At 42.9% G+C, this 144,179-nt stretch overlaps 1 protein-coding gene across 1 annotated transcript; it reads left to right on the forward strand.

Annotated features, from left to right (window-relative positions):
* The first annotated feature begins 14,360 nt into the window (after positions 1-14,360).
* Positions 14,361-96,894, forward strand: LOC126088205 (cytochrome P450 6k1-like). Its single transcript, XM_049906331.1, has 8 exons — positions 14,361-14,460; positions 24,638-24,919; positions 25,024-25,262; positions 41,871-42,133; positions 70,588-70,769; positions 77,868-78,089; positions 89,496-89,747; positions 96,728-96,894. Exons 1-8 carry the CDS (start codon positions 14,361-14,363, stop codon positions 96,892-96,894), a joined length of 1,707 nt encoding a protein of 568 aa, XP_049762288.1.
* The last annotated feature ends 47,285 nt before the right edge of the window (positions 96,895-144,179 follow it).

Raw genomic sequence — 144,179 nt, forward strand, 5'->3', positions numbered from 1 at the left:
GTGCATCTGACTTCGGTGTCTTCGACTTAGCAGAAGCTGAGGAAGTGGCTGGTGTCTGTGGTGTGATGGGAGGAAGAGGAGACGTCGACCGCGCGATCTTAGCACTGGCCGAACGGACGACCGTGGTGCTGAAGGTCAGATCGCATGTCTGGGTTGCGACCTCCCGGGTAGTCCGAGGAGAGGCGAGGACAGTACTATATTTCCCCGCTGGGAGCAGCGTGGGCTTCCTACTAGCCAATAGCTTGCGAGCAGCCGAGGTTGACACTTTCTCTTTGACACGAATTTCTTGGATGCAACGTTCGTCCTTATAGACAGGACAGTCGCGGGAGGATGCGGCATGGTCACCCTGACAGTTCACACAATGAGGAGACGGAGGTGGACAGTCACCCTCATGGGCATCCCTGCCACAAGTGACACATTTAGCCGCATTGGAACAAGACTGTCGAGTGTGATTGAAACGCTGACACTGGTAGCAGCGCGTAGGTGTCGGGACATAGGGGCGAACAGAAATAACCTCGTAGCCCGCCTTGATGCGCGATGGCAGCTTAACACTATCGAAGGTCAAGAAGAGTGTCCGGGTCGGTACAAGGTCGTTGTTGACCTTTTTCATGACCCGATGGACAGCCGTCACGCCCTGCTCAGCGAGGAAAGATTGAAGCTCCTCGTCAGTCAATCCGTCGAGGGAGCTAGTATACACTACACCACGAGACGAATTCAAAGTTCGGTGGGCCTCCACCCGGACAGGGAACGTGTACAGGAGGGTGGCCCGAAGCAGTTTTTGTGCCTGAAAGGCATTCTCAGTTTCTAGTAATAAGGTGCCGTTACGCAACCTGGTACAAGATTTGACAGATCCGGCTATGGCATCAACGCCCTTCTGAATAACAAAAGGGTTGACAGAGGAAAAATCCTTTCCGTCCTCAGTGCGAGAAACTACGAGGAACTGTGGGGCAGGCGGTAGTACTTTTGTCACTGTTGGCTGGTCACGTTTCCGTTTTTGGGTCGAAGTCGAAAGCGATGGAGTAGAATCCATTGCGGAGGAATCCCCCATGATTGCCAGCGTCTCCGATGGCGCGCTCCTTCCTTGTGGGGACCCTCTCAGAGGGCACTCCCGCCTTAGGTGAATGTTTACACCTCAGGTCACACCTCCCGAGAAACAGACGGAGGGACCAATCGGCATGGTCAGAAGGTATCAGCTCAGGCAATCACCCCTCCCCGGGCCTGGCCTTTACCAGGGGGTACGCGCGTGCCTTACATGTCTACCCAGGGCGGGGACTTACGCGTTACCCCGTCACCGGCTACGCGTGCGAACGCGTGGGTCGGCCTTCAGACACGCACAGGGAGGAAGGAAGAAAGAAGAGGAAAAAGAAGAGAGAGAGGGAGAAAGAGGACAGACTGTCTCAAACGCCGAGGCGGAGACCAGAGAAGGCAAGGAGAAGAAGGCAATGAGAAAAAGGCAATGAGAAGGCAAGGAGAAAAAGGCAATGAGAAGGCAAGGAGAGAAAGGCAATGAGAAGGCAAGGAGAAAAAGGCAATGAGAAGGCAAGGAGAAAAGGGCAATGAGAAGGCAATGAGAAGGCAAGGAGAAGTCAAGGGAAAGAGTAAGGAAGACAGTGAGGTGTAGAAGAGCAAAGAAAGGGACCAACAAAAGGAAGGAAGAAACGAGAAGTTTAAAACCAAAAAGACCACGATTATAGGTCGTGAAGATCGTCCGTCTCCGGACGCAGGCGCTAACTACCCCCGTGAGGGGGATGGACTCCTTTTAGTCGCCTCTTACGACAGGCAGGAATACCTCGGGCCTATTCTAATCCCCGGACCCGCAGGGGGGAAGCAGGGATGGCTAGAGGACAAATGTAAGGATGTAGAGGCTTATCTCACTAGGGGTAAGATAGATACTGCCTACAGGAAAATTAAAGAGACCTTTGGAGATAAGAGAACCACTTGTATCAACATCAAGAGCTCAGATGGAAACCCAGTTCTAAGCAAAGAAGGGAAAGCAGAAAGGTGGAAGGAATATATAGAGGGTCTATACAAGGGCGATGTACTTGAGGACAATATTATGGAAATGGAAGAGGATGTAGATGAAGATAAAATGGGAGATACGATACTGCGTGAAGAGTTTGACAGAGCACTGAAAGATCTGAGTCGAAACAGGTCCCCGGAGTAGACAATTTTCCATTGGAACTACTGACGGCCTTGGGAGAGCCAGTCCTGACAAAACTCTACCATCTGGTGAGCAAGATGTATGAGACAGGCGAAATACCCTCAGACTTCAAGAAGAATATAGTAATTCCAATCCCAAAGAAAGCAGGGATTGACAGATGTGAAAATTACCGAACAATCAGTTTAATTTGCCACAGCTGCAAAATACTAACACGAATTCTTTGCAGACGAATGGAAAAACTAGTAGAAGCCGACCTCGGGGAAGATCAGTTTGGATTCCGTAGAAATACTGGAACACGTGAGGCAATACTGACCTTACGACTTATCTTAGAAGAAAGATTAAGGGAAAGCAAACCTACGTTTCTAGCATTTGTAGACTTAAAGAAAGCTTTTGACAATGTTGACTGGAATACTCTCTTTCAAATTCTAAAGCTGGCAGGTGTAAAATACAGGGAGCGAAAGGCTATTGACAATTTGCAGAAACCAGATGGCAGTTATAAGAGTCGAGGGACATGAAAGGAAAGCAGTGGTTGGGAAGGGAGTAAGACAGGGTTGTAGCCTCTCCCCGATGTTATTCAATCTGTATATTGAGCAAGCAGTAAAGGAAACAAAAGAAAAATTCGGAGTAGGTATTAAAATCCATGGAGAAAAAATAAAAACTTTGAGGTTCGCCGATGACATTGTAATTCTGTCAGAGACAGCAAAGGACTTGGAGGAGCAGTTGAACGGAATGGATGGTGTCTTGAAGGGAGGATATAAGATGAACGTCAACAAAAGCAAAACGAGGATAATGGAATATAGTCGAATTAAGTCGGGTGATGTTGAGGGTATTAGATTAGGAAATGAGACACTTAAAGTAGTAAAGGAGTTTTGCTATTTGGGGAGCAAAATAACTGATGATGGTCGAAGTTGAGAGGATATAAAATGTTGACTGGCAATGGGAAGGAAAGCGTTTCTGAAGAAGAGAAATTTGTTAACATCGAGTATAGATTTAAGTGTCAGGAAGTCATTTCTGAAAGTATTTGTATGGAGTGTTGCCATGTATGGAAGTGAAACCTGGACGGTAAATAGTTTGGACAAGAAGAGAATAGAAGCTTTCGTAATGTGGTGCTACAGAAGAATGCTGAAGATTAGATGGGTAGATCACATAACTAATGAGGAAGTATTGAATAGGATTGGGGAGAAGAGAATTTTGTGGCACAACTTGACCAGAAGAAGGGATCGGTTGATAGGAGATGTTCTGAGGCATCAAGGGATCACCAATTTAGTATTGGAGGGCAGCGTGGAGGGTAAAAATCGTAGGGGGAGACCAAGAGATGAATACACTAAGCAGATTCAGAAGGACGTAGGTGGCATTAGGTACTGGGAGATGAAGAAGCTTGCACAGTATAGAGTAGCATGGAGAGCTGCATCAAACCAGTCTCAGGACTGAGGACCACAACAACAAAGTTCTTTGGACGTCATTCTTATTGGAATCAGTTATCAGAGTCTTCTTCGCCTTTATATTTGTTTAAAAACAAGAAGGTCTGTGTATTCTTACAACTTCCATTTATTACTACACTCCTGGAAATGGAAAAAAGAACACATTGACACCGGTGTGTCAGACCCACCATACTTGCTCCGGACACTGCGAGAGGGCTGTACAAGCAATGATCACACGCACGGCACAGCGGACACACCAGGAACCGCGGTGTTGGCCGTCGAATGGCGCTAGCTGCGCAGCATTTGTGCACCGCCGCCGTCAGTGTCAGCCAGTTTGCCGTGGCATACGGAGCTCCATCGCAGTCTTTAACACTGGTAGCATGCCGCGACAGCGTGGACGTGAACCGTATGTGCAGTTGACGGACTTTGAGCGAGGGCGTATAGTGGGCATGCGGGAGGCCGGGTGGACGTACCGCCGAATTGCTCAACACGTGGGGCGTGAGGTCTCCACAGTACATCGATGTTGTCGCCAGTGGTCGGCGGAAGGTGCACGTGCCCGTCGACCTGGGACCGGACCGCAGCGACGCACGGATGCACGCCAAGACCGTAGGATCCTACGCAGTGCCGTAGGGGACCGCACCGCCACTTCCCAGCAAATTAGGGACACTGTTGCTCCTGGGGTATCGGCGAGGACCATTCGCAACCGTCTCCATGAAGCTGGGCTACGGTCCCGCACACCGTTAGGCCGTCTTCCGCTCACGCCCCAACATCGTGCAGCCCGCCTCCAGTGGTGTCGCGACAGGCGTGAATGGAGGGCCGAATGGAGACGTGTCGTCTTCAGCGATGAGAGTCGCTTCTGCCTTGGTGCCAATGATGGTCGTATGCGTGTTTGGCGCCGTGCAGGTGAGCGCCACAATCAGGACTGCATACGACCGAGGCACACAGGGCCAACACCCGGCATCATGGTGTGGGGAGCGATCTCCTACACTGGCCGTACACCACTGGTGATCGTCGAGGGGACACTGAATAGTGCACGGTACATCCAAACCGTCATCGAACCCATCGTTCTACCATTCCTAGACCGGCAAGGGAACCTGCTGTTCCAACAGGACAATGCACGTCCGCATGTATCCCGTGCCACCCAACGTGCTCTAGAAGGTGTAAGTCAACTACCCTGGCCAGCAAGATCTCCGGATCTGTCCCCCATTGAGCATGTTTGGGACTGGATGAAGCGTCGTCTCACGCGGTCTGCACGTCCAGCACGAACGCTGGTCCAACTGAGGCGCCAGGTGGAAATGGCATGGCAAGCCGTTCCACAGGACTACATCCAGCATCTCTACGATCGTCTCCATGGGAGAATAGCAGCCTGCATTGCTGCGAAAGGTGGATATACACTGTACTAGTGCCGACATTGTGCATGCTCTGTTGCCTGTGTCTATGTGCCTGTGGCTCTGTCAGTGTTATCATGTGATGTATCTGACCCCAGGAATGTGTCAATAAAGTTTCCCCTTCCTGGGACAATGAATTCACGGTGTTCTTATTTCAATTTCCAGGAGTGTATAAAAGAATGGTTCAACACACTCCTTGGGCATCCAAAAAATATCTCTTCATTTCGCTACTGTACTCATAACTAGTAATACTAATGAATTCAATGGTAATTAAATCGAAATCCTAGCTGCACACAGGCGTTGATATACATCATTGGGGACATGCTGAAAATGTGCCCAGACTGGGACTCGAAACCTGAATCTCCTACTTACCTAGCATACGCTCTATCCATCTAAGCCACCGAGGGCACAGATAACAGTCCGCCTGCAGCTAGGGCGACGATTTATCATTTCATTCTAGAGAAGCTGCACAGTCATCAATGGTACATGTTCTTTCGGGAACAGATACTACCTTCACTAATGAATTCCTTTCTGTCTTAATGATCTACAGGTTTTCTATTATTAATCTGTGTTCATTGAATGAAATATTTTATGCACTGTTAGAAAAAAAAATCGCAACACCAAAAATAATTCATGTAGAGTTATGAAATTTCAGTAATACATTGGTCTAGGTAACAGATTTAATTGTTAACATGGCTAGACTGCAGGTTAATGAACTGAAAATGTGATAATTTATATCCAGGAAATGCCACCCTGCTTCACACCACTGAAGTCGCATATCGCTGTGGTTGGTGTCAGGGGCCCACAGCTCGTGGTCGTGTGGTAGCGTTCTCGCTTCCCACGCTCGGGTTCCCGGGTTCGATTCCCGGCGGGGTCAGGGACTTTATCTGCCTCGTGATGACTGGGTGTTGTGTGCTGTCCTTAGGTTAGTTAGGTTTAAGTAGTTCTAAGTTCTAAGGGACTGATGACCACAGATGTTAAGTCCCAAAGTGCTCAGAGCCATTTGCACCATTTTTTTGGCGTCAGGGGAATGCAAGATACACTACTGGCCATTAAAATTGCTACACTAAGAGAAATGTAGATGATAAAAGGGTATTCAGTGGACAAATATATTATACTATAACTGACATGTGATTACATTTCACGCAATTGGGATGCATAGATGCTCAGAAATCAGTACCCAGAACAACCACTTCTGGCCGTAATAACGGCCTTGATACGTCTGGACATTGAATGAAACAGAGCTTGGATGGCGTTTACAGGTACAGCTGCCCATGCAGCTTCGACACGATACCACAGTTCATCAAGAGTAGTGACTGGCGTATTGTGACGAGCCAGTTGCTCGGCCACCATTGACCAGACGTTTTCAGTTCGTGAGAGATCTGGAGAATGTGCTGGCCAGGGCACCAATCGAACATTTTCTGTATCCAGAAAGGCCCGTACAGGACCTGCAACATGCGGTCGGGAATTATCCTGCTGAAATGTAGGGTTTCGCAGGGATCGAATGAAGGGTCTTAACACATCTGAAATGTAACGTCCACTGTTCAAAGTGCCATCAATGCAAACAAGAGGTGACCGAGACGTGTAACCAATGGCATTCCATACCATCACACAGGGTGATACGCCAGTATGGCGATGACGAATACACGATTCCACTGTGCGTTCACCGCGATGTCGCCAAACACGGATGCGACCATCATGATGCTGTAAACAGAACCTGGATTCATCCGAAAAAATGACGTTTTGCCATTCGTGCACCCAGGTTCGTCGTTGAGTACACCATCGCAGGCGCTCCTGTCTCTGATGCAGCGCCAAGGGGAAACGCAGCCATGGTCTCCGAGCTGACAGTCTATGCTGCTGTAAACGTCTTCGAACTTTCGCGCAGATGGTTGTTGTCTTGCAAACGTCCCCATCTGTTGACTCTGGGATCGAGACGTGGCAGCACGATCCGTTACAGCCATGCGGATAAGATGCCTGTCATCTCGACTGCTAGTAATACGAGGCCGTTGGAATCCAGCACGGCGTTCCGTATTACCCTCCTGGACCCACCGATTCCATATTCTGCTAACAGTCATTGTATCTCGACCAACGCGAGCAGCAATGTCGCGATACGATAAACCGCAATCGCGATTGGCTACAATCCAACCTTTATCAAAGTCGGAAACGTGATGGTACGCATTTCTTCTCCTTACACGAGGCAACACAGCAACGTTTCACCTGGCAACGCCGGCCAACTGCTGTTTGTGTATGAGAAATCGATTGGAAACTTTCCTCATGTCAGCACGTTGTAGGTGTCACCACCGGCGCCAACCTTGTGTGAATGCTCTGACAAGCTAATCATTTGCATATCACAGCATCTTCTTCCTGTCGGTTAAATTTCACGTCTGTAGCACGTCATCTTCGTGGTGTAGCAATTTTAGTGGCCAGTAGTGTATATGGCAGTTTTCTCGGCGCTGTCCTTGAAGTAACCATTTTGTAACAGTTCGTTGTGTCACTGTGATGCCAATTGATGCTCAAATTGCTGCTGCAAATGCGGTACGATGCGCCAGGGCCATACACCGAACACTATGATTTTCCCTCTCGGTAGTGTCACTTGGCCACTTGGGCGTCTGGATGCCGATTTTCGTACAACCGTACTAGCGCCACTCTTAAGCGAATAGCGTGAAACGTAGAAATAAGCCTACCAACTTTCGTTTATGTCGCACAATTTGTTCATGGTGCTGTGATTTTTTTTTTTCAGTCAGTATATTTGATTTTGAGTCCACTTTTGATTTGGTGAAGCACACAAGGTTCATTCGAAGGTATATCACTCCAAGGAAGTAAAGGGAAACAAAAGTAAGTTAACAACAACATGTAAGAAGTGGCGAAAGTATAGACTATGAATGCTGGAAGTTTTAGTTTTCTTGTACGCCAGGTTGAGGCTTATAATTCCATTCTAAGGGTATTGTTCAGTATCGGGAGGTAAACCAATGGCAGCCTCGTATGTTATGTGATCCTCACTGCCCTTTTTTTAAATTAATTTGTGCCTGATTTTATTCTGAGAAGCTCAGTAACGTATGTAAATACCATACATCTAAATTTGATTCAAAAAGTACTTGAAGTGAAGCGCAGCTGGACAACAACAAACTCTTACGCGCACAATCCCCTCCCCGCAACGATAATAGTTGTGAATCTCTGAGTATGGACTAAAAAAAAGAGACAATTGATTTATTAAAAAAAAAGAGGACTGTTAATCTGTATCTTGTGGAAAGAGGACGTGTTGCTAGGCCGTCGCCCAGAACGTTTTGTTACATTTAATGAAAATTGCTATTTCAGTAAAGTATGTGTAATAGTTGCCAAACATTTATGTATACAAATTTTCTGGAAGTGAAGAATAGAAATATCTTGTTTTTAGAAAAGGAGGTGAACTTCATTGCCGTCGCCGGCTATCAGTCGACAGAACTGTAAGTGTAAAAAAGTTCACTAACATACAGGAAAGGAAATGCATTCTCTTGCATTCTCTATAGTTTTCATTCAATACGTAACAACCTCTCACAATTTCTTAATTGCAGTAATTGGGTCATGTTCTTGTATAATACTACGGTGCTGAACTCCACTGACCAACTCTGATGCAGCAGGACGTGTAGTCTGAAGGAAGTTGGTGTGCTAAGCAATCTCCTTTTCTCACGAAAAGCAGATTGCTGTTGGATCTTATTTACATGCAACAGTGGTCCCTTAGGTATGAAAAGCTACGAAAACTTGGGCTCAAAGCTATCCGTAATACGGCCAAGTAACTAACAGAGTCGTATTTTAAACCTTAAAGAACAATAACTTCCTCGAAATTGTAATACGTCACCAACTGGTGCAGAAGCTGATCATTCAAGGAGGCAGCAACCAAAATTTAGCTACCAGTTACGACTTAAAGTAAAAATCTCAATCAAAAATCAGTCTCTCTCTCTCTCTCTCTCGAAACACATATATAAATATTCATATTACTAACATAAAAGTCATTTTATAAACACTTCTGTAACAGTCAGACGACCTGTAAGATGTATTTTACAAACTCACAGAGCAAAAGCGTAATTATAACACAACATGATAGATCAAAGCAAGTAATGAATAAATGTCAACGAAAGTGAGACTTTTATAGAGAATATGTGACTAGACTAGTTCCATATTTACATCCAAGCAATTTACCACCGTTCCGAGATGCAAATTATATGGCAGAATTTCATAAATAAAAGTGACTAACAAAACAGAAATGCTAAAAAATGTTGTGTGATAAAACAGCAGGCCAATTACCGAATTACGATATTCAGAAAAACAAAAAAAATGCTGGTTATAACAGTACATAAGACCTAAATCTTTTTTGCAGATGCTCGTATACCTACCTCGCTCTTCCGACGTCCTTCTGACTCATTTTAAAATCGTCCTCACACGGAAGTAGACAGCCAACATTGACTTCACGAGCGTCTGCGACGTGGTTTTCGCTCGAGCCCTGTCTAGCGGTCTTTGACAGCGTTGTTTGGCTCGCAAACGACACAGTTTCTTTTCGAAAATGGACGCGCATAAAATGCCTGCGTTAACTCTTTTGGCGAATGTCTGAGATGAGCGGAAAAACCCTCGAAGAAGCGTCTGGACTCGTCGATGGCTTGTACAGCGAACTGCTGGTAGACGAGCACTACATAATACTGTATAACGATCAGAGATACGAACTAGTACCCCATAGTCCCATTTTCGGTTTTAAATTGAATGTAGCGAAGGTATAGCCCCTAATGTCAGCTTGTGCATCCATACCCGTATTCTCCATGATGCATTGACTACTAGCACTTCGAAGTAACGTACTTCATCACAGAAATTTCAGCATCGTGATTCGGTTCATGATTTCATTCGAATGGAAGATGAGATGATTTCGAAACTGCTCACTTTCGTAGTAAAAGATATTTATCTGCAAGATATAAACTTGAGACAGTCCATAAATCCAGATATACATATACATAATTTGCAGAAAGTTTCATGATAGCAAAAGCTTCGCCTATAAGAATCGCGACAAAGAGAACTTTAAAATTTACGACTGCAAAAATGGCTCTGAGCACTATGGGACTTAACATCTGTGGTCATCAGTCCCCTAGAACTTAGAACTACTTAAACCTAACTAACCTAAGGACATCACAGACATCCATGCCCGAGGCAGGATTCGAACCTGCGAGCGTAGCAGTCGCGCGGTTCCGGACTGCGCGCCTAGAACCGCGAGACCACCGCGGCCGGCAACGACTGCAAACGTGGCAATAAAAACAAATATGGCCTTCACTGTTATTGTAACGTCCAAGGTACACAATCACTGATGCAAAATACTCTTAAATGAATAATCAGACTCATTTTTTAGAAACATTTGTTTCTTCTGTAATAAAGTTACGGTTTTTCTTCTGGTTTTACCATAAATTCATTTATAATCTATCTTGAGACGTAAAAATCCGATCCAGAAAGAATTTCGAGCCAAAATCTCCTGTTTGTAACGAGAATCTGAATGTGAATCGAGGGACGCTATAGGCGACATCATCTGGCCCCACTACTGATTTACAGAATTCTATTCTTAGGACGCTGAATCCGAAGAAGGAGAGTGCTGTCACGACGAAATTTAGCCCTTATCTCAAAGGAAGACGCCAAAATTCCGCTTACAATCGGTTGGTAGACCCTGAACAATAATCTCAACTCTCTCGCAAAACAGCAGCAGCTGCTTGCCTTCCACTTGCCTGGCCACACAGGTATTTCCATGAGACAAACTGCTAGGTGTACTGCGTCAGAACGAGCACACACTGACGCAACACAAAATCTTCAGAAGTAATGTAAGGTTGTCTATATTTCTTACTTGCTCCTTCACATGATCATTTTCCGTTGAACTGTCTGAATGAAGATTATCCGAAAGTATTACTCCATTTTACCCTTTTGACAACTGTCACTTATAACGTATTCTTACAATTTTGTTTCTATAACTGACGCCTCAGCAATAATGATGGCATACACGGTTAAATATCAATTTTTATGTTGCACGATGATGATGATCAGATATTTGAAACTAGAAGAAAATAAAAAGTTGTTTGTTAGCAACTCATGGTGTTACACAAAAGAGACTTTTTTAAAAACAAAGGCTAACAAATAAACTTTTCAGTTCCAACAGTTAAATTATAAGCTTTAGCAATGCTAGAAAATGTTGAACAAGATTTTCCTCCAATGGCGCATTTCATGAGATTGAAAAGTAAAAAAGCTAATAGAAAAGCTAATTGAAACTGCCAAAAAGAAAGGTTATTAAAGACCTACACTTGCTTTCTGAGGCCATAAAATTCCAGAAGACTGGAAAATAGCCTTAACCTACCCTTTACATAAAAAGGGAAACGAACAAAATGCAAACAGATACACAGGTGTGTCACTTCCTCCCGTCAGCTACAAAATTAAAAGAAACAACTGGGAAAATATCAGTGTCATTTCTGAAGCAGTAGATACCGCGTAGCACATATTTTTAATTGATTGGTGACTCCATCGGTCAGCGTTGGCCGTAATTTTGATGATTTATTAACAGCAAAATAGGTTTTCGATCACATTATTATCATAATATTGTGATCGTTTCATAGCTTTTGTTACTGATAATAACTAGACACCAGTTCAAAACGATTCAAATGGTTCTGAGCACTATGGGACTTTAACATCTGTGGTCGTCAGTCCCCTAGAACTTAGAACTACTTAAACCTAACTAACCTAAGAACATCACACACATCCATGCCCGAGGCAGGATTAGAACCTGTGACCGTAGCGGTCACGCGGTTCCAGACGGAAGCGCCTAGAACCACAAAGGCCACAACGGCCGGCCTAGACACCAGTGCCTACGAGCTTTAATTTGTACGCTAAAGCACTGAAGATGATCATTATGTGATCGGAAATCGATTTTGCTGTTATAAATCATCAAAATTACGACCAACGCTTACCTTCCTTCTAATTTTACATATTTTAACTTGAAATTAATGATTCATTACAAAATGCTTACCAGAAACGTAGATAAGTACCATATTTCATTCAGTAGCAAAGAAACAATAGGTAAAATCAACGGACAAATTTATTATTTTAAAAAATAGTAAAAAAAAATTCGTGAATCTCTACCACATACAATAACTGAAGTTACTTATATGGGTTAAATGTCTCAGTTCTTTAAATTAAAAATTAGCGTAAAACAAGCGGATTGCTTTTCACTCTTACTAGGCGTATTTTTAAAAATATTGTAAGGATCTGCAATTAGGAGTTTAAAAATACATCATTTAACTATTAATTCTAGGAAGAAAGTCTAATGCAATTAATGCAAACTGACTGACTTTTGAGGATGATTTTGCAATTCTCTCAGAAAATGTGACACAAGCAGTTACTCAGATAAATCTACTAGTAAGACGAGGCAGGAGAACAAGGCTCAGAGTTTTAGGTGAAAAACAAAATTCACGAGACATATAAAAGAGCACAAAAATAAATAGAAACACTTCTGTGAACAATGGATTGACTTAATGAATTTAAATATATTGGAGAAATGAGACAGAAGAACGGACTGAAAGATTTGCAATAGATTTAAGACTCAGAAAAATGACAAGATTATACACATGAACTAAAAATATCTGAAACAAGAACAGCATCTGTATAAATGCTAAAGTAAAACACTATACCACAGAATAAGACCAAAATGTTTAGGGATGAGTACTTAACAGTTAATTACAAGCTAGGCAGAATTGATACATCTACATCTACATGATTACTCTGCAATTCACATTTAAGTGCTTGGCAGAGGGTTCATCGAACCACAATCATACTATCTCCCTACCATTCCACTGCCGAACAGCGCGCGGAAAAAACGAACACCTAAACCTTTCTGCTCGTGCTCTGATTTCTCTTATTTTATTTTTTGATCATTCCTACCTATGTAGGTTGGGCTCAATAAAATATTTTCGCATTCGGAAGAGAAAGTTGGTGACTGAAATTTCGTAAATAGATCACGCCGCGACGAAAAACGTCTTTGCTTTAATGACTTCCATCCCAACTCGCGTATCATATCTGCCACACTCTCTCCCCTATTACGTGATAATACAAAACGAGCTGCCCTTTTTGCACCCTTTCGAAAGACAGATAATTAGAGAAATAATGGATGCAATAAAGACTCCACAAAATTAATGAGATATACCAGGTACACAGAAAAATCAGTAGTAATAGCAAAATGTAGTCAGCAACAATATGGACGGGAGAAAGAAAAAGACAACTGGAGAAGAAGATGAAGGAGTGCTACGAGAACATGAAGTAGTGGAAAAAATAGGAAACATCAAATAAAGAGCAGATATTAAATTCGTGACGTGATCCCAGTCATTGAGCACGAAGATAAAATAGCACCAGACAACAGTATCGACCGGACAACAATACGTTATTAGGAGTAGCTGTTTTCTATCTTATTTTGTTACGTTTGTATATAGCCTGACTAAGCACAGGCAATATACAGCGGTTTAATAACAGTTTAGTGTTAACACAATTAATTTCTAGCTACTGCTTCTTTCCTCTAATATTTATGTTCGTGTTTCTCGTCTGCATTTCCCTCCAGTGATGAGGTCCGCAGAATACGGTGTAGCATGGCTGTGTGCGTTTGAAACTTGTGAAATTAAAAACAGTACTGTAGTGTGAATTAATTTCAAAACTGAGATGAATTGAGGCAGATGAACATTCTTAACTAAATAAGAGAACTAGTAAAAGAAACAATACAGTTAAACAGACAGTTAAGTCGGTCAGTTAAGTCGGTCACCTGACTTGTTTGATGCGTCTCACCACGAATTCCTCTCCTATGCCAACCTCTTCATCTCTGAGTAGTACTTGCAACCTACGTCCTCAATTATTTGCTGGATGTATTCCAGTCTTTGTCTTCCTCTACACTTTTTACCCTCTACAGCTCTCTCTAGTACCGTGGAAGTTATTCCGTGGTGTCTTAACAGATGTCCTACCACCCTGTCCCTTCTTCTTGTCAGTGTGTTCCATGTATTGCTTCTCTCGCCGATTCTCCGGAGAACGTCCTCAGTCCTTACCTTCCCAGTCCACCAAATTTTCAACATTCTTCTGTAACACCATATCTCAGATGCTTAAATTCTCTTCTGTTCCGGTGTTCCCGCAGCCTACGTTTCACTACCAGACAATGCTGTGCTCGAAACGTAAATTCTCAGAAATTTCTTCTTCAGTTAAATTACTACGTCAAAAAACTCAGGTAGATATGGTGAGGAGCTGTCGAGAGTAAGCTGAATGGCCGGAAGTTAATGTTTCAGTTATCACGTCGTTTAATCTGGATTCCCAATGTTTATGTCGAGTATCTCAAGTATCTTATCGGCACCGTTCCGTAAGCGCGAAATGTTTGCTGGTGCTCCTTATCAGATGCTCTTGCTCATAAAACAGGGGACGACAGCAACAGCGATCAGAGTGGTGGGCTTGTTCGCCATCGGCTGCAGAGGTAAGAGAATTTCCTCATACATTCACAATGGTTGCTGACATAGCGTAAGGTCGCCATATTGCTGATTTTGTAGCCAAGAGGTGGCACTAAATTGAACAGTACATAGCATAAACATGTCAACAATAACACGTTCTAAGTGCAAATGGAAAATCTTGTGCCGCGAAGACGTTCACATGTCAACACTCTGTCATAGGGTATTGTTCTGAAACGAGATTCTATCAGGACTATTGTGCGCTATCCCTCTCAAATCTGTACAGCGAGAATTTGTATTATTAAGGCAATTCCTATTTTTTTGTAACGATAAGTTTCGGAGTCCGGAAAAGGTTGCGTACTGCAGGTATGCTAGATAAGACATGATCATGAACTTGCATTGCACTAACCTCTGTGAACGTAGCTATTTCTGCAATAAATCGATAAAATACGTTTAGGAATATACTTAGTCAATGCCATTACTTTTCAGTGCAATTTACGTAACATAATCGTCGAGAAAGTATCTTTGGATGCACACAACACAGTACAATGTAAACGTCAGCCGTAATGGAAATGTAGGTCAATATATACCGTTTTCCTTCGACGGTATAGTAGTTAGATAGAGTTGATTGTGCATCAACAAACATCCTCAACATATCACTACTATGCATTACTGATGTACTCTTTCCCTTAAAGGGGACAGTACAAAAAGAAAGTTGTGCGTTTTACGATGTTCCAGGTGTAATTAATATGGCTCTGATACTGTGGTGTTGCACAGGATGATATCGCCTAATGAAAATGGGAGGAGTTTTGAACGTACAAGAATCTACAACTTTATCTGTTACTAAATTGCAGGCCGAGTGCAATCAGAAGAAACGGATGTAGTTTTATTCCCGAATCTGACAACTGATTCTCAGTTTCAACGTTTTATTCAGCACCATATGAATCAAAAATGGATAATTTTCCATGCTTCATATTATTTATTTTTTTATACGTATTGTCGAGTTAACGTTTCAAATATATTTACCAATTGAAACCTAAAATTTCAAACATGGTCTGAAGGGAATTAAGAATCATTGCGCTAAATAATCTGTGGAGCACTTATTAAAAATTCGTGAAAATTGTTGATATTTATATGACGTACAAAACGTATACCACAAATACTGTAAAACATTTTTCTAGACTGTGGCTTACAGAGGTCTCTAACAATAACATCTACTCTGTGTTGATCTCAACAACTTTCATTTCTGCTGAAATATTTCAGTGCTCCAGTTACATTTATGACCTTCGCCATTGGCTAAAAGAGCTGGCTTTCTCTCAACTTATACAATGATGCCAAAGACGATAGCATTCCTAGCCAATTCAACGCACGGCGTTTATGGTATGATTAGCGCATTGGCCATTTGTTACACAACCAGCAGGCCAAGTGGATGATGTAAATGATGAATCTCTATAGATTTATTACAGGTATGGCCACGGGTAAGGTGAACTGAATACTGCCAGGTGATGAAATCGCTATAAACAACTGGCTCTTTCGAACGGCTCAGTAACTTGAACATTATTTCCTGTGTTAATGTTGACGTTCTTGTAAGGAATACGTTTTCTTTTTAAAGAATGGGTCGATTTCTAGGACAAATAACATTTACAGATTAAACAGTAATGATTTTGTTTTGAATAATAACAACAAAAAGCGCTTTCGATGAAACATACACACTACTAACATATTGACTGTCGCAGGATGCTCGGCCGATGTTGTTTTATCGATTTTCCTTGTGTTTCACCAGCACGAATAGCTGGTGTTGTCGAAGTTTCACCCTCCATCATCGTGCAAAACGCCAGGAAAATCATTAAACAAATGTCGGCCGAAGAAATCGAGTCAGAAACCAATAAGCAATAAATTAAGAAATGGCTACAAAACCCAAACAATTTATTGCATAGTACGGCTTAGAAAAGTAATGCAGTTACAAGTGGAAACACAGATGTCCTGTTCTCATCAAATATCTTAGTGAGAAGTTTGGGAGAGTCATAATGGCTTCCTAGTGACACGTTAGTTGAAGTACGAAAACTGTAATTTATTGGCAACGCCACCAGTTACAATTTTTTATTTTAATTTTAAATCGCGAGCAATTCCAATTGAAAGTCACCAATCATATGGAGTTACATTTACGCAAATTACCGTGTGTTGAGTTAATATCAATATTTTACTAAGGTACCTACAACTGGGAAATAGCTCAGCGTAATTTTTCATGTGCACCATCAGACAACGGAAATAATTTCAGTAGGAATGTATAACAATTTAATGTTAATATATATTTTCATTAGTTGCTGATTTTACGTATGATTTCCATTCTAGAAGCAACGGCAGCCCATGTTTCCCAGATATTATTACTGTGTTTACACTCCACAGCACATTAATAAAAAAATTTGTTTTTATAAGTAGGTATCTGTAACGATCCAAAACTACTCAAAAAGAAGAAAAGGAGTAAATGAAAGGAAAGTGATGTAGCGAAGGAGGAAAGCTAGTTGGAAATGAAGAATGAGATTCAGAAAAGCTAGTTATTATCTGTTATTTTATTTATAACTTTAATTATCAGCAACTGTAGTAAATATTTTTCAGAACAAAATTCAGTCACCAGTTCCAAACATATATTTATTATGCTTTGCCAGTTTCGACAAATTAATTTGTCACCATCAGAAGCTTACAAAATTAGGGATATTATAAATTTTAGACCTTGGCTATACATTTATGTGAAGTGAAGGAAGTATCTTACAAAACTTTACTTGGTGTTGGTTAACAGATATCAATATCTTCTTCACAGAAACAAAATCCCATGATATATGCAGAAATGTACATATTGTACGTGATTATTTTAAACATATTTTAAAAATATAACTTCACTATATCATTTACCACCAATAATGCTACCGAGATGCTCTTCAAACGTAATGAGAAAATGACAAGTTCCTCAAACCTGGAGAATATATAATACAATGTAATAAATGTCCGAGTTTTTGTATACGGCAGACAGATAAAGCATTTAAGACCAGCTTTCCTGAGCACTTGGCCAACAAAGACGGCGAGAATTCATATAAGTCAATTTTTGCAGGAATCTCAAAACGGAGAGACACTTCCTTCCTCCTATATCCTCGATTAACATGGAAAATTTGAATACAGTTGAAAAAGGCTACAAAATGAACATTTCAAAATAATTTGAAATATATAAACATTCCCTTCCAAATTCATAAGACTCGTTGAATTATCAACTTGCATTAAAAAAGAGACACTATTTTGATTGCATTTAATCTCTTAGAAATTGTGCAGATTAGCCCATCTTTCTATTGATTAGAACTAGGTGCAATGCTTTTCAAATGCATTGTATATAACTTTATATAGCTTTCAGAATGAGATTTTCACTCTGCAGCGGAGTGTACGCTCATATGAATCTTCCTGGCCGATTAAAACTGTGTGCCGGGCCGAGCTTGGGTAGCTCAGTTAGTGGCGCACTTGCCCGCGAAAGGCAAAGGTCCCGAGTTTGAGTCTCGGCCCGGCACACAGTTTTAATCTGCCAGGAAGTTTTTTATATAGCTTTGTTATATTTTTTAATGTGCTTTCATATATTTTCCTTACTACTAGCACACTAGATACGAAGATGCGATTCAGTTACTGTAAATTCTCTATCTGTGTTTACAATAATCACACACAATATGTACATTTCTGGACATGTCATGACATTAAGCTTCTGTGAAGAAGATACTGACGTCTGCTAAACCAATACTAAGTAAGTTTCTGTAATATGCTTCTTATACTTCACATAAATCTGAACCCAAGGTCTTAAGATTTATAATATCCCCAATTTTGTAAGCTTCTGAAGATGAAAAATTAATTTGTTGAAACTGATAAAGCATAGTAAAAATATATTAGCTGCTGACGACTGAATTTTATCCTGAAAAAATCTTCTATCTATTTAGAGACAAACGTTAAAAATAATGAAAAGAGATTAGCAGTAACAAAAGTAAGGAAAAAATTTAACGTAGCTAAAGTAACTGGTAATGTTTAAGGTAGTGAAATCTGTATCGATTCCCCACAGGTACAGTACTGGCCATCAGAGAGGAAGGTCGCCATTATCTTAGTGGAGATTAGTGTTTGTTGATACTGTCCTCCTTGGAAAATACATAATACATGTTTGAAAGTACACACGTGACAACAATTACAGAAATGCACATGATACCTGTCTCGAAGTATTCAGTGTGGTGTGAAGCCTATAGTTTATGTGTTTAGAGCCTGTGAACGTCTTTGCGTGGATTAGAAGTAGGTTTACATATGTTCCAGACGAATTACACTTCATCCAGCTTGGAAACGAGTCCACACAATTACGAATAATAGTTGAAACTTCCTGGCAGATTAAAACTGTGTGCCGGACCGAGACTCGAACTCGGGACCTTTGCCTTTCGCGGGCAAGTGCTCTACCATCTGAGCTACCAAAGCACGACTCACGCCCGGTCCTCACAACTTTACTTCTGCCAGTATCTCGTCTCCTACCTTCCAAACCTTACAGAAGCTCTCCTGCGAAGCTTGCAGAACTAGCACTCCTGAAGGAAAGGATACTGTGGAGACATGGCTTAGCCACAGCTTGGGGGATGTTTCCAGAACGAGATTTTCACTCTGCTGCGGAGTGTGCACTGATATGAAAGGTAGGAAGGTAGGAGACGAGATACTGGCAGAAGTAAAGCTGTGAGGACCGGGCGTGAGTCGTGCTTCGGTAGCTCAGATGGTAGAGCACTTGCCCGCGAAAGTCAAAGGTCCCGATTTTGAGTCTCGGTCGGGCACACAGTTTTAATCTGCCAGGAAGTATCATATCAGCGCACACTCCGCTGCAGAGTGAAAATCTCATTCACGAATAATAGTTGCTTGCTAATAATGGTGAATAACTTCAGAGACAAAGCATGTTCCAATTGTGATGTCAGGAAAACGTGCAGGCAAGGGAAGCTGTGCTGCATGTCCCTCTTTGGCAGAACTGTGTCTTTACACGAAGCCAGGCATCGCCTTGTGGAATTGTCTGAGTGGAACCAGCATCTTATACCTTCTCGTGTAGCGATTGCTGTTCAGATAAGCCTCAATATGTAGGGGACTAGATTACTTCTTAAATGCCACGGTGCCTCAACACCTGGCGTTCGATTGCGATAGCAGCTAACAATGCAGTGTGCAGTTGGTTACCGCTGTACATGACTCCTAAAAGACTAGGTTTTGACACTGAGCACTCCACCGATGGGTTTTACTTGCTCATTGCAGCCATAGACACATTATGGTTGCTGGATAATGGAGGCAGACATGCGTTTCACCCGTCGCGTCCACAGCAGACGACCATCTATCGACCGGACAAGTTCACATCCTCTACAGTCCTCCATCACATAGCCAAATTTGTAGTCTGTAACAAACGTTAGGGTCATTCTAACAAGAAGTCGACAAAAGCTTGCATGGATCTGCGTCCACTCCTTTCTGCTTACTAAACTTTTCTATGCATTTGTTACACCACGAAGATGACGTGCTACAGACGCGAAATTGAACCGACAGGGAGAAGATGCTGTGATATGCAGATGATTAGCTTTTCAGAGAATTCACACAAGTTTGGCGCCGGTGGCCACACCTACAACGTGCTGTCACGAGGAAAGTTTCCAACAGATTTCTCATACACAAACAGCAGTTGACCGGCGTTGCCTGCTGAAACGTTGTTGTGATGCCTCGTGTAAGGAGCAGAAATGCGTACCATCACGTTTCCGACTTTGATAAAGGTCGGATTGTAGCCTATCGCTGCTCGCGTTGGTCGAGATCCAGTGACTGTTAGCAGAATATGGAATCGGTGGGTTCAGGAGGGTTATACGGAACGCCGTGCTGGATCCCAACGGCCTCGTATCACTAGCAGTCTAGATGACAGGCATCTTATCCGCATGGCTGTAACGGATCGTGCAGCCACGTCGCGATCCCTCAGTCAACACATGGCGACGTTTGCAAGGCAACAACTATCTGCACGAACAGTTCGACGACGTTTGCAGCAGCATGGACTATCAGTTCGGAGACCATGGCTGCGGTTACCCTTGAGGCTGCATCACAGACAGGAGCGCCTGCAATGGTGTACTCAACGTCATTTTTTCGGATGAATCCAGGTTCTGTTTACAGCATCATAATGGTCGCATCCGTGTTTATCGACATTGCGGAGAACGCACATTTGAATCGTGTATTCGTCATCGTCATACTGACGTGTCACCCGGCGTGATGGTATGGGGTGCCATTGGTTACACGTCTCGGTCACCTCTTGTTCGCATTGACGGCACTTTGAACAGTGGACGTTACATTTCAGATGTGTTACGACCCGTGGCTCTACCCTTCATTCGATCCCTGCGAAACCCTACATTTCATCGGGATAATGCATGATCGCTTGTTACAGGTCCTGTACGGGCCTTTCTGGATACTGAAAATGTTCGACTGCTCCCCAGGCCAGCACATTTTCCAGGTCTCTCACCAATTGAAAACGTCTGGCCAATGGTGGCCGAGCAACTGGCTCGTCACAATACGCCAGTCACTACTCTTGATGAATTGTGATATCGTGTTGAAACTGCATGGGCAGCTGTACCTGTACACGCCATCCAAGCTCTGTTTGACTCAATGCCCAGGCGTATCTAGGCCGTTATTACGGCCAGAGGTGGTTGTTCTGGGTACTGATTTCTCAGGATCTATGCACCCAAATTGCGTAAAAATGTAATCACATGTCATAGTATAATATATTTGTCCAATTAATACCCGTTTATCATCTGCATTTCTTCTTGGTGTAGCAATTTAAATAGCCAGTAGTGTATCTTTCGTTACTTTCTGGACACGTCGTAATACTACATTATTTGGCCACGTAGTAGAGCACGTTGCTGGAATTAGATGAACGCAGTTTGTCTGCCTATTGCTACAGCAATGCTCTATACAACATTTGGATTGTATTTGGACGAAAAATTACCTATTTGCACAGAACAGGCCAATGTATCCTCTTGCGGCGGCGCGTTGCGTTGCGAAGTTCCATTCACCTTGTGGCGAATCTCTTCTCACACGCAACCCTCCTCGAAGGTATTGAAATGCAGTTTTCAGCCGGAAAAATCTATATAAAAAAGAAACAGCTGTACACCTTTTAACCAAAAATGGCACTAAAAATTGTTTTGTCAGTGGAAGAGATAGTTAAATGAAACTATTTACGTGCGTAAAACTTCACTGTGTTACGGTAAGCTTGCATGCACGATTCACTACCAAGCCATAGTCTAAGCTATACAAAATCTGAGAAGTCCACAAGCACTCATCATTCATAACTGTAGCCAGTTTATGGTAATTATGAATTATCTCTAACCGAAAGTTTACAAACCGATTGTCTCTGCCAGAATAGCTCACTGAAATGTTGTTACAATCAGTCTCACGTAACGATAAAAGTTCACGTTCGCAAGTAAGCAACACACCACGCTGAACTTATTTCAGTTTCACCAGAAGTTCTGTATTTCACGCCGTGAAGTAAATCGAACTCTCTTCCACATTCTGCGGCGCTTTTCAAACATTTAGGTACCGAAATATCACAATATTAATAACTTTCATTCGGTCCGATCACTATGTGATCCTGGCCCCGTCTCCACTCACATCTCGACGCAAAAGAAGTCTTTAATTCCCAAAAATACGCGCAAATATGCTAATTTCTGATTGGCAGAGAAGCATCACAGCCAATGGGGAAGCAGTACCAAATCTTCTCAACTTCGCGCATAGATACAGAACCAATCAAAATCTGTCACTGAATCAGAACAGTAAATTACCATAAATAAATTTTGAAAACCATCTAACGAAAATTCACCTCCCTCTTAACAAAACTAGTTTACCGAAATCATAATCTCATTCGTCCAGTACCGTAAGCTGACGAAACTGTGTGTAACAAATTCCCCGGTACGAATGACAAACACACACGTCATTCTCGAACATTCCTCACGGGACCGGTTAGTTACTACAATGTATAGTAGAAAACTTTATATAAAATATTATTTCACATTTACACCTTCATTCACTCTCATAATTAAGCACAATTATAGTATTAATTAATAAACAGTTATAAAATTAAACAAACAGAACAGCAAATAAAAGCCATAGTGTTTCGACTGCAACTCATTGTCCGTGAGATAGTGACCTCTGCCAGATGGTACAGAAACTATATATATTCGAGCAATCTGACACCAACTCTCCTGGCGTGACTCGTACTGCACGCCTGTTCATAGATCTCCGATCTCAATAAGCACGGTGTAAGGCACTACACATCACGACCGTACTTGTCGCCCCGCCTGTATTATCACTTAGAATCTTCAATTAATCTCCAGACACTCCACAAAGACCTCTGAACCCATTCCCATTAGATGAGATAGTCACACCCTGTCTACCGTAATGTACCCCACCTGCTCCATCTCAAATAAGGCCCGAACCCATCTTCTACCTGTTCAACTGATACCCTACCACTTAATAATTGCTACATCTCAACAACCAATTCCTTCTCCCACAGAGATCCTACACCATAATTGAGATGTGAAAATAACAAGTAAATAAAAAATGTTAAGTTGTGGTACTGGTAGACAAGCACTCACGTCGATAAACAACAAGAGCAACACTGAGGGAAGGACTGTCTCTATCATCAGGAGTCCCCTACTTCACTGTACAAAGTAGTCTTACCTGCACTAAGACGCATTATGTAAACTATCAGTTTAATAAGTCACTGCTGCAAAATACTAACACGAATTCTTTACAGACGAATGGAAAAGCTAGTAGAAGTCGACCTCGGGGAAGATCAGTTTGGATTCCGTAGAAATACTGGAACACGTGAGGCAATACTGACCTTACGACTTATCTTAGAAGAAAGATTAAGGAAAGGCAAACCTACGTTTCTAGCATTTGTAGACTTAGAGAAAGCTTTTGACAATGTTGACTGGAATACTCTCTTTCAAATTCTGAAGGTGGCAGGGGTAAAATACATGGAGCGAAAGGCTATTTACAATTTGTACAGAAACCAGATGGCAGTTATAAGAGTCGAGGGACATGAAAGGGAAGCAGTTGTTGGGAAGGGAGTAAGACAGGGTTGTAGCCTCTCCCCGATGTTATTCAATCTGTATATTGAGCAAGCAGTTAAGGAAACAAAAGAAAAATTCGGAGTAGGTATTAAAATCCATGGAGAAGAAATAAAAACTTTGAGGTTCGCCGATGACATTGTAATTCTGTCAGAGACAGCAAAGGACTTGGAAGAGCAGTTGATCGGAATGGATAGTGTCTTGAAGGGAGGATATAAGATGAACATCAACAAAAGCAAAACGAGGATAATGGAATGTAGTCGAATTAAGTCGGGTGATGCTGAGGGTATTAGATTAGGAAATGAGACACTTAAAGTAGTAAAGGAGTTTTGCTATTTGGGGAGCAAAATAACTGATGATGGTCGAAGTAGAGAGGATATAAAATGTAGACTGGCAATGGTGAGGAAAGCGTTTCTGAAGAAGAGAAATTTGTTAACATCGAGTATAGATTTAAGTGTCAGGAAGTCATTTCTGAAAGTATTTGTATGGAGTGTAGCCATGTATGGAAGTGAAACATGGACGATAAATAGTTTGGACAAGAAGAGAATAGAAGCTTTCGAAATGTGGTGCTACAGAAGAATGCTGAAGATTAGTGGGTAGATCACATAACTAATGAGGAAGTATTGAATAGGATTGGGGAGAAGAGAAGTTTGTGGCACAACTTGACCAAAAGAAGGGATGGGTTGGTAGGACATGTTCTGAGGCATCAAGGGATCACCAATTTAGTATTGGAGGGCAGCGTGGAGGGTAAAAATCGTAGAGGGAGACCAAGGGATGAATACACTAAGCAGATTCAGAAGGATGTAGGTTGCAGTAGGTACTGGGAGATGAAGAACCTTGCACAGGATAGAGTAGCGTGGAGAGCTGCATCAAACCAGTCTCAGGACTGAAGACCACAACAACAACAACAACAACATAGTAATTTCAATCAGCAACTTCCCCTCTTTTGTCCTGTTATGTTGTGACAGAGGAAATTTCTTCTTCCGCCGCGATTCGAAACGAGTCTGTCAGCCACAGAAAATGACAACATCTAATTATGTAGTCTATTACTTTCAGGTTCTTTGTTTTGTTTCTGTTTTAACAGACTGGTTGGAGATTCTCGGTCACTACCAGATAAACCCAGTTGTGGATAAGATCCGTCTCGCCATGGGCCTGTTTCTGGAATCGTGGCTGAGTGAATTCCTGGCCGTCGCTCTGGTGGTGGTGGCAGCGGTCTGCGCACGGTATTCTTATTGCTACTCGTACTGGAGCAAGAAGGGTGTGCCTCAGGCACCGACCGTGATCCCATTCGGCAATGCAGGACGAGTGTTTCTTGGGCTGACTCGTCTGGAATTCATGTTCCGAGACCTCTACTTTCGTTTCAGAGGTATTGTGGGACAGTACATCTCTCAGCTGCGTGCTCGTTTCCCTGCAACCATAACTTTCTACGGAACATATTTCCACCCACTGTTAATGGCTCATACATTTCAGACCATAGGTACGTGGGAGTATATATGTTCACCGAACCAGGCCTGCTGCTGATCGACCGAGACCTTTTTCGGCTGGTGTTCGTCAAGGAGTTTGATGTATTCTCCCACAGGAATATTAACTTTGATGAGAAACAGCCACTGAATCATCACTTATTCAACTTGAACGGAGAGAGGTGGAAGAGAATGCGAGCTAAAATGTCGCCTGCCTTTACAACAGGAAAGCTCAAAATGATGTGCCAAGTAAGTAAGAAAACTGTTCGTATTATACAGAAATACTATTCACAGCTCACTGACGTTCCTGTAACTTCCTTAACGTATTTAGTCTTAACATTGAAATAAATATAACTGTTTTTTGTATCGTCTCTAACGTAGTCATAGAATGATTTTGTAAGTTATTTTATTTTTACGCTGAACTTCGAATTTGAGACAGGTTTCCATAAGTTCGCGCATAATACGTTTAGACGTCAGTAAGAGAGAAAGTCACAACGATGTTTTAATCCCCATGATCACAATACTTCGGGACGAAAGATCAATCGAAAGTCCTGTCTTCGCAGAGATATTTATACAATTTTATAGCAATTGTCATAGTGTGTTTACTTTGCAACTATAGAAACTGCGTATTACCATGTATTAATAATGCGACAGATAAACATGAAACGGCGTCGGAGGAGGTCATCACTTTAAGCAGAGCCGTGGGTCGCCATAATTAAGGTGGAGATCAAGGGTCAAGCGGCCGCGCAGAGAAACCTGTTACCCTTGATGCTCCCACGCAGATGGATTCTTGTACTAGTAAAATTAGATCCACCAGCGTTTTATGTCAATGGGAGTGTTGACACTGCATCTCAGCTTAATGGCGGAAGCTTCCGTCCAATACTCAATCCTGTTTCTCCCTATACATGGAAGATAGCTAAACATCTGGGAGTCACACGATGTATACCGACTGACGGGAGGATTATGTCGAAATGTTAGAGATTTTGTCGCTCGTCACACAAAAAACCACTTATCAATGCGACGACACTTATAACCAGTCCCTTTATGAATGCCCACTTGGCTGTCATGGATGGGGCAGGATGAACCCTCAGCAATATTATGTGGCCAGTCGAGGGGAAAATTAGTATTCCCGAGACCCTGTTTCCCCCTATTTTAGCCCGACCTGACATCTGTGACACAAACTCGATCATCACATTCAGTCTGTGAATTATCAGTCATATTGCAGCAGTAGCGAGAACCAGCAAGTGAACTCCGTCGCCGGCCGGGATGGCCGAGCGGTTCTATGTGCTACAGTCTGGAACCGCGCGACCGCTACGGTCGAAGGTTCGAATCTTACCTCGGGCTTAGATGTGTGTGATGTCCTTAGGTTACTTAGGTTTAAGTAGTTCTGAGTTCTAGGGGACTGATGACCTCAGCAATTAAGTCCCATAGTACTCAGAGCCATTTGACCCATTTTGAACCCTGTCACACCCCGACCTGGTTTTTGCAGGGTTGGACTGTTTGTGAGGAAGAGACCAAACAGAGAGGTCATCGGTCTCATCAGATTAGGGAAGGACGGGAAGGAAGTCGGCCATGCCCTTTCAAAGGAACCACCCCGGAATTTTCCTGGAGCGATTCAGGGAAATCACGGAAAACCTAAATCAGGATGGCCGGACGCGGGATTGAACCATCGTCCTCTCGAATGCGAGTCCAGTGTGCTAACCACTGTGCCACCTCGCTCGGATATAAACCATTGGAAGATAACGAGGAGAATAAACAACTCAGAAGATACAATTAACTTCAGCGTTTACTTCCGAATATTAACCTCTGAGGCAAAAAAACAGGAACGCACCACGAGGAAGTTATGCAAACTGGTCACAAATTCATAAAGACACCGACGAAAAAAGCAAAATTGTGAAAATTGGCGGCAGATGAAAGAATATGAACACAAAAGTTGTTTGTTGGGTGTTATGTTCCTCCTGCACTGACGCCAGCTTGAAGTTGTGATATGTGCTTTTATTACATGAGTCTTGAAGACTTTAATATTTGCATTAAAGGTCACACAGTCACTGAAATCGGTTAGCTGCAACAGATGATTTCAAACCTCTTGTGACCAATGCTGCCAATTTTCTTGTTTACTGTCACCTGTGTCAATTCTTGTAGCAATATTCGTGTATGTTTGCTTTTCTTCCATTCAGATGTTCGAATGGCGTGCACTCTCTGCTGCTGTGTGCTGTTATCTTAAACACAAAAATTGCTTATGGCACTCACTTGTTCTCAGAACTTTGATCACCTGTTTCAAAATGTTTTAAATGTTCAACCAGTGTACAATGATTTCTCGCCAGCGCACCTTTAGATTCTGAATGGTGAGCTGTAGCCTGTACTAGCTTAGTTCTTAACACTTTGAAAACATCGCTCAAGGGATTCGAGCCTTGGTCCCTTAAAAGAATCGACGGAGTCCTTTACCTTAATACTGTGTATTGCCCTGACGTTTTAGCTACTATTTTTACGTCTTGTCTCTCTCTATCGCCACTGCTAATGTAAATTTACTCAAATCATCCTGAAAAGTTAACATAGATCTCTTACCTTTACTTGATACATCTGAAGAGCACACACTGTGTCCACTTTTCAAGCAGTGTCTGAGATGCGTCAATAAGTTTCAAAGGTGTTAGTGTTTTTCCTTGAATTTACTTATTTCTTTGACGTAATGCACACTTTTGCTTGAAGACGTCAACGTCAGGCTTCATTCTGCTCCATTGTTTGTACGACTTTAGTCTTCCGAAAGTCGTATGCATGCCTTAGTGTCCTTCTAAAGCATTATCAGGTATTCTTCATAAAATATTCTCCTTCTCTTGAAGATAAGTTTCCTTTTAGCTACAAGCTTCCATTTCTAATTCTGGGGATATTTGGGCTTGTTGCATACTCACATGATTACTCTCCCCACTTACTTTTACTACAGAGGTTTCCTCTGTTCTTACATGAATATTTACGTAAACCATCTGTTTCTCGTCTGTATTTTTAAGTTCTCTGGGCCTGCTTCTACTATTGCTATTCAACATACCTGTTTTGTAGATTACCGCATAATCATACCCTTCAATGTTCACTCTTCACCACAGGAGTCTCATACTTGGATCCTTCATACTAAAGATCCATGTTAATGGCTTCTGTCTACCATCGCAGTAAACCCTTGTCTACATACACACGGTGGGAAATACACTCCTGGAAATTGAAATAAGAACACCGTGAATTCATTGTCCCAGGAAGGGGAAACTTTATTGACACATTCCTGGGGTCAGATACATCACATGATCACACTGACAGAACCACAGGCACATAGACACAGGCAACAGAGCATGCACAATGTCGGCACTAGTACAGTGTATATCCACCTTTCGCAGCAATGCATGCTGCTATTCTCCCATGGAGACGATCGTAGAGATGCTGGATGTAGTCCTGTGGAACGGCTTGCCATGCCATTTCCACCTGGCGCCTCAGTTGGACCAGCGTTCGTGCTGGACGTGCAGACCGCGTGAGACGACGCTTCATCCAGTCCCAAACATGCTCAATGGGGGACAGATCTGGAGATCTTGCTGGTCAGGGTAGTTGACTTACACCTTCTAGAGCACGTTGGGTGGCACGGGATACATGCGGACGTGCATTGTCCTGTTGGAACAGCAAGTTCCCTTGCCGGTCTAGGAATGGTAGAACGATGGGTTCGATGACGGTTTGGATGTACCGTGCACTATTCAGTGTCCCCTCGACGATCACCAGTGGTGTACGGCCAGTGTAGGAGATCGCTCCCCACACCATGATGCCGGGTGTTGGCCCTGTGTGCCTCGGTCGTATGCAGTCCTGATTGTGGCGCTCACCTGCACGGCGCCAAACACGCATACGACCATCATTGGCACCAAGGTAGAAGCGACTCTCATCGCTGAAGACGACACGTCTCCATTCGTCCCTCCATTCACGCCTGTCGCGACACCACTGGAGGCGGGCTGCACGATGTTGGAGCGTGAGCGGAAGACGGCCTAACGGTGTGCGGGACCGTAGCCCAGCTTCATGGAGACGGTTGCGAATGGTCCTCGCCGATACCCCAGGAGCAACAGTGTCCCTAATTTGCTGGGAAGTGGCGGTGCGGTCCCGTACGGCACTGCGTAGGATCCTACGGTCTTGGCGTGCATCCGTGCGTCGCTGCGGTCCGGTCCCAGGTCGACGGGCACGTGCACCTTCCGCCGACCCGCCGACCACTGGCGACAACATCGATGTACTGTGGAGACCTCACGCCCCACGTGTTGAGCAATTCGGCGGTACGTCCACCCGGCCTCCCGCATGCCCACTATACGCCCTCGCTCAAAGTCCGTCAACTGCACATACGGTTCACGTCCACGCTGTCGCGGCATGCTACCAGTGTTAAAGACTGCGATGGAGCTCCGTATGCCACGGCAAACTTTCTGACACTGACGGCGGCGGTGCACAAATGCTGCGCAGCTAGCGCCATTCGACGGCCAACACCGCGGTTCCTGGTGTGTCCGCTGTGCCGTGCGTGTGATCATTGCTTGTACAGCCCTCTCGCAGTGTCCGGAGCAAGTATGGTGGGTCTGACACACCGGTGTCAATGTGTTCTTTTTTCCATTTCCAGGAGTGTATTTCAATGCATACACTACGACCAACAATTCTTTTTCTGTGCTAGTACTATAGGTTAGCGCCCACTGATTTGCTCGCATATCCTTATGATCTGCGGAGTCATTTTTGTTTTGTTTTGTTTATCTTTAATCGAAATTTTGTGCTGTTCACAAATTGCAATACCTTCTAAACTTATCACGCTAAGTAAGGCCATAAAAGTATGGTTCACATGTGCTTACGACCAAAAAGCGATTGTGGTAGCTGGAGTGCAAGGTTTTTTTAAAATCATGCCTTTTGCGTTCTTGTGGTGATATTTGAAAAGAAACTTTCATCCCCTAACTCGTATTTCTTTATATCTAACCGAGCAAGAAACACCAATTTTCATAGATGTACCTTTAAACATTTTTTAATATGAAGAAATATTTCCTAAAATATTTTAATCCCTATTTCATCCACTCCGGACGAATTAAAAAAAACACGTATTTTTTATTTCTGAGAGTGAAGCCAAATACAAGTTTTAATAGATTTAACTTTGAAAATGCTTTCATGATGAGATAATTTGATAAAACTTTCCGTCCCCCATTTAATCTCTTATGGGGTTTGAATTTCCAGAAACACTGATACGCTTCTTTCTATTGCCAGCCGACAAATACAAATTTTCACAGATGTGTTTTTAAAAATGCTTTAGTAATTATTTAATAATGATTTATTTTCAAAAACATTCATCCATTATTTCATCCCCATAGTGGTTGAATATCGAAAAAAGCAGAAATGTGTTTTTCTTTGTTTTTAAATGAGAAACGAAATACCAATTTTCGTAACTCTAGCTTCCAAATCTGCCTTATTAGCAACGTGTTTTCAAAAAATCTTTCACCCCCACTTTCGCTGCCCTAGGAGTGGAATGTCGAATCATCCCTCTTTAAACGATTCCTGCCTTATAAGAGCCATACCGTCTCACAGAATTCAAGTTCCTATCCTCAGCAGTTTGGGCTGAACTATGATGAATCAGTGAATCAGTCTGGCCCTGTTCACCCCCCCCCCCCCTCCCAACCACCCTTAGGGGCTTAATTTCCAAAAACCAGTTATATAACGTGTTTTTTTAAATTAATAACAGAGAAGGAAGATGCAAATTTTCATAGATTTAGCTTCAAAACCGTTTGCATAATGAAATATTTTCATAAAAACATTCATCCGCTAACTCCCCCCCCCCTCCCACTTATGTGTTGCATTTACACAAACAGTAAAACAATATCTTTATTTCTAGCTCAGAAACGGAATTTCTATAGATTTAGCTTCAAAAATGCTTTGAAAATGAAATATTTTCATAAAACATTTCATCCTGTTTCATCTCTTAGAGGTGGAATTTCGAAAAATCCCATCTGAAACGAAGCCTAGAGTATAAGATCAACATGCTCTCCAAATTTCAAGTTTCTATCCTTAGCGGTTGAGGCTGGGCTATGATGAGTCAATGAATCAGTCTGCCCCACGTTTCAACCCCTTAGGTGTTGAATGTCCAAAAACGGTGAAACAGGTATTTTTTAAATTTGTAACTGGGAAGCCAAATCCCAATTTTCAAAGATTTACCTGAAAAAATTCTTTCACAATGAAATATTTATTAAAACGTTGTAGCCCTATTTCAACCCGTCAGGGATCGAATTTCCAAGGAATAGTGAAATGTAAATTATTTCTTTCTAATAGAGAAGCCAAATACAAATTTTCATAGATTTAGCTTAAAAAATATTAGCATAATGAAATATTTCCACAATATTCTCATCCTTAATTCACCCCTATAAGGGTTCAGCTTCCAAAACTATTTTTTATTTGCTACTGAGAAGCCAGATTCAAATATTCGTAGATTTAGCTTTAAAGATGCTTTCACAATGAAAAATTACCATCCTTTATTCTACCCACTTTGAGGTTGAAAGCCGGACGCTGTGGAAGAGCGGTTCTAGGCGCTTCAGTCCGGAACCGCGCTGCTGCTACAGTCGCAGGTTCGAATCCTGCGTCGGGCATGGATGTGTGTGATGTCCTCAGATTAGTTAGGTTTAAGTAGTTCTAAGTCTAGGGGACTGATGACCTCATATGTTAAGTCCCATAGTGCTCAGAGCCATTTGAACCATTTGAACTCATTTCCTTTCGTAGACATAACTGTGCCCCTGCGACTATGAGTAGCTTCAATTTCGTTCTTAATTCTACATAACACAACACTAACACGTGGTTCCATATGACAGAGACAATCACGCTTATTTAATGCAACAATGCCTGACTTCGCGACGTTATCCTCTGTTAGTTTCCCTGATTTTTCCCGTTTCTACTTGACGCTGGGACTAGTACCCTTTCTCTGTGCACGCTACGCACCTTCGTTGCAGTCCCTGTTGTAGGCCCTGTTCGCATGCACTTTACAACACATTTTTTTGCTCTCGTACATGCTCCACAGTTGTCCTGCAGGTCACATGATGGGTATTTTCAAGCATGCTAGCCATCGGTGTCCCTGCAGTTTCCTTTAAATGCGCTGGGATCAATATCAGCCACTTCCATTAATCACGTTTCACATTACGCGTCTGTGAGATGTTTCTTATTACACTATTAACAAAATTTTGTTAACTCTTTGCTATCAGTACTCGGGCTCTCCCTTCTGGCTGATTCCTTCGACTTTTACTGGCAATATGCCCTCGCATTCCACTCGTAAAACACTTGAGATCTTTTACACTTCTGGATGGCTTTACAGTCTCGGCGACAAGCTCAACTTTTGTTAACGGGACTGGTCCCCTATTTTTCGTCGAGAAAAATGCACATTCTTCTTGTAGTGTAAGTTCTACTGCTTGCGGTAGTTCAGTCACATCACTTCGACTTCATACAATCGTTTGTACTTTACCATTACTTACAAGGTACACTTAAGTGCGAGGTCGTAAGTTAGTAAGGCTCACTTCCATGTGTTAACAATTATGACAGGAAAAATATTAACTGCTAATGACTCACCTTGTGCATCAGGAGGGAGACAGAAACTGAATGTCCAGGAGGTGCAGAGATCAACCTTCTATAGGATGCGTGTATTACACTTAACAAAATGAACGTCGTCGACATTCAAGAAATGTTCAGAACCAATCATTAACTTGCTCCATGCACAGCGAATGATAAATGGCGCGCCACAGTTATCACAAAAGCTCGCAGCATCAAGGTCGAAGGCGAACTCCTTGGGAGTTATAAACCGTGCAGAACATTCAGCTATGTGCTCTTAAAGAATGCATATAGAATAATATTGGTGTAATGGGATGATGAGAACTGACGGAACGTGATGGCATGCGACCGAATGCGAAACAATCTCGTGGAACTTATCATAAAACCGGCTATATCTTAAGGCGTAACTGCACATACTGCAATAATATGTTTTATAGGCACAGAAAGAACAAACATCCAGAGGTTGAATTTGTCCAGTGGTTTCAGGTGGTACGAACTGGGACCTCGCACACTTATCAGTAGCGATAGTATGCTCTAAATGAGTATATTTTTTTTACAAGGACCAGGAATCAAGCAACAGCAAGTTTTTTTGACCAGTTATTGGCCGAAAGCAGTGCTCATACTATGGTTATAATTGTCTTATGCCCGTTTTCCCACTCTTGCTTGCCGTGCCGCAAATATTCCCTACTGCCCTTGCAAGATCACGCACATGAGAGAGAATCGTAGGTGGTAGAGCCCCTCCGAATTCTAGCAGCGCAATAAATAACTTCCACGTCAATTTACAATCCAGATTAACAGTCGACATAACTGTATCCGAATGCGTTAGGGCACTGATGTTAGTTGATCTTGATACAACTCTCTTGGGACCTCTAACTTCCAGAGTTCCCTTCACACGCATTTCCTCTTCAAATCCCGTTTGGTCGGAGTTGAAAACAAGTTGCTCACTGAACGATGGGTTAAGTTTGTTTATCTCATGTACAAATTTTCGGCCCGATTCCACTGTTTGTTGTGCTTCGTCAGTTACTTACTGAACGATGGGATGAGTTTATGTCATCTACAAATTTTCGGGTCGATTGCGCAGTTTGTGTGCATCGTCAAGTGGATTCTTTGCTCGAAATTTCGTTATCTTATATTTTCCAATTGTTTAGCACTGATTGCAGATATGCAACCATCCACTGCTTCCCTTGAAATCACTGTAATCTATGCCGCGCACTTTGATGTGCATAACGCAGTATGTCACTGTGGTGCACGTCCTGTAAATAGTATCGAGCATCTCTGAGACGCACAAACACCAATTTTAATTGTGGTGTCACCGCCAGACACCACACTTGCTAGGTGGTAGCTTTTAAATCGGCCGCGGTCCGCTAGTATACGACGGACCCGCGTGTCGCCACTGTCAGTAATTGCAGACCGAGCGCCGCCACACGGCAGGTCTAGAGAGACGTACTAGCACTCGCCCCAGTTGTACAGCCGACTTTGCTAGAGATGGAACTGACACATAGCGCTCTCATTTGCCGAGACGATAGTTAGCATAGCCTTCAGCTACGTCATTTGCTACGACCTAGCAAGGCGCCATAACCAGTTTATATTGAGATATTAAAGCCTGTACCGTCAGACCGATGTTCTACAATTGTGGATTAAAGTTAAGTATTCTATCAGTTACTCTTGTTTTGCTAGTCTTATTTCTCTGACCTGTTCCAGACCTCACGCCAGTCAGCGTGTAATTAAACGCGTGCATTTCGGCCTACTCTAACAACACAGAGTTGGCTCTTCGGCCAACAATTCATTAATGACAAATCCGCTTTTCAAAAATGTTCAAATGTGTGTGAAATCTTATGGGACTTAACTTCTAAGGTCATCAGTCCCTAAGCTTACACACTATTAACCTAAATTATCCTACGGACAAACACACACACCCATGCCCGAGGGAGGACTCGAACCTCCGCCGGGACCAGCCGCACAGTCAATGACTCCGCTTTTCCCTCCCTTGAATATCTGTAGTTTTTCTTACGCACAACACGGTCATGTTGCTGAGGACTAATTCGGAATCCGTTTACAAGTTTTTTTTAAAACTGACTCATCTCGCAGAAACGCTAATATTTCATCTGCCACTTCTTTCTTACTATCTGAAATTCCTTGGGTCCGTTTCAGACGAAATGTCAAATTAGGCAACTGTTGTTGTAGATATAATTCAATGTTTGCTTTGTTTATTATTGCCATTGCTCTGCTTTGTATCAACTCCACTACCTCAGTAGCACTGTTGTGATTTACACGTCGATCAAGCAGTTCAAATATGCGCCGCAGCCTCATGCTGTGCTCACTATAGGATACCTCCAGTCCCGCCGTCTGTTGCCATTAGCAACCAATTTTGTTGTTGCCTGGTAGACAATACGTGGGGCGTCGAATGCGTAAACATCATTGGCCTTTCCGATCTCGCACTCAAGGCGTTCGTTGTGAGCCTTTCTATGAAACAATCTCTACTTAGGGAGACACTAACTGCCTCAGCTGCCCCTTTTAAACTTCCCTTCCAAAACTTCGTAACGACGACTTCTCTGAAATCTCTTTGTATTTCATCAATTCTGTTTGCCCACATTGACACCGGTGTGTCAGACCCACCATACTTGCTCCGGACACTGCGAGAAGGCTGTACAAGCAATGATCAGACGCACGGCACAGCGGACACACCAGGAACCGCGGTGTTGGCCGTCGAATGGCGCTAGCTGCGCAGCATTTGTGCACCGCCGCCGTCAGTGTCAGCCAGTTTGCCGTGGCATACGGAGCTCCATCGCAGTCTTTAACACTGGTAGCATGCCGCGACAGCGTGGACGTGAACCGTATGTGCAGTTGACGGACTTTGAGCGAGGGCGTATAGTGGGCATGCGGGAGGCCGGGTGGACGTACCGCCGAATTGCTCAACACGTGGGGCGTGAGGTCTCCACAGTACATCGATGTTGTCGCCAGTGGTCGGCGGAAGGTGCACGTGCCCGTCGACCTGGGACCGGACCGCAGCGACGCACGGATGCACGCCAAGACCGTAGGATCCTACGCAGTGCCGTACGGGGCCGCACCGCCACTTCCCAGCAAATTAGGGACACTGTTGCTCCTGGGGTATCGGCGAGGACCATTCGCAACCGTCTCCATGAAGCTGGGCTACGGTCCCGCACACCGTTAGGCCGTCTTCCGCTCACGCCCCAACATCGTGCAGCCCGCCTCCAGTGGTGTCGCGACAGGCGTGAATGGAGGGACGAATGGAGACGTGTCGTCTTCAGCGATGAGAGTCACTTCTGCCTTGGTGCCAATGATGGTCGTATGCGTGTTTGGCGCCGTGCAGGTGAGCGCCACAATCAGGACTGCATACGACCGAGGCACACAGGGCCAACACCCGGCATCATGGTGTGGGGAGCAATCTCCTACACTGGCCGTACACCACTGGTGATCGTCGAGGGGACACTGAATAGTGCACGGTACATCCAAACCGTCATCGAACCCATCGTTCTACCATTCCTAGACCGGCAAGGGAACTTGCTGTTCCAACAGGACAATGCACGTCCGCATGTATCCCGTGCCACCCAACGTGCTCTAGAAGGTGTAAGTCAACTACCCTGGTCAGCAAGATCTCCGGATCTGTCCCCCATTGAGCATGTTTGGGACTGGATGAAGCGTCGTCTCACGCGGTCTGCACGTCCAGCACGAACGCTGGTCCAACTGAGGCGCCAGGTGGAAATGGCATGGCAAGCCGTTCCACAGGACTACATCCAGCATCTCTACGATCGTCTCCATGGGAGAATAGCAGCCTGCATTGCTGCGAAAGGTGGATATACACTGTACTAGTGCCGACATTGTGCATGCTCTGTTGCCTGTGTCTATGTGCCTGTGGTTCTGTCAGTGTGATCATGTGATGTATCTGACCCCAGGAATGTATCAATAAAGTTTCCCCTTCCTGGGACAATGAATTCACGGTGTTCTTATTTCAATTTCCAGGAGTGTATATCAGTTCATGACATCGAGTCTTACAAATTTCAAAACTCTGCCATCTCTCTCCCCACACCCACCACTGCTGGCGGCTCACCTCCAACTGCGCAACGCTATGCGCTGTTAACATCCAGCTGCCGCTGCCCAACACTACAATGGCAGACAACAATGCAAACTAGCACACAGAGCGCTACGTAACGTTGCCAGTAAGAAAACATAAACAGACTACTTACAAATATTAGATTTCGAATTACTGATAATTACCTTTTGACAGCTCTATTTGCGAGTGGAACAGGAAAGGAAATGACTGGTGGTGACACGCGGTACCCTTCGCCACGCACCGTATGGTGGCTTGCGGAGTATACGTGTAGATGTAGATGTGGATGTGGATCGTAGCATTGTAGTTATGTACAGGGTGGCCAGAAACGGTCTGAAAAGTTTGTAAAGGTGTTTCAGGGGTAGGCTATGCTGAGTAATAACTGCTAAGAAAAGAAATCGATAAGTTGCGCCGTTTTCGAGTTAATTAGCATTGAAGTCAGCTAGTCAGGCCGCAGAGCTCAAAAATTCAAGTGGTCATATGCGTTGTTCATTTGCTTTCCTAAAAACGAGCAAGAGAGCGATACATGTGGGACGGTAGCAAGGGCTGATCCAGAGCCAAAGTCAGATCAGTCTCGTGCGCTGTCATGCGCATTATGCGAACAAATGGTTCAAATGGCTCTGTGCTCTATGTGACTTAACTGCTGACGTCATCAGTCCCCTATAACCTAGAACTACTTAAACCTAACTAACCTAAGGACATTACACACATCCATGCCCTAGGCAGGATTCGAACCTGCGACCGTAGCGGTCGCGCGGTTCCAGACTGAAGCGCCTAGAACCGCTCGGCCACCACGGCGGGCCATTATGCGAACAACAGACACTAATTGTGCACTGAAGCGCCAAAGAAACTGGTATAGGCATGCATATTTAAATACAGATATATGTAAGGCCGGCCGGGGTGGCCGAGCGGTTCTAGGTGCTTCAGTCTGGAACCGCGCGACCGCTACGGTCGCAGGTTGGAATCCTGCCTCGGGCATGGATGTGTGTAATGTCCTTAGGTTCGTTAGGTTTAAGTAGTTCTAAGCTCTAGGGGATTGATGACCTCATATGTTAAGTCCCATAATGCTCAGATCCACTTGAACCATTTCAGAGATATGTAAACAGGCACAATACGGTGCTGCGATCGACAAAGCCTGTGTAAGACCAAGTGTCTCGCGCAGTCGTTAGATTGGTTACTGCTGCTACAATGGCGGTTACCAAGATTTAAAGGATTTTGAATGTTGTTTTATACTCGGCGCACGAGCGATGGGACACGGCATTTCCGAGGTAACGATGAAGCGGGGGATTTTCTCCAACGACCATTTCAGGAGTGTATCGTGAATATCAGGAATCTGGCAAAACATCAGATCTCCGACATCGCTGCGGCCGGGAAAAGATCCTGCAAGAAAAGATCCTGCACATGTGTAACGCTTTCACAAATTGCTGCAGATTTCAGTGCTGAGCTATAAACAAGTGCTAGCGTCCTAACCATTCAACGAAACATCATCGGTATGGGCTTTCGGAGCAGAAAGCCCGTTCGTGTACCCTTGATGATTGCACGAACAATGCTTTATGCCTCGCTTGGGCCCGTCAATACTGACTTTGGACCGTTGGTGAGTAGAAGTATGTTGCCTGGTCGGACGAGTCTCTTTTCAGATTGTATCGAGCGGATGGGAGTGTATGGGTTTGGAGACAACCTCATGAATCCATGGACCCTGCATGTCAGCAGGGGACTGTTCAAGCTGGTGGAGGCTCTGTAATGATGTAGGGCGCGTGCAGTTGGACTAATATGGGAACCCTGATACGTCTAAATATGACTCTGACAGGTGATTCGTAGATAAGCATCCTATCTGGTTACCTACATCCATTCATGTTCATTGTACATTCCAACGGACTTGGGCAATTCCAGAGGGACAATGCGACACCACACACGTGCATAACTGCTACAAAATGGCTCCAGGAACACTCTTCTGAGTTGAAATACTTCCACTGGCCACCAGACTCCACAGACATGAACATTATTGGCAGTATCTGGGATGCCTTGCAACGTGCTGTTCAGAAGAGCCCTTCACCCCTTGCGCTCTTACGGATTTAGGGACAGTTCTGCAGGATTCATTGTGTCAATTCCCTCCATGACTACTTCAGACATTAGCCCTGTTGGGGCACTTCTGCGTGCTCGCGGAGGCTCTACACGATATTGGACATTTGTACCAGTTTCTTTGGCTCTTCAGTGTTGTAAGTAGGCTGTTTAGGTTTTTATGTTGGTAACGTCATGTAGCGCTCTGTATGAAAATCACTGACTGTGCTGTGTGCAGTCTGTGGCTGGTTTGCATTGTTGGAATGTTTGCCATTGTAGTGTTGTCAGTTGGATGTGAACAGCGCGTAGCGTTGCGCAGTTGGAGGTGAGCCGCCAGCAGTGATGGATGTGGGGAGAGAGATGGCGGAGTTTTGAGAGCGGATGATCTGGACCTGTGTCCATCAGAGAGCGTAAATTTGTAAGACTGGATGTCATGAACTGATTATATACACTCCTGGAAATTGAAATAAGAACACCGTGAATTCATTGTCCCAGGAAGGGGAAACTTTATTGACACATTCCTGGGGTCAGATACATCACATGATCACACTGACAGAGCCACAGGCACATAGACACAGGCAACAGAGCATGCACAATGTTGGCACTAGTACAGTGTATATACACCTTTCGCAGCAATGCAGGCTGCTATTCTCCCATGGAGACGATCGTAGAGATGCTGGATGTAGTCCTGTGGAACGGCTTGCCATGCCATTTCCACCTGGCGCCTCAGTTGGACCAGCGTTCGTGCTGGACGTGCAGACCGCGTGAGACGACGCTTCATCCAGTCCCAAACACGCTCAATGGGGGACAGATCCGGAGATCTTGCTGGCCAGGGTAGTTGACTTACACCTTCTAGAGCACGTTGGGTGGCACGGGATACATGCGGACGTGCATTGTCCTGTTGGAACAGCAAGTTCCCTTGCCGGTCTAGGAATGGTAGAACGATGGGTTCGATGACGCTTTGGATGTACCGTGCACTATTCAGTGTCCCCCCGACGATCACCAGTGGTGTACGGCCAGTGTAGGAGATCGCTCCCCACACCATGATGCCGGGTGTTGGCCCTGTGTGCCTCGGTCGTATGCAGTCCTGATTGTGGCGCTCACCTGCACGGCGCCAAACACGCAAACGACCATCATTGGCACCAAGGCAGAAGCGACTCTCATCGCTGAAGACGACACGTCTCCATTCGTCCCTCCATTCACGCCTGTCGCGACACCACTGGAGGCGGGCTGCACGATGTTGGGGCGTGAGCGGAAGACGGCCTAACGGTGTGCGGGACCGTAGCCCAGCTTCATGGAGACGGTTGCGAATGGTCCTCGCCGATACCCCAGGAGCAACAATGTCCCTGATTTGCTGGGAAGTGGCGGTGCGGTCCCCTACGGCACTGCGTAGGATCCTACGGTCTTGGCGTGCATCCGTGCGTCGCTGCGGTCCGGTCCCAGGTCGACGGGCACGTGCACCTTCCGCCGACCACTGGCGACAACATCGATGTACTGTGGAGACCTCACGCCCCACGTGTTGAGCAATTCGGCGGTACGTCCACCCGGCCTCCCGCATGCCCACTATACGCCCTCGCTCAAAGTCCGTCAACTGCACATACGGTTCACGTCCACGCTGTCGCGGCATGCTACCAGTGTTAAAGACTGCGATGGAGCTCCGTATGCCACGGCAAACTGGCTGACACTGACGGCGGCGGTGCACAAATGCTGCGCAGCTAGCGCCATTCGACGGCCAACACCGCGGTTCCTGGTGTGTCCGCTGTGCCGTGCGTGTGATCATCGCTTGTACAGCCCTCTCGCAGTGTCCGGAGCAAGTATGGTGGGTCTGACACACCGGTGTCAATGTGTTCTTTTTTCCATTTCCAGGAGTGTATATATATATATATATATATATATATATATATATACCGGGTGATCAAAAAGTCAGTATAATTTTGAAAACTTAATAAACCACGGAATAATATAGATAGATATGTAAAAATTGACACACATGCTTGGAATGACATGGGGTTTTATTAGAAAAAAAAGTTCACAAAATGTCCGACAGATGCTCTGGACAGCAAAACTGCTACTGTGACGGTTGAGAGGTACGCCGATATGTGACAGAATCACATCATCCGCAACCTGGCTGATAAACCCCTGCTGCAACGTACGATGTTTATGCAGCATTGCGCTCCACCCCATATTGCTAGATGCATGAAACATCTCTGGCGCGCGTCGTTTGGTGATGATAGTGTGCTCAGCCGCCACTTTGGTCATGCTTGGCCTCCCAGGTCCCCAGACCTCAGTCCGTGCGATTATTGGCTTTGGGGTTACCTGAAGTCGCAAGTGTATCGTGATCGACCGACATCTCTAGGGATGCTGAAAGACAACATCCGACGCCAATGCCTCACCATAACTCCAGACATACTTTACCGTGCTCTTCACAACATTATTCCTCGACTACAGCTATTGCTGAGGAATGATGGTGGACATATTGAACATTTCCTGTAAAGGACATCATCTTTGCTTTGTCTTACTTTGTTATGCTAATTATTGCTATTCTGATCAGATGAAGCGCCATCTGCCGGACGTTTTTTGAACGTTTGTATTTTTTTGGTTCTAATAAAACCCCATGTCATTCCAAGCATGTGTGTAATTGGTGCCTTGATTAGTTAGAATCTTTTATTTAGCTGGCAGTATTGGCGCTTGCTGTATTGCAGTAGTTCGAGTAACGAAGATTTTTGTGAGGTAGACTAAAAGATTCAGGAAAGTTATTGGTTATTGTTAGTCAGGGCCATTCTTTTGTAGGGATTATTGAAAGATTGCATTGCGTTAAAAATATTGTGTGTCAGTTTCGTGATGATCAGAATAAGCAAAGAGCAAAATGTCTGAGTACGTTCAGTTCTCATCAGCTGTTTGAAAATCAAATACTGTAATTGATTAATTTTTCTAAGGGGACGTTTCAGTGTATATGGCGGGCCATTTGAATTTGTGCGTGAAAGATCCTGATTGGCTAACTTCAATGCTAATTAACTCGGAAAAGGCGCAACTTATCGAATTTTTTTCTTAAGAATTATTTTTCAGCACAACCTACCCTGCAACACTCTTGAAAGCTTTTCAAACTGTTTCAGGCTACCCTGTGTATGGGAGAGGAACTTTTCTTGCCACTAGTCTCTTCTTTCTTCCAGACGATGCAGGACTGTGGGCGCGAACTCGTGGAGGTTCTCCAGGAGCCAGCGAAGAGGGGTGAGATCCTGGAGATGCGGGAGATAGCAGCCAGGTTCACCACCGACGTCATCGCCTCCGTCGGTTTTGGAGTCGAGTGCCATGCTCAACGGAATCCAGACACAGAGTTTCGCCAGTGGGGACGAAAAATATTCGAACCTACGTTGAAAACGAGGATTTCAAGTCTCATGTACAGGTTCTTTCCAGCTGTTGCTAAGGCACTACAGTAAGTTCCATAAATGTGCATTTACTCTTTAAATCTCACATTCTGAGCATATAAGAGAAAAAAAAAGATCTTTTTATCCCTTGAGCCTTCACGCAAAGATTTACGTGTTCTTTTTTTCCCCGCGCTGTTCGAGAGTGGAGCGGTAGAGAAATGGTGTTAAGGTAGTACAGTGAACTCTCTACCAGGCATTTAAGTGTGAATTGCAGAGTGGTCGTGTAGATGTAGGTGTACATCTACATCTACATTTATACTCCGCAAGCCATCCAATGGTGTGGGGCGGGGGGCACTTTACGTGCCACTGTCATTACCTCCATTTCCTGTTCCACTCGCGTATGGTTCGCGGGAAGAACGACTGCCGCAAAGCCTCCGTGAGCGCTCGAATCTCTCTAATTTTACATTCGTGATCTCCTCGGGAGGTATAAGAAGGGGGAAACAATATATTCGATACCTCATCCAGAAACGCACCCTCTCGAAACCTGGACAGCAAGCCACACCGCGATGCAGAGCGTCTCTCTTGCAGAGTCTGCCACTTGAGTTTGCTACACATATCCGTAACGCTATCACCCTTACCAAATAACCCTGTGACGAAACGCGCCGCTCTTCTTTGGATCTTCTCTATCTCCTCTGTCAACCCGACCTGGTACGGATCCCACACTGATGCGCAATACTCAAGTATAGGCCGAACGAGTGTTTTGTAAGCCACCTCCTTTGTTGATGGACTAAATTTTTTAAGGACTCTCCCAATGAATCTCAACCTGGCACCCGCCTTACCAACAGTTAATTTTGTATGATCATTCCATTTCAAATCGTTCCGTACGCATACTCCCAGATATTTTACAGAAGTAACTGCTACCAGTGTTTGTTCCGCTGTCATATAATCACACAATAAAGGATCCTTCTTTCTATGTATTCGCAATACATTAATTTGTCTATGTTAAGGGTCAGTTTCCACTCCCTGCACCAAGTGCCTATCCGCTGCAGATCTTCCTGCATTTCGCTGCAATTTTCTAACGCTACAACTTCTCTGTATACTACTGCATCATCCGCGAAAAGCCGCATGGAACTTCCGACACTGTCTGCTAGGTCATTCATATATATTGTGAAAAGCAGTGGTCCCATAACACTCCCCTGTGGTACGCCAGATGTTACTTTAACGTCTGTAAATGTCTCTCCATTGAAAACAACATGTGTTCTGTTTGCTAAAAACTCTTCAATCCAGCCACACAGCTGTTCTGATATTCCGTAGGCTCTTACTTTGTTTATCAGGCGACAGTGCGGAACTGTATCGGACGCCTTCCGGAAGTAAAATCGTGCAACACACACTCTAGCTGGATAATGACCTCAGGTCGGCGAGGAAGAGTCCACAATATTCTTGAAGTATGGCACATGGAGGTGAAACCACTCATTGATGAACAGAAATCATCGAGTTTCCAAATTTCGGGAATGTTGACTGGCGTGTTTCCGCCTCTGTTCCAGATAGGCCCCGGCGTTTTCTATGAGAGTAAGATCTGGTGATTTAGTGCGACAGTCGAAGTACGAAAGGTGCCTGAGACTTTGTCAACGCTGAAACATATGTGTGCAGACCAGAGAATGTGGCTGTTGTCATGATTGAAGACCTGAGTGTCCACAGTGTGCCCATCATGAAGACGTATGAGAAAGGACAACACTTGGCCAGCGACAATTTTGAAGTAAACTACCCGCTTCATAGACACGGTAACCTATGTGGGTCCAAATAACGGTCAGAAAAACACCCACTAATCATAACAGAACCACCTCTGGCCTGAACCTCACTCTCCACACATTGCCAGTTAAACGCCTCATTGCCCCGTCACTGTATCTGACTGGTTGCATCATTTAATCTCTGGTATCCCGGCCCTTCGGAGCTTGAAAGCCCGCCACAACGGATGGACCTAGACGACAGCCGCTAGGCAGCTCGTAACGTTTACAAGCCGCTGCTGTCCCCACCTCAGCGCCAGGCGCCTGTCACACTCCGCACTATAGGCTGTCGCAGCCATGCTGCAAAGCTAGCAGTACTGCGGCCCAGATCTCAGTCGTCTTCCGGATGTGCTCTCGTTATTCTTCGTTACGTTCATCACTGTTTTGGTTCCTGATATTGCTACGTCTCGGCTCTCGGATTGGTTGACTCTCTACATCTACATCTACATCCATACTCCGCAAGGCACCTGACGGTGCGTGGCGGAGGGTACCTTGAATACCTCTATCGGTTCTCTCTTCTATTACAGTCTGGTATTGTTCGCGGAAAGAAGGATTGTCGGTATGCCTCTGTGTGGGCTCTAATCTCTCTGATTTTATCCTCATGGTCTCTTCGCGAGATATACGTAGGAGGGAGCAATATACTGTTTGACTCCTCGGTAAAGGTATGTTCTCGAAACTTCAACAAAAGCCCGTACCGAGCTACTGAGCGTCTCTCCTGCAGTCTTCCACTGGAGTGTATCTATCATCTCCGTAACGCTTTCGCGATTACTAAATGATCCTGTAACGAAGCGCACTGCTCTCCGTTGGATCTTCTCTATCTCTTCTATCAACCCTATCTGTTACGGATCCCAGTCTGGCATCTGCTTTACCGACGATCAACTTCATATGATCATTCCATTTTAACTCACTCCTAATGCGTACTCCCAGATAATTTATGGAATTAACTGCTTCCAGTTGCTGACCTCCTATATTGTAGCTAAATGATAAGGGAACTTTCTTTCTATGTATTTGCAGCACATTAAACTTGCCTATATTGAGATTCAATTGCCATTCCCTGCACCATGCGTCTATTCGCTGCCGATCCTCCTGCATTTCAGCACAATTTTCCATTGTTACAACCTCTCGATATACCACAGCATCATCCGAAAAAAGCCTCAGTGAACTTCCGATGTTATCCACAAGGTCATTTATGTATATTGTGAATAGCAACGGTCCTATGACACTCATACTTCGGAAGACTTCTCTCCATTGAGAATAACATGCTGCGTTCTGTTATCTAGGAACTCTTCAATCCAATCACACAATTGGTCTGATAGTCCATATGCTCTTACTTTGTTCATTAAACGACTGTGGGGAACTGTATCGAACGTCTTGCGGAAGTCAAGAAACACGGCATCTACCTGGGAACCCGTGTCTATGGCCCTCTGAATCTCGTGGACGAATAGTGCGAGCTGGGTTTCACACGATTGTCTTTTTCGAAACCCATGCTGATTTCTACAGAGTAGATTTCTAGTCTCCAGAAAAGTCATTATACTCGAACATAATGCGTGTTCCAAAATTCTACAACTGATCGACGTTAGAGATATAGGTCTATAGTTCTGCACATCTGTTCCACGTCCCTTCTTGAAAACGGGGATGACCTGTGCCCTTTTCCAATCCTTTGGAACGCTACACTCGTCTAGAGACCTACGGTACACCACTGCAAGAACGGGGGCAAGTTCCTTCGCGTACTGTATGTAAAATCGAACTGGTATCCTATCAGTTCCAGCGGCCTTTCCTCTTTTGAGCGATTTTAATCGTTTCTCTATCCCTCTGTCGTCTATTTCGATATCTACCATTCTGTCATCAGTGCGACAATCTAGAGAAGGAACTACAGTGCAGTCTCTGGACTTGTCATTCTGCCTTATCGTTTGCGTTGTCCATCCACTGTGATGTTGTCTTTCCGTGTTTATCGGCGACTCACCGCAAACGTCCTTGGCTGGTCGGGCAGAGTCTCCTATGACTGGCCACAAAGAAAAAGTCTAACAATGTCTCACGGACGCAAAACGCGTGAAACTCTCGGAACAGCAACAGTTGCTCCTTCAGCAGCAGCTGAAACAGCAGTTCCCTATCGCTTCCCAATGTGTGTCCCGCCCACCCGCGTTTAGGCCGTTTGACGACACCAATTGAGATTGGGACAGTATTTGCAGCGGCTGAAACAGCACTTCGCCAGGTTTTAGGGTTTCTGATGACGCTCTCCAGTGATAGCTTTTCCTTTCTTGGGCTTCCCCAGAGACGTTTTTCTTACTAAAGAAGTTGGCTTGCTTTTTACTTTACTTTTACTTTACATGTGACAAGGGCCTTAACGACCATACGCCTGCTCTATGAGCCTCTTCCACTCCTGCCTGTCCAACGCGCTGTTTGTCCAGTTGCCGCTGCTCTTCATCCTCATTGTGTCCTCCCGAATGTTATCCCGCCATCTGATTCTGGGTCTCCCTCTTCTTCTCGTTCCATCTATTGTTCTGCTGAATGTCATTCTAGGTAGTCCATTCTCTGTCATTCTTGCTATATGGCCTGCCCAATTCAAACTTCTCCTCTTGAGCACTTCGACGATGTTACGGTGTTTATACAGCCCTCTTTATTCTTCATTTCTTCTTATTATCCGTTCCATGTTATTTTCGTCGTATACAGGTCCAAAAATTTTCCTTAGTACTTTTCTTTCGAATATTAACAGTTTTTCTTCTTCTTTCTTTCTAAATATTAATGTTTCACATCCATATAACATCACAGATATAATGGTCGATTGATATAAGCGGATTTTGAAGTGATCTTCTTAGAATTTTGATGAAGCTAAAAGTGTCTTGTTTGCTGTTGATAAACGGGCATCTATTTCTATATCTGTTCTGTTTTTATTACTAAAAATTACTAAAAATACTTCCTAGGTACTTGAAGTGGTCAACAGTCTTGAAACTGAATCCATCTGCAGTCAGAGGTGCATCTTTTCTGGTTTTCTTACTTACGGGCTGGTATTCTGTCTTTTCTTCATTAACATGTAATCCTGTTTTCTCAGCAATTTTGTAGTAATTTTGCATCATTCTGATTAATTCTCTTTTGGAACTACTTATTAGTGCTACATCATCTGCATAGGCAAGTCTTGTAATATTCACATCCTGCAGCTGGATCCCTTGTGAACTGGTTTTAGAAAATTCTGTATCAATCTTCTCTAGGACAAGGTTAAATAAAATAGGTGAAATGGCATCCCCTTGCCTCAGTCCAGTGTACACCTTAAAATCTTCAGTTTATCCTACCGGTGTCTTTACGCGACAAAGTTTCATCGATACACATTTTAACTAATCTGACTGATTTTGATGGTATTTTAAATTCCTTCGTTATATTTAGGAGTGTCTGTCGGTGTATGCTATCATAGGCCTTTTTAAAATCTACGAATAATATGTGGACATCTACATTGAATTCCCACGCCTTCTCAGTTATTTGTCTTAGGGTGAATAAGTGATCTAATGTGGATCTGTTACTGTGGAAACTGCATTGGTAGTCCCCAATCAGTTCTTCTGTTATTGGTATCAGCCTGTTTAAATAGGCAGTTTGATAAGATTTTGTAGGTGACATCCAGTAAGACAATTCCTCTGTAGTTATCATTAACTAGTGGATCAATCTTCTTAAATATGGGGCACACAATTGCCGTTTTCCAATCTGCGGGAATGGTTTCCATCTCCCAAATTGTTTCTATTAACGCCTGTATTTCTAATTCCAGTTGTGGGCCTCCATTCTTTAATAACTCAGCGTATATCTTGTCCTCGCCAAAAGCCTCGTTATTCTTTAATTTCTTTATTGCTTGCTGTATTTCATTTACTGATGGGGTAGTAACTGTATCAGCTGTATCAATTGTATCAGGTTCTTCCAATTTAAAGTAAGAGTGTGGGTCATTGTAGTTGAGAAGTTGTGAAAAGTATGTCTTCCATCTGTTTTGTATGTCACTTTTGTTGGTCAATATTTTCCCATACTGATCCTTTATAAACTGTTCCCTTTTATTGAATTTACCAAAGGATTTTTTTATATTTTGATACATCTGCCTTGTCCTGTGATGTTGGAAATCATCCTCTGCTTCTCTGGCTCCTTTCTCAAATCAGGTTGCACTCACATTCGAGTAGATACGTTCGTTACTGTAGAAATATTTTACGCAAAGATTCTATGTCATCGCATTGCGCCTTGTTTTGCATCAATACCACAAGCAACCGATACCGCTCGTGGGTGACGCATTTGCAGGGACTTATTTCACTTGCGCAAATCCGTCTTGCAAAACCTCTTGTATGGATACGCAGCGCAGCCCTCAAGCTGGCCAATCCTCCTTTGGGCGATATTTTGAAAATCGAACAATTTTTCGAGAGCAAATAAACGCCTTGTGGCTCGTCCCCAGGTATCAGCAGTTCAACCTCCATTAGTAGGACGGAATTCTCGTAAGTTCTTTTACCGTGGGCGTCGTCGTGATTTGTCACTTTCGGACGTGTCAGTGTCCTATGAGCACAATGTGTCGAAGTACGCTGTGTGGTCTCCCATCTAGTCCTGACTGCTTCACAATGCAGCAACTGCACACTGCCCAGATCGCTGGGCACACTGTATCCATTGGGGAAAGAATGGGCATCTCAGTCTGCTGCCATGCACTGGTAGAGTCGGACCCCACTCCACACTTCCATCAAGGGATGGTGCATGAAATCCACGCTGTTGTTCCCCAGGGCAATTCCCCCCCCCCCCCCGCCCCCGCCTCCCCCCCCCCATCATCAAGTTGTTTATTCATCTCACGATTGCAAATCAGGACATTCATTTACAAGTAGACATGGGAGCGACGGCAACTATGGCAGCACACAAGAAGGTTAGTCAGACGATGATGTTGTTTCCTGTCAATAGTCCCTCAGCTGGCAATATTTTCAGTATGGATGCCTTCTCGCTGTTTTGTTTCTTCATCGTGGATGAGGTTCAGGTCGTCTCAGGCACGGTTCCTTTCCAGAAACTTGACGACCTATGTGTCTCTGTTAGAACCGGGCTGGGATAGGCCACCAATTTTGAGGCCCGTTTCTGTCAGGCATGTACACTTCATGTCTCCCTATAGATGGTGGTTATGCTCAAACTTGATCGCTTTCTTGACGTTGGGGTAATTGAACCTGTCAAAACTAGTGTCTGGGCCACACCCCTGACAGTGGTTCAGAAACCAAATGTCCCTCTTGGACATTTTTGATCAACAATCAATTTCCAGCCCCACTTGGAAACTTACCCCATAACACGTCTGGAGGATCTCCACACAGAGCTTTTCGGTGGTGAATATTTTTCCAAGCTAGACCCTGCTGATGCTTATTAACAATACCACTCGATCAGGAATCGTGACACATTATAATCACAATACACACTTCAGCTTGTACAGCTATAACCGTTGGCTCCTTGGAGTCTCTTATCCTCCGGTAATCTTACAGAGATACATGGAATGGTTAACCATGTCCATTCCTGCTTGTAATGATTACCTATCTGCCTTAATAGTTATGGGTACTATGTGCCAAGACCACCTGCGCAATCTCTGCACCCTCTGTACCATGTAATGTGATGTCGGGTTCAAGTTCTGCCAACACAAGTGCTGGCACTTTCAAGAGAAAGTGCAATACCTTGGACACTTTCTCAACAAAGATGGGATTCACCCTACTGACTGCACTGTTGCAGCTGTTGACTTTCTCCTACATCCCCAAAAACCAATAGGAGCTGACAGCATTTTTGGATCAACTGAATTATTCATTTAAGTTCCCCCAACAAGCAGCATGTATTAAGCACCCATTGAACCAGTTATGGAAGAAGGGCGTTCAGTTCTGGTGGTCGGCTTTCTATGAGTATGCTTCCACCCAGCTGAAGCACGTGTTATGCTTGGCGCCCTGCCTTAAATCCTTTTCTGCATCACATACCCTAGTTTTGGGTGCTGATGCCCCCCCCCCCCCCCCTGTGGCATTATTGCTTTCTTGGAGCCCCACAACGATTATGGTACACAGCGATTCATCTCCTATGCATTGAAAAGTCTGACGCCTTCTCAACGAAATACTCACAGATCGATAAAGAGGCCTTGTCGTTCGTCTTTATCATTAATAAATTCCGTGCGTACTGATATGCCTGCGTAAGCAGAAGAAACTAACGATCAAAGTCCGAAAACAATTTATTGGACTGTTCAATTCACCAACACAAAGTCTCCAAGTATAACACCAACACAAAACAGTGATCCGTCTTCGAATCACAACTACATACAAGAATAATATAGAAAACAACTGAAATAATTTCCTACTAGTCTCGGCCAGAGTGCTCCGATATACCAAGCCTAATCCAGAGATCAACGAGAAGATCCAAGCCGGGCTCCCGGGGCGGCAGCTATCCACGTCTGCTGGCGGTTGATGAACTGCAGATGTGCGGCCGAGCGCTTGCCTTTATAGCGCTTCGGCGGATGGCGGATGAGTACCTCGGAACTATTTTCCATCACGTGGTTTGAAATGTGAAAATAGTTCCTGGATCTGTAGCGACCCCTTCCTTATGTTTATGTGGGCTGGTAGTGGCCCCTGGTGGCCGTTGGTGTCTTTGCTGTGTTGTTGTTGTGGCCATTCATCAATATTGCCTGTCGGTTGTGTAGTGCTTCGGTGTGCGTTCGAAGCGGGCAACCCGCGGATGCAGGCTGTCAGTTTGGTTGCTGATACTCTAGGCGCCGTAATATCTGGTGGAGAAGGCCATAGCACATACCATTATGGGATTACGTTTGCCCTAATTACTGACCACAAAGTGTTGTTAGCGCTCTTTAAGTCACACTCTTGGCTTCCATAGCTGACAGCTCAAAGACTACAGCATTGGGCTCTTTTCTTGAGTTCTTATAATTATACCATTAAGTAACGGCCCACTGTACTCTACTACCCTCAGACCGGACATTTAAACAACAGGAGATCTTTCGTTACTGCATTGATATAGGACAACAATGTACCTGAGAAGTGTTTCCCATTACAGCTGCTCACATCACCACAGACATGTTCTGTCATGCAGTATTTGCAACATGGGTCATAATTTATTTTTTTTAAATCTGCTCATCCAGAACTCCAGGCATGGGCTCGCCTATCTCAACGTTTGTTTGTTGTCTATGATCTTCTCCTGCTGGATGCGGAGGCAGATACCCACTCTGTTGTCATCCCATCTACCTTATGCTCTCATGTCTTGGAACTCCTCCATTGTGGACACTTGGGTATGTTGTAGATGAAAGCCCTTGCTAGGCAAGATGTGTATGAGCCAGGACTGAACAAAGATACGGAAGCCAACTTGTGCAACCATTCTGCATGAGCCCAACATGGAGATGCTCCATCTCAGTCTTTTGTATCCTGTCCCACTCCCTGTCGCCCCAGGTCCACATTCATCTGGAATTTGCCGGGCCCTTTCTATGCTCTATGTGGCTCATTGTCGTGGATGCTTATTCTAAATACCCATATGTGGTTAGAGAGGCGTCAATCTCTACAGCTGACACGCTCAATGCACTTATCCAGATTCTCCACATCGAAGGGCTTCCCTGCATCCTCATGTCAGATAATGGGCCACAGATCACTGTGGCGCCGTGTGACCGGTTCTGCAATGTTAATGGCATCAAACACCTCTTTACCCCTCCTTTTCACCCATCCCCCAATGGCGAACCAGAGCAGATAAAGTGAATGTCCCCTGACCGTGTCCATTTCCGGTTATTATATACTCAGCATGAGACAGGCGAAATTCCCTCAGACTTCAAGAAGAATGTAATAATTCGAATCCCAAAGAAAGCAGGTGTTGACAGACGTGAAAATTACTGAACTATCAGTTTAATAAGTCACAGCTGCAAAATAATAACGTGAATTCTTTACAGACGAATGGAAAAACTGGTAGAAGACGACCTCGAGAAGATCAGTTTGGATTCCGTAGAAATGATGGAACACGTGAGGCAATACTGACCCTACGACTTATCTTAGAAGAAAGATTAAGGAAAGGCAAACCTACGTTTCTAGCATTTGTGTACTTAGACAAAGCTTTTCACAATGTTGACTGGAATACTCTCTTTAAAATTCTGAAGGTGGCAGGGGTTAATACAGGGAGCGAAAGGCTATTTACAATTTGTACAGAAACCAGATGGCTGTTATAAGAGTTGAGGGGCATGAAAGGGAAGCAATGGTTGGGAAGGGAGTGAGACATGGTTCTAGCCTCTCCCTGATGCTATGCAATCTGTATATTGAGCAAGCAGTAAAGGAAACAAAAGAAAAGTTCGGAGTAGGCATTACAATCCATGGAGAAGAAATAAAAACTTCGAGGATCGCCGATGACATTGTAATTGTGTCAGAGACAGCAAAGGACTTGGAAGAGCAGTTGAACGGAATGGACAGTGTCTTGAAAGGAGGATATAAGATGAACATCAACAAAAGCAAAACGAGGATAATGGAATGTAGTCGAATTAAGTCGGGTGATGCTGGGGCAATTAGATTAGGAAATGAGACACTTAAAGTAAATAAGGAGATTGCTATTTGGGGAGCAAAATAACTGATGATGGTCGAAGTAGAGAGTATATAAAATGTAGACTGGCAGTTGCAAGGAAAGCGTTTCTGTTGTTGTTGTGGTCTTCAGTCCTGAGACTGGTTTGATGCAGCTCTCCATGCTACTCTATCCTGTGCAAGCTTCTTCATTTCCCAGTACCTACTACAACCTACATCCTTCTGAATCTGCTTAGTGTATTCATCTCTTGGTCTCCCCCTACGATTTTTACCCTCCACGCTGCCCTCCAATACTAAATTGGTGATCCCTTGATGCCTCAGAATATGTCCTACCAACCGATCCCTTCTTCTGGTCAAGTTGTGCCACAAACTTCTCTTCTCCACAATCCTATTCAATACTTCCTCATTAGTTATGTGATCTACCCATCTAATCTTCAGCATTCTTCTGTAGCACCACATTTCGAAAGCTTCTATTCTCTTCTTGTCCAAACTATTTACCGTCCATGTTTCACTTCCATACATGGCTACACTCCATACAAATACTTTCAGAAATGACTTCCTGACACTTAAATCTATACTCGATGTTAACAAATTTCTCTTCTTCAGAAATGCTTTCCTTGCCAGTGCCAGTCTACATTTATATCCTCTCTACTTCGACCATCATCAGTTATTTTGCTCCCCAAATAGCAAAACTCCTTTACTACTTTAAGTGTCTCATTTCTTAATCTAATTCCCTCAGCATCACCCGACTTAATTCGACTACATTCCATTATCCTCGTTTTGATTTTGTTGATTTTCATCTTATATCCTCCTTTCAAGACGCTATCCATTCCATTCAACTGCTCTTTCAAGTCCTTTGCTGCCTCTGACAGAATTACAATGTCATCGGCAAACCTCAGGGTTTTTATTTCTTCTCCATGGATTTTAATACCTACTCCGAATTTTTCTTTTGTTTCCTTTACTGCTTGCTCAATATACAGGTTGAATAACATCGGGGAGAGGCTACAACCCTGTCTTACTCCCTTCCCAACCACTGCTTCCCTTTCATGTCCCTCGACTCTTATAACTGCCATCTGGTTTCTGGACAAATTGTAAATAGCCTTTCGCTCCCTGTATTTTACCCCTGCCACCTTCAAAATTTGAAAGAGAGTATTCCAGTCAACATTGTGAAAAGCTTTCTCTAAGTCTACAAATGCTAGAAACGTAGGTTTGCCTTTCCTTAATCTTTCTTCTAAAATAAGTCGTAAGGTCAGTATTGCCTCACGTGTTCCAGTATTTCTACGGAATCCAAACTGATCTTCCCAGAGGTCGGCTTCTACTAGTTTTTCCATTCGTCTGTAAAGAATTCGTGTTAGTATTTTGCAGCTGTGGCTTATTAAACTGATTGTTCGGTAATTTTCACATCTGTCAACACCTGCTTTCTTTGGGATTGGAATTATTATATTCTTCTTGAAGTCTGAGGGTATTTCGCCTGTTTCATACATCTTGCTCACCAGATGGTATTGTCAGGACTGGCTCTCCCAAGGACGTCAGTAGTTCCAATGGAATGTTGTCTACTCCGGGGGCCTTGTTTCGACCCAGGTCTTTCAGTGCTCTGTCAAACTCTTCACGCAGTATCGTATCTCCCATTTCATCTTCTTCTACATCCTCTTCCATTTCCATAATATTGTCCTCAAGTACATCGCCCTTGTACAGACCCTCTATATACTCCTTCCACCTTTCTGCTTTCCCTTCTTTGCTCAGAACTGGGTTTCCATCTGAGCTCTTGATGTTGATACAAGTGGTTCTCTTATCTCCAAAGGTCTCTTTAATTTTCCTGTAGGCAGTATCTATCTTACCCCTAGTGAGATAAGCCTCTACATCCTTACATTTGTCCTCTAGCCATCCCTCCTTAGCCATTTTGCACTTCCTGTCGATCTCATTTTTGAGACGTTTGTATTCCTTTTTGCCAGCTTCATTAACGGCATTTTTATATTTCATCCTTTCATCAAGTAAATTCAATATTTCTTCTGTTACCCAAAGATTTCTAAGAGCCCTGGTCTTTTTACCTACTTGATCCTCTGCTGCCTTCACTACTTCATCCCTCAAAGCTACCCATTCTTCTTCTACTGTATTTCTTTCCCCCATTCCTGTCAATTGTTCCCTTATGCTCTCCCTAAAACTCTGTACAACCTCTGGTTCTTTCAGTTTATCCAGGTCCCATCTCCTTAAGTTCCCACCTTTTTGCAGTTTCTTCAGTTTTAATATACAGGTCATAACCAATAGATTGTGGTCAGAGTCCACATCTGCCCCTGGAAATGTCTTACAATTTAAAACCTGGTTCCTAAATCTCTGTCTTACCATTATATAATCTATCTGATACCTTTTAGTATCTCCAGGGTTCTTCCATGTATACAACCTCCTATCATGATTCTTAAACCAAGTGTTAGCTATGATTAAGTTGTGCTCTGTGCAAAATTCTACCAGGCGGCTTCCTCTTTCATTTCTTAGCCCCAATCCATATTCACCTACTACGTTTCCTTCTCTCCCTTTTCCTACACTCGAATTCCAGTCACCCATGACTATTAAATTTTCGTCTCCCTTCACTATCTGAATAATTTCTTTTATATCATCATACATTTCTTCAATTTCTTCATCATCTACAGAGCTAGTTGGCGTTTCTGAAGAAGAGAAATTTGTTAACATCGAGTATAGATTTAAATGTCAGGAAGTCGTTTCTGAAAGTATTTGTATGGAGTGTAGCCATGTATGGAAGTGAAACATGGACGATAAATAGTTTAGACAAGAAGAGAATAGCAGCTTTCGAATGTGGTGCTACAGAAGAATGCTGAAGATTAGATGGGTAGATCACACAACTAATGAGGAGATATTGAATAGAATTGGGGAGAAGAGGAGTTTGTGGCACAACTTGACTAGAAGAAGGGATCGGTTGGCATGACATGTTCTGAGGCATTAAGGAATCATCAATTTAGTACTGGAGGGCAGCGTGGAGGGTAAAAATCGTAGAGGGAGACCAAGAAATGAATTCACTAAGCAGATTCAGAAGGATGTAGGTTGCAGTAGGTACTGGGGGATGAAGAAGCTTGCACTGGATAGAGTAGCATGGAGAGCTGCATCAAACCAGTCTCAGGACTGAAGACCACAACAACAACAACAACATATACTCAGTGGCAAAATTACGACTCGTCGGACCACGCTTCGTGCCTCCAGCTAATATACTGTATCTTTTTCGTACGTTGACGATGTACAACTTTCCGTGCTACTGCAAAGAAAGATCCTTCGTCAGGGTACCCTCCACCAAATATGCACTGCTTGCAGTTACTTTCGCAGCATTTGCTCTGAAGCTGGTTGAAATGGTCCTGAGTTCACCGACAGCAACAAATCATATCGGGTTTGAAACCTATGGTCATTGACAAGGCGTGACAGTTCTCTCAGGAACCTGTCTATAAGTTTCCTTTATATGACTACTGCTCTTACACATTGTTTGAGCTTCAAGTGGTTCAAAATTCCTTCTGGTTTCACTGCAATCAGTGCCTCACTCGACAACAGGAAAGACTGATCAAGATTGGTAACAGATATTGCCGTTTTCATAGACAAGTTACCAGCGGCGTTGCTGCAGTGGTAACACCGGTTCCAGTCAGATCACCGAAATTAAGCGCTGTCGAGCAGGGGTGGCACTCGGATGGGTGACCATCCTGTCTTCCGAGAGTGATGTTGGCAAGCGGGATGCACTCAGCCCTTGTGAGGCAAACTGAGGTGCTACTGATTGAGAAATAGCAGCTGCGGTCTCGCAAACGGACATACGGCCGGGTGAGCGGTGTGCTGACCACGTGCCCCTCCATAGCCGCACCCAGTGACGCCTGTGAGCTGAGGATGACACGGCGGCCGGTCGTTACTGTTGGGCTTCCATGGCCTATTCGGGAGGAGTTTTTAGTTTTTCATAGACAAGTTGTATTCTGCAAGATATGTAGCGAATTCTAGGAAGGCGCGTATAAAGCCAGGCTACAACTATGTGACTGTGCGTCTACGATAAATAGTGGAGACTGGGGCAGGTTGGTGCACGCTTTTTTTTATTTTTTCCAGCCTGTACTTTGAATGCTTCCACCGAGCTTTTTATGTGGAAACATTGGTGCACTGTTTCAGCAGCCTTACAGCTAAGTAATTGTGGCATCTCACTGATTGTCTATTCATTAAAAAAATGTTTAGTACACCAATATCACTGGAGCCAACCTACCCCACCCACTGGGCAATTTGGCCCAGCAGATTTTATTATTTCAATAGTTACGACACTACTTATTATGAAACGTCCCCTTTGAAAAAATTAATGAATTACTGCGCTAATAAACCTCTTACATTATTTAATTTTCAAACAGCTGAGTAGAACTGAACGTACTCAGACATTTGGCTCTTTACCTATTCTGGTCAACACTAAACTGACACACAATATTTTTAGCGCAACGCAATCTGACTTTCAACAATTCCTACAAAATAATGGCCCTGATTAACAATAACCTGTACCTTTCATGAATCACTTACCTCACAAAAATCTTGGTTACTCGAACTAATGCAATACAGCGAGCGCCAATACTGCCAGCTAAATAAAAGATTCTAGCTACTGAAGACACTAACTACTGAAAGGCATAGTTAGCAAATGATAGATTTTGATAGGGAACAAACAATGTATTTACCTTAATAGCGTTCAAAAGTCATAATATATATATATATCAGTTCATGACACCCAGTCTTACAAATTTACTGTCTCTGTCCAGATCATCCGCTCTCAAAACTTCGCCATCTCACTCCCCACATCCACCACGGCTGGCGGGTCACCTCCAACTGCGCAACGCTACTCGCTGTTAACAGCCAACTGCCCAACGCTACAATAGCAAACAACAATGCAAACCAGCCACAGACTGCACACAACACAGCCAGTGATTTTCATACAGAGCGCTACGTGGCGTTACCAATAAAAAACCTAAACAGCCTACAGAGTTCCAACATTCATAGAAAAGTCCTTTCACGTCATTTTTGACACATGACAGGTGTGCCCACCACTTGTAACTTGCACATTGAATCAATTCATAACCTGGATTGCGGTGAGAGAATGGTTTTGGTCACCTAAGACACAGGACATCCTCATTTTTATCTTTCTGAAGAATCGTCTTACAAGTGCATACACTCATTCTGCTTTGTCATGACCACAGCCATATTTACGCAGAACGTTAGTATTTCTCTTTAAAGTTTATTGGTTTTCTCTCCTTGAAGGCATGTTGTTCGCGTTGTAATGCGTATTTCACTGGCGTATCTCTCGGTAGTGCTGAAGTTCTTCGTTTCTCTGCTGTCTTTTTTTCGTGGTTGTGACGTCTTAAATGGCTTGACTTCTTGAGGCGTTGATAAGTGCTGTTGTTGAAGCGAAATGACTTTTAACTTAAGAGGCGTTGCTATTGACATAAACAGGCCTATCATTGTGTTCTTAAGCAGCTGAAGGGCCGGCTTCAGCAATCAAACCATAACCAACAACATTTGGATCAGGTCTCTCTGTTATGTACGAAGGCAGAAAGTCACTGTCTGTGAAAATGTCCCTGTTTAAGGGGAGGGGGGGGTGCATGTCACTTTGAATCCAGTTAGTATGTTTCTGGTCGTAATTGCATTCGGTAGTGAACTTTTCATACGACTTAGGAGGTGGTACATTATTTGATGAAAAGAATCCGGACACCCCCAAAAACATACGTTTTTCGTATTAGGTGCATTGTGCTGCCACCTACTGCCATGTACTCCATATCGGCGATCTCAGTTGTCATTAGACATCGTGAGAGAGCAGAATGTTGCCCTTCGCGGAACTCACGGACTTCGAATGTGGTCAGGTACTTTGGTGTCACTTGTGTGACACTCCTGTACGCGAGATTTCCATACTTCTAAACATCCCTAGATCTGGTAGTGAAGTGGAAACGTGAAAGGACACGTACAGCACAAAACCGTACAGGCCGACCTCGTCTCTTGACTGACAGAGACCACCTGCAATTGAAGAGGGTCGTAATGTGTAATAGGCAGATATCTATCCAGACAATCACACAGGAGTTCCAAACTGCATCAGGATCCACTGCAAGTGCTATGACAGTTAGGTGGGGGGTGAGGAAACTTGGATTTCATGGTCGAGCGGCTGCTCATAAGCCACACATCACGCCAGTAAATGCCAAACGACGCTTCGCTTGGTATAAGTAGCGTAAACATTGGACGATTGAACAGTGGAAAAACGTTGTGTGGAGTGACGAATCGTGGTACGGCCAGTGTGTGTAGTACCAACAGTACCAACAGTAAAATTCGGAGGCGATGGTGGGGTGTGGCCGTGTTTTTCATGGAGGGAGCTTGCACCCCTTGTTTTGCGTGGCACCATCACATCACAGGCCTACATTGACGTTTTAAGCACCTTCTTGCTTCCCACAGTTGAAGAGCAATTCGGGGATGGCGACTGCATCTTTCAGCACCATCGAGCACCTGTTCATAATGCACGGCCTATGGTGGAGTGGTTACACGATCGTAATATCCCTGTAATGGACTGGCCTGCACAGAGTCCTGACTTGAATTCACTAGAAAGCCTTTGGGATGTTTCGGATCGCCGACTTGGTGCCAGGCCTCCCCGACCGACATCCATACCTCTTCTCAGTACAGCACTCCGTGAAGAATGCGCTGCCATTCTCCAAGAAACCATCTAGCACCTGATTGAACGTATGCCTGCGAGAGTCAAACCTATCATCAAGAACGAGGGTGGGCCAACACCATACTGAATTCCAGCATTACCGATGGTGGGCGCCACGAACTTGTAAGTCATTTTCAGCCAGGTGTCTGGATACTTTTAATCACATAGTGTATATTGTCACTGGTCGTTCGTTTGCTGTGATCTATGCAGTACACAGTGAGTTTATAAATTTCTTAAAAAGGCCAAAATACTTCGGTCTAAGGGCTGTAGTTTGTGCTATAGTGAACTGGGAAAGACAAACGTGTGACGCCATTTTTCTTCAGCTGACAAATGGGAACTACGGCTGTCAATTAGTACCAAAAAAGAATGGTCTTTAGAATATCAAACAAGAGTTGCAAAATGTTGCATGTATTTCAAGAAGCAAGCTTCTGTCATCCGACTTGAGGGTTGGGCGCTGCCATAGCTCGCAACATGACAGTGTCTGTCCATTATAATTATCCGGGCTGTTATGCCGTGGTCGGTTGATGAATGCTGTGGTGATTCCCAACGTTTCGTCTCCGACTGCGGGAGACATCTTCAAGGGGGTCCGTAGCTTGATGGAAGGTCCAACACACACACTGGCTCGCTACTGACTGCCGCTAAATTCCGTGTCCGCGCGCCCCCGCGCCGCGGCGTGACGTCACGTGTTTTGAAAACGTCAGTGCAATTGGCCGCTGTCCGTCACCGTCGATCACCGTTGCCATCACCCAGTAGTGGACGAGTGGTACACATCTTCTTTAACACCGGCATCCATATACCGTTTAATTTGACGCCCTCCTCCTTTCGGTTGAAATTATTTGGGTGTTTAGCGATTTCGATCGCCTCCCTGTAGAGCCTTTCGTAATATCCGCTCGTGGCCGCTAGTACTTGCGTCTCCTCGAAACGAATATTTTGGTTCCCTGGCTGGAAAGCATGCTCTGCAACAGCTGATCGTTCCGTTTCTCCTCTTCTACAATTTCTCTTGTGCTCTTCCAAACGTTTAGAAACAGTTCTTTTAGTGGTACCCACATAAACATCACCACAGCTGCATGGGATCCTATACACTCCAGATTTTTCCAATGGTTTGCGAGCGTCCTTGGCAGGCCTAAGGTATTCCTGTATCTTCCTGGTGGGCTTGTGTGTTGGACCTTCCATCAAGCTACGGACCCCCTTGAAGATGTCTCCCGCAGTCGGAGACGAAACGTTGGGAATCACCACAGCATTCATCAACCGACCACGGCATAACAGCCCGGATAATTATAATGGACATGATATTTCCGGCCGTGAAAGTTTACATTTTAGTATATGACAGTGTCTGTTAAAATGGGGTTTGAAGTTAACCTAGGGAATATGAGAAATGGAGGCACGCTATTCCCATTTTCTAAAGCCACAGTGACAAGCGATCCTCCTTCAGCAGATGACAGTAGCCCTGTTTGACACAGTCCCTTTCGAGCTCCTGTTCGGTCAGGCCTTTGGACTGTAATGATTCCAGTTTCATCTACATTCCAGATGTCACGAGGCGTCAGTTTCAGTCTTATCAGAACATTGTTCAGATTAACAAACAAAAAAGGCTGTGTTGTACTTGTTGAAGCCACAACATCGTGTCAAACCTCTTGCTTAAGGAGTTCGAAGGAGAGATTTGGATGTCGTTTTAGAAATCCTGAAATCCAACCAGGTCTTGCTATTCCAAAGTGAGTCCAAGACTGGTGTCTTTTGCGTTGGCAGGCAACTGTATAGATGTAGGCAAACTGTCAAACTTGTTTGAATGAAAAGCCAAAGTATGTGCCACTAAGGTACTCTTCAAGCAAGGTTTCCTGTTCGGGTTCAGGTATTGGGAAACATGAATTTTTGTTAGCTATGTATGTCCTATCTAAGTAATCCTTAATAAAGTTTTTAGAAAATTATTAGTGAACTTAGTTTGATACATTATACAAATTTATACATTATACAAATTTTGCATTGGAGGGCAGCGTGGAGGGTAAAAATCGTAGAGGGAGACTAAGAGATGAATACACTAAGCAGATTCAGAAGGATGTAGGTTGCAGTAAGTACTGGGAGATGAAGAAGCTTGCACAGGATAGAGTAGCATTGAGAGCTGCATCAAACCAGTCTCAGGACTGAAGACAACAACAACAACAACAACAGTTTTATACACTACTTCCATTATATCTGTTGTTATTTTTAAATTAGCTAAAATATTAAGTAAAGACTACAAAACAAAGAAATATGGTATCGGAAATCTTTCTACGAAACCAAATCTACCCCAGAATTTTTTTGACGTTCCAAAAGGTTCCAAGTCTTTCAGTTTGTTACGGTACCTCTATGAAGGTTTTCTAGGTATGTTGCACTCTCTGCTCACTAACTGATCTTTCATTCCACTTTACTTCTGTCACTGGTAATCTCATCGCTGCTTCAGAAACATTGCTTCTTTCAGTTTTCTTTTTACAATTTAGAGGCATCCTAAAAACAAAATCGCAGAACGACCATGAGCAGAAACATGACTGCATTCGAAGATACAGGTGGATTTGATACTTTAAAATATGAGTCCTGAAGCGACTCAAAAGTAATAATTTCAAATTTATATTACGATCATTTTAGTTGAATACATGAAGACAAGTTATTGGTTTTGGAAGGAAAAAGGAGAAAAAATCAAATAACCTATATTGTTACTAGTTTAAAATCAGTTCAGCAGACAATTTTCTTACATAAAAATCCTATTGAATTTGATCTAGACTTTCATTACGTTGGATCTACTGAAGTATGGGATAGACCGAAGCACGTTGGCCATAGGGTCGCGATGGCCAATTGGTATTATTTCGTTAAACTTGCGTTAGAATACGCCAAAGAGTCAGGAACTTGGTGGCAACAATGCCGTCGCCTTTCCAAAAACGCGTTAGTGCAATGAGATTGTCGAGCTTGGTGGAACATGCATTTCATGTTTTGTTGTTAGTGAAAGTAAATTTTGCTAGCTCAAGATATTTTGTTGTGTGCTCCAAGGTAACGCACTCACGAAACAAGCGAGTACAACGATTAAAAAAAATGGCTCTGAGCACTATGGGACTCAACATCTTAGGTCATAAGTCCCCTAGAACTTAGAACTACTTAAACCTAACTAACCTAAGGACATCACACACACCCATGCCCGAGGCAGGATTCGAACCTGCGACCGTAGCAGTCCCGCGGTTCCGGACTGCAGCGCCAGAACCGCTAGACCACCGCGGCCGGCTACAACGATTAAAGTCCGGCATTGTATACGGTGATAAATGTTGAAACGTCTTCGTAAGCGAACTAATATAATCCCAATATGGCGATGGGGCACAAAGACTCACTTAATTAGGGGTACCATTATATATACCAGGTGTACCGGTATGAAATGAGCATTAAGATACAAATGTGTCGATAGGGAACGTTTGTTATGAACGAATCTGAATTTTGGTATGACATCTGTCAAAGATATTTAGTATACATCATGTCATGGAACAAACAACATAATATGTTTTCATCATGTTAACAATGTCGAATTTTGTACCAGAAAGTGATGATTCGCGGAAAGCATTAATTTTTTGTTTTCATTTGATAAAAAGTGCTGCAGAGTCGCATCGAATGCTTGTCGAGGCACATGGTGATCATGCTTTATCAGGAGCAACATGCAAAAGATGGTTGCAACGGTTCAGAAATAATGATTTTGATGTAAGAAATGAAGAACGTGGAAGACCACCAAAAAAGTTCGAAGACGCCGAATTGCAAGTAATATTGGATGAAGATGATACAGTACTTTGAGTCAGAAGGAAATGGCAGCAATGCTAAATGTTCCACAACAAACAATTTCTGACCGTTTGAAAGCTATGGAAAAGATCCAAAAGTGTGGAAAATGGGTGCAAAATGAATTGAATGAAAGACAGATGGAAAACCGAAAAACCATTTGTCAAATTTTGCTTCAAAGACATGAAAGAAAATCAATTTTGCATCAAATTGTTACTGGCGATGAAAAATGGATTTATTTGAAGAATCCTAAACGGGAAAAATCATGGGATAATCCGGGACAACGATCAACATCGACTTGCAAAACCAGATCGATTCGGCAAGAAGACAGTGCTCAGTGTTTGGTGGGATCAGAAAGGTGTGGTGTATCACGAGCTTCTCAAACCCGGTGAAACTGTGAATACTAATCGCTACAGACAACAAATGATCAATTTGAACTATGCACTGATCGGAAAAAGACCAGGAGACATGGCAAAGTAATTTTTTACACGACAATGCACCTGCACACACAGCAAAACTGGTTCAGGATACAATCAAAACACTTGGCTGGGAGCTGCTACCCCACCCGCCGTATTCACCAGACTTTGCTCCTTCCGACTACTATTTGTTTTCATCAATGGGATGCACATTGGCTGAGGAACACTTCGATTCCTACGAAGAAGTCGGAAATTGGGTGTCTCATTGGTTTGCTTCAAAAGACGAACATTTCTATTGGCGTGGTGTCAACAAATTGCCAGAAAGGTGGTCAAAATATATAGAAAGCAATGGTCAGTACTTTGAATGAAATGTTTTTACTTTGCAATTCAAAATTAGTGTTTCATTTTCACCAAAAACTCTCATTTCATACCGGTACACCTGGTAAACAGGGTGTTACAAAAAGGTACGGCCAAACGTTCAGGAAACATTCCTCACACACAAAGAAAGAAAATATATTATGTGGACATGTGTCCGGAAACGCTTACTTTCCATGTTAGAGCTCATTTTATTACTCCTCTTCAAATCACATTAATCATGGAATGGAAACACACAGCAACAGAACGTACCAGCGTGACTTCAAACACTTTGTTACAGGAAATATTCAAAATCTCCTCCGTTAGCGAGCATACATGCATCCACCCTCCGTCGCATGAAATCCCTGATGCGCTGATGCAGCCCTGGAGAATTGAGTATTGTATCACAGCCGTCCACAATACGACACGAAGAGTCTCTACATTTGGTACCGGGGTTGCGTAGACAAGAGCTTTCAAATGCTCCCATAAATGAAAGTCAAGAGGGTTGAGGTCATGAGAGCGTGGAGGCGATGGAATTAGTCCACCTCTACCAATCCAACGGTCACTGAATCTGTTGTTGAGAAGCGTACGAACACTTCGACTGAAATGTGCATGAACCACATGTTGTGTCGTACCTGTAAAGGCACATGTACTAGCAGCACAGGTAGAGTATCCCGTATGAAATCATGATAACGTGCTCCGTTGAACGTAGGTGGAAGAACATGGGGCCCAATCAAGACATCACCAACAATGCCTGCCCAAACGTTCACAGACAATCTGTGTTGATGACGTGATTGCACAATTGCCTGCGGATTCTCGTCAGCCCACACATTTTGATTGTGATTTGATCACGTTGGAGTACATACTGACGAAACTAAAATGAGCTCTAACATGGAAATTAAGCGTTTCCGGACACATGTCCACATAACATCTCTTCTTTATTTGTGTGAGGAATTTTTCCTGAAAGTTTGGCCGTACTTTTTTGTAACACCCTGTATACGGTGAATAATATGTCAGCTTCTCGGACATATATGTTCAACATTATATCAACAGTATTCTCTTGTTGGTATTCTGCTGCTACAAAATCAGAATATGAGAAATTCTAAGATTCTCAAATATTTATTTGGTAATACACTCCTGGAAATGGAAAAAAGAACACATTGACACCGGTGTGTCAGACCCACCATACTTACTCCGGACACTGCGAGAGGGCTGTACAAGCAATGATCAGACGCACGGCTCAGCGGACACACCAGGAACCGCGGTGTTGGCCGTCGAATGGCGCTAGCTGCGCAGCATTTGTGCACCGCCGCCGTCAGTGTCAGCCAGTTTGCCGTGGCATACGGAGCTCCATCGCAGTCTTTAACACTGGTAGCATGCCGCGACAGCGTGGACGTGAACCGTATGTGCAGTTGACGGACTTTGAGCGAGGGCGTATAGTGGGCATGCTGGAGGCCGGGTGGACGTACCGCCGAATTGCTCAACACGTGGGGCGTGAGGTCTCCACTGTACATCGATGTTGTCGCCAGTGGTCGGCGGAAGGTGCACGTGCCCGTCGACCTGGGACCGGACCGCAGCGACGCACGGATGCACGCCAAGACCGTAGGATCCTACGCAGTGCCGTAGGGGACCGCACCGCCACTTCCCAGCAAATTAGGGACACTGTTGCTCCTGGGGTATCGGCGAGGACCATTCGCAACCGTCTCCATGAAGCTGGGCTACGGTCCCGCACACCGTTAGGCCGTCTTCCGCTCACGCCCCAACATCGTGCAGCCCGCCTCCAGTGGTGTCGCGACAGGCGTGAATGGAGGGACGAATGGAGACGTGTCGTCTTCAGCGATGAGAGTCGCTTCTGCCTTGGTGCCAATGATGGTCGTATGCGTGTTTGGCGCCGTGCAGGTGAGCGCCACAATCAGGACTGCATACGACCAAGGCACACAGGGCCAACACCCGGCATCATGGTGTGGGGAGCGATCTCCTACACTGGCCGTACACCACTGGTGATCGTCGAGGGGACACTGAATAGTGCACGGTACATCCAAAGCGTCATCGAACCCATCGTTCTACCATTCCTAGACCGGCAAGGGAACTTGCTGTTCCAACAGGACAATGCACGTCCGCATGTATCCCGTGCCACCCAACGTGCTCTAGAAGGTGTAAGTCAACTACCCTGGCCAGCAAGATCTCCGGATCTGTCCCCCATTGAGCATGTTTGGGACTGGATGAAGCGTCGTCTCACGCGGTCTGCACGTTCAGCACGAACGCTGGTCCAACTGAGGCGCCAGGTGGAAATGGCATGGCAAGCCGTTCCACAGGACTACATCCAGCATCTCTACGATCGTCTCCATGGGAGAATAGCAGCCTGCATTGCTGCGAAAGGTGTATATACACTGTACTAGTGCCGACATTGTGCATGCTCTGTTGCCTGTGTCTATGTGCCTGTGGTTCTGTCAGTGTGATCATGTGATGTATCTGACCCCAGGAATGTGTCAATAAAGTTTCCCCTTCCTGGGACAATGAATTCACGGTGTTCTTATTTCAATTTCCAGGAGTGTATGTTAACTTCATTTTATTGACGAAGAAATTAAAATTCTAATATAATGTACTGTCTCTTTGCTAACAGTACATAGCTCAGTCTTCTAATATCGCAGTGCAAAAGAAACTTAATGTTGAATCTAGAATAACTTGTAAAGATAAACTGGTTCAAACCTCTTTTCACAATATCTATCTTTCTCCTACTAAAAAGCTCCATTCAAATTTACTGATTTTAATTTAATGTTATTTGTAATGAGTCTTACAGCTCTGCTACCTTGTGAAATACCGAAATATTGCAACTCCAACGTTCTACCACTCCCCAAATAACGACTACAGTGCTCACATAAAGTGCTATAGATAGGTAAATTAGGCTAGTTAGTAGTGAGTACATGTTGTCAACGCTAGTGGACGAATCAAAATCGATTTCCCTTATCTTTCTTGTTACTAATATATCCATAATTAGCAACTATCACATCAGCACACAGCACAAGAGCAATAAACAGCAACACTTACTTTAAATTCAGCTGCAAGTAAGAACTGAACTGATTATGAAAACAGCAACTGAGCTCAAGCAAGGCCACAGTAGTCTGTCTCGGTTTAAGTATGGTTGGGCGATAGCCGATAGTGCTATCGATATATGGATAGATTAAATCTATCGATGGCCTTGTTAACTCGAGAGCGTGTATTCCTTTTTTCGTCGTGTGATTGAAAACGAAAATATCTTTCGGTATCACCATATGGCCACTAATCGCGTGTCGTTTCATTTAGATGATGGGGGAGGGGGGCGGGGGGGGGGGGGTAGAGGTTCGGACCCCCTCGTATGCCCAATTTGCTACGTCCTTCACAAAAGCCAGAATAGTATTTCGCAATCCTCTTACTCACTCCACTCTACAGCACTTCGCGCTCCGCCATTGGCCGGCGTCGGTGGAACAGAGTAAGTAACTAGTAATGCCCACGCAAGTTTAAAAAAAGTTGTACATTCAGGACATAACTGCGCACTATCAAGATTATTGTCCAAATTTTCACACGGCAGCGATTTCTGCGTCTGGTATCTTGCTAGTGGGCTTTTCTTCTCTAAACGATGGGGTAAAGTTAGCGAAGTTTCCTAGTGAGAGCAGCTTCAGGGGTACAGCACAACGCTCTCTCCCGTCACCCAACTAACATGGGACTGTTCCTCAAGGGGATTAAACATAGCTGAGAACACAACAAAAATACGATTACGATGATGAGCACAAAACTGCAGTGGTTTTGGAAGTAGCTGAGAAGCACAACATACAGATCTTCCGTGCAATCCAGTTAACAGTTGTGAAACCATAAGACCTATATACAGGGTTATTACAAATGATTGAAGCGATTTCACAGCTCTACAATAACTTTATTATTTGAGATATTTTCAAAATGCTTCGCACACACATACAAAAACTCAAAAAGTTTTTTTAGGCATTCACAAATGTTCGATATGTGCCCCTTTAGTGATTCGGCAGACATCAAGCCGATAATCAAGTTCTTCCCACACTCGGCGCAGCATGTCCCCGTCAATGAGTTCGAAAGCATCGTTGATGCGAGCTCACAGTTCTGGCACGTTTCTTGGTAGAGGAGGTTTAAACACTGAATCTTTCACATAACCCCACAGAAAGAAATCGCATGGGATTAAGTCGGGAGAGCGTGGAGGCCATGACATGAATTGCTGATCATGATCTCCACCACGACCGATCCATCGGTTTTCCAATCTCCTGTTTAAGAAATGCCGAACATCATGATGGAAGTGCGGTGGAGCACCATCCTGTTGAAAGATGAAGTCGGCGCTGTCGGTCTCCAGTTGTGGCATGAGCCAATTTTCCGCGGACTACGCGTGAGACTTGCCCGCACGCGCTCAACCGTTTCTTCGCTCACTGCAGGCCGACCCGTTGATTTCCCCTTACAGAGGCATCCAGAAGCTTTAAACTGCGCATACCATCGCCGAATGGAATTAGCAGTTGGTGGATCTTTGTTGAACTTCGTCCTGAAGTGTCGTTGCACTGTTATGACTGACTGATGTGAGTGCATTTCAAGTACGACATACGCTTTCTCGGCTCCTGTTGCCATTTTGTCTCACTATGCTCTCGAGCGCTCTGGCGGCAGAAACCTGAAGTGCGGCTTCAGCCGAACAAAACTTTATGAGTTTTTCTACGTATCTGTAGTGTGTCGTGACCATACGTCAGTGAATGGAGCTACAGTGAATTTATGAAATCGCTTCAATCATTTGTAATAGCCCTGTACTTTTCGCTCATCATTTTCGGCCTACACTATTTTTAACCCAAGGTTAAGGCGCTGGCCTCACTTTAAGATGAACTTGGAATGAACCCCTTTCTGTCTCCCCGAATTACGTTTTTTCCTGTTACTTTTACACAAACGCCTTTACTGGTAGCTCACTGTCGACTTTTTAAGAGAGGGCCTTTTTCTTAATCCAAAGAACAGCTGTTTCTCAAATTAGTAGAGTTGTCTGAAGCAGCAGTTTTTACATTTTAGACTAAAACATAGTTTCACCTAGTCATCTCTAACATCGGCAGCATCTTATTGTATATAGGACTGCTTAATGTGTAACTTTAATTGGTTCGGTTTGATATACCCTCGCCTCTGGCTGGTACAGTGATAACTGACAAGAAAAGCTCGTTTATGTTATTGCAGCCAGAAGACAATATTAAAAAAGTACTTCTGAAAAAAACATTTCTGTCTCAGAGAAATTTTGCTAAGGACAGGCTATGTCAGTCATTAATGCATTTCATATAAGTTCGATTAACGATTGCTGAATATAAAGAAGAAGCCAATAAAGGTAGAGAAAGGACTTTTCTTTCGTTGGTATATAACCCTACTACTTACTTTAAATTTATTTTTATTTCCATCACTCCAGGCGTTGAGAACAGGAAAGAATGGCAAATCACCGGGACCAGGCAATATCAATCTGGAGTGTCTGAAATATGGTGGTGACAAAGTTCTGAAACTGATAACACAGCTCTTCAACAAAATGATACATGGATATTCAATACCCAACTAGATGAAGCTAGGTTACATTAATACCATATTTAAGAAAGGGGATCGCAAAATTTGTACAAACTATCGAGGAATTTGTGTTACAAACGCATTAATGAAAATTTTTGCGAAAGTAATTAAAAACAAACTGGAAAAAATTTTAGACCCCAAGAAGAACAATGTGGATTCACGGCTGGGATATCATGTATAGACCATATTTTCACATTACGACAGGTTTTGGAGAAACATAGGGAAAAATCAAATAATTTAGGATTAATTTTCATAGATATAGAAAAAGCGTTAGATAGTGTTCCAAGAAAATTACTTTGCAGAGCACTACATATGGCAAACATAAGCCCTTCCCTGGTTAAAATAATACAACAGATGTGTAAAGATAACATTTGCCAAGTGAAAGTTGGTAAAAACTTTCACAGAAATTTAGAACAAGAAAAGGACCTTTACAGGGCTGCCCCATGTCACCATCATTATTTAAAACCTACATAGATATTAGCCTTAGAACACTGTCTCGTAAATATAACAGTATGGGATTAGAAATAAGAGATGGAGTTTACCTCCATCATTTACAGTTTGCTGACGATCAAGTAGTCGTAGCACAAGATGAGAAGGATGCTAACTACATGTGCAATCAACTATCAGCAGCATACAAAACTTGGGGTTTGAAGATTAGTTACCTAAAAACAGAATACTTGATTAATGATTCAGTTTAGCTACACATTGAAGGAAAGAAAATCAAAAAGATAAACGCTTTCTGTTATTTGGGATCCATTTTAAAAATCGAGGGAAAATCAGAGTCAGAAATCAATAAAAGGATTAGTAGCAGACGGAAGGTCATTGGGACGCTTAACTCAGTCTTATGGAGCAAGAATGTAATGAGCAGAACTATAAAATTAATACACAAATCCATATTAGAGAGTGTGGTTCTGTATGGAACGGAGACCTGAACAATTAACCTGAAGCACATTAAAAAATTACAGGCTCTAGAGATGGACTTCTGGAGAAGATCGGCAAGAACCTCCAGGAACGAAAAGATAAGGAATACCGAAATAATAAGGAGAATGTAAATAAGAGAAATAATATGTGACGTAATGGGTAGGAAGAAATTACAGTGGTACGGGCATGTGCGACGAATGGAGAAAGCCAGAATACCAAAATTGATACTGGAGTGGGAACCGGAGGGGAAAAGAAGAAGAGGACGACCTATGACCACCTGGCTCCAAAATGTACAGCACGCAATAAGGAGAATGGACGCAGAGGAACAGAACACACAAGATCGAAACACCTGGAGCAATATTTTGAAAATATAGTTTAAGAACGTTTATTCTTTGTATTGTAATTTCCGAGTAAATTATTATGTTGGAGATAAGCCTCTGTAATGAGGAAAAGCTGAAAATAATTTTTAAAAAATTCCGTTATTTTCAGATTAAAGAACAGCGCTAGTGGGAGGTCAGGATTCTTTCGGAAGATGGTGGAGGATACTGTGGAGTATCGCGAACAACACGGCGTGGTCCGCAATGACTTCCTCCAACTGATGATGCAGCTCAAGAACAAGGGCTTCATTGACGAAGAAAGCAAACTGGGATCCCAAGAAACCGATAAATGGAGTAAGTTAGCTCAACGAAGTTTGTTCAAAGAAGTCAGTCATTTCTTGAAGGCAAATGTAGGAAGTGTTTGTGTTCACACACAGCCGAAGAATCAAATCGCATAAATAGGACATTCAAGAGTTTATTTTTACGTTGTTACAGCAGAGATCATTTTCATATGGTGATCTAAGATTTACTACAGTATAGAATATAATTATATGTAACTAATGTGGATAATATACGCATGATCATGTACATATTAGTTATTACTCAGACCAATGGTTTGGGCTCCTTCTTCAATCGAGAGTTGTGCGTGAGGCAGATCTGTTCTAGCGTACTTCTTCTGGATGGTTCACAGCTGATAGAAGCGAAAAGAAGTGTAAGGAGAGCAATGAGAGAAGCATTCAGTGACTTTGAACGTAGTTTTTCTCGTCCGATCTTACTAACAAACCTAAATGGTTTTGGTCTTGCGCACAATTAGTAAGCGGCTCGAAACTATCTATTCAGTCACCCAGTGACCATACAGGTATCAAAACGAAAGACAACAGAGAGACGAATGGATTACTGAAAGCTGTCTTCCGAAATTGTTAAGACGCGAAAGGTACAAATACGATCCCTGCTTTTAGTCACCGTAAGAATTTCGAAAAGGCAGACGCTGAAATTGATGATTCCGAAATATAAAAACAGCTACAATCGCTTTCTGAGGTTTCACTTGATTCCCTTCTAGCTGGTGTAACGAAGGGCACCTAGCAACTGGCAAAAATGCGCAGGACATTCTCATTCTCGAGAAGGATCGTACGACCGAGGGAGACAACTACACTACTGGCCATTAAAATTGCTACACCACGAGGATGAAGTGCTACAGACGTGAAATTTAACCGACAGGAAGAAGATGCTGTGATATGCATATGATTAGCTTTTCAGAGCATTCACACAAGGTTGGTGCCAGTGGCGACACCTACAACGTGCTGACATGAGAAAAGTTTCCAACAGATTACTAATACACAAACAGCAGTTGACTGGCGTTGTCTGGTGAAACGTTCTTGTGATGCCTCGTGTAAGAAGGAGAAATGCGTACCGTCACGTTTCCGACTTTGATAAAGGTCAGATTGTCGCCTATCGGGATTTCGGTTTATCGTATCGCTACATTGGCACTCGCGTTGGTGGAGATCCAATGACTGTTAGCAGAATATGGAATCGGTGGGTTCAGGAGGTTAGTACGGAACGCCGTGCTGGATCCCAACGGCCTCGAATCACTAGCTGTCGGGACGACAGGCATCTTATCCGCATGGCTGTAACGGATAGTGCAGCCACGTCTCGATCCCTGAGTCAACAGATGAGGATGTTTGCAAGGCAACAACCATCTGCACGAACAGTTCGACGACGTTTGCAGCAGCATGGACTATCGCCTCGGAGACCATGGCTGCGGTTACCCTTGGCGCTGCATCATAGACAGGAGCGCCTGCGATGGAGTACTCAACGACGAACCTGGGTGCACGAATGGCAAAACGTCATTTTTTCGGATGGTTCCAGGTTCTGTTTACAGTATCATGATGGTCGCATCCGTGATTGGCGACATTGCGGTGAACGCACATTGGAAGTGTGTATTTGTCATCGCCATACTGGCGTATCACCCGGCGTGACGGCATGGGGTGCCATTCGTTACACATCTCGGTCACCTCTTGCTCGCATTGACGGCACTTTGAACAGTGGACGCTACATTTCAGATGTGTTATGACCCGTGGCCCTACCCTTCATACGATCCCTGTGAAACCCTACATTTCAGCAGGATAATGCACGACCGCATGATGCAGGTCCTATACGGGCCTTTCTGGATACAGAAAATGTTCGATTGCTGCTCTGGCCAGCCCATTCTCCAGATCTCTCACCAATTAAAACGTCTGGTCAATGGTGGCGAGAAACTGGCTCGTCACAATACTCCAGGCACTACTCTTGATGAACTGTGGTATCATGTTGAAGCTTCATGGGCAGCTGTATTTGTACACGCCATCAAAGCTCTGTTTGACTCAATGCCCAGGCGTATCAAGGCCGTTATTACGGCCAGGGGTGGTTGTTATGGGTACTGATTTCTCAAGGCCTATGCACGCAAATTGCGTGAAGATGTAATCACATGTTGGTTCTAGTATAATATATTTTCCAATGAATACCCATTTATTATCTGCATGTCTTCTTGGTGTAGCAATTTTAATGGCATGTAGTGTACGTGTACAAACGATTTATCAAAAAGGGTCAACAAAGTATCATCGTCGGACGGTCGTAAGGAATTGCAGAAAGACTCGGACAAAATTGTCACTTGGTGTAAAGAATGGTGTAACGTATATAAATGTAAGAGAATGACTATAAACAGATAGAACAGCAGTATATTTTCTCGTTACAAAATCAGTGCTGCGTATCTTGAGCACTTCACGTCATGTAAGTAGACTCTAAAACAAAAAACAAAAAGGACGCACCACGAAGAAATTATCAAAATGTGACAGAAATCTGTACATATGATGTACATGTTTACACAAACAAATGCTCATAGTTTTAAAAAATTGATAATTTATTCAAGAGAAGGAGCTTCACAAACTGAGCAAGTCAACAAACCGTTGGTCCACCTCTGGCCCTTATGCAAGCAGTTATTCTGCTTCACATTGATTCACAGAGTTATTGGATGTTCTCCTGAAAGATATTGTGCCAAATTCTGTTGCAATTGCCGCGTCCAGATCGTCGAAGTCCCAGCACGATTGGAGGGTCCTTACCGTAATGCTCCAAACTTCCTCAACTGGGGAGTGATCCGGCAATCTTGCTGGTCAAGGCAGGGTTTGGCAAGCACAACGACAAGCAGTAGAGACATTGAGACTCTCGCCTTCTGCGGGCGTGCATTATCTAGCCGAAATTAAGCCCAAGATGGCTTGCCATGAAGGACATCAAAACGGGGCGTAGAAAATCGTCTACGTAACGCTGTGCTGTAAGGGTACCTGCTATGAAAAGTAATGCCACCCCAGAATATCACTCCTCGTTTCGAGACCTGTATGGCGGGCGACATCCATGTTGGTATCCCACCGCGGTCTTGGCCGTATCCCGACATTTCTTCATTGGTCATCAGGGCTAAACTCGAAGCGGGTTTCTTCACTGAAGACAATTTGAGATTTTAGGCTGAACACGTGTCTGGAGACGCCCCGGACAGAGCTGGAGTACCAACCCGACTGTCGGCCGCTATACAGCCCGACAACCATGAGTGATGGCTGGGGTGCCATCTCTTTTCATAGAAGGTCCGCTTAGCTATCATATGTTGCACCCTTACAGGTTAGCGGTACGTCGACGATACAGTATGTTGCCCTTCATGTAAGCCATCCTGGACTTCCATTGCAGTAAGATAATGGCCGCCTGCACACAACGAGTGTTTCTACTGCTTGCCAAACGCTAGCTTGGACTGCATGGTCGCCGCATCTGTCCCCAACTGAGAACGTTAGGAGCGTTATGGGCAGGGCCTTCCAACCAACTCGGGATTTTGTTGATCGGAAGTGCCAGTTGGACAGAATTTGGCACGGTACCCTCAGTAGGAAACCAATAATTCTGTCAATCACTGCCAAGGCGAATAACTCCTTGTATAAGTGCCAGGCATCGACCTATGCGTTACTGATTTTCCCAATTTGTGAAGCAGCTACTCCTGAATGTGTCATCCAATTCTCCTGAAACTATAATCATTTGATTGTCTGTACATGTACATCACACATACCGAGCTCAGTCCCTTGCAGATAAGTTCGTCTTTTTGTTTTGTTTTGTTGTAGAGTGTATTTAAAGGTAATACTAAGAAACGATAGGAAGTGGGGCGATCATGTAAAATCAAAATACTGTGGAAGAATTGAATTTGTTGGAAGGGCTTTGGGAGGGACTGGTGCATGTGTTTAGGAAATGGCATACAAAACGCTACTGTGGCCAGTTCTAGAATACAGTTCGAGAATTTGGGGTCCTTATCAAGTGGAATTTGAAAATCGACGGAGAAAAAATAAAAACTTTGAGGTTCGACGATAACATTGTAATTCTCTCACAGACAGCAACGACCTGGAAGAGCAGCTGAACGGAATGGACAGTGTCTTGAAAGGAGGATATAAGATGAACATCAACAAAAGCAAAACGAGGATAATGGAATGTAGTCGAATTAAATCGGATGATGCTGAGGGAATTAGATTAGGAAATGAGACGCTTAAAGCAGTAAATGAGTTTTGCTATTTGGCGAGCAAAATAACTGATGCTGGTCGAAGTAGAGAGGATATAAAATGTAGACTGGCAACGGCAAGGAAAGCGTTTCTGGAGAAGAGAAATTTGTTAACATCGAGTATAGATTTAAATGTCAGGAAGTCGTTTCTGAAAGTATTTGTATGGAGTGTAGCCATGTATGGAAGTGAAACGTGGACGATAAATAGTTTAGACAAGAAGAGAATAGAAGTTTTCGAAATGTGGTGCTACAGAAGAATGGTGAAAATTAGATGGGTAGATCACCTAACTAATGAGGAGGTATTGAATAGAATTGGGGAGAAGAGAAATTTGTGGCACAACTTGACTAGAAGAAGGGATCGATTGGCAGGGCATATTCTGAGGCATCAAGGGATCACCAGTTTAGTATTGGAGGGCAGCGTGGAGGGTAAAGGTCATAGAGGGAGACCAAGAGATGAATACGCTAAACAGATTCAGAAGGATGTAGGTCGCAGTAGGTACTGGGAGATGAAGAAGCTTGCACAGGGTACAGTAGCATGGAGAGCTGCATCAAAACAGACCACAACAACGACAATCAACTGGACATGAGAAGAGACATGGAATGCAGAGACGCGCTCGCAGCGTCGCAAGTTGGCGTTGCAGGAGATATTGAAGTGTAACAGAAATACTCGGCGAACTTAAATAGAAATCCTGGAAGAAAAACGACTTAGTAATCGCAAAAACCTGTTGGGTAAATTTAGAGAAAATGTATTCAAAGATGACTGTTCGAGCATTTTGCTGCCACCAACGCATAAGTCGCATAGGGATCATAAGATAATGACAAGAAACATCAGGGTGTGTACGGACGCATACGAGACTCATTTTTCCCTTGCTCAAGACGTGAGTCTAATAGAAAAGAAAACTGACAATAATGGTATGCTGTATCCTCGACCATGCACTGTACAGTGGCTGGTGGAGTACTTAAGTAGATGTAGACTGGATTCACTCTCTACTAAACAAATGCACAGTTATTCATTTCATAAGTCTTTTTAGGCAGCCCATTGCTAATTAAGGCCAGCAGAGAAGATCTACATTCAGTCCGAAGTTTGCAAGATGTAGGCTATCTTTTGTAGTGCTACATTAAGAGAAGGTAACAACCGAAATCAACAAGAAATGAATAGTGAAAGGTGATACGAAGATGGCTTCCAAAGAAAGGAAAAAAATTGTTTTCGATTCTGACGTTGTATCTACATCCATCTACATCTATATGGATACTCTGCAAATCACATTCAAGTGCCTGGCAGAAGGTTCATCGAACCACCTTCGCAATTCTCTATTATTCCAATCTCGTATAGCACGCGAGAAGAATGAACAGCTATATATTTTTGTACGAGCTCTGATGTCCCTTATTTTATCGTGGTGATCGTTCCTCCCTATGTAGGTCGGTGTCAACAAAGTATTTTCGCATTCGGAGGAGAAAGTTGGTGACTGGAATTTCGTGAGAAGTTTCCGTCGCAACGAAAAACGCCTTTCTTTTAATGATTTCCAGCCCAAATCCTGTATCATTTCTGTGGCACACTCTCCCATATTTCGCGATAATACAAAACGTGCTGCCTTTCTTTAAACTTTTTCGATGTACTCCGTCAGTCCTATATGGTAAGGATCCCACACCGCGCAGCAGTATTCTAAAAGAGGACGGACAAGCGTAGTGTAGGCAATCTCCTTAGTAGGTCTGTTACATTTTCTAAGAGTCCTGCTAATAAAACGCAATCTCTGGTTAGCCTTCCCCACAACATTTTCTATGTGTTCGTTCCAATTTAAGTTGTTCGTAATTGTAATACCTAGGTATTTAGTTGATTTTACGGCTTTTAGATTAGACCGATTTATCGTGTAACCGAAGTTTAACGAGTTCCTTTTAGCACTCATGTGGATGACCTCAAACTTTTCGTTATTTAGGGTCAACTGCCACTTTTCGCACCATTCAGATATCTTTTCTAAATCGTTTTGCAGTTTGTTTTGATCTTCTGATGACTTTATTAGTTGCTAAACGTCAGCGTCATCTGCAGACAACCTAAGACGGCTTCTCAGATTGTCTAATAAAGATAAGAAACAGCAAAGGGCCTATAATACCACCTTGGGCACGACAGAAATCACTTCTGTTTTGCTCGACGACTTTCCCTCAGTTACTACGAACTGTGACCTCTCTGAAAGGAAATCACAAATCCAGTCACATAACTGAGACTATACTCCGCAAGCGCGCAATTTCACTACGAGCCTTCCGGAAATCCAGAAATACGGAATCGATCTGAAATCCCTTGTCAATAGCACTCAACACTTCATATGAATAAAGAGCTAGTTGTGTTTCACAGGAACGATGTTTTCTAAACCCATGTTGACTGTGTGTCAATAGACCGTTTTCTTCCAGGCAATTCATAATGTTCGAACACAATATATGTTCTAAAATCATGCTGCATATCGTACGGCAAGAAACAAAATGTTTTCTAGAATTATCGATTATGCCAGACGTGTCTCAAACAGATAAACTGCCGCTCTGGAGCACTGATTGCAGTGCGACAGCGCTTTGAGACGCAATCGCAGATGTCAAGTACCATCTGATAACAGCTGTATTTTAGGGTATAAATAATCTCTATATATTAAAATGAAATATCTGCCAAGAAGAAACATTTACACTTGCAAATTAAGTCTTAATTGCAGGTTACCCTGAGTGACCAGCTGCTCAGACCGTCTGCATGGGACGTCTAGCTGCTTTGATGCTGGCTAACCTATCTAGCATCTGAAGAAGCATTAGTCATCCTCCGGATCAACTCGTAATTGCGATCTTAAGGCGCGAAGTTAGTAATATGAACTCATTATAATCACGTCAAAGAATTGTACTGACGACGCAAATTCCGTTCACAGAGTTTACGATGGACGACGTGGCAGCACAGTCAATCCTGTTCTACGCTGGAGGCTTCGAGACGTCCTCGACTGTCACGAGTTTCGCGCTCTATGAGTTGGCTCTCAATCAAGACATACAGAAGCGACTGCATGAGGAGGTGGACGCGACGCTGAAAGAGCACGGAGGCCAGTTTACGTACGAGGCTCTTGTCGGGATGAAATATCTGGACAAGGTCGTCGCAGGTGAGTTTCCACAGGCTCATATTTCGCACACCAACATGACTAAAGTGACTGCCCTCTTTTCACTACCACACAGACAACTTCTATTCGGAAGCCGTAAAAGATGATACAGAGCTGTCCAACATTAATATCTCACACTGTATTGTAAGCAAATGTTTAACTTCGCAGTATATCTGCACATAAACCTAGACCTTGTCTATACGGGATGAGATAAGTAGGGTTTACGTTGCCAGAAAAAGCTATCTGTCCGAGTTTGAGCACTGGCCCTGGCTCTGAGCACTATGGGACTTAACAGCTATGGTCATCAGTCCCCTAGAACTTAGAACTACTTAAACCTAACTAACCTAAGGACAGCACACAACACCCAGCCATCACGAGGCAGAGAAGATCCCTGACCCCGCCGGGAATCGAACCCGGGAACCCGGGCGTGGGAAGCGAGCACGCTACCGCACACTGGCCCTGGAGGTTCGTTACATGGACGTCCTTCAGGATTTTTGTGAAAAAAGTCTCACTTTTTTCCCTGTCATGTATTTAGTATCAGTATTTCTATATGGCATCATCAAAAATTTAGAAATGAAACAGAGAAACTCAGATAAGCGTCGCTCCACGACAGACTGACGAAGTAGTTCCAGTACTTACCTTAGGCGAGGACGCCAAATGTAAGTTATCCCTGTAACAAAGATTTTGCTCGTATAGCCGTTATTGAAGATAAGTTCAATGAAGATGATCCATGTCAATGAAAGGTAATACCAGTTCGACTTCTGAAATATAAATAGACAAGGATTGTGAGATCTCTGCTGTGTCGCAAGCTTACTGTGAGGCTTATCCGAAGAGTGACTGTCCACGGTGCTAGCGTCTGGATTGAATATTTACGGCGGCGCGGAGTGGCCGCTCGGTTATAGGCGCAATGCGAGGATTGCGCAGTCCCTCCCGTCGGAGGTTCGAGTCCTCCCTCTGGCATGGGTGTGTGTGATGTTCTTAGCATAAGTTAGTTTAAGTAGTGTGTAAGTCTAGGGACCAATGACCTCAGCAGTTTTGTCCCTTCGGAATTCACACACATTTGAACATTTTTCAGAATTTGCGGAGCGACTGGTGAACGGTCGATAGCTTTTAAGCATTCCGTCCTGCTGTCTTTCAAATTTAATAACAAAGAATTTGAAGACCAGTTCTTGATTAGTCTTCATCTTAGCGTTGGCATGCTGTAGGAGATGATTCTCTGACTTGTCATTCCTCTGAATTTGGTTTTGATTTCTTCCAGCTTTAGTGTAGACGAAACCTAACATGTAATACTTTCATACAATGCAAGGATCAGAATTTATTTACTCACAAGTCCAATGCAACTTGATGGAACCTGCCCTGATAACTGCGCGCGTTAGCACTGTGCTTCTGGGATTCGGGGAGGTGTGACGGTCGCGGATCGAATCCACCCCGCGGGTTCACCATGAAGGCCAAAGTGTCGGGCAGCACGGATTTGGGTTTTAGCCCGTTTCCCGCATTCGGTCTGGTACCTTTGCACCACTTCACTTACACGATGCGCAAACTTTTAGAAAGTATTCGCACGCTTTCGGAATTGGTGCCAAATTCTGTCACGAAAAGAACGGTGGGTGGCCACCTTTTACCAGTAACACTGCCAGATCCAAAAAAATTAACACGCTGACTCCATGAAGATATGGGATAAAGATCACGAAAAAGAATAGGATACTGAAAAATTTGAGGAAGAACAAGAGATAAAGCCGATTAACTTTCATAGAACTAGGGCTGAGATAAAAAAAGGTCAAGCACGTAAGTAATGATATAGCTAATGGACAGGAGCAAGTTAGGACATATACACTCCTGGAAATTGAAATAAGAACACCGTGAATTCATTGTCCCAGGAAGGGGAAACTTTATTGACACATTCCTGGGGTCAGATACATCACATGATCACACTGACAGAACCACAGGCACATAGACACAGGCAACAGAGCATGCACAATGTCGGCACTAGTACAGTGTATATCCACCTTTCGCAGCAATGCAGGCTGCTATTCTCCCATGGAGACGATCGTAGAGATGCTGGATGTAGTCCTGTGGAACGGCTTGCCATGCCATTTCCACCTGGCGCCTCAGTTGGACCAGCGTTCGTGCTGGACGTGCAGACCGCGTGAGACGACGCTTCATCCAGTCCCAAACATGCTCAATGGGGGACAGATCCGGAGATCTTGCTGGCCAGGGTAGTTGACTTACACCTTCTAGAGCACATTGGGTGGCACGGGATACATGCGGACGCGCATTGTCCTGTTGGAACAGCAAGTTCCCTTGCCGGTCTAGGAATGGTAGAACGATGGGTTCGATGACGGTTTGGATGTACCGTGCACTATTCAGTGTCCCCTCGACGATCACCAGTGGTGTACGGCCAGTGTAGGAGATCGCTCCCCACACCATGATGCCGGGTGTTGGCCCTGTGTGCCTCGGTCGTATGCAGTCCTGATTGTGGCGCTCACCTGCACGGCGCCAAACACGCATACGACCATCATTGGCACCAAGGCAGAAGCGACTCTCATCGCTGAAGACGACACGTCTCCATTCGTCCCTCCATTCACGCCTGTCGCGACACCACTGGAGGCGGGCTGCACGATGTTGGGGCGTGAGCGGAAGACGGCCTAACGGTGTGCGGGACCGTAGCCCAGCTTCATGGAGACGGTTGCGAATGGTCCTCGCCGATACCCCAGGAGCAACAGTGTCCCTAATTTGCTGGGAAGTGGCGGTGCGGTCCCCTGCGGCACTGCGTAGGATCCTACGGTCTTGGCGTGCATCCGTGCGTCGCTGCGGTCCGGTCCAGGTCGACGGGCACGTGCACCTTCCGCCGACCACTGGCGACAACATCGATGTACTGTGGAGACCTCACGCCCCACGTGTTGAGCAATTCGGCGGTACGTCCACCCGGCCTCCCGCATGCCCACTATACGCCCTCGCTCAAAGTCCGTCAACTGCACATACGGTTCACGTCCACGCTGTCGCGGCATGCTACCAGTGTTAAAGACTGCGATGGAGCTCCGTATGCCACGGCAAACTGGCTGACACTGACGGCGGCGGTGCACAAATGCTGCGCTGCTAGCGCCATTCGACGGCCAACACCGCGGTTCCTGGTGTGTCCGTTGTGCCGTGCGTGTGATCATTGCTTGTACAGCCCTCTCGCAGTGTCCGGAGCAAGTATGGTGGGTCTGACACACCGGTGTCAATGTGTTCTTTTTTCCATTTCCAGGAGTGTATATGTGAAAGGATTCGCGCTTCTGATAACATACAGTTGGTATACTTGAAGTGAATAAGAACTGAAGTCGCGATTCGGAATGTCTGTAGGGAAATGCGTAGGGAATGGAACAATGACGAGCGACTGATGTGTGGTAAGCAACTCCTGAGTATGTGAATTGCAAAGGTGCTAGTGTACTATAAACTGCATGAAGTCAAGCACTTCCGCAGTAGAAAAGCCTATATAGGGGATTGGGAGTTGCGCATTCTTGGTCAACAGGTACGTGCTCAGATTTCGTGCAATATAGTTGCCGGCTATTATGGAGTGAAGAAAAATATTTGCAAAGCTGCAAGAGACCGCAACAATTGAAAATATACGGAGGTGGATGCAAAAGCGGATAGCGAATCAAGTTGAGATTTATGTCACATACTGAGGTCTATGGTCCTTTGCTGGTGTAAAAATGTTAAGTTTCTAAGTCAATGCAGTTAAAAGATATGGCCGTTTCCGTCACGTGTTTTGATACCCGCAAACTCACCCATCAAAACCTGTAGAGTACTTCCTCTTGATGTAGAATCATGAAATTTGGCAAGAAACAAGAGGTTTCACCGTACAAGTGAAGGAAAGAATCCGAAAACTGAGCATTAGTAATTATATCAAACTTAAAAGTCTTTTGGTATTTGCTGTCTGTCTATCATCCATCTGTTAAGCCCACTTCTTCTCAGAAAGGTGGAGACGTATCATGTTGAAATTTATTTAACATACCAAGGTCTATAGTCACTTGGCAGCGTAATAAATGTAAGTTCCGAAGTCAATGCGAAACAAAAGTACGACCATTTATGTCCGCGCGAACTCACCCATCAAAACCTGCACGGTACTTTCCATTGTCCCACACTCAAGAAAGTTGCCAAGAAGCAAGGCTTTACAATGCAAATAAAGGAAAAAATCCGAAAATGGTTAATTTATAACCCTTTATTTGGCAAATGGTGAAAATAAAAACAAAATTTTTTTCCGTGCTTATATTTATTTATTATGCTTAAAGAAATACAATTCAGTCAGTTTTAGAAATTTTTGACAAAAATTATGAAAATTATGAAATGTTGCTTACTAGCAACGTTGCCAGCAGTAGACCACATTTATACGTATTGTAGAAAAAAAGTGTTTGCCAATAACCTCAAGCAAAAGGTTTCCTGTAAGTGAATAATTTAATTTATAAACACATTTATGCATTCCTGCCGTGTAATAGAACTGTTTCATTTTCCCTTCTAGTTCTTCTTGCAATGGAATTTTTGGAAACAGTTCCTCTTTGGAACGAAGCACGATACTAGATTGCATTTTGAACACATGACTGTAGAAAATCCGATGGGCAATAACGACAACGACCTTTGGGACCGTATACAGGCCAATGCTCCATATTATCAAATCGGGCATCTTGTGTAACAGTCGGAGCTGTTGGCTTCCTCCTCTTCTTTTGTGGTGGTGTTATGTCTATTGAGGGCCTTCCTACTTCCCTTTCCCCTGAAAACATCAAACCATTGGCAATATCTGCCCTGAATGACTTCAGTGAGGTCTTCTTGTCCAGCGATTCTCTTCGAAATATCAGCCAGGCATTTACAACACTCAGATCTAGCATAAATCCAAACAATCTCATGTACCAACACCTATTTTTCATTGGTACTCTGTAGAGCTCTATCAGCATTCCAGCAAGATCAACTCCTGCCATATGCTTGTTGTACTGACGTACAATACTGGGATAGGGCACATCAATTCTTCTTTTTTCATTGCTGTCCCATCATTTTACTGTTGAGAGTGGTTGGACACCACGAAATGAGCTTGCAAGTGTCACGATTTTATTGTTTTGGATATGCGCCGTAAGCATATGTAATACACTAATGGCACATGTCCCAACTATGGTCAATGTTGCTCACAGGCAACATAAATGTTTTAGACTATTTACGTAATTCAAAACAATATTAGATTGAAAGATTTCTGCTGTAAACTCAGCTCTGGGTATTTCTTGAAGAAAATCTGCTAAGATTACTGCCAATTTATTGAAATCCACTCTTTCAGAACCGAAATAAGGCACCCCTGTTGCTCACACGAGGAGATCTCTGTAACACCACTGCACAAACTGGCATCTCGTGTGGAAAACCTTAAAGTATTACAACAACTGGCATTCGTAGTGTGTAAAGGAACGTTGCCTGGAGGCAATAATGCTAGTAAAAGGCACTGGGAAGTATTTGTTGTCTCATAACGTCAACGTAAATATGATGTTGCTTGAGAGCAACACTGCCAAATAAAGGGTTAATAATATCACATAAAAATATTTCTTTTGTCATTGGTTATCCTACTCCAAACTTGCAAAACAATCGGCAGTTCCGCATTCAGGCTGACTGGATCGCAAGGGTGAAAGTCAAACATTCGCAAACTAATGAATTCTTCTCGGGTTATCAGCCGAGTGGTGGCGTCGTCTTGTCGCAACGTTTCAATGAGTTTCATACTCATCATCTTCTGGCGAAACGTTGCAACAAGACGACGCCACCACTCGGCTGATAACCCGAGAAGAATTCATCAGTGGAATACGCCGAGAAAGACTGAAATCGCATATTCGCAGACTAGTCTGCGAATATTTGTTTCACATGCAGCTTGAAACGCCATACCTACGTGCAGCAATCACTCCTGAATATTTGCTGGTGGATAAATTCCGAAACTGGTCATATGAGCAATAAAGTCATTCCTTAACCGATGTTTGACAGTTACATTGCGATCCAATCAGCCTGAGTGTAGAAATATTGATTATTATTATAATAGTTGTCTGCCTCCTGCATGTCACATTTGTATTATGGAAATTAAAACATTCTCGAAAGTCTTGGAATGCCTGGGACCAATGCCTTGCCAGTATCAATTGCGATAACGGGAAAAAATGATCGAGATTCGTGATTCCCGGAACGGAAAAACGGTCTGAATACATAATTAATTTCGTACGGAACCCTTAGCGCGCGAGTACCTGGCCAATTTTTTTTACTATTCGCGTACTCTTTGGAACACAAGCAGCTATTGCTTGATGGGGGCTAGTCGAAACGACGCTGTTCTAAGGCATTCGACCAACACTGACAACTTTCCCTGGCTGCCATTCTAGTCTGACTACGTTGGCAGATGGCAGCGAGTTTGGAATGTCGTTTGCTTTTCTATACGAAAACAGTAGTGACACATGGAGTTGACGACACACTAATGGAGACGACAATGCCAGTGCACACAGCATTGTCTGTTCGGGTAAGGTAGGTAGCTACCTGAAACAAGTGAACGTCGGTCAAGAATCGTACACCTTCTTGCGACTTTTGTCGATTATTCTTCTCGTGTGAGTGTATCATTAGTACACACATGGTCTGCCTACACGCTATTTGCGCCACGCTCCGTCAGCACACATTACTTTCTCACAAAAATACTAATTATTTTTTAAAAACAATGCAAAAAAATTAATCAACAGGACAGGAAACTTCATGATCTCACAGCCCTACCTCTATTTATTTGACTAATTTGTTCTTAGCTTCACCAATGAGTACAACATATTTTTTTCTGGACAGTCGTACATCAATGTCTGACCAATATCCGCACTGTTTTTTAGAATATGTCAACGAAGGGTCGCCACGTTTCGAGTAGACACGTCATTTGCTGCATGAAAACACATTGATTTTACTGTGCCGTGAGTGTAAGCGTCCCTTATCAACTACTATAGTTCAATTCTTTTATCTTGGCGGTTCGCGCATGCCTGCCCAGACGCGGGAGATTGCTGCGTTGCCAGTTGCACACGACGCACGCGCCAATAGAAGCAGCGCCATAGTATAGGATAGTTTGCAAGCTTACGTTTAGGGGGGAGCGCGCAGTTCATGAAGTAAAGCCACCACGGCCGCATTAACTCTTACGATGCTACAAAGACGTGCTCCCTGCATTCCGCGCTGTGCGCGATTTTGTCACTGCACTGCTCTCCTGTGCAGACACATCGTGTTCCGACTGCTTTGACACTCTTATCAATCGATTCCACAAGAACTATTTGGCCCAAAAATTAGATTTTTACACATCTTCTTGACTGATACCTTCCCCCCATTAATGACTTAATTTTGTTTCGATGTTCAACGCAGTTATTATGCAGCATTAAATGTAGTAAAACATTGCACGAAATTTTGAAGAGTTTGCAGAGGTAGAAGTCCATAGCGTATACTTTCCGTATTGTCGATTTTAGTTGCCACAATATTGAGAACGAAATGTGGACAAGATACCTAAATTTCATATAAAATTTACTGTATAACAATATCTCATTTAAGTACGACATAGGTGTCGTATGTAATATTAAGAAATAACCCCGTCTTTCGCGACTGTAACAAAAGTTTTATTTACACTGAGCACGTTTGGCTTTATTTTAAAGTACTTCAATCAATCAAAAGGAAGTAGACAAAATACATTAAACAAAACTGTGGACTTTCAAAAACATTAGGACTTGAATATACCGTCTATCAGTGAAGTGCTCTGAGCTATGTCAAATATAATTTTTGTGTGTGGCACACACAAACATCATTTATTTGCTAAAACACTGATCTGCCAACACAAACGTTGAATATTGTGTTACCGCAGCACAAAACTACGAAAGGTGACTTGGCAATGGAGGAGACAAAATACTGTCCACTGAAGATGCTTCAAAAGAGAGAAACGCGTCTGGTCTAAATAAGCCCCTTATTACAGTTGCAGAAGAGGAATATATTTCAGTATAATTGGTAAAACTGCAACTGTGGAACAAAAACAAGAAAGAGAACATGAGTACCATTGTGTATGTGCCATACCTTTCCTTGATTGAAGTGCTTTAAAATAAAGCCAAACGCGTCCGGTGTAAATAATACTTTTATTACAGTCGCGAAAGACGGAATATTTCTCAATATTACATACGACACCTACGTCGTACTTAAATTAAATGAGCTATTGTTATACAGTAAATTTTATATGAAATTCAGGTATCTTGTCCACATTTCATTCTCAACATTGTGGCAACTAAAATCGACCATACGGAAAGTATACGCTATGGACTTCTACCTCTGCAAACTATTCAAAATTTCGTGCAATGGTTTACTACATTTAATGCTGCATAATAACTGCGTTGAACATCGAAACAAAATTAAGTCATTTATGGGGGGAAGGTATCAGTCAAGAAGACGTGTAAAAATCAAATTTTTAGGCCAAATAGTTTTTGTGAAACCGAATGATAAGTGTGTCAAAGCAGTGGGAACACCATGTGTCTGCACAGGCGAGCAGTGCAGTGATGACAAAATCGCGCAGAGTGCGGAATGCGGCGAGCACGTGTCTGCAGCAGCGAAAGGGTTAATGAAGAGACAAAAGCACTAGAAATTTCAAAAAATTGTATTAAAACGAATATAATTCGGGAAGTAAGGCACCTCGATATTGTTTTTAAATAATGAAAGTATTAGCCACCGCACAAGGTTAGAACTCATAACCTTTCGCATAGCAGCTCAACACCTTAACCGTTACGCTAACGCACCTCGTCTGAATATATGATGCCATGAGAACTATAGCACGTCACGCAAAATACTGGCAAACACTGTTGGTATGATTATGAATTACTCACCCTTCGTCGAAGTACAATAGGAAATAAACAATTACCGCTGTTCTTTATTGCGAAAAAGCGGTTCGTGAGAGTGATACAAACGCCTTTCCTTGCTATCGCATGAATGAGGAGTCTTATTGCTTGTTTGGTTTAATTAATTAATAAAATATGAAGCAATTGGTATAAAGAATGCTTTTTCCAAACTTTCTATAAAAGAATGTCTGCTATCAAGACATTGCTTTTGTTCTATTACTTTATTTATGACTGAACGTTTCTAAAACTGAAGACACTCGTCCATGCTCTGCACTGCAGTCGAGATGTGGCAACGTCGTTCTCTGTTCATTGGCTGACTGTTTTTGTGACGTCAGATGCGCAGAACGAACCTAAACACGGCCGCCAACATAAATGACGCGCACTTTATAGTTGCAGATTATAGCGGAATATGCAAGACTGTTCCCTGATCACTGTAAGTGAGGCCGGTAGCGCATCACTGAATTACGAACCTGAAGCGCGCCGAGCGTGGTGGGGCAGTATTAGGGACAATCTCTGGAGGGGTAAAGTTGAATATACTTCGGGAAGCTTGATATAGACTGTTCGTAGATTCTGTTATCCAGTCTAAAAACCATGGAATTTGCTCTTCCGTCCTAGACCATTTGACCAAGTATTCGTTTTCGGAACTGCTTTATATCAGTGAGACATTAATGTTTCCTGTAAACCAGAAGTTATATAGTCGAATAAACTTGTTAGAATAAGTATTAAGAAAAAACGTGACGAACACGCTGTGGCTAACGACACGTTACCTCGAACCTGTGAGTTCCGGTAGCCACTTCCCGCGTTTATAAAGTACTGCTGACTTTTCGAAACCTGTTTCAAAATTATATCGGTTTCCACAGGAGCCGGAGTGCGTTCTGCGTGCGGTGAACAAGCGTTAGTTCATCAGCTGATGATGACATTACCCTGAGCCTCTAGAACAAAGATTAACAGTTTGTAGCAATGTCCAGCACCCCACAGCTATACAGTCTAGAACAGCTATTACCAAAATTTAAAGAGTTCAAATGTTTTTTGTGTTTTCTTAGGCATATGCTAATGCTCTAATTTTGTTCAATATTAAAAAAAAGAACAGCGCGGAGGTGGATTATTAAAGCAACATGAAACAAGAAAAAAAGAGGATAACGTGTTTCATCACAACCAAGCACATGAAAGAGTTTGGAGCAGTTTAAACAGTATGACTAAACAATGCGAGTAGAAGCGGTCGTTAGACAAGCTGCAGTAATAAATTAGTAAAAGCTCCTTGGAAACATTGATTTCGACAGTTTACTCGATACAGTAAACGCGGCTAAGTCTCAACATTTCGGTTTACCTCTGCCTTTCATCCTGAATACTTAGAATCTCATGAACGAATTACATTACTTCGGAACCCAACGCCCTTTTCTAACTGCAAGGAGTCAACCTTGGACTGAATCTGTTGATTCTTCATCCGATGTTTTATATACATCTAAATAGAAAAATACAATGCTACCAAGCGAAAGACACTAGGAGATTTAATATGAAACTTCGATTTGATTTTAGCAGAGCAAGTGACGCAAACTATCCTATGCCAGCATATTTAGCTCCGAATAACTACTGCAATCTGCTTCCTTCTGAATCGGCTTATCGTAATCAACTCTTGGTCTCCCTCTAGGATTTTTACCCCCCACGCTTCCCTCCAGTACTCAACTGATGATCTCTTGATGCCTCAGAATGTGTCACGTTGTGCCACAGCTTACTTTTGTCGCCAATTCTATTCAGTACCTCTTCTTTTGTTACGTTATGCAGCCATCTAATCTTCAGCATTTTTCTGCAGTATCACATTTCAAAAGCTTCTATTCTCTGATTATCTGTACTGTTTATCGTACATGTTTCACTTCCATATGTAGGTACACTCCATACAAGTACTTTCAGAAAAGACTTCCTGACACTGAGCTCTATATACGACGTTAAAAAAATTATCTTCTTCAGAGACGCTTCTCTGGACATTGCCAGTCTACATTTTATATCCTCTCTACTTCCGGCATCATCAGTTGTTTTGTTGCCCACCTAGTAGGACTCATCTACTACTTTAAGTGTCTCGTTTCCTAATTTAATTCTCTCAGTATCACCTAATTTAATTCGGCTACAGTCCTTTACCCTTGTTTTACTTTTGTTGACGTTTGTTTTACATCGTCCTTTCATGACACTGTCCATTCAGTTCAAACGCTCTTCCAAGTCCTTTGCTGTCTCTGATAAAATTATAATATCATCGGCAGATCTCAAAGCTTTTATTTTCCTTCCTGGACTTTAATTCCTTCTCTAAATTTTACCTCTTGCTCAATGTACAGATTTAATGACATCGGAGATAGGCTACAACCTTGTCATTCTCCTTTCTAAGTCACTGGTTCCCTTTCGTGCCCCTCGACTCTTATAACTGTTGTCTGGTTCCTGCAAAAGTTTTAAATAACCTTTCGCTGCCTTTATTCTGGTAGTCTTGAAAACTGCAGTTTTATAACCACTGTTAGTTATTTCATTTTTTAAACATGTTCATTTCGTTCCACAGAGACTATGAGGAAATATCCACCGGTTGGCCTCATTGACCGAAAATGCACACGCGACTTCCAGCTTCCCGATGGTGGACCTCTTATTGAGAAAGGAAAGATTGTGGTCGTTCCGGTTTACGCCATCCACCACGACCCCGAGTATTACCCAGAACCCCAACGCTTCGACCCCGAGAGGTTCTCAGAAGAGCAGAAAGCGGCGAGACACCCATACGTATACATGCCCTTCGGCGAGGGACCCAGGAACTGTATAGGTAAGTCCTCACACTCTTACTCTGAGTGCAACTGACATTTTATGCTAAATGTTTACGATAATGTGTGTACATCTTTTTTTAACCGACCTTGAAGTTCAAGAGAGTCATCTGGTAGAATCAATGTGGAAAGAAGTGGAATACTGATATACTGTGGGATGACGAAGTTTTCATGAAGTGGTATACGGCTCTAGGTACTGCGCGAACGGAAACCACAAAAGGCAGTTCAGTCGAAGAGGAATGGATCGCTAAAAAGGGTAATCACACGACATGCACAGACGAATTTTGCTACAAAGAAGATAACTGCGAAGAAACCTTCGGTAACAAAAGAAATCAACTAATTGACAACAATGTAACTCACGTAGGAATGAAATAAATAGAAAGTGCGTGAAGGATAAGGCGAAAGGGCTGCAGGAAAAATGCGAAGAACCGAAACAGAAATGGGCATCGGAAGGACTGATTTAGTATAGTGAGAAGTCAAAACGACCTTGAGTGAAATTAAACTTGATCGTGCCTAGGTTAAGACTCCAAGAGGAATTCCACTGTTAAACGCAAGGAAGAGCGCAGTTAATGGAAACAATACAATGAAGGGCCACATAGGGGAAGGTGAGGAATGCAGTCTGATTTAAGAAGAAATTGATATCGATATGAAAGACTAAGGGACCCAATAGTAGATTCAGAGTTTAACAGAGTTTTGGAAGTCCTACTATCAAATAAGGCAAAAGGCATAGACAACATTTTTTTTTTCGGAATTTCTAAAATAACTGGAGGAAGTAGCAACGAAACAACTATTCGCGTTGACTTGTAGAATTTATCAGCCCAGGAAGTATCATCAAACTTGCGCAAAAATATAATGCGCACAACCCCGAAGTTAGGAAGGGCGGATGTGTGCGGGAAATATCGCACAACCAGTTAACACCTCATGCAGACAAGAGCAATATACAGAAGAATATTCTTCTTCTACGTGATCAGGCCCAGTGGACCGCACGCTTCTACAAGTTTCCTCCTCCACTATATTTTGTCCATTGCTGCTATCTACCATCCGTCCGCATCTATTGATGCTTGGTTTAAATCTTCATGGAGGCCATCCCTCCAACGCTTTTTGGGTCTCCCTGGGGGTCTCTTCCCTGTAGGTGTGAAATCCAGGAGCTTCAGAGGCCATCTGGGATCTTCCATCTAGGCCACATGGCCGGCCCACAGTTTTTGTTTGGCTTTGACAGTTCCTGCTATGTTGGGCTGCTGGTATAGTTCCTGAAGCTCTTGGTTGTATCTGATCCTCCATCCCCCTGTGACTGCATCCAGAACCGGACCGAAGATCTTCCGAAGCACTTTTCTCTCAAAAACGAGGAGCTTATGGAAGTCCTGTTTCCGGATACTCCATGTCTCACAGCCACGTAGAACAACGGGCTCGATCTTGAACTGTCTGGAGAGATATTTGGACCGAAGCAGTTGTGCTAGGCTGTGGTAAGATCGGTTTCCTGCTTGTATTCTGGCATTGATCTCTGTTCCACATGACGAGTTCTCAGTGAGAAGTACCCCTAGGTATTTGAATTCATGCACTTTCCTTTAGGACTAGTCTCCCACCTGCAGTGATTGTAGATGACCAGCAGTCTGACTTTGGCCACGCGTCATAACGAGGCTTCGTTTATGCTTGACCCAGATCTGCTGGCAGTCTCCTTTAGTGCTTTGGTCATTTGCTCCAACTCCACTTCAGACCTAGAGAGTAAACAGATGTCGTCTGCATAGGCTAAGTATGCCAGTCTCTTTCCTTCGATTTCAATCCCTTAGTTCTCTTGGAAGGTCTCGCGTACGATCTTCGCGAGGGCAAAGTTGAACAGGGCAGGGGACAACCCATCTCCTTGCCTGAGTCCAGTCACAATTTCAAATTCCTCAGTTGCGCAATTTCCCATCTTCACCTTTGCACGTGTTTCGCTCAGACAGATTTTTATCAGATTGATGAGTTTCTCTGCGATGCCAAACTCCCTATAACAACTGAGCAGGCTCTTGCGATGCATGCAATCATAGGCCTTCTTAAAATCAACGAATAAAATATGCAAATCTTTACCATGTTCACCCAGTTTCTCAGTGAGCTGCCGGAGACTGAAGATGTGATCTACCGTTGACCGTCCTGGCCGGAAACCTCCCTGGTACTTCCCATCACCGATTCTGCCACTGGCTGAATTCTATGTATGAGGCAATTGGACAGGATATTGTAGTAGACGTTAAGCAGGGCGATTCCTCAATAGTTGTCACATTTCAGTTTGGTGCACTTCTTATGTACTGGACTAATCGGAGCTGTTTTCCATTCTCCTGGTAGTTCTTCTTTGGCCCATATTGCCTGTATCAGTCGGTGTATTCTCTCTGCAAGTTTCTCTCCTCCTGAAAGGATCATTTCAGCCTGTATTCCATCTTCACCTGTACACTTATCCTGCTCAAGGTCTCTGACTCTGGTTTTTATCTCATCCAGGCTAGGTGGCGGATAATATGCTTCGGCTGTACTTGGGTACTGGAAATCAAACTGCAGTTCGGGTTCATCACAATTTAGCAGCTGTCTAAAGTACTCTTTCCATCTCTCAGCTCTATCGTTATCGTTCGTCAGGATCTTATCTTGATAATCTTTGGCAAACTTCTGCTTGGCCGGGTGACGTTTGTAGAGGTACTTCACCTTTAGAAACATTTCCCTAGTCCCTCTGAAGTGTGTTTCTGCTTCAATGATGATATCCCTTATGTATTTCCTCTTATGTATTTGCTGTTCTCAGAGTTGCTTGTGTAGTCTTTCGGACGTCCTCAAATTGTGCTTTGGCCTGTGCCAGATATGCCCCCTTCAGCCACTTGCTCCTGGTTTCCTTCCTCCTCTCCAGGGCATCTGCACATTCCTTTCCAAACCAGATCTTCCTATCCACTGTGTTTCCCATAAGTGTTTCCTTTTCCGTATCCCTAACTGAGCTCTGGATGTTTCCCCACATTAGTTCAAGGTCCTGATTCGCGTCCATTTTACCGAGTGCGTCAAAGCGATTACAACGTTGCATCTGGTATTCGTCGTCGTTGCTTCATCTTTTAGTTTCTCCACATGGTACTTTTCAACTCTTTTTAACTTAGGCCCCGTTCTTCCTTCACACTGCACGTTTAAAAGGTCTCTGACCAGGAAATGATCACTCCCACTCTTGGCAACCCGAGCTGTCTTAACGTCTAACACCCATCTCTTGGCTATGAGATCAATGGCAACATGGTCTATTTGATCTATAGTTCTCCCATCTGGTGATACCCAGGTTCCCTTATGCATGTTTTCCCGCTGGAAGTTTGTGCTGGGGATGAACAACCCTGATGATGTAGCGAAGCTGATGAACCTCACCGCATTATCATTGCTTAAATCGTGCCTTCCTGTTGTGTCTTTGAATATTTGTTCTTTCCCAGTCTTGCCACTCCTATCACCAAGGAAGATCCTCATGTGTACATTTGGTATAGCGTCCATCACTGTCTCTAGCTGTGCATAGAACTTATCTTTCACTTCACTTTCGCTCTCCTCCGTGGGAGCATGACAGTTCACAAAAGCCGCCTTAATACGCTTTACGTCCACTGTTACGAACTCTGAAACATTAGTGGCCAAAGTTTTATTGACGCAGAAACCAGTGCCTAACAGATGACGTCGTTCACAGGCTCCATACAAAATAGTACAGTTTTCAACATCAACGCTGTCAGCATCCTCGCACCAGATTTCGTGCAGTGCAACTAGGTCTAGTTCGTACTGAAACGTCCCCTTAGAACAATTATACACGACTGTGCTTAAACTGACATACAATATTTTTAGCGCAACGCAATCTGACTTTCAAAAATCCGTACAAAAGAATGGCCCTGACTAACATTAACCTATACCTTTCACAAATCACTTACCTCACAAAAATCTTCGTTACTCGAGCTACAGCAAAACAGCGAGCGCCACTACTGCCAGCTAAATAACAGATTCAAACTACGAAAGGCACTAACTACTAGTAGGCATAGTTAGCAAATGAAAGATTTTAATAGAGAACAAACAATGTATTTACCTTAATATTCATCAAAAGTCATAATATATACAGCAGCTCATGACATCCATTTTTACAAATTTCAAAACTCCGCCATTTCTCTCCCCACATCCACCACTGCTGGCGGCTCACCTCCAACTGCGCAACGCTACGCGCTGTTCACATCCAGCTGCCCAACACTACAATGGCAGACAACAATGCAAACTAGCCACAGACTGCACACAGCACAGCCAGTGATTTTCATACAGAGCGCTACGTAACGTTGCCAATAAGAAAACATAAACAGCCTACTTACATAGCCCCCTAGCGCAACACAATCTGACTTTCAAAAATCCGGACAGAAGAATGGTCCTGGCTAACATTAACCTATACCTTTCACAAATCACTTACCTCACAAAAATCTTCGTTACTCGAGCTACAGCAAAACAGCGAGCGCCACTACTGCCAGCTAAATAACAGATTCAAACTACGAAAGGCACTAACTACTAGTAGGCATAGTTAGCAAATGAAAGATTTTAATAGAGAACAAACAATGTATTTACCTTAATATTCATCAAAAGTCATAATATATACAGCAGTTCATGACATCCATTTTTACAAATTTCAAAACTCCGCCATTTCTCTCCCCACATCCACCACTGCTGGCGGCTCACCTCCAACTGCGCAACGCTACGCGCTGTTCACATCCAGCTGCCCAACACTACAATGGCAGACAACAATGCAAACTAGCCACAGACTGCACACAGCACAGCCAGTGATTTTCATACAGAGCGCTACGTAATGTTGCCAATAAGAAAACATAAACAGCCTACTTACAGTACCTCTGAATTTCTTTGACATCACTGACTGCAGCTTCTGTCTTGTACAGACTCCTTACATTCCGCGTTCCAAATCGTATTCCGTTTCTTTGCCGCTGGAGTCGTCTACTTTTATCAGTAATGTTACGAGGCTTGAAATCATGTTTAATTTTTTACGAAGAGAGGGTGGTGGCCTCTCGTCCAACCTGCGGTGTTGCCCTCACATCTTACAGGATTGCTGGCTTTGCTTAAGGGGTGGGTTCCCCTCTGGAGTTGGGTTAGAAGTAGGAATAAGAAAACTGGAACAACACCGTCGAGCCTCGAAACCTAGTACCGCTGGGGTCGAAAAAGCAAGAGTTGGCCAAGGGAGGCCGACAGGGAAGGTGAAAGGAGCCTGACACAAGCAAGTGGAAGCAATACCAGGCTCAGCTCGGGGCTCTGCGGACGCAATCCGCGTACTTCTAGCTGAAGTCCCCTGGGAAGAATCGAAAAGAAAATTGAGGATGTGATAGATAACAATCTGTTTGGCTTCAGGAATGGTAAAAGCACCAGAGGGGTAGGTCTTGCGTTGCGCTTGGTAACGGAAGCAGACGTAAGAAAAATCAAGACACGTTCACAGAATATGTCGAGCTAGAAAACCTACTGACAACGTAAAATGGTGCAGGATGTTTGAAATTCGTAGGAAAATAGATGTAAGGTAGAGGTGAAAGTAGATAATGTACAAAACGTACAAGAATCAAGAGAGATAAATAAGAACGACAGACCAAGAGCGAAGTATTCGAATTCTATAGGTGCAGGGATGAAATTAAAATTCGGAGGAAGAAGATATCAGTGATATGATTCACTGATGACTTCGCTATTCTCAATGAAAGTGAGAGAGAATTGCAGGACCTGTTGAACAGAATGAACAGTCTAATGAGTGCAGAATATGTAGTGAGAGTAAACTGCAGAAAGACGAAAGTAATGAAGAATAGCAGAAATGAAATTAGTTATAAACTTTACATCATAACTGGGGGAAGACGTAGTAGACGAAGAAATTCTGCTAGCTTGGGACCAAAATATACACATGACAGACGAAACAAGGAGGACATGAAAAGCATGTTACCACAGGTAAGGAAGGCGTTAGAGGTGTAAAGAAGTCTAACAGCACCAAATATCGGCCTTAATATGAATAACAAATTTCCAAGGCTGCTTTTACATTACACTATTGTATGGCAGGGTGTCATGGACTGTGGGAAAACAGGAAAACACGAAACTCGAAGAGTTTAAGGTGTGCTGTTATAGAACTGTGTGAAAAGTAGGTGAACTGATAACGAATGAAATGAGACAGTTCTCCGTGGAATCGGCGAGGAGATGTACAAGTAGAAAACAATGACAAGAAAAAGGGACAGGATGGTAGGAGATGCGTTATGGCGTCGAAGAATAATTGCCATGGTACTAGCGGGAATCGTAGAGGGGAAAACTGTAGGGAAGGACAAAATCGGGAATATATCCCACGAATAACTGAAGGCGTTGGATACACGTGCTACACTCAGATGTAAAAGTTGCTCCTTTATTAACATCTGGATCTTTCCGTGGAGACTAATTTCATTTCACTTTATTTATACAGGGTGTATCATAATTAATGGAGTAAATGTGCTCATCTTCGCTATTTTGACCACAACTCTTCTAATGAACAATTGCTCATAACTTTTAAGGTACGCATTTTAGAGCAAAAGTATACTGGAATTTTTTTTCTTTTTTTGGTCCATACTGCTACTTCCCAAAATGTGAAAAGCATAGAGCTTGCAGTAGAAGAGATTTGCTTCACAGTAGCGAAGATGAAGAATTGCTCGTAGCTCTTGACGTATGCATTTTCGACCCTATATTTACTGAGACTTTTTTGCTTCTAGTATCGTGTACTTTCAACTGTATGCGTTTATGCTATTAATTACGATGCGTCCTGTATTTTCACCATTAGTTTGATACCTGTACTGATAATTTTCTTATATAAATGTGTTTCGTCCTAGTACTTCTCATAATTTTATAATCGCCTCGCTTCTCCTCACTTTGTTTTCTTTAGCAATTAATCCCAACCCTTGACAATAGGTGTGAATATTAGTTACAAATGATGTTACACGATCCCGCAATGTTACTCATGTGACTGGACACGTTTGTCTTCCAGGAATGCGACTGGGTCTTCTTCAGACTAAGACTGGTCTGGCGTACATGATGTCCAAGTACGAAGTTCGCCGTTGTGAAGAGACCGTCGTGCCTCTTCAGTTCACTTCAATGAGCGGCGTTCTGACACCCACTGCCGGAATAAAGCTGAAACTAGTCCAGAGGAAGTAGTCTAGGCTACCTCACCGTTTGCTCTCAACCGTCTTTCACGCCCTGTTTTTCTCTGAGCAATTTTGTGTAATTCTTATTTTGTATATGTTTTCTTTAGTGGCCGATGTGGTGACAATAAATTATTTCCTTCCAACTATAAAATATTGTTTGTTGTAAATTTTTTATTTCTCAGTAGTAAATTTCTTCGATGTTTCATGACGTCCAAAGAGGATTCCAAACATTTAGTCACTCATTAACAATCAAAACTTTTAGAGAAAATGCAGTATGGTTACCATTACTGCGACGTTGTTGGATCACCGTAGGTACTCGAAACGACCATCAGCAACAAAACAACGTCAACAGCGCTCAAGTTCTGAAAAAACTACAGCTGTCGTTGTGAGCGATATAATCACTTTTCATGACCATTCAATGCCTTCTTGAAGCGCACTCACTATTTTTAGCCTCCATCTACTCTGTCCTTTAGGTTCCATCATTGAAAGCAGTTCAGAGGTGTTAGGCCCTGAGACCATGATCGGTACCCATCTGTACATCTTACTGTTAGTCAGTTCCGTCGTCTATGTAGAGTGTCGTTCAAGTACGCCTTGTAATCATGAATGTGCTGGAATGGAGAACAAGATTGTTCTAACGGCTGCTAGAATCTCTGACCACAATCATGCGGTTAAGCTAAGAACATAAAGAGTTCATGCCGAAACTAGTTTGGTGCCACATCTTTGTTATGGAAGTGATGACATGTTGTAAGTAGGCTGTTTAGATTTTTATGTTGGTAACGCGACGTAGCGCTCTGTATTAAAATCGCTGACTGCGCTGTGTGCAGTCTGTGGCTAGTTGGACTCGTTGTTGGAAGTTATTATCACGACGCTACTAATGAGTGACACTGTTTACATTATTATCTGTTTTATTTCTGCACAATTTTTCTACATTCTTCTGGAAACTAAAACATGTTTTAGCAGTAACTTTTGTGGTATAGCTACAATGAGACAATCTTTATTGTAACATAACAATACGTTGCAGTACAGTACTTTCTTGGTCATGGTAATTTACATAATAACTATGATATCTATACGCATAGCATTTCACCTTTGTTTATGACAAGGTAACTACATTGACTTCTACAGAACTTTTCTTACAGTCGACCATAACTATGACACTTGGGACTTTTTTTTTACCATTAAGGAATGAAAGAAATTATCTTATAGCAAGACACACAGTTGAGCACTAAAGGACACACATTTGAATGATTAATTTTTGTACTTGGGACATTTTTAGAAAGATTCTTGAATTACAGTGATACAGTGAAGGTTTTTAGTGATATATTTCATCATCTGAGGGCATAATTGAGTTAACCCTCATGGGAGTATGCTTACTTTGTGTACTAAGCGTGTGGCAAGCGCTAGGAGCCCTAGCTAATATGGTATTTGCTCATTCAGTTTTACACATTAGTATCATATGTCTCTAACACGGAATTTCAGAGCTATCTGATCATTTAACTGAGAGAGAGAAAATTTTTTTACTACGTCAGTGATACATTCATGTAATTACACAGTTGGATAACTTGACACTTATGATATTGTATTTTGTCTCCATTTGGGAACTGTTCGTATTTACTTGAGAAACCACTGTGATACTACAAGAGTATTTTTTTTAGAGACTTTGAAATTATTGAAGAAAGCTATGAAGCTTTTGAGATTTGATTAAGGTGTTATGATGTTATTATTGTGATGACAATGTGTATTGTGATGTCGAGGAGTGGTTGTAATCATTATAAAGGGTGAGTGCATACGTGAATGTGAGTACCACAATGTCGACGGAAAATGGATACATATGAGATCTTGTTCCTACACACTTCTAATGCAAATTTTCAACCTGTGAATTTTTTTTTATTTATATGAGACTGTCTCTGCAGTGGAAAAACTGCTGTCATAAATGTTTCCATAAGGAAGGTAGGTGACCTTGACATGGTGCCCTGTGGGCGCCCAGCTGTGTGACAGTCACCTGGAAAAAAACCATTAGTGTGTGCCTTTCAGAGGCACAGGTGTAGAAAAAAGAGGCCATTAACCTCCCTATTGACATTTCTTTGTAGAAAGCATTGCAGACATGACACTCTCACTCTTGAAAACATATGAGTACACTTCAAAGCTAATACTATCTGATATTTACTGAAATGCCTATGAAATCATGAGAAATATTTTATGTCTACACACCTGATTATGACTGCTGTCTTTCTAGTTGAGAGATTTTTTATTACGTTATGAAATGCAATGTTGTTGTTGTGGTCAGTCCTGAGACTGGTTTGATGCAGCTCTCCATGCTACTCTATCCTGTGCAAGCTTCTTCATCTCCCAGTACCTACTGCAGCCTACATCCTTCTGAATCTGTTTAGTGTATACATCTCTTGGTCTCCCTATACAATTTTTACCCTCCACGCTGCCATCCAGTACTAAATTGGTGATCCTTTGATGCCTCAGAACATGCTCTACCAACCGATCCCTTCTTCTAGTCAGGTTGTGCCACAAACTACTGTTTTCCCCAATTTTATTCAAGACCTCCGCATTAGTTATGTGATCTACCCATCAAATCTTCAGAGTTCTTCTATAGCACCACATTTCCAAAGCTTCTATTCTCCTCTTGTCTAAACTATTTGCCATCCATGTTTCACTTCCATATTGCTAGTGAATACCATCTTTATGCATTGGCTTGTATATATTTGCGTAGTTTGTTTGATATCTAGTTTCTAGCTGAGTTGCAGCACAGGTTAAAAAAATTTAATAGATATACTACAGTAAATATTTTCTGTCTACAGATCCATTAAATAATAGTTTTATGATCTACTTTCTTGAAAAAGTGAGTAGTCGGAAACAAAAGAATTAAAGGAAGGAGGACTGATACAGACATTAGGATGTAAATAGACATTTCCCTTCACAGGAATTGTGCACATAATTTTTTTTTCAATGACTTGCTAACTTGTTTGGTAGAATAAGTTGTTGTGATGCATCACTCTAGTGTTAAGATGTGGCGTAGATATTAAGGTGTAGACATTTCCTTTATCTGCATTGCTATCTTTACTGTAATATTTTTTCTGCTTGGGCTTTGTCATGTTTAGATATAGTTTATTGCTTTTGCTGCTGCTGTTTGTTAGGCATTTCGCTTTGTATTACTCTGCTAAGCCAGTTTTACTACTGATTTATTTTTCTTGGTGTTGCACATTGGCTCATATTATTGTAATGTTGCATTTGCTTTGCTAATTTATATTTATTGCTGCTTGCTTTGCCACTTTGCATTTTTTATTTCTCATTCTTTCTTGTGTTAATGTTCATACTACTGCATTGCCTCATCCCTTAGTTTATGTATATGAGCTCAGCTGATTTAAGTTAGCTTAGGAGGGGGTATACTATATAAGAAACTAAGTATGAAGAATAGAGAAAGAATGCATTGAGAAGTTGTATAAAAAAGATTTGGGGCAAAATGAGTATTGTAGAATGAGAAATAGTTATTTCGAAAGAGGATATGAATAGGCAAGTAGGGCTTGGGGACAACAGGGTTAGGTAGAATTTTCTTGAAAACAAATATGGAGGTCATGAATATGTGAAAATACTAATAAAGAAAGCATGTGTAGGTAGGACTTTTTGGGAATATTGATGAACTAAGGGATATCCCTGAGAAGTACAGAAATTTTTGTTTGAAAATGAAATATGATACATACTGCAGGACCAAATGTTATACTGAAAACGAACCTTGTCCTTTCCTTTTGTGATATTCCGCTATGTGTTTATGTGTACCCTTGTGTGTCTATGTTCTTCCTGTCTTTATGTGTTTATCTGATAAAAGTTACGCTGTAGAATTTTTATAATACTAAGGTGCATATGATGAGGAGTACTGTTATCCTCAAATACAACCTGTTCTTTACTTTGGAAAAATGGATAGATATTACTTATTCGGTTATGTTTTCTTTTTTATGCTCATGTATCAGTTTGATGTTCTACTTAATATTCTCAGTTTTTATTTACCTATGTCACAATTCCTATAATACTCATGTATATGCTTATTTCTGTTCTTCTGTAACGCCTGGTTTACTACTAATGTCATCGTTATATTTCCTAATGATGTTTTTTTTTTACCTTTGTAATTGTATTCTCATGTTATAAAAGTGTAATTGACACCAGTTCTTCAAATTAAGTAAATAGTAGGGTTCCATTTCACTACATACCTCTTTGTTGGTCATAGTATATGCACAAAATGTGAGAAGTTAAAAAAAAGGGCTGTTAGTGCTTGCACATGTGTTGATAATTCAGCGAGTGACTGGTTAACACCATTACCTATATCTACGTCTGCACTGATACTCTGCAAATCACACTTAAGTGTCTGGCAAAGGGTTCATCGAACCACCTTCACAATTCTCTATTATTGCAATCTCGTACAGTGAGCGGAAAGAACGAACACCTGTATCTTCCCATACGAGCTCTGATATTCCTTACTTTATCGTGGTGATCGTTTCTCCCTATGTAGGTCGGTATCAACAAAATATATTCGCATTCGGAGGAGAAAATTGGTGATTGGAATTTCGTGATAAGATTCCGTCTCAACGAAATACACCATTCTTTTAATGCTGTCCACCCCAAATCCTGTAACATTTCTGTGACACTCTCTCCAATATTTCGCGATAATACAAAATGTGTTGCCCTTCTTTGAACTTTTTCGATGTACTCGGTCAGTCCTATCTGGTAAGGATCCCACACTGCACAGCAGTATTCTAAAAGAGGATGGACATGCGTAGTGTAGGCAGTCACCTTAGTAAATCGGTTACATTTTCTAAGTGTCCTGCCAATAAAACGCAGTCTTTGGTTAGCCTTCCCTACAACGTTTTCTATGTGTTCGTTCCAATTTAAGTTGTTTGCAATTGTAATACCTAGGTATTTAGTTGAATTTACAGCTTTTAGATTAGACTGATTTATTGTGTAACCGAAGTTAACGAATTCATTTTAGCAGTCATGTGAATGACCTCACACTTTTCGTTATTTAGGGTCAACTGCCAATTTTTCCACCATTCAGATATCTTTGCTAAATCATTTTGCAATTTATTTTGATCTTCTGATTACCTTACTAGTCACGAAAAGACAGCGTCATCTGCAAACAGCCTAAGACGGCTGGTCAGATTGTCTCCTAAATCGTTTATATAGATAAGGAGCAGCAAAGGGCCTATAACACTACCTTGGGGAACGCCAGAAATCACTTCTGTTTTACTCGACGACTTTCCGTCAATTACAAAGAACTTTGATCTTTCTGAAAGGAAATCACAAATCCAGTTACCCGTAACTGAGACGATATTCCATAAGCACGCAATTTCACTACAAGCTGCTTGTGTCAAAAGCCTTTCGGAAATCCAGAAATACGGAATCGATCTGAAATCCCTGGTCAAAAGCAATTTGACGCACGACGCACAACACAGAATTTTATCTGAGAATTTTTAAAATCGATCCAGAAGTACGACAGTAAAGAGATCGTTCTTCAGCGACAGCACTAAGTCAACTGGTCTGTGTCAGGAACTGCAAGCAGACACATGCGACAGCTGGCGCTCGTCGATAACAAACCACGCCATCCTGCTGGCCGCGCGTCTTATCTCTCTCGCACGTATCTCTTTCTTACTCGTGTGTCGTTCGTATACTGAACAACAGATGGCGTTTATGTAAGCTTCATTTACATTAATGCGACAACATACTTCATTTCAAACGTAAATTATTATCTTTCAACACTAATTTCGGTACTGTCATTGACATTTACTTGTTTACAACGATTCGTCTCTCCAGATAAATGTAGTATTGTGAAATAAACATAAGTGGGTCAAAATGTGGAGAAAGCTAGTCGTTTGAGAAAATGTCTTCTATCCTCACTGTGTTCTTACAAACAGCCTGAAAAAAATTAAGCACTTCATTAAATTCTGAAGTTAGCCTTCGTGAAGCTTCGTATACACAGGATACGGGTGGAAGGTGTTCTCGATGAAACGTTTTGGACTTTTTTATTCTTCCTTACTAATAAAATTATTCTATATAAATGGAGGTTCTACTTGAGAAACTTAATCCCGCTGGCACTTCTAATTTTTGTAAAAGTATGAGTGAGTTGCAAGTAAATGTTTTTTTAATAAAATTGCCGTCTTTCGTTATCAGGAGAAAGAAAACTGGCGTTTTACGGATCGGAGAGTGGAATGTCAGATCCCTTAATCGAGTAGGTAGGTTAGAAAATTTAGAAAGGGAAATGGAAAGGTTGAAGTTAGATATAGAATTAGTGAAGTTCGGTGGCAGGAGGAACGAGACTTTTGGTCAGGTGAATACAGGGTTATAAATACTAAATCAAATAGGGGTAATGCAGGAGTAGGTTTAATTATGAATAAAAAATAGGAGTACAGGTAAGCTACAACAAACAACATAGTGAACGTATTATTATGGCCAAGATAGACACGAAGCCCACGCCTACTACAGTAGCACAAGTTTTTATGCCAACTAGCTCTGCAGATGACGAAGAAATTGATGAAATGTATGATGAGATAAAAGAAATTATTCAGGTAGTGAAGGGAGACGAAAATTTAATAGTCATGGGTGACTGGAATTCGACAGTAGGAAAAGGGAGAGAAGGAAACATAGTAGGTGAATATGGATTGGGGCTAAGAAATGAAAGAGGAAGCCGCCTGGTAGAATTTTGCACAGAGCACAACTTAATCATAGCTAACACTTGGTTCAAGAATCATGAAAGAAGGTTGTATACATGGAAGAACCCTGGAAATACTAGAAGGTTTCAGATAGATTATATAATGGTAAGACAGAGATTTAGGAACCAGGTTTTAAATTGTAAGACATTTCCAGGGGCAGATGTGGACACTGACCACAATCTATTGGTTATGAACTGTGGAATAAAACTGAAAAAACTGCAAAAAGGTGGGAATTTAAGATGGGAGCTGGATAATCTGACATAACCAGAGGTTGTACAGGGTTTCAGGGAAAGCATAAGGGAACAATTGAGAGGAATGGGGGAAAGAAATACAGTAGAAGAAGAATGGGTAGCTTTGAGGGATGAAATAGTAAAGGCAGCAGAGGATCAAATAGGTAAAAAGGCGAGGGCTAGTAGAAATCCTTGCGTAACAGAAGAAATATTTAATTTAATTGATGAAAGGAGGAAATACAAAATTGCAGTAAATGAAACAGGCAAAAAGGAATACAAACGTCTCAAAAATGAGATCAACAGGAAGTGCAAAATGGTTAAGGAGGGATGGCTAGAGGACAACTGTAAGGATGTAGAGAGGCTTATCTCACTAGGGGTAAGATAGATACTACCTACAGGAAAATTAAAGAGACGTTTGGAGGAAGGAGAACCACTTGCATGAATATCAAGAACTTTGATGGAAACCCAGTTCTAAGCAAAGAAGTGAAAGCAGAAAGGTGGAAGGAGTATACAGAGGGTCTATAGAAGGGCGATGCACTTGAAGACAATATTAGGGAAATGGAAGAGGATGTAGATGAAGATGAAATGGGAGATATGATACTGCGTGAAGAGTTTGACAGAGCACTGAAAGGCCTGAGTCGAAACAAGGCCCCCGGAGTAGACAACATTCCATTAGAACTACTGACAGCCTTGGGAGAGCCAGTCCTGACAAAACTCAACCATCTGGTGAGCAAGATGAATGAGACAGGCACAATACCCTCAGACTTCAAGAAGAATATAATAATTCCAATCCCAAAGAAAGCAGATGTTGACAGATGTGAAAATTACCGAACAATCAGTTTAATAAGTCACGGCTCCAAAATACTAACGCGAATTCTTTACAGACAAATGGAAAAACTAGTAGGAGCCGACCTTGGGGAAGATCAGTTTGGATTCCGTAGAAATATTGGAACACGTGAGGCAATACTGACCCTACGGCTTATCTTAGAAGAAAGATTAAGGAAAGGCAAACCTTCGTTTATAGCATTTGTAGACTTAGAGAAATCTTTTGACAATGTTGATTAGAATGCTCTCTTTCAAATTCTGAAGGTGGCGGGGGTAAAATACCGGGAGCGAAAGGCTATTTACAATTTCTACAGAAACCAGATGGCAGTTATAAGAGACTAGGGGTATGAAAAGGAAGCAGTGGTTGGGAAGGGAGTGAGACAGGTTTGTAACCTATCCCTGATGTTATTCAATCTGTATATTGAGCAAGCAGTAAAGGTAACAAAAGAAAAGTTCGGAGTAGGTATTAAAATCCATGGAGAAGGAATAAAAACTTTGAGGTTTGCCAGTGACATTGTAATTCTGTCAGAGAGCTTGGAAGAGCAGTTGAACGGAATGGACAGTGTCTTGAAAGGCGGATATAAGATGAACATCAACAAAAGCAAAACGAGGATAATGGAATGTAGTCGAATTAAGTAGGGTGATGCTGAGTGAATTGGATTAGGAAATGAGACACGTAAAGTAGTAAAGGAGTTTTGCTATTTGGGGAGAAAAATAACTGATGATGGTCGAAGTAGAGAGGATATAAAATGTAGACTGGCAATGGCAAGGAAAGCGTTTCTGAAGAAGAGAAATTTGTTAACATCGAGTATAGATTTAAGTGTCAGGAAGTCGTTTCTGAAAGTATTTGTATGGAGTGTAGCCATGTATGGAAGTGAAACATGAACGATACATAGTTTAGACAATAAGAGAATAGCAGCTTTCGAATGTGGTGCTACAGAAGAATGCTGAAGATTATATGGGTAGAACACATAACTAATAAGGAGGTATTGAATAGAATTGTGGAGAAGAGGAGCTTGTGGCACAACTTGACTAGAAGAAGGAATCGGTTGGTAGGACATGTTCTGAGATTAGATTTACTTTCATTCCAATTGATCCATAGTGAGGAGGTCCTCCAGGATGTGGAACATGTCAGAAAAACAACAATACATGACAAATATTTACAACTAAAACAAATAAGCTAATGTACCATTCCACAGGTCCCAAGTGGAATGATCGTCATTTTTTAATGAACACTAAGAGTCATTTTACAAATACTAATGCACTGAATTTAAAATAAAAAAGTTATTTATTTATTTATAAGGTAATAAACATGTAATACAACTACTGTAATACTTATTTACAATGAACACATTACTGCACTGAAATGGTGCAGAAGTTAGATTATACTTACACACACACACACACACACACACACACAGACACAGACACAGACAGACAAATTTTCAGTGAACACATTACTGCACTGAAATTGTGCAGAAGTTATGTTGTACTTATATACGAATCAGTTGGTTTTACTAAGAAATTCATCAATGGAGTAGAAGGAGTTGGCCACCAATAAATCCTTTAGGCTTCTCTTAAACTGAATTTCATTGGTTGTTAAGCTTTTTATGGCTGCTGGCAAGTTATTGAAAAAGTGTGTTCCTGAATTATGCACACCTTTTTGTACAAGACTAAGTGACTTTAAATCCTTGTGAAGATTATTCTCATTTCTAGTATTGATTCCATGAATTGAGCTGTTGGTTTGAAAAAGTGATATATTTTTAATGACAAATTTCATTAAGGAATAAATATATTGGGAAGCTGTAGTTAGTATCCCTAGTTCCCTAAACAGGCTTCTGCAGGATGTTCTTGAGTTCACACCACATATAATTCTTACTGCACGTTTTTGTGCCCGGAAAACTTTAGCTTGGCTTGAAGAATTACCCCAAAAAATAACCCCATATGACATTATGGAATGAAAGTAAGCATAGTATGCCAGCTTTTTCATTTTTATATCCCCTATGTCTGACAAAATTCGCATTGCAAACAGAGATTTGTTAAGACGCTTCAGCAGTTCTGTGGTTTGCTCCTCCCAGTTGAATTTATTATCAAGCTGTAATCCTAAGAATTTAACACTGTCCACTTCTTCTATCTTCTTGTCATCGTATGTTAGACATATACTCTTGGGACAGCCCTTACAAGTTCTGAACTGCATGTAGTGTGTTTTTTCAAAGTTTAGTGAAAAAGAATTAGCTAGGAACCAGTGATTAATGTCCACAAATATTTTATTGGCTGATCTTTCTCTACACTTGATTTGCTATTTATTGCAATGTTTGTATCATCGGCAAACAAAACAAACTTGGCATCTGGTAATGTTACTGATGAAAGGTCATTGATATACACAAGAAAAAGTAAGGGCCCCAAAATGGAACCTTGTGGGACCCCACATGTAATTAGTTCCCAGTTGGATGATGCCTGATAGCTTGATACATGTCTCTTTCCTAATAACACCCTTTGTTTCCTGCGAGAGATATAAGATTTGAACCATTTTGCAGCATTTCCTGTTACACTATAATATTCTAGTTTCCTTAAAAGGATATTGTGATTTACACAGTCAAATGCCTTTGACAGATCACAAAATATACCAGTTGCCTGCAATTTTTTGTCTAATGAGTTAAGCACATTTTCACTGTAAGTGAAGATAGCCTTCTCAATATCACAACCTTTTAGAAATCCAAACTGTGACTTTGACAGTATGTTATTTGATATAAGATGGTTATAAAGACGACTGTACATTACTTTTTCGAAAATTTTTGAGAATGCTGGTAACAGTGAAATTGGACGGAAATTTGATGCTATTTCTTTATCTCCCTTCTTAAACAGTGGCTTAACTTCAGCATATTTCAGCCATTCAGGAAATATTCCACTGATAAACGACTGGTTACACAGATAGCTTAATATGTTACCTAGCTCAGAATCGCATTCTTTAATTAACTTTGTTGATATTTCATCATACCCACTAGATGTTTTTGATTTTAAAGATTTTATGATGGACATTATTTCTGTTGGGGTAGTGAGGGTCAAATTCATATTATGAAAGTTACTTGAAGTGTCTGGTCTAAGGTAACCCATAGCAGCATCTACCAAACCTGACAACCCCATCTTTTCAGTAACAGTTATAAAATGTTTGTTAAAAAGTTCTGCAACACTATACACATCTGTCACCAATGTATCATTTACTCTTAATGCTATTTGTTCCTCTTCATGATGTGAGACATCGAGGGATCACCAATTTAGTATTGGAGGGCAGCATGGAGGGTAAAAATCGTAGAGGGAGACCAAGAAATGAATTCACTAAGCAGATTCAGAAGGATGTAAGCTGCAGTAGGTACTGGGAGATGAAGAAGCTTGCACAGGATAGAGTAGCATGGAGAGCTGCATCAAACGAGTCTCAGGACTGAAGACCACAACAACAACTCTGAATATTTGAAGACAAGGTATGGAGAAAAATATTGTATGGAGCTTAATAACGGGTTTAAAATTGTTTTGGCGGATAGATGTTATGGAACTTTCATTATTTTGAAGAAGGTAATATTAAACCAGGAAATAAAGGAATGAAGAGTATTCAAAATAATGATGTATGACTTTTACGACATCTAATTTTTCATTTAATTGTTTCCCGACATTTTTCTCGTGATCTCGTGTTTTCTTATTGCGTTGACGTGGTGCACGTGCTTCTTTCTTGTAAATATCTAAAATTTCGGTAAATTCTATACTAAAAGACTGAGTTTTGGAAAATAGAGTAAAATTCTTGCACCGAGCTGGCTTTGTTTTTTTTTTTTTTGTTCAAAATATGTTGATTTTCGGTTTTTGTAGTTTTTTGTATATAAAAATGCAGATTTTTGAAAACTGGGGCCGTAACCGCAAAATCCTTCTACACTGAAGAGCCAAAGAAACTGATACACTTGCCTAATATCGTGTAAGTCCCCCGTGAGCAAGCAGAAGTGCCACGAAACGGTGTGGTGTGGACTCCACTAATGTTTGAAGTAGTGCTGCAGGGAACTGACACCATGAATCCTGTAGGGGTATCCATAAATTCGTAAAAGTACGAGGTGGAGCTCTCTTCTGGAGAGCACGTTGCATGGCATCACAGATATGCTCAGTAGTGTTCACACCTGGGGATGATGATGATGTTTGGTTTGTGGGGCGCTCAACTGCGTGGTTATCAGCGCCCGTACAATTATCCAATCTTTGCTCAGTCCAATTTCGCCACTTTCCTGGATGATGATGAAATGATGAGGACAACACAAACACCCAGTCATCTCGAGGCAGGTGAAAATCCCTGACCCCGCCGGGAATCGAACCCGGGACCCCGTGCTCGGGAAGCGAGAACGCTACCGCGAGACCACGAGCGGCGGACACACCTGGGGAGTTTGGTGGTCAGTGCAAGTGTTTAAACTCAGAAGAGTGCTATGGAGCCACTCTGTAGCAATTGTGGATGTGTGTGGTGTCGCATTGTAATGCTGATGATACGCCTGCACTAGCAGGCCAGAGCGGGTTAGGTTGTGAAAATGGGCCAAAATGAGGTTACTGTCAGTTGCACTCAAGATGCAAACTTTATTCACCAACACACAATATTACAAGAAGGATGCAAAGCACTCAAAACTTTAATCGACCTCCTTTAATTAACTTTAGATTGACTGAAGGCCACACTCAAAATCCAAAAATTAAGCAATAAAGAGTTTCAATCAAACGGCAGAAGGTTTTATCTTAAAACAAAGCATAACAACTTTATGCCTTAAGGCCAAGACAAGAACATTAATTTAGGAAATATTAAAACTCGGCTGAAGACCACATATGAACCAAATACATTTAACAACTTGAGGCCTAGAAAAAAAATTCAATTTAAAAGGCAGAAGGCCTTATCTGAAAACATTTCATGCCAAAGGGCAAGACAAGAAGATTAATCTATGAAATATTCAAACTCGGCTCATGGCCGCACATGAACCAAATAACTAAAACCCAAACAGGGAAATTACTATGTAGCACACAAGGTATGGCGCTCAGAAGTTTCGGCATGGTGTTGTAACAATAACGCCCTTTTAGGTGAGACAGGCAGCCTGTACAGTGATTTCTTAATCTGAAGGCAACCCAACTGACAGACAGCCGATCGACCAATCAACCAAATCAGTTCTGCTCGAAGCAACCAGCAAAACGACCACAAGGTTTCAATACAACAACACACAGAATCAAACGAAGAAATGTTAACAGTTGAGGCTCGATAGTAAGTTAAGCAAGGACTCAACTTTCATGACCAAGATCGGTGGGCAACGAACTTCGTAGCGCTCGCAACCAGCACCTCACATTCCAACCGCGCGTGCACGCCGCCAGCGGCTCCTGCCCGACTCCACGCGACGGGGCTTGCTTGCCGCTCCACACCAACTGACATACTGGACTGCTGGTCTGTCCGCGACTGATGCTCCGTCACGACTCCAATGCTGGTGCGTCTCCAACTCACTGACTTCCTTCGAACGGACGGCATCCCAGAGATACTGGCTCGGGCCCAACCATGCAGAGGGAACACAACCAACATCTCTGCACAGGAATGAATCGACCCAAATACATGTCGTCGATGAGACGACCAACCAAATGACCAACCGACGGTCGTTTCCACTGATACTGGCTGGGCGGACGTCACTGTCGCTCCGCCCCGACTGCACTTCTGCTGCGTCCCGACTGCCCTCCTGGTCCATCTTCAACTGCACTGCTGGACATCTCCAACTGACTTCCTTCCTTCGGACGGACGACGTCCCGGAGACACTGGCTCCGACCCAACCACGCGAAGATAACACAGCCGACATCTCTGCACAGAAAGGAACCAAACCAAATACACGTCGCCGATGAGTCAACCGAGCGAACAACCAACCAACAGTTGTTCCCGCTGGTACTGGCCGTGCGGAACTCGCTGGAGCTCTGTCCCCTACTGCACTCCTGCTGTGTCCCGACTGCACTGCTGGTCCAACTCGAACCGAGCTCCCAGACACACGCCAACCCGGAAATACTATCGGTTGCTCCAGAGAGGGTACGACAGTGCAACTATTGATATGCGCTGCTACTGCCGCCCACAGGCAAGTAAGGCAGGAAGTTAGTGACGCCAGTAAATAGAATAAGAAAACGAGGCGACAGCACCGTAATAGAAGATGACAATCAATAAATGGCATGAGCACGAGCCGTGCACGGCTCAGCTGAAATTGCCCAAGCCTGTCAGAATGCACAATGGACACGAATGGATGCAGATGATCAGACAGGATGCTTACGTACATGTCACCTGTCAGAATCGTATCTAGGCCTATCAGGGGTCTCATATCACTCCAACTGCACATGCATCACACCATTACAAAGCCACCACCAGCTTGAACAGTCGCCTGCTGACATGCAGGGACCATGGATTCATGAGGTAATCTCCATACCCGCACACGTCCATCTGCTCGATACAATTTGAAACGAGACTCGTCTGACCAGGCAACATGTTTCCAGTCATCAACAGTCGAATGTTGGTGTTGATGGGCCAAGGTGAGGCGTAATGCTTTGTGTTGTGCAGTCATCATAGGTCCACCAGCGGGCCTTCAGCTCCGGAAGCCCATATCGAAGATGTAAATAGTAAATAGAATATACCTATAACGTCGATCAGTTGTAGAATTTTGGAACACGTATTGTGTTTGAGTATAATGACTTTTCTGGAGACTAGAAATCTACTCTGTAGGAATCAGCATGGGTTTCGAAAAAGACGGTCATGTGAAACCCAGCTCGCACTATTCGTCCACGAGACCCTGAGGGCCATAGACACGGGTTCACAGGTAGATGCCGAGTTTCTTGACTTCCGCAAGGCGTTCGATACAGTTCCCCACAGTCGTTTAATGAACAAAGTAAGAGCATATGGACTATCAGACCAATTGTGTGATTGGATTGAGGAGTTCCTAGATAACAGGACGCAGCATGTCATTCTCAATGGAGAGAAGTCTTCCGAAGTGATTTCAGGTTTGTCGCAGGGGAGTGTCATAGGACCGTTGCTATTCACAATATACATAAATGACCTGGTGGATGACATCGGAAGTTCACTGAGGCTTTTTGCAGATGATGCTGTGGTGTATCGAGAGGTTGTAACAATGGAAAATTGTACTGAAATGCAGGAGGATCTGCAGCGAATTGACGCATGGTGCAGGGAATGGCAATTGAATCTGAATGTAGACAAGTGTAATATGCTGCGAATACACAGAAAGATAGATCCTTTATCATTTAGCTACAAAATACCAGGTCAGCAACTGGAAGCAGTTAATACCATACATTATCTGGGAGTACGCATTAGGAGTGATTTAAAATGGAATGATCATATAAAGTTGATCGTCGGTAAAGCAGATGCCAGACTGAGATTCATTGGAAGAATCCTAAGGAAATGCGAAGAGACCATGAGGATAAAATCAGAGAGATTAGAGCCCACACAGAGGCATACCGACAATCCTTCTTTCCACGAACAATACGAGACTGGAATAGAAGGGAGAACCGATAGAGGTACTCAAGGTACCCTCCGCCACACACCGTCAGGTGGCTTGCGGAGTATGGATATAGATGTAGATGTAGATGTTTCATTGAATGGTTAGCACGCTGACACTTGTTGATGGCGCAACATTGAAATCTGCAGCAATTTGCGGAAGGGATGCACTTCTGTGATGATGAATGATTCTCTTGAGTCATTGTTGGTCCCATTTTTGAAGGATCTTTTTCCGGCCGCGGCGATGTCGCTGATTTGATGTTTTACTAGAATCCTGATTTTCACGGCACACTCGTGAAATGGCTGTACGGGAAAATCCCCACTTCATCGCTACCTCGGAGATGCTGTGTCCAATCCCTCGTGCGCCACTTATAACACTACGTTCAAATTCACTTAAATCTTGATGACCTGCCACTGTGGCAGCAGTAACCGATTTGACAACTGTGCCTGACACTTGTTGTCTTGTATAGACACTGACGATCGCAGCACCGTATTGTGCCTGTTTACATATCTCTGTATTTGAATACGCATGCCTATACCAGTATCTTTGGAGCTTCATTCTGCTTGCGTTGAATGAATGACGAATGAAGGGAGAGCTTTCAAACGTATAGATTCTATGGAATCCTTTGTTGAAATCTTGTGTAGATGGCTTTACAAGAAACTTCTCTACCAAAGGACATATTTTGATGGATACTGTGTCACTATAACTGGTATTACAATTAGACCAGCTTCAGCACTGAATTGCGATCAGCCGGCCGCTGTGACCGAGCGATTCTAGGCGCTTCAGTCTGGAACCGCCCGACCGCTACAGTCGCAGGTTCGAATCATGCCTTGGACATGGATGAGTGTGATGTCCTTAGGTTAGTTAGGTTTAAGTAGTTCTAAGTTCTAGGGGACTGATGACCTCAGATGTTAAGTCCCTTAGTGCTCAGAGCCATTTGAACGATTTTGAATTACGATCATATTGAAATTTGTGTACATGTCCTGCGGTATTAAAGCGTACACTGACTGGGAAAAAAGTGAAAAACTCAGAAGGGGAGGAGTTAATAAAATGAAACTTCATAGATTCGGAGGGTATGTGATGTTATTTCAGTGATTACGAAATGAAGTTAAATTCACAAGGGGCTTGTCAATATGAGTTTACTTATAAATATAATAAGGTTAGCCCCCTCTGGACTGGATGTATGTGTTTCAGTGAAACACCGAAATCTGGAGAATGTCGACTTTCACCGGTGAATGTCAACATTCACATACTCTCTTAGTGTATGTCCGAAATATTTGCTAAATACCCTTACTTCTGACTTACACCGGTAAATGTTGACATTCACCATGCACTAATGGTGAATGTTGACCATGTTGGAGATTTATATTTTCTTCTCCATAATTCAGTCTCTGTAGAACGTCACAAGGGTGACGTAACTTTTTCGCCTCTCTTTCTGAAAGGAATGACAAAGAATTTAAAATACACAGTACATTCTACATGAGAAAAGAAAATAATACTTACAAAAAAATTACTTACTTATGTGATTCAAATCTTATTTACTGCAAAAACTTAAACTATTATGACACTTTGAATTGCACAAGAGTCCCTTGCTTTTACAACTGCTTTTATTTGTGGAACACTTCCTTTTGCAATGACAGCGTGTATAGCCTTGTGCCCCGCTTCTCGAATTAGCTGAAATCTATGGAAAGTAACTTTTCTTTACAAATTACGAATTGATTACGTGTGTAAAGTTGCTTGATGGTAGCATTTTTATTTGCCAGTTTGTAGAAGTCGGAGTCTTCTATTCCAACAACAACCGCTAACATATTTCGGCTATCTGTACGACCACGGTCGACATCAGGGACTTGTGTTCGTACATTATCACCAATTTGAGCAGGAGGAAATTGTTTTTGTGAGGTTCGTAACATCTTTGTTGCTTGCAGTAAAAGATTTTCTTTCACTGCCGCTCTTTTTGTATAAATGAACTCGTGTTTTTCGGACAGAATTTGATGTGAAGACGTTTTAGGTTGTAGGTCCTCTTCAATATTTTTCTTTGGAATACGGTTTTCGATATGACCACCGCTCAATTTTTTTATAAGCATTAACAGTTTCTTCAAGCTGTTCTTCGGTTTCAGAAGTATTGGCAATTTCTTCGACTTGTTCTTCATTTTCAATATTTTCGATTTGTTCGCCAGGCAAAAAAGACGATGCTATGCACCTTTTTGCTTTAACGCCAAACATGGCTTCATAAGGACTTTGGCGTATTCCTTCGTGGTATGTTGTGTTCTTGGCAAACTGAACAAAGGATAAACCATCTGACCATTTATTTGTATTGTTATCGTTCGTCCATGCAGTTAGCATATTCTGTATGTCCTGATTGGCCCTTTCAACTGAGCCTTGTGTTTGACTGTGACGAGGCTTTCCATGAGCTATTTTAACATCTTTCCACATAGCGCATATTTCGGATATGACTTGATTACTAAATTCTCTACCATTATCTGATTGCAATATTACTGGTGCACCAAATGTTAAAAATATTGGAAGAACGTGATGCGCTACTTCTTCAGCTCTTTTAGTTTTCAAAGGTCGTAGCTGGACAAATTTAGTTAAATGATCTTGATACAGCATTACGAACTTATATTCGCCATCTCTGCAGATCTATCAGATCAACTTGACATCTTGAGTTTAATTCAGAACGAACCATTGGCTTCACAACATTACCTTTCTTAGGTGCACTGTGTTTCATTTGACACTGTTTGCATAAATTTAAATACAACATTATAACTTCATGGTCGGTTTCCTTTAAATCCGTTCCGTGATCCGAGGCATGTTCCCTTTTTAAAAGATTTTAAGAGGGCCCTAGTTGAGGCAGCTGAGATTGTGTGCGGAAGAACTAGCACAAAGAGGAGAAGTAAGGAAACCCCATGGTGGAACAACATATGTAAAGAGGCAGTACTTCGAAAGAACAAAGCCTTCAGAGAATGGTTCCAGACCCGAACAGAGGAAGCTAGGGTAAAATATAAGGAAAGCAAGAAAGCGGCACAGACCATAGTAAGGGCGGAGAAGAAGAAGTGGATGGAAAAATGGACAAGAATGTTAGAAGAGGACAGTGAAGGGAACAAAAAAGTACTTTACACCATGGTAAGAAATAAGAGGAAGGACAGAAGCGAGTGCCTGAGGATCATGGATAATAATGGAAGAGTTGTGGAGGAAATGCATGAGCTCAAAAAGATTTGGAAGGAGTACTTTGAAGATCTGTTGAATGCCGCCAAGCGGGTAACTAACAGCGATGGAGAGCCTAAGGCAGCAGACGATGATAATAGTGGGGAAATTGATGATCTAACTTGGAATGAAGTGGAAGAAGCCATAAAGAGGATGAAAGGGGGCAAGGCACCAGGTTGGGACGAAGTAACAGTGGATATGATGCGAGCAGCAGGAGAAGTAGGAACCCAGTGGCTATACAGAGTGCTGAGGGTGGTGTGGAAGGAGAACAGAATTCCTGAGGATTGGAAGAAAGGAATTATAGTCCCGATCTTCAAGAAAGGGGATAAAAGGAGATGTGAGAACTACAGAGGAATCACCCTGCTATGCCACTGTGGAAAAATCTGTGAAAAGATCCTGGAGAAGAGAATAAGAAGCAGTATTGAAAGTAGACTGCAAGAGGAGCAGTATGGTTTCAGACCGGGAAGATCAACAACGGACCTCATATTTGCGGTAAGGCAACTGCAGGAAAGGCACTATGAGTACGGGAAGGACTTAATCATGGCCTTTTTAGATATTGAGAAGGCGTATGACAGTATCTGTAGGGACAAGCTCTGGGATGTGCTGAACGCAAAAGGGATAGGTGAAGAGATAACACGAAAAGTCAGAAAAATGTATGAGGGAAGTGAGAGTTGTGTGAAAGTGGGGAGGGAATGTACTGCATGGTTCAAGCTGGAAAATGGGCTGCGACAGGGAAGTGCACTTTCGCCTTTATTGTTTATTATTGTTATGGATGAAATCCTACAGCAAGTGTCAGATGCAATTGGAGATCATAAAATGAAAGCAGTGCTTTTTGCCGATGACCTGATGTTATGGGGAAATTGCGAGAAGGAGGTGCAAGAGCAGTTAGATGCATGGGAGGCAACGGCAGCACAATATGGAATGCATTTCTCTGCAAAGAAAAGTGAAATAATTGTCACAACAAGGAAGACGAATAGGCCAAATGTGGATATAACTTGTGGAGGGGAAAAATTACAAGTGGTAGAGAACTTCAAGTACCTGGGAAGCGTGATTGAAAGTAAGGAGGGAAACGCAATGGAAATAAATGAAAGGTGCAGAAAAGCAGGGCAGTTCTACAAATGCATTAGGGGGCTTATTTGGAGCAAGGAGGTGCCACAGAAATCCAAGGGAATTATATACCGAACCTACTTTGTCCCCATATTGGCATACGGAAGTGAGACATGGGTAATGCACAAAAGCGACAAAAGTAGAATACAGGCTAGCGAAATGAAGTTCCAGAGGAGCAGGTTGGGTGTAACAAGACGAGACAGATTGCGAAATGTGTATGTGAGGGAAAGACTAAAGGAGGAACCAGTACAGGACAGGATAGAAAAATCAAGACTGCAGTGGTATGGACACATGAAGAGAATAGATGAGGGAAGAATTCCAAAGAGGATGTTTGATCTGCAACTGGAGGGGAAGAGGCCCAGAGGAAGACCAAGAGATAGATGGGTGAAGGGAGTGAAGGAATGTGTGACGAGAAGAGGAGAGAACTGGACGAAGGTGGAAGAGGGGGAATGGTGGAAAGACAGAACACGATGGAGAGGCTTGTGTTCCCGACAGACCCAGCCAGTGGCTGGAAACTGTCCAAGATGATGATGATGATTATAACTTCATATGTAATATTTTTGTATTTAACTTGCAACTTTTTAAGCATACGTGTTCTTCCTCCGTGGCCTATTCTGATGTGAATTTCATATAGTATACTGTACAATTCTTCATTGGTAACAATAATGTACGTTCGTTTCCCCTGGTTTTAATGGTACAATTAACTTCTCTTCATCATTAATTTTTTAAACATCAAAACGTTTTAATCGTCTGCAACCGAAAGGTGTGTTGCATTTCATTTTAGCAGAAACCACTTCAGAAGGTATTTTAGAATACTTTTCTTGAGAAAAATAAAAGCAATTGTCTTCTCGTTTGCTCGCAATTAATGCATTTAACTTTTCATGAAAAAGATCACGTTTTACTGCAGTATCCATTTAGTATAAATTAGGGTATCGGAAAAAAATTAAGAAAACGTTGCTCCCGTTAAGCTTGCATAAGACTGACAAAGCTGATTGACTCCGAGCAGAACAAAGGATTTGGCGGGAGAGAGACAGTCGCTTGTTTTTTGACTCTTCTGTTTTGGACCTCCACCAGAGCATATCTGTGATTGTCGACACACATCGGTGAGGGTCCGAATGTACAACAGTGTAATAAAATATTCGCTGTTTCACCGACGTATTTGCTGTCTGTTGACATTCGCCGGTGAAAGTCGACAGTCTCCAATTTCGGTCATTCGCGGTAACATATGCACTGATTCAATTGGTAAGTATGTCATAAAGCCGTTGCATCCTCACGCCAGGCAACCTGACCCACAACTGTTGTAACTGGCTCCTACTGCTGGTACTGGGACTGAATAAAATATCAGCTGCTCCAGTAATGTTCTGTAGGGAATAGATCTCTGGCTGCTGCTGGCCACAGGAGTCCCGCAACATCGCGCAGACAGTTCACGTACCATGTGTTGACGAACATTGTACTGTTGGAAAATGGCACAACGACACTTGCACAAAAGGTAGAACATGAGTACGCAGTATGTCCACAGTGCCATCAGCGTTCTCTCAATTACTACCAGCCGTGACCTGAAGTCGTACCCGATTGCTCCCCACACCACACCAGTAGGAGGAACACCGCTGTGGTTCTCCAAAACTTTGAAACAATGAGACCTCTTCGCAGGTCGCCGTCACATTCTGCGATGATCGTCATCGGGGGTAATGCAGAAACTTGATACATCGCTGAACGTATTGCGACGCCATTCGTCAGCCGTCAGTGCTTCCCAGTCAAGGCGCCACTCCAAACGCAGCCGTTTGTTTGTACTGCTGCAGCCCACGAATGGGTCGGGAAATCCGTAGTGCAGCAGCTGCTAGTCTCCTACCTATGCTGTGGGATGACACAGAAGACGGAAGCAAGAGTCTGCTTTAGCGTACCGTCGACATCGAGATCATTAGAGGCGGAGCACAAGCTCGGGCTCTTTCAAGGATGGGGAAGGAAATTGGCTGTGAACTTTCAAAGGAACCATCCCGACACTCGCCTGGAGTGATTTTGCGAAATCACGGAAAACCTAAATCTGGATGGCCGGACGCGGATTGTATAGCATACAATATTGCAGGGGAGTCCATTGCCTGTTCTCGATGGCGGGCACAAAGGTGAAGATGTTACGAGGTACTTGTTGCACGAGGCAGTGCTCTTCCCTCGTGGTGGTCCGACTTGGTCGACCGGAACCTCGACGAAAAGTATGCCTGTTCTCGCTTTACCGTGCAGTCCAACATTGAGCCACTGTCACGTTCGACTGCTCCTCACATCTGGATATTGCCCAGGTTCGACCAACCGGCCATAAGAAGACCCACAATGAGTCCCCTTTCATACTGTTAGGTGCTGATAACGCTATCCCGCCCACAGTCGTTTAATGAACAAAGTAAGAGCATATGGACTATCAGACCACTTGTGTGATTGGATTGAAGAGTTCCTAGATAACAGAACGCAGCATGTCATTCTCAATGGAGAGAAGTCTTCCGAAGTAAGAGTTATTTCAGGTGTGCCGCACGGGGGTGTCGTAGGACCGTTGCTATTCACAATATACATAAATGACCTTGTGGGTGACATCGGAAGTTCACTGAGGGTTTTTGCGGATGATGCTGTGGTATATCGAGAGGTTGTAACAATGGAAAATTGTACTGAAGTGCAGGAGGATCTGCAGCGAATTGCCGCGTGGTGCAGGGAATGGCAATTGAATCTCAATGTAGACAAGTGTAATGTGCTGTGAATACATAGAAAGAAAGATCCCTTATCATTTAGCTACAATATAACAGGTCAGCAACTGGAAGCAGTTAATTCTATAAATTATCTGGGAGTACGCATTAGCAGTGATTTAAAATGGAATGATCATATAAAGTTGATCGTCGGTAAAGCAGATGCCAGACTGATATTCATTGGAAGAATCCTAAGGAAATGCAATCCGAAAACAAAGGAAGTAGGTTACAGTACGCTTGTTCGCCCACTGCTTGAATACTGCTCAGCAGCGTGGGATCCGTACCAGATAGGGTTGATAGAAGAGATTGAGAAGATCCACAGGAGAGCAGCGCGCTTCGTTACAGGATCATTTAGTAATCGCGAAAGCGTCACGGAGATGATAGATAAACTCCAGTGGAAGACTCTGCAGGAAAGACGCTCACTAGCTCGGTACGGGCTTTTGTTGAAGTTTCGAGAACATACCTTCACCGAGGAGTCAAGCAGTATATTGCTCCCTACTACGTATATCTCGCAAAGAGACCATGAGGATAAAATCAGAGAGATTAGAGCCCACACAGAGGCATACCGACAATCCATCTTTCCACGAACAATACGAGACTGGAATAGAAGGGAGAACCGATAGAGGTACTCAAGGTATCCTTCGCCACACACCGTCAGGTGCCTTGCGGAGTATGGATGTAGATGTAGATGTAGATGTAGATAGATGTAGAGTACGCAGCACGTCCTTCGCAGTGGTGACTAAACATCTGATGCTGTTCGCCGCCCATGTAGGAGTATACCCCAACATTGCAGCATTAGAAAATTGCAGCGAAATGCAGGAACATCTGCAGCGGATAGGCACCTTAACACAGACAAATGTAATGTATTGCGAATACATAGAAAGAAGGATCCTTTATTGGATGATTATATGATAGCGGAACAAACACTGGTAGCAGTTACTTCTGTAAAATATCTGGGAGTATGCGTACGGAACGATTTGAAGTGGAATGATCATATAAAACTAATTGTTGGTAAGGCGGGTGCAAGGTTGAGATTCATTGAGAGAGTCCTTAAACGAAAATTTAGTCCATCAACAAAGGAGGTGGCATAAAAAACACTCGTTCGACCTATACTTGAGTATTGCTCATCAGTGTGGGATCCGTACCAGATCGAGTTGACAGAGAAGATAGAGAAGATCCAAAGAACAGCGGCGCGTTTCGTCACATGGTTACTTGGTAAGCGTGATAGCCTTACGGAGATGTTTAGCAAACTCAAGTGGCAGACTCTGCAAGAGGCGCGCTCTGTATCGCGGTGTAGCTTGCTGTCCAGGTTTCGAGAGGGTAAGTTTCTGGATGAGGTATCGAATATATTGCTTCCCGCTACTTATACCTCCCGAGGAGATCACGAATGTAAAATTAGAGAGATTCGAGCGCGCACGAAGGCTTTCCAGCAGTCGTTCTTCCCGCGAACCATACGCGACTGGAACAGGAAAGGGAGGTAATGACAGTGGCACGTAAAGTACCCTCCGCCACACACCGTTGGGTAGCTCGCGGAGTATAGATGTAGATGTAGAACGAGGCTTGATAACAACACTAAACACGAACAAAACTAATGCGCTCTGGTAGCCGTTCTACCAATCATAGAGAATCGTAACTCTTAATCATTTAGACATCCACCGGCGACGTGTACGTGGTTAAATTGACATTCCACAATATCTTCTGCGAACTTCGCATTTTTTTTTTCAGGCAGTGTACTAGATACTGAAGGATGAAAACGTCTATTTGATTTTTTTCATCTACATCTACAGCTATATCTACATGGATACTCTGCAAATTACATGTCAGAGGATTCATCCAACCACCTTCACAACAATTCTCTATCATTCTACTCTCGAACAGCGCGCGGAAAAAGCGAACACCTCTATCTTTTCCTGCGAGCTCTAATTTATCTTATTTTGTTGTTATGAACGTTTCTCGCCATGTAGGTCGGCGTCAGCAAAATATTTTAACATTCAGAGGAGAAAATTGGTGATTGAAATTTCGCGAGAAGATTCCACCGCAAAGAAAAACACCTTTGATTCAATGGGTCCATCTCAAATCCTGTATCATGTCCGTGACACTCTGTCCCCTCTTTGACGGTAATTCAAAACGTGTTGCTTTTCTTTGAACTTCCTCTATGTAGGCCTACTCCGTTAATCCTATCTGGTAAAGATCCATGACCGCAGAGCGGAACTCCAAAAGAGGACGGACAAGCGTAGTGTAGGCAGTCTCTTTTAGTAGAACTGTTACATTTTCTATGTACTCTGGCAACAAAACACAGCCTTTGGTTTGCCTTCCCCATAACATTTTCTATGTGTTCTTTCCAATTCAAATTGATCGTAATCGTAATTCCTAAAAATTTATTTGAAATAACTCATCCCAGAAACTTCATGTATCGTGTTGCCTCTCAATCCAGTTTCATATCAGCTGTGTATTGGGACCACTGTTCAGCTGGGAAAACAATACTAAAGTTGTCGAGTTGCGATAGCGTTAACAGCGTCACTCTCCCATATGCCATAATTTCGCGTATTAAAGTGCCAATGCTCCAGATGGTGTCTTTCTTGCGTCTCTGTAGAGACAATTCTATATCGCTGGTGGTGGCCTTCATCATCATCATTTTGGTACTCGGGTAGGGAGAACAGGGCGCTACAGACGCCCAAATGGCATGCACAGACCGCTGAAAAATTTGTCGTTCTACGCATGATGTCATCATAAGAGTCGCGTAACACAGCAGTGTAGTTATTGCGTAATTTAGTTTAAGTTTGTCTTGTGTGTTTAACGTTTGTGTTGTTGTTGCGGTGTTCGATTAAGGTTTTGTTTTAAACTGCCTAACTGTGCCATAATGGGATGCCTGTCGTGCATTAGGTAGCATGAGGAGCGAATATGATGTACCGTTCCTTCCATAAGGCGTTGAGTTGCGTGTGGTAGCGCGGCAGAAAAGATTGAAACGTCCCCTTAGAAAAATTGTACAAGACTGTGCTTAAACTAATACACAATATTTTTAGCGCAACGCAATCTGACTTTCAATAATCCCTACAAAACAATGGCCCTGACTAACATTAACCTATACCTTTCACAAATCACTTACCTCACAAAAATCTTCATTACTCGAACTACTGCAATACAGCGAGCACCACTACTGCCAGCTAAATAAAAGATTCAAACTACGGAAGGCACTAACTACTGATAGGCATAGTTAGCAAATGAAAGATTTTAATAGAGAACAAACAATGTATTTACCTTAATAGTCATAATATATATAGCAGTTCATGACATCCAGTCTAACAAATTTCATAATTCCGCCATCTCTCTCCCCACATCCACCACTGCTGGCGGCTCACCTCCAACTGCGCAACGCTACACGCTGTTCACAGCCAGCTGCCGCTGCCTAACACTACAATGGCAGACAACAATGCAAACTAGCCACAGGCTGCACACAGCACAGCCAGTGATTTTCATACAGAGCGCTATAAAAATCTAAACAGCCTACTTACTGAAAATTTTTTTTTTTCAAATCTGTATTGGCCAGTGCCCAACACCATTTGTAAAAATTTTTTGTGGGGAGCATGGGGGCTATGTAAGTAGGCTGTTTATGTTTTCTTTATGTAAGTAGGCTGTTTAGGCTAGTTTGCATTGTTGTCTGCCATTGTAGTGTTGGGCAGCGGTCCTGTCTCTGTGTAGTTTCATAGAATTTTTTCTTCTTCTAATACTAAGCTACATTCACTATGATGAGGAATACTGTTCTCCTCAAATATAATTGGCATTAATAATATGTTATTTACCTTGTAAATATGCTTAGACATTATTTATTCTGTTTTGTTTTAATGCTCATGTGTAAAGTTGATGTTTCAAAAGTTATTCTGATCTTTTATGTATGTACTCATAATTCCTGTAACACTGATGTATATGTTTATTTCTATTCTGTTGTAAAGCCTGTACTACAAATGTTATCTGTATTGTTATGTTCTTTAATGATGTATTTTGTACCTTTGTAATTTTATTCTTATGTTATAATATTGTAATTGACACCAGTTCATCAATTTAAGTAACTTGTAAGTTACATTTCAACACGTTTCTGTTGGTCACAGTAATGCACAATATGTGAGAAGTTGGGACTGTTGTGTTTGCATGTGTCTTAATAATTCAGCAAGGGACTGGATAACAGCATTGCTGGTTCGAAGAACATTCCAAAAACTTTGTGAGTGCACAAGTGGTGATTACGGACTTGCTATATTAACTGCAAGACTCTTCAATGGTGATTGTGCACCCGCACAGTCACAACAGATGGCTACTGGCCATCTCTACAAGGACTGCAGTGGGTCTGCATCTTTGATGACTCACCAATACCATTATTTCTACAAGGACTACAGTGGGTCTGCATCTCTGATGACCCACCAATACCATTATTTCTACAAGGACTGCAGTGGGTCTGCACCTCTGGTGGCCCACCAATACCATACTATCTACCAGGACTACAGTGGGTCTGCTCTGTGATGACCTACCTACCAATATTCGTCAGAACTTCGAATGACTCTGCTGTGGGTTTGCTCCATTGTGGCCCATTACCTGTCAGCATGTCAAGAGTCAGCACTGCCTTTCCGTTGGAAGGACACCACTACTTCTTCAAGACTGCATGGAAATCCACTACTTCTGGGTGCAATTTTTTTTACTAATGAAACTTGTGAAAAAAACCCTGTAATTACTATTATGATGAATGATCTGGACTGTCTTTATGGACTGTGAGAAAATTTTAGCTTTTGACCAACATTGTATTAATCAGTGTGTGCATTTGATATCTTTCTTACTGTTATTATGAAAAAAAAATTTCAAATCTGTATTGGCCACTGGCCAAAAAAATTTGTAGAATTTTTTGTGGGGAGCATGGGGGCTATGTAAGTAGGCTGTTTAGATTTTTATATTGGTAATGCCACGTAGCGCTCTGTATGAAAATCACTGGCTGTGCTGTGTGCAGCCTGTGGCTAGTTTGCATTGTTGTCTGCCATTGTAGTGTTAGGCAGCGGCAGCTGGATGTGAACAGCGCGTAGCGTTGCGCAGTTGGAGGTGAGCCGCCAGCAGTGGTGGATGTGGGGAGAGAGATGGCGGAAGTTTTGAAATTTGTTGAACTGGATGTCATGAACTGCTATATATATTATGACTATTAAGGTAAATACATTGTTTGTTCTCTATTAAAATCTTTCATTTGCTAACTATGCCTATCAGTAGTTAGTGCCTTCCGTAGTTTGAATCTTTTATTTAGCTGGCAGTAGTGGCGCTCGCTGTATTGCAGTAGTTCGAGTAATGAAGATTTTTGTGAGGTAAGTGATTTGTGAAAGGTATAGGTTAATGTTAGTCAGGGCCATTGTTTTGTAGGGATTATTGAAAGTCAGATTGCGTTGCGCTAAAAATATTGTGTATTAGTTTAAGCACAGTCTTGTACAATTTTTCTAAGGGGACGTTTCAAGATCACTTCAGTGTTTCGACATCAACCTTGAAATCATTGCATTTTACGCCACGGTATTACGTCCGTGATCGCCGGGCAGACCTTCTTGATCTACCACCGAGAAAAATGCTTGATCCACACCCAGTTCGAAGTGTAAATAGTGCAGGAAGCGTTCCCAGAATAAGTGTTAATACGAGAGCAGATGACGCAATTTGTAGTTTACCCACTAGGTCTCAGAACAGGGCAAGTGGACTGCAGACAAGAAAGACAAAGAAAAGTGCAGTTGAGCACCTGCCTAGTAAAAAGATTAATGAATAAATGGCAAATATCGCGTTCTGGCCCTAGGTGGCCCAATATGGTCCAAGCGACCACTGTAACGATGATGTTTCGTTAGTGGGGCGCTCAACTGCGCGGTCTTCAGCGCCCTTACAAATCTTAACACAGTCCAATTTTAGCCACTTTGATGAATGATGATGATGATGATGAAATGTTAAGGGGAACACAAAACACCCAGTGCCCAGGTAGAGAAAATTCCGAACCCGGCACCCCATGACCCAGAGGCAGCAACACTAACCACTTCTATTTTTTAATCTCATTTTTGTTAGTTTTTATTTGTTTGGGCCGGACGTCCCATGACGCTTGTTCATCATTGATCCATTAACTCAGTTTTTTATTGCAGTGGGCGGCTAACCCTCTGACCGAACACGCTGAGCTACCGTGTCGGCTGAAGGGTGTCGTCGGGTTTCCTACCGTGGGGTTTCCTACGAGCAGTGGCACACTAAACCTGTCAGAGGCCCGGGCCGGCAAAACAAATTCAAACGCAAACGGAAAGAAGTCCCACATTGCTTATCATCTTCATTTTGTGTCGTGATAATTTACAAGGTATAATGTCATTTTACGTAACACTGAAAGTGACTGCTCTCGTAATCTCGTTGCTATTATTTAATAGCAATGTTGCCCTTATACGACAGAAAAAAAAAATGGTTCAAATGGCTCTGAGCACTATGGGGCTCAACTGCTGTGGTCATCAGTCCCCTAGAACTTAGAACTACTTAAACCTAACTAACCTAAGGACATCACACACACCCATGCCCGAGGCAGGATTCGAACCTGCGACCGTAGCAGCAGCGCGGCTCCGAACTGGTGCGCCTAGAACCGCACGGCCACCACGGCCGGCGCTTATACGACAGAAATCATTACATGATTTCCGTTGTTCGAATCTATTATTTATGTTTCCCAAATAAGTCGGCATAGAGCGAGCGGGGTGTATAAAAATGAATCCCTATTTCCCAAACCAAGAGGAAGGTAACTGTCTACATAAAACTTCGTTCAGTGCATGGTGGAGAGTACTTTACTTACGGATTTCAACAAAAGCCACAATGTTGCTCCGATCTTGATGAAACTTTGTGCATTTGATCTTCAAAACAAGGGGAACCTCATCTACGTGAAATTTCAGACGCTGTATGGTGTAGGATACCTTACAACAGAATTACACACCGTTTGTCTGATCAGCTTGGGAGTTGGCTCATGTACGTATGTTTTCGTTGGTGAAGGCATTTATACAAGCCAACGTATGCTGGATGGCGGAGGGTTGGCCTACCTTCAGATAAATTCAACATCATTTCGTCAATCAGCATGAAAGTTTTCAGATATACGTATTTTTTCATAGACGGGGAAAGAGGAGATGGCATGACGGCGGCGGAGGAGGAGATACACGGAGAGAGGAGAACGTGATGGGGGCGAGGAGGGGGGAGGAGGTACATCCAGAGAAGTGAGAGAAGCAGATTAAGAGGGAGAGTGAGAAGCAGGTAAACGGAGAAAGGGGGAAGGTGGTGAATGGCTAATGGAACACTGTAATAAATACATAAATTAGAGGTGTTATTGTGAATTTGATGTACTATTAGAAAAAGCGGAGGAGGAGGTGGACAGAGACGGGAAGATGGATGGAGAAGGAGAGGAGGATGGAGAGGATGAGAAAGTGTTGTGAGAGAGAGAGGGGGGGGGGGCAGATGGAGGAGATGGAAAGGGAGACGGATGGGCGGAAGGAGGAGGTGGATAGAGAGACGAGATACGACTAAATGGACAAGAGAGATGACATAAGAAGGGATGATCTGACATAAAACTGGGATAATAAATATCCAGGCAACGCCGGATTTACTGTTAGTAATTAAATAAAGATTTACGCGACAATTGGCGTGTTCATTAGAAAGAAATTACAGAATATTTTCCTGTGGTTAGCTGCAGCGTATAAAGTCTCGATAACTAGAATGTTTTTCTTGATGTCTACAGATGATAAAATTCGTTGCTTAATATAGATGACCACTAAAGTTCATCTAGTTGGAATTTCATCTTTATAAAATGAACTACATAATAATCAGCTGAAAAATGCTCCTGTTGGAGCACAATAAAGGCAAATATGATCGTGTTTAAAAAACTCTGACTGAAAAGTGGGCAACCAGCTGTCTGAGTTCTCATTCCGCCTTCCTCACCAAAAATTCTGGAAGCTTCACAGGACGAGTGACCATGTTATGTAAGAGATTTACCAAGTAAAATTTCAGTTTTGTTGAGTTAAAAATTCAATAAATAGCAGATTTTGTATGAGAACTTTAGAAATACCGTTAAAAGCGTACATTTGTGAATGAGATCCGCCAAATACAAATAATTCGTTTCGTATGCCGTATATGACGAAACTCCAGAATCGGCAAGTTAAGTTTGCGAAATTATTGATGCTGGTAAAATGTGTGCTGTATTTACAAATACCGTTTTGAAACAATAATATTTTTAAGGCCCACAACAAATCCCAGAATTTTTCACACAGAACATCACGGTAAATTTTTTATCATCCAACTTTTCGAATCTCTAGACGCCCTTCGTGGTGACGATCGTGTTTCCTACTACAAATAAATATCGTAACCGTGAAATTTCTGACTGACATGAAAATAAGAACTTCACATTTTATCCAGGCTTAAGACTGGCTATGCACGTGGTACATAGGCATGTTCAAATTTTTTTTTCATTTTATTTATTTTTTGTTGTTGTTCAGCATTATAGTAGCAAATTGATAACCTTTTTTTCTTATCAATCTTAATTTCTGATTCAATTTTTTTTAAAAGGCTAGAGATTTTAAACACCTTTTTAAATCTCCAGAGTCTTCATATGTTTTCATAATGTCTTTTAACCTTTGGCGAAATCTATGTAACTCTTCCTTCTTTTTTGAAGAGGTAGACCAATGGAATCTTTTTTTAATTTCAAAAATAGCATTCACTGCCTCCTCCTTCAGCTTTTGAATCAGAAAATACACATTTGAATGGTTGATTTATTGAGGGGTTCATTTTTCTATGCCAACCTTCGACAGCATTCGTTGTTCTGTGTCGTTGATTAAAAACAATCCACATTTCAATAGGTCTATTAGAATTTTCCAGCCACTGATCAACCATATAGTATGCAAATGCTGTGATCTTCTCTCCGCTGGGCATTGTTCCATTATTAAAATCCACGCTTCATCGACAGTGTTAAGTGGAAGATGTGCCACTGCAGCACACATACGACAAAACAATCGGACTTCCTCCGTATCCCTTTAGTCTTCCGTTAATCCCAGTTCCTGTACTTCCGATGTCGACATGGATTGTGTACAATTGTTTGAACTGTTTCAAACAGCTGTCAAATGTCCATCCATCCATAAGCACAGTTTCATTGTCACAAAGGATTTTCTCTGCTTCTTCACAAGCAAATACTAGGAGTCTCTTGCCTGGGACAGAGCCGTCATCAATCCGTTAATTTCAAAAGGTCTTCGCTAAGATGAATTTCCGAACTAGAGCCAGGGTTCTAGGTTGTCCCAATAGCTCCTCTTCTCGCCTTACACAATTGAGTCTTGGAACTGTCATAATTCGGAATATATGCCACTAATTTATCTTTAAAATCTTGAAATTCCTGCTTAAAAATTTGGGCTACAGGCACTGTCTTTTCTTCATGAACTCTTTTTCTGCAATTATGTAGTCTTTTCTTTATCTCCACATCTGTTTTGTCAGGTGGACAAGAATGTTATTGTTGAGCAACGATTTCACCATTTGCAATTTTTAAACGGCCTTTGCATTTACTCCGTTCATAATTGACGCACATCCAGTTCGTATATTCTTCATTATTCCTATAAATACGGTAGCGATGACCATCCTTGCTAAGACACGGCCTCCCTTTCGTTGTTGTTATCACTTCCACCGTGTACACTGCATAGAACAGAAGTCGTATAGGAAAACACACGGATCGAAAGCTATCGACGACGACACTCTGAGAAACGGTGACAGCACCTGCACTGAGGGTGACCTGCATCAAACCAGCCTTCGGTCTGAAGACAACAAGAACAACAACAACCAATTAATGTTTACGTTCGGTGCATATGCAGACCGAGGAATCGCCACAAAATATCGGTATTAGCTCTTGAGCAAAAACGTATGGCGACCACTGGCTTGGAACATTTGGGTTCGCTTGGAAGTCCTATCTCGCGATTGGAGTACGGTTCCAAGGAGATACTGGTTACGTAAATTATTCTGTTTGAACTTATTTCTAATGAATTTACCGGTGTGGTGAGTATTTTGAAGCAAAGACTGCGCTGCTAAACAAACGAAATATGCTGAAATTTAAGGAGAAAGTACAAAAGCGTTCGTCAGAACTAGACTTTTCATTCGCATGAGGTTTCTGATTATGAAGTTGAACAGGCAAAGGACGACAACAACACAAAAGCGAGAATCCCGTCATTGGTACTTTTCATCCACAACTAGCATGAAATGCTGTAAGTAGGCTGTTTAGGTTTTTATATTGGTAACGCCACGTAGCGCTCTGTATGAAAATCACTGGCTGTGCTGTGTGCAATCTGTGGCTGGTTAGCATTGTTGTAATATTCGCTATTGTAGTGTTGGGCAGTTGGATGTGAACAGCGCGTAGCGTTGCTCAGTTGGAGGTGAGCCGCCAGCAGTGGTGGATGTGGCGAGAGAGATGGCGGAGTTTTGAGAGCTGATGATCTGGACGTGTATCCATCAGAGACAGTAAATTTGTGAGACTGGATGTCATGAACTGATATATATATTATGACTTTTGAATACCATTAAGGTAAATACGTTGTTTGTTCTCTATCAAAATCTTTCATTTGCTAACTATGACTGTCAGTAGTTAGTGCCTTCAGTAGTTAGAATCTTTTATTTATCTGGCAGTATTGGTGATCGCTGTATTGGAGTAGTTTGAGTAACGAAGATTTTTGTGAGGTAAGTGATTCATGAAAGGTATAGGTTATTGTTAGTCAGGGCCATTCTTTTGTAGGGATTATTAAAAGTCAGATTGCGTTGCGCTAAAAATATTGTGTGTCAGTTTAGTCAACACTAAAGAATAAGTAAAGAGAGTAATGTCTGAGTAGGTTCAGTTTTGCTCAGCTGTTTGAAAAGCAAATAATGTAAGAGGTTTATCGGCACAGTCACTGATAAATTTCTCTAAGGGGACGTTTCAATGCCTTAGATAATTTTCGGAAAGCATAGGGCAGTTATAAGGCAGGCAGGATGAAATAGTGCACCCCTAAATATATTGTATGCCATTAGATCACTATACTACAACACTAAAATCAGTATAAGATAATAGTTATTGACAGTAAACCAGGGAGTAAAGCAAGAATGTGCTTTCTCATCAAGGCTTTTTGATACACGTATCAACAAAATTCTGAAAGAATCGAATTCTAAAAACCTCAATAAGCAGACCCTAGGAAGGGATAAATTTACTAAATATATATATGAATGCTTGGTGTCTGTTCTTTGGACATATCTGAAAGAACAGACACCACACATTCGTATGTAGAACTGATTCGCCTCAATGGCCAATCAATCCGCAACCTCCAGTGGGATGCACATTTACGTTCGATCTCCAGCGGGAATCTAAAATTAGCGAGCGTGGAGGATATGGATGTGGACTATGGATAGGTGGCGCTAGGCAGGAAGTGTGAGTCGCTGCGGAGGGTGCCGGGATAGTCCGGGAATTGTGATAAACATCGTGTCTGCCAGAATGAGATTTTCACTCTGCAGCGGAGTGTGCGCTGATATGAAACTTCGTGGCAGATTAAAACTGTGGGCCGGACCGAGACTCGAACTCGGAACCTTTGCCTTTCGCGGGCAAGTGCTCTACCAACCGAGCTACCCAAGCCCGACTCACGCCCCCTCCTCACAGCTTTACTTCTGCCATCCCCCAGGCTGTGGCTAAGCCATGTCTCCGCAATATCCTTTCTTTCAAGAGTGCTAGTTCTGCAAGGTTCGCAGGAGAGCTTCTGTAAAGTTTGGAAGGTAGGAGACGAGGTACTGGCAGAAGTGAAGGTGTGAGGACGGGGCGTGAGTCGTGCTTGGGTAGCTCTGTTGGTAGAGCACTTGCCCGCGAAAGGCAAAGATCCCGAGTTCGAGTCTCGGTGCGGCACACAGTTTTAATCTGCCAGGAAGTTTCATATCAGCGCACACTCCGCTGCAGAGTGAAAATCTCATTCTGGAAACATCCCCCAGGCTGTAGCTAAGCCATGTCTCCGCAATATCCTTTCTTTCAGGAGTGCTAGTTCTGCAAGGTTCGCAGGAGAGCTTCCGTAAAGTTTGGAAGGTAGGAGACGAGATACTGGCAGAAGTGAAGCTGTGAGGACGGGGCGTGAGTCGTGCTTGGGTAGCTCTGTTGGTAGAGTAATTGCCCGCGAAAGGCAAAGGTCCCGAGTTCGAGTCTCGGTCCGGCACACTGTTTTAATCTGCCAGGAAGTTTCAACATCGTGTCTGGATGGCGCAGTGTCGAGCACAGCATCTGCGTGGCGAATGCGCGTGAGTAGCGCTCGTCTACATCACTCGTTGTGCACGAGAACGCCGAAGCACCCGGCTGGCAGTTCACTCGGCCTTTTTTATGCGGTGCTGACACGCGGAGGCACGGGCTACGGCCGCGTGTCCTTATCAAACAGGTAGGAAAGTATAGACCCTACATATACAGCTTCAACACAAAGTAGAGGCGCCAATGGGCCCGGCGAATGTTCAAATGCATTTGGAATTAGAATTTCGTTTTAGCTGTTGATTTTCCATGTTTTCTATGGAGAAAAAATTTTCAAATGTGTGTGAAATCTTATGGGACTTAACTGCGAAGGTCATCAGTCCCGAAGCTTACACACTACTTAACCTAATTTATCCTAAGGACAAACACACACACCCATGCCCGAGGGAGGACTCGAACCTCCGCCGGGACCAGCCGCACAGTCCATGACTGCAGCGCCCTAGACCGTTCGGCTAATACCACGCGGCTTCTATGGAGAAGATGTGTGCTGTATACCTGTGATTCACCAAGTGTTATCACAGTATAACGAAAATGAGAATGATAACCGTGTATTGAATGTTATTGACGGTCATTATTTAAGTTGTGGAACTGTATATTTCAGTTAAGTAATAGCTGATGAACTAATATTCGCTTTAAATCAGCCGCTAAAATCGACTGACATTTGTACATATTTTGAACAGAACAAATTAAAAAGATTTGCGTAGAGTGTGCGACAACAGACTATAAGAGTCAACTTTGTTTAAAATTAAAAAAAAAAGAACTTCAATCTAGCTACAACAGAGGCTTTCATGAGCAAATCGGAGGAATCAACTAATAGGACTCGTTACATTTGATAATATGAACAAGAGGAGAACATCAGTGTTCAACGTCCCGTTGACGATTAGGTCATTACAGATGGAGCACAAGCTCGGATTAGGGAAGGATGAAGAAGGAAAATGGCCACACCTTTTCAAAGAAACCATCCTGGTATTTGCCTGAAGTGATTTAGGGAAATCACGGAAAGCTAAATCAGGGCGGCTGGACCTGAGTTTCAACCGCTGTCCTCCGAAACGCGAGTGCAGTATCTCAACCACTGCACCACCTTGCTTGGTGATAATAAGAACACAAAGAGAAAGGAAGCATAAGATGTACTGATGGAAAGATATGTGTTATTCGAATAGACGTATTTCTGGATAATTATTCGAATAAGTAGATCATTCATACAAATTTACACAAATCAAAAAAGTTTTGCATCATATCGGTTGTGTGTGTGAAATCTTATGGGACTTAACTGCTAAGGTCCCTAAGCTTAAACACTACTTAACCTAAATTATCCTAAGGACAAACACACACACCCATGCCCGAGGGAGGACTCGAACCTCCGCCGGGACCATCCGCACAGTCTATGACTGCAGCGCCTGAGACCGCTCGGCTAACATCAAATCGGTTGCGATAGTTCCGGAACCTGTACAGAAAATTGGAACAGAGATCAACATAAAAATCATTTCCGACCTTTTTAATGTTCATAAAGACCACACATTGCATGTTGTCACACCATACAGCGAGATCTTCAGAGGTGGTGGTCCAGATTACTGTACACACCAGTACCTCTGATACCCAGTAGCACGTCCTCTTGCATTGATGCATGACTGTATTGGTCGTGGCTTACTATCCACAAGTTCATCAAGGCACTGTTGGTCCATAATGTCCCACTCCTCAACGGCGATTCAGAGTAGATTCCGCAGAGTGGTTTGGTGAATCACGTCGTCCATAAACAGTCCTTTTCAATCTATCGCAGGCATGTTCGATAGGGTTCATGACCGGAGAACATGCTGCTCTAATCGAGCGATGTCCTTATCCTGAAGGAAGTCATTCACAATATGTCCATGATAGGGGTGCGAATTATCATCCATGAAGACGAATACCTCCAATATGGTGCCGATATGGTTGCACTGTCGGTCGGAGAATGGCATTCACGTATTGTACAGGCGTTACGGCGCCTTCCATAACCACCAGCGGCGTACGTCAACCCCACATAATGCCACCGCAAAACAGCAGGGAACATCCATCTTGCTGCACTCGCTGGACTGTGTGTCCAAGGCGTTCAGCCTAATCGGGTTGCCTCCAAACACGTCTCCGACGATTGTCTGGTTGACGGCATATGCGACACTCATTGGTGAAGAGAACGTGACGCTAATCCTGAACGGTCCATTCGACATGTTGTTGGGCCCATCTGTACTGCGCTGCATGGTGTCGTGGTTGCAAAGGTGGACCTCGCCATGGACGTCGGGTGTGAAGTTGCGCATCATGTAGCCTATTGCGCACAGTTTGAGTCGTAACACGACGTCCTGTGGCTGCACGAAAAGCATTATTCAACATGGTGGCGTTGCTGTCAGGGTTCCTCCGCGCCACAATCTGTAGGTAGCGGCCTTCCACTGCAGAAGTAGCCCTTGGGCGGCCTGAGCATGTCATCGACAGTTCCTGTCTCTCTGTATCTTCTCCATGTCCGAACGACATCGCTTTGGTTCATACCGAGACGCCTGGGCACTTGCCTTTTTGAGAGCCCTTCCTGGCACAAAGTATCAATGCGGACGCTATCGAACCGCGGTATTGACCGTCTATGCATGGTTGAACTACAGACAACACGAGCCGTGTACCTCCTTCTTGATGGAATGACTGGAACTGATCGGCTGTCGAACCCCCTCCGTCTAATAGGCGGTGCTCATGCATGGTTGTTTGCGTCTTTGGGCGGATTTGGTGACATCTCTGACAGTCAAAAGGACTGTATCTGTGATACAATATCCACAGTCAACGTCTATTTTCAGAAGTTGTGGGAACTGGATTGATGCAAAACTTATATTGATGTGTGTATATACCAATAAATTATCTGTAAATTAAATAACCAATAACATATAATAACACTATACTTTCTTTGTTTACTCCTCGTACAAAATTAATATTTGTTGCCTTGGTTCAGTGCAGTTTCTGTTTTGTAAATGACTTTTTAGTTGTTTGTCCTGAAATGTGCATTTGTGGCTTAGTGGTTTACGTTCCAGGCTGCAAAACTTAGGCTTAGGGTTCTATCCTCGGTTGGTCCTATGATTTTCTTTGTTCTTATCGTTTCTTTCACTTATAACAAGGACAATACTGGTTCAAATGGCTCTAAGCACTATGGGACTTAACATCTGAGGCCATCAGTCCCCTAGAGTTAGAACTACTTAAACCTAACTAACCTAAGGACATCACACACATCCGTGCCCGAGGCAAGATTCGAACCTGCGACCGCATCAGCCGCGAGGTTCCGGACTGAATCGCCTAGAACCGCTCGTCCACAGCGGCCGGCCGGACAATAATGCCACGTAAAATTGCACCGTATTTCGGAGTACGCGTTGAAATGTGTAGCCCCCTCTAACCAGTTGTATCTGTTCAGAGGTTGGAGAAACGGAAGGCACACCACCATCCCTAATAAAGCACTGCAGTGTTGAAACCATCCTTCAAGCTGAGTACGGCTCTACTTGATTTACAGTGTAACATACAAAACATAAAAATGCTTATATATATAGACGCCTTTAGAAGTTTGGGCTACAGCGCACTAGGCAGTCGCAATGTTAAGCAGCCAATTTAGTCAGCCAGCTGATGATCAGTCGTGACCGACCATCCGAGCGAGATGGACGTGGAATATGTTATGCTTTTTCCCCCAAAACAAACATACATTACCATAATTATGTTATTTTCGGTCGTTTTACTTGCTTTATGCGTTGTGGATTATAAGTTCGCTTATATACAGGGTGTCCCATTTATCTCGACCACCCTACATAACTGTTTGTCCAGATGCAAATTACAAAACAAACATACATTACCATAATTATGTTATTTTCGGTCGTTTTACTTGCTTTATGCGTTGTGGATTATAAGTTCGCTTATATACAGGATGTCCCATTTATCTCGACCACCCTGCATAACTGTTTGTTCAGATGCAAATTACAAAATGTTTCAAGCAAATGTTCTTTACCCATCAGGGGCACATCAATCAGCATGATTGCCTTCGTTGTAGCTTTGTTTTTTACAAAGATATGAACAGAGGCATGACTTTTTTAAATGGCACACTGTATTTTTTATTTGGTAATTCAGTTCCTCTCCTAAAGACCTATTCAAAAATGTATCACAGTGTACCATTCACTGAAACACAACGTTACTAATTATATAACACAACATTGACGTTGACGCTCCCAGCGCTTAGCACAGGTACTCGGGGTAATGGAAAACATCCACGTGCTGACGTTGACAGAGGACAAATGTAAACATAAGTAGAATGCACACCCGTCATTCCGTCAACCATCGTCAGTTGAAGAGTTGTGTGAGTAGAATGTACATCAACGAAGAGAAGGTAGAAATTCTACTCATCTACGGGGACTGTAAGTTAGCAGAACAGTAATTGCAATACTGTTTTCCTACGTACGAGTACAATTAGTACAGTAGTTTAGCCCTTTTAAATACTGTTGTGTAGAGTAGGCATACGGTAAAAGCTGTCCTTCCATCAAACTGCATCGACATAACGTTTCTTTTATTGTTGTTGTTGAAGGTAGGCGAAATGCTACCCAGTCAGCATAACTGTACAGAGAGCGATATCCTGACAAGAACCCACCTTCCTGATGGATGTTTTCTCGTCTTGTTGCGACGTTTCAGGAAACGGAAAGTTTCAACCCATGACAACGCAATCGTCGTAGCACTCGCACAGACGAAGCTGCCGAAGTTATTGTTCCCGCTTCCGTTGCTATGAATCCACATGTGAGCACACGACAGCTTGAACACGAGATTGGCATTCCTAAAACCAGTGTAGATCGGTTCCATCCGTACAATGTACATTCACATCAAGAACTGCATGGGAATGATTTTAGAATCGTGTGCAGTTCTGTCATTGGCCCAGCAGAAAATTCTCGCCTACGCGAACTTTTTCTCCAATGTTCTATTTACGGATGAATGTTCCTTCTCAAACAAATGACAGGTAAATACAAGGAACATGCATTATTGGTCCAGCGACAACCCACGATGGTTTAGACAGGTGGAACATCAGCGCCAGTGGAGAGTTAACGTCTGGTGTGGGATGCTTGGTACTACAATTATTGGCCATTATTTCACCAATGGTAGTGTAAACGGCACAGCGTTTGCCAAACGTCCTCAGACGAATTCTTCCTCCTCTTCTGTGTGAATTACCGCTAAGAACCAGAATGCTTATGTGGTACCAACGCGATGGATGTCCAGCACATAATGCTTTGTGTGCAAGTCGTGTTCTGAACCGAAGGTATCCTGCCAGATGGATTGGTCGAGGAGGAACAGTTACTTGGCCTACTACGTCTCCTGATTTAAATCCCCTGGACTTTTTCCTTTAGGGATGCATTAAAGACGTTGTCTATCGCGATATTCCAACAACTCCAGAAGACATACAGAAACGTATCGTGCTTGCTTGTAATTCTCTTCAGCAGGCAACACTGGAAGCAGTAAACAATTCTTTCATTCAACGAGTTCACCAGTGTATCAGTGTCCAGGGTCACCACTTTGAGCACCTTACAAGGTTCTACTCCTGGGCAATGGTACAATGGAGTCAAAGTCAATTTTGTGTTATGTTTTTACTTGGTTTTCATTTGTTTTCTGACAACTCCAGCATGTGGACGAGTTTGTCATCCCGGGTTCAAACTCAATGCTGTGTTATGTAATTAATAACGTTGTGGTTCAGTGAATGGTACACTGTGATACATTTTTGGCTAGGTCTTTAGGATGGGAAATGAATTACCGGATAAAAAATACAGGGTGCCATTTAAAATAGTCATACCGCTGTTCATATCTTTGTAAAAAATAAAGCTACAACGAAGGCAATCATGCTGATTGATGTGCCCCTGACGGCTAAAAACATTTGCTTGAAACATTTTGTAATTTGCACCTGGACAAACAGTTATTTATGGTGGTCAAGATAAGTGTTGCGACATTCGGAAAATATAGTGACTCATCAGTTTCAATGCAGCCAATTCTGCATGAAATTCTCGTTAGTAAAAATTTATGAATACCGGAGAAAAGCCCATATCAAATAATGAAGTACCGATGCTGTGTGGCATTGTCGGATACGAGGCTTTTGGTATATCTCAAAATTTAATGCGTCCTTGTGGAGGGAGTTTCAGAGACAGTAAAAGGACATTTAAAAATCGACTGTCTCGGACTAGGCGATTTACAGAATACACTCTGGCAAATAAATGGCGAACGGAGTATTTTTCATAGTCCAGCGAATGTTCGAGACGAATTTTCAATTGCTGTAATAAATGCTCACTTTGTTTTACAAAATAACGTGGCAGAAAGAGATGGCTATAAATCTGAAGAGATATTGTACGTCTCTCCAGAACTGGAAATTCCACGTTGGCTGCAGCAGACGGCCTGCCTAGTGCTTCGCAGCACTTACAATATCGACTCTGCCCTCTCAACTCTGTCTACACCTGCCAGTAGATCTCTTCCTGCCGCTGCTCACATGGCGCAAGAACTCTACGTAAGCAGCCACCGATGAGAATGCGGCGGACAAAAACTCTCAATCTTCAAAGCTCTTCTAAGAGTGCTAACACTACCGGACATGCATATCTCCTTAGTATAATTACGCATTCGCGGTTGATGTGCTACAAAATGAGTGAACTATGCCAGAACGATTAACATCACCAGAAGTTTAGTCTAAAGTCTCCTAAAACGTTTATGGAATGCTGCTGGACGTCCGGAGTCATCCAAAGTGTTTTGGGTTAACTGTGAGTGAGCTTGCCGTTAGAATTTGCCGTTAAAATAAGGAATAATTTTTCGATCCGGCATCTGTCTGTGCAGTTACGTAGAATTTTGAGATTCAAGAGTTTCGGAAGAGACTCTGGGTTCAAGTGTATAAAAGAGGTCGTAATTTTGCAGCACACTTGCAACGGGTGTATCGTGAAAGTGTCAAGATACGATTGTAAGACGTTCTTCGCGTTGCTATACCAAATGCAGTTATTGCTGCAGAGTCTTAACCGCGATTTAGAAACAGGTAGTTCATTTCTATTGCTGTACATGACCAAGGTAGGCGTACAACAAACATTCGACATGTAATAGCCAAAGAAATTTCAGAAATCGTGTCACGAGATCTGAATGGCATTACGACGTAAAAAGAAGATTTTATGTGAAATGTGATTTGAGACGTGCCGTTACAGTGGAATCACAACGAATTATTTGCCGGAAACATGCACTTTACGAACTACAAGACGCTGCGGCCTAGAAGATGGACTTTAGTTATTAAGTACAGGGTTATTACAAATGATTGAAGCGATTTCACAGCTCTACAATAACTTTATTATTTGAGATATTTTCACAATGCTTTGGTCAAACATACAAAAATTCAAAAAGTTTTTTTAGGCATTCACAAATGTTCGATATGTGCCCCTTTAGTGATTCGGCAGACATCAAGCCGATAATCAAGTTCCTCCCACACTCGGCGTTCACTGCAGGCCGACCCATTGATTTCCCCTTACAGAGGCATCCAGAAGCTTTAAACTGCGCATACCATCGCCGAATGGAGTTAGCAGTTGGTGGATCTTTGTTAAACTTCGTCCTGAAGTGTCGTTGCACTGTTATGACTGACTGATGTGAGTGCATTTCAAGCACGACATACGCTTTCTCGGCTCCTGTCGCCATTTTGTCTCACTGCGCTCTCGAGCGCTCTGGCGGCAGAAACCTGAAGTGCGGCTTCAGCCGAACAAAACTTTATGAGTTTTTCTACATATCTGTAGTGTATCGTGACCATATGTCAATGAATGGAGCTACAGTGAATTTATGAAATCGCTTCAATCATTTGTAATAGCCCTGTACTTTTTTTAAATAACGTTTTCACAATTTTTGTTATTACATTGGAAAGCCAGACTAAATGTTTCTTAGCTTATAAAACCAAACTGACCTTTGGAATCCCTCAAAATCGTCATCTGACCTTGTTCTTGTTCTTCTTCTTCCTCCTCCTCTTCGTGTGTACGATCGTTTTCAGTGTCATCAAGAGCACTACTTACGCAACACTTCTTGAAAGATTTGACAATAACGTCTTCTCGCGTTCTACACCATGACTGTTTTATCCACTGACGTCTGATTGACGGTCGTTTTTAAAGCTCCCTTCGACGTGAATTTATGTTGGGTTTCATCCATCATTCATTTGTTCGATTCCTCTTTTATATACACCTTAAATGGTTTGTTTATCGAAACATGAAGGGGCTACAATTCTGAAGTAAGTGTTTCCGGAATAACAGCAATCTCTATGTTTCCCTGTCTCATTTTCTCTTTCACAGAATTTTTCAAATGAGTACTAAACTGATCTAGCACAAGAAGGGAGCTCTCCGTCAATAAAGCACCTTTCCTCGCCTTTGTGGCTTGGTACTTTACGTTCCAGGCTGCAAAACTTAGGCTGCTAATCAGCTATTTCATACCAGCTTTGTCCATTCAGACACTGCGATGTACGTGAACAACGACACCACGTGGTATTTCAGGTTTTGGTACTGTTTGGCGCTTGAAAATGATCATTGTATTAAGTTTAGTGTTGTCAGCACAACATGAAAGGACAAATGGTTCAAATGGCTCTAAGCACTATGGGACTTAACATCTGAGGTCATCAGTCCCCTAGACTTAGAATTAGTTAAACCTGTCTAAGCTAAGGACATCACACACATCCATGCCCGAGGCAGGATTCGAACCTGCGACCGAAGGAGCAGCGCAGTTCCAGAGTGAAACGCCTAGACCCGCTCGACCACAGCGGCCGGCTCATGAAAGGACAACAGTGTAGTGTACTTTTTCATGTGCAGTTGCCTTTGTAGTTACAGTTTTAGCATCTTACATGGCACCAGTTCGGTTACTCGGCACAACAAATGTCAGAGGAGTTTCATCCATATTCGCTGTTTGGCTTAGTTCCACACTGGTTTTCTTTCAATTTTGAATGACAAAACGATGGAAAAATAATTTTTTCTCTTTATACTTGTGACGTTTTCTGATATATTTTGCTTTTGGTTCGCATGCGAACTCCATGACGCTTCATATACCTGTACCACTATCCAACTCCACCCTTAAAGTCTGTTAAGTTCCACTGTAGCGCTAGCTTGCGAGCGTGTATTTGAATCATTTTTGTGTTAATTCCAATGTCGTTTTGACGGTGTCCTTGAACCCATTTCAATTTGTCATCTTATAGATTTGGCCATTTGCATTCAGTCCTCTATTTGCACGTTTCGTTTTCCTCATTTTTTTCAGTTCATCTGTGCTAGCACGCCTATCGCGAATGTTCTTTTTCTATTAGTTGAGCGCCGAAATGCCTCTAAACTGCTCTGTTTCCATGTTCTTCTGCATATGCTATAACTTCCAATTCTAGGCTGCATCATATAAATACCTTTCATTTTTTCCACAACGAAACTAACTACCAACAAAAATATTGTACTGCTACCGATAACAGAAATAAATTTCAGTTCAAGTTCACTGCACCGCCGCCTGGAATGACACATCACAGGCTAGACAGTGTTTTGGGTTTCTGATGACGGGGCGGGAGGGTGACAGTGTTAGCAAGCTTGTGAATCTCCGCAACTCATGATCGTCGCATCGGTGCACTGCTGCCTCCAGTTGAATCCAATATTGCCAGATAGAGATAGGTTTCCCGCGACATCGAATATATGGCCATTTTTAAGATTGGCAGGAATTTTAAATCAAACTCTGCACTTTTTTTATATTAATTTCGAGTATAAGAAGCACCTGAATTTTGGAGGAAATTTTTCGAAGAAAAAAGTGCGTCTTATATTCCTTAAAATATGGTACAGCGGAACTGATGATTTCTAAATTTTTACTGAAGAAAATTATGAGCTGATAGTCATACATCGAAGTAATGATTAAATACGAATGCAGGAGTGCATTGGATGTGTAGTACATATTTCCTTTTGTGTCGCAACGGCAAATCTCCGAAAATCAAATAAAGTATCTTATGAGACGTTTCAAATAATAGTTATTCTGAAAACTAATTTAAAAGAAGCGAAAAGTACATTCGTTTAATAAATGACAAAGTGTAAGTAAGCTGTTTACGTTTTTATGTTGGTAACGTCACGTAGAGCTCTGTATGAAAAGCACTGGCTGTGCTGTGTGCAGGCTGTGGCTGGTTGGCATTGTTGGATATTCGCTATTGTAGTGTTGGGCAGTTGGATGTGAACAGCGCGTAGCGTTGCGCAGTTGGAGGTGAGCCGCAGCAGTAATGGATGTGGGGAGAGAGATGGCAGAATTTTGAGAGCGGACGATCTGAACGTGTGTCCGTCAGGAAAACGAAATTATATATATATATATATATATATATATATATATATATATAGGGTTATTACAAGGGTTATTACAAATGATTGAAGCGATTTCACAGCTCTACAATAATTTTATTATTTGAGATATTTTCACAATGCTTTGTACAAACATACAAAAACTCAAAAAGTTTTTTTAGGCATTCACAAATGTTCGATTTGTGCGCCTTTAGTGATTCGGCAGACACCAAGCCGATAATCAAGTTCCTCCCACCCTCGGCGCAGCATGTCCGCATCAATGAGTTCTAAAGCATCGTTGATGCGAGCTCGCAGTTCCGGCACGTTTCTTGGTATAGGAGGTTTAAACACTGAATCTTTCACATAACCCCACAGAAAGAAATCGCATGGGGTTAAGTCGGGAGAGCGTGGAGCCCGTGACATGAATTGCTGATCGTGATCTCCACCGCGACCGATCCATCGGTTTTCCAATCTCCTGTTTAAGAAATGCCGAACATCATGATGGAAGTGCGGTGGAGCACCATCCTGTTGAAAGATGAAGTCGGCGCTGTCGGTCTCCAGTTGTGGCATGAGCCAATTTTCCAGCATGTCCAGATACACGTGTCCTGTAACGTTTTTTTTCGCAGAAGAAAAAGGGGCCGTAAGCTTTAAACCGTGAGATTGCACAAAACACGTTAACTTTTGGCGAATTGCGAATTTGCTGCACGAATGCGTGAGGATTCTCTACCACCCAGATTCGCACATTGTGTCTGTTCACTTCACCATTAAGAAAAAATGTTGCTTCATCACTGGAAACAAGTGTCACACTCAACACATCCTCTTCCACGAGCTGTTGCAACCGCGCCGAAAATTCAAAGCGTTTGACTTTGTCATCGGTTGTCAGGGCTTGTAGCAATTGTAAACGGTAAGGCTTCTGCTTTAGCCTTTACCATAAGATTTTCCAAACCGTCGGCTGTGGTACTTTTAGCTCCCTGCTTGCTTTATTCGTCTACTTCCGCGGGCTACGCGTGAAACTTGGCCGCACGCGTTCAACAGTTTCTTCGCTCACTGCAGGCCGACCCATTGATTTCCAGAGGCACCCAGAAGCTTTAAACTGCGCATACCATCGCCGAATGGAGTTAGCAGTTGGTGGATCTTTGTTGAACTTCGTCCTGAAGTGTCGTTGTACTGATATGACTGACTGATGTGAGTGCATTTCAAGCAAGACATACGCTTTCTCGGCTACTGTCGCCATTTTGTCTCACTGCGCTCTCGAGCGCTCTGGCGGCAGAAACCTGAAGTGCGGTTTCAGCCGACCAAAACTTTATGAATTTTTCTACGTATCTGTAGTGTGTCGTGACCATATGTCAATGAATGGAGCTACAGTGAATTTATGAAATCGCTTCAATCATTTGTAATAGCCCTGTATATATAATGACTTTTGAACACTATTAAGGTAAATATATTCTCTACCAGAATCTTTCATTTGCTAACTATGCCTTCAGTAGTTAGTGCCTTCAAAATTTAGAATCTTTTACTTAGCTGGCAGTATTGGTGCTCGCTGTATTGCAGTAGTTCGAGTAACGAAGATTTTTGTGAGGTAAGTGGTTCATAAAGGTATAGATTATTGTTGGTCAGGGCCATTCTTTTGCAGGGATTATTGAAAGTCAGACTGCGTTGCGCTAAAAATATTGTGTGTCGGTTTAGTGATGATCAGAATAAGTGAAGAGAGAATTGTCTGAGTACGTTCAGTTTTGCTCAGCTGTTTGAAAATCAAATAACGTAAGAGGTTTACCAGCACTGTCATTCTTAATTTTTCTAAGGAGATGTTTCAAAAGAATTGGAACTATAAATGCAATTGGATATCAAATTTATCTATTATTAACACTTTTTATTCACAGATGACGAATAAGTGTTTTTATTCGTTGTGAATAATGTTCCGAATAACATTTATTATTCGCGAATAACGAATAGTAGTGTATTTCTAACATGTTGAATAATCGGGATCTCTGCCGAATGTTCGCGTCGTTCCCGCACGATATTTCGACGGCGTAATTCGCTGTCTTCTTCAGGTGCTACCAGAGAATGGTTCTTGGGTGGATCGAGTCCAGTATTTATGCCTGGATGGTGCTGGGTGCTCCGTTACCGGTCCGCACCGCGTCGAGTGTTCCGTCCGCGGTCCGCATGCATCAACAGAAGTAAGTTTTACAGGCACACAAGAAGCCCTAAATAAAAACTAGGAGTCCTTTACCTTTTCCTGTCCATAGGGTGAATGCGACATTCCTTGTCTAGAAGTAGTTAGAAGGCGCGACTCCAATGGTGCTCTCTGGTCGCCGATGTTCCGACTGCCACCCACGTCCGGCTCGACCGTCCTCTGGGATTGCGTTCGTCATCTGAGGTGTGCCAAATGCGA

The sequence above is a fragment of the Schistocerca cancellata genome, chromosome 6 (assembly GCF_023864275.1).
Source record: "Schistocerca cancellata isolate TAMUIC-IGC-003103 chromosome 6, iqSchCanc2.1, whole genome shotgun sequence".
NCBI lineage: Eukaryota > Metazoa > Arthropoda > Insecta > Orthoptera > Acrididae > Schistocerca > Schistocerca cancellata.

What these genes read in the sequence shown, in the direction of transcription:
- LOC126088205 (XM_049906331.1), top strand. Translation starts at nt 14,361, where the DNA reads ATGTTTGCTGGTGCTCCTTATCAGATGCTCTTGCTCATAAAACAGGGG. An exon ending in GTTCGCCATCGGCTGCAGAG is followed by an intron (nt 14,461 to 24,637) that starts GTAAGAGAATTT and finishes CTGTTTTAACAG; the next exon opens with ACTGGTTGGAGATTCTCGGT. An exon ending in CCTCTACTTTCGTTTCAGAG is followed by an intron (nt 24,920 to 25,023) that starts GTATTGTGGGAC and finishes CATACATTTCAG; the next exon opens with ACCATAGGTACGTGGGAGTA.